The sequence below is a fragment of the Myxocyprinus asiaticus genome, chromosome 18, assembly GCF_019703515.2.
Source record: "Myxocyprinus asiaticus isolate MX2 ecotype Aquarium Trade chromosome 18, UBuf_Myxa_2, whole genome shotgun sequence".
NCBI lineage: Eukaryota > Metazoa > Chordata > Actinopteri > Cypriniformes > Catostomidae > Myxocyprinus > Myxocyprinus asiaticus.
Window position 1 is genome coordinate 15933697 of NC_059361.1, and position 144179 is coordinate 16077875.

The 144179-nt window shown below is 39.2% G+C and overlaps 3 protein-coding genes and 1 pseudogene across 3 annotated transcripts; 2 read left to right on the forward strand and 2 right to left on the reverse strand.

The window, feature by feature from the left end:
* The first annotated feature begins 1243 nt into the window (after positions 1–1243).
* LOC127456356 (neprilysin-like) lies at positions 1244–66990 on the forward strand. Its single transcript, XM_051724803.1, has 23 exons — positions 1244–1645; positions 30997–31167; positions 33453–33488; positions 35617–35778; positions 46829–46909; positions 47906–48001; positions 48115–48233; positions 48584–48649; positions 49373–49507; positions 54622–54723; positions 55362–55498; positions 56031–56124; positions 56217–56345; positions 59099–59197; positions 59548–59625; positions 59739–59842; positions 60271–60329; positions 60445–60564; positions 60667–60800; positions 61243–61308; positions 64859–64954; positions 65046–65122; positions 65233–66990. Exons 1-23 carry the CDS (start codon positions 1585–1587, stop codon positions 65330–65332), a joined length of 2322 nt encoding a protein of 773 aa, XP_051580763.1. The 5' UTR covers positions 1244–1584; the 3' UTR covers positions 65333–66990.
* Positions 66991–74684: 7694 nt separating this feature from the next.
* Positions 74685–79925, reverse strand: LOC127455839 (extracellular calcium-sensing receptor-like; annotated as a pseudogene).
* A 7546-nt stretch (positions 79926–87471) lies between these two features.
* LOC127456348 (extracellular calcium-sensing receptor-like) lies at positions 87472–92459 on the forward strand. The gene is made up of 6 exons (XM_051724794.1): positions 87472–87677; positions 88118–88409; positions 88941–89759; positions 89885–90115; positions 90381–90504; positions 91336–92459. Exons 1-6 carry the CDS (start codon positions 87472–87474, stop codon positions 92232–92234), a joined length of 2571 nt encoding a protein of 856 aa, XP_051580754.1. The 3' UTR covers positions 92235–92459.
* Positions 92460–114176: 21717 nt separating this feature from the next.
* Positions 114177–128258, reverse strand: LOC127455840 (extracellular calcium-sensing receptor-like). Its single transcript, XM_051723990.1, has 8 exons — positions 128251–128258; positions 127173–127273; positions 118538–118793; positions 117988–118273; positions 117086–117904; positions 116652–116873; positions 115291–115414; positions 114177–115093 (listed from the first exon to the last, which is right to left on the reverse strand). The coding sequence occupies exons 1-8, from the start codon at positions 128256–128258 to the stop codon at positions 114177–114179; spliced, it is 2733 nt and encodes a 910-aa protein (XP_051579950.1).
* Positions 128259–144179: the final 15921 nt, after the last annotated feature.

Sequence of the window (144179 nt, forward strand, 5' to 3'; positions counted from 1 at the left end):
AAATGCATGTATCTCCATTACTACAAGTTTTAAAAAGTTGCATGCATCGTAATTATAAGTGACCAATAATATGGCTTTAATGTGTGTTTAAAAAAAAAAAATTATCATTATTATGTCTGTCAATGTCTATGTGCATTCCTTATTGAGCACACTTGGTGTGTGACTCTTATTAGAGAATGCGGTTGCTAATAAGCTCAATTCTCCCCTCTCCCCAGTTTTTCCTCAATCGCTTTGGCTCACTTTCTGAAACAGTCTTAACATTCTCTAAACTGTAAGTGCAATTGTCACAACTGTTTTATGGGACATCACAACTCTACTGCATGTTTGCAAAATGTAGTAACTCACCCAAAACATTTAATTCATGCTTCAAAACCTAGTTATTGTGTCAGTAAATTGGCCAATGCCACCAAAATGCATTTTTTTTTTTTTTTTTTTTTTTTGTCATCATGTGAGCCATACTGTTCAAAATGTTTACTGTAGATGTTTTTTCACCATGGCAGTCAACCCTGGAAATGTTTGTTATATACAAATTTCATTTTTGTTCTACATTTTTGTAAATAAATTAATACAATTTTCAGATTCAAAAAATTCAATCTTGCTTCACTTTGTGACCAAAAAACAAACAAACAAACAAACAAACAAACAAAAAGGTAATTTTCTTTAAGGTGCCCCATTGTACCCTACCATTAGGAGCTATTATATAACCTAATGTATTCAGCTTGATTCAGTGATGTTAAATAATATTTTCTGACTAGAATAAACCAGTTAATTTAGATGTTACCACATGAAGCACATTTTTAGGTTATATGTTTTTCAGTGCAGTCCTATTCAAAATAGTCAAATTACAAACAACATCGTCATGTTTTTCCAAATAGCTTTAACGGTGAAGGTTACGACTTCTGTCCTAATGCTAGAACTAACCATAATTGTCATAACAGCCACATGTGGCCGAACTTTTGAGGTAGTTTACTCGTGTAAGAAGTAAACACGCACAGCGAACATTTGGCCACTAAAATGAGTAATATGCCGTTAACTACGAATTACTGTAACACTTTAGGAAAACTCTGCGCATAATGTTTATCACTGACATACAAGCATTTATTTGCCTTAGCTTTGCTGAGAGGAGCTGCGCGTTGATCCCTATCTGGTGCGAGACCAGCGCACAGTCGCGCGCTCGACTCCGCGCTGGCATCTCTGGCAATCTCAGTCACTCCTAAACACCGCCTTTCGTGGGAGGCAACATTAGACACCGGCTGAACTTAAATACTTCGCCGTTGTCTCACATCGTTCATTTCGCTGAAAAAATCCAAGGTTTTCCCCAGATGTTTTCTTTAGGCGCGCCAAATAATAACTGCATGTGACACGAGGACATCCCGCTGTCGCGCGGTAACAGGTAGCCAAGAGAACTGACATCACCGAATTTCAAATCGATATCATAGGAACCCAGAATACTCTTTAAAAAAAAAAAAAAAAACAAACAAACAAACAAACAAACAAAAAAAAAAAAAAAAAAAAAAAAAACTGATCGTCCGCTGGAGTGACACGCTCACTGGAAAGAGGGCATCTTTCTCACGGATTTGATGGATGTTTGATCGGTTGGTGATGCCCATTTATATCATCGACCGCAAATTTCCAGAGACACCTGGTGAGTCTGTTACGCATACTGCACATGGTATAGAAACATAGCTTTCTGATCAAGGTACTTAATGTAGGCACAGGTTGGGAAATGTCTCCTTGAAGTTGTTTTCTCTGGTTTCAATCAATAACTGACATGAAATGCGCACAATTAGTTGCCATGTCCTACAATTTATGAAAATACGCACTGCTCTGAAAGGAGCTCTGCACTTAATGCGTTAAAGCCTTTTTACCACCTTTAAACAGGAGATGTAGTAAAGTACATAATAGGACACCTTCTGACACCTCCTCAATAAACACATGGTAAGTCATGTGGTGACAAGTGAGTGTTCAGGTCAACAAGACATGCTCAACTAATCTACAATTGCTGATATGCTTTCATAAACAGTTATTTCAAAATATCATAGAATGGAAAACTCAGGCAATGAAGTATCTGGTCTGTTACATCTGAGACCTGTCAAACTGTTTCTATAGCTAAAAAGTGCCCTATACAATCCTGTGCCAAACATACCATACACTATGAGAAGTGTTATCCAGATTACTCTCCGTCACACTCGTGTGTGAGTGTGTTTGTGTGCACATGTTGGATGTGCAGAACATTCTGCACTTTTTATCTGCTTGATTCAACGCAAGAGTGATATGGCAGCGCATCATGTCAGCTTCTTGCAATAGATGGAAAATTATAATCATAGTGACAAAGTTTAATTTCACCTGTTTGGTCATTTGGCAGAAAGTGTAGCTCCCCTATCTTTCTTGAACATATTCTGAAAATGTTGTGACAATAGATTTAACTATGTAATTTCAAGAAACAAGACTTTAAACCCAGAGAACCTGTTTCCAGTCACTTCAGTGTTTTTGAAACATCTTTTGAACTTTAATTAATGCATTTGGCCACTGCCCAGACACACAACATTTTTTAAATAGAGTTTTGAATATTTTGATAGTATTTTGGAATTCATATTTTAATTCGAAAAGTATTGAACAGTAAACAGAAAATTAAGGAGGGTTGCGATGCAATTGTTTTTTTATTTATTTTTTTTACTTTCAGCACAGTTTCACTGCTGAAAAGTTCTAGGTTTGGGTAAGAGATCTAAGGAGTGACATGATCATTTATGTGTTTCATATAGAATTTTCAATTGAAGTGATTCAATTGGAGTGTTCACAAAAGCAATAACTAACTAAACAAACAAATAAATAACCATCCTTAAAGGGATAGCTCGTTCAAAAAATTCTTTCAGCATTTACTCACCCTCATGCCATCCAAGATGTGTATGACTTTCTTTCTTTTGCTGAAAACAATAAAATATTTTTAGAAGAATATCACAGCTCTGTAGATCCATACAATGCAAGTGAATGGTGACCAGAACTTTGAATCTCCAAAAAGCACATAAAGGCATCATAAAAGTAATTCATATGACTTCAGTGGTTTAATCCATGTCATCTGAAGAGATCCAGTTTGTTTTGGGTGTGAACAGACCAAAATGTAGCTCCCGTTTCACAGTACATCTTGCCATTGCTCTAGGCACGATCATGATTTCAAGCTCAATTACATTGTTCATGTACAGTACATTGTATAGACCTACAGAACTGAAATATTCTTCTAAAAATCTTAGTTTGTATTCTGCAGAAGAAAGAAAGTCATACACATCTGGGATGGCATGAGGGTGAGTAAGTGATGAGAGAATTGTCATTTTTGGGTTAACTATTCCTTTAATACATACTGTAACTTGGCACATAGAAAGAAACCTTTATTTTCAGTCTTCACACTGTACCCATCTCAGCCAGGATAGCTTAATGTCTATTAGTGAGGTCTGATTTGTGAATGAATTGGACTTTTGTTTTAAACCATTGGTTTAATTAATCAAACACATTTACAAAATGTGTTGAATTGAACTCTCAAGTCACACTGAATAGAATGGACTGATTACAGAGTTCACAGATCCTGCAGTGAATCATCATCACATTCCTGATCCTGAGCGCCATCACGTTCTGTCATGTTCAGAACACCTGTTAATGATCCGGGCAGAAAAGGAATTAAGCCTATAGTAATCAAAGGTCCATTATAGTTCATTTAGGCTAAACGGAAATCCACCCTACAATTCGCTATTCTGCTATTCGGTGAGAAGGTGTTTGAGAGATGTTGCAGAGCACTGCTAGGTCAAGGTGTCAGGTGTTAAAAGAGGCCTGCACAAACATACTCCAACTGTAGAAGTCTTGTTGCTGTTTGTAACATTTGGGTAGGCTGACTGAAGACAGGACAAGAACGATGATGAAGATGATGTGGAACCCAAGTGCAGTTTATTTACTATCCAAATGTGAAATAAAAACAGAACATAAATCAGAGACTTGACTTTAATCTCACAAACAACAATAAAATATTACACCTACAATACTCGATAAAGAACTAGAGAACACGAGGCTTAAATACACTGACAAGGGAAACACATGACAAAGACAACCAATAATAAACTAAACTAATAACAAGAAAACAAGACTACTAAAACATGGAACCAATGAAAAGATAAGACTGATATCAAGTTAAGACAATAAACCAATAAGAACAAGACATGAACATGAGGGAAACAGGATATCACATGATTAGTCAAGTGAACTAATTTCAAAATAAAGACCCAAAACATGAACATGAATCTAAACATGAAACAAGAACACACAAATATGTTACATATCCCCCCCTCTACAGGCGTCTTCTGACACCCAAAGACAAAAAACAAAAGTTCATGAGGGAGCTAGGTAGGGGGAACTAGGTGGTGCTGCAGGCCACAGGGGATCCGGTGAATGTCTGGTAAACCATTGCAGACCAGGCATAACTACAGAAGGCCATGGCGGAGCAGGCAAAGGGCCTCAGAGACTGGCATGGACCAGGAGACCAGGGCGGAGCCAGTGGCCAGAGAAGTGAGCGGGGTCCAGTGGTTTGGGTGGTGGCTCCAGGAAGGGAGCAGGATCCGGTGGAATCTCAGGAGATGGAGTCGCAGGGGGCGGAGGCTCAGAGGGCGGAGACGAAGGAGAAGGAGGCTCAGGAGATGAAGCTACTGGAAGCAAGTTCTCAGCGGTTATGGCATCTAGGGTCTCAGAGAGCAAGGCACTAGAGGACTCAGAGAGCAAGGCACTAGGGGACTCAGAGAGCAAGGCACTAGGGGACTCAGAGAGCAAGGCACTAGGAGTCAAGGCAGCTGGGAGCTCAAGTAACAAGGTAACATGGATCTCAGGGAGAGTGGTACTAGTGGGTAAGGTACAAAGGGAGTCAGGGAGCATGGCACTGGGAAACATAGCACTGGGGAACCAGGCACTGGGGAGCATGGAAGACTTGAGGGGCGGAGCTGTGGGAGACAGAATCTCGGGGAACTGGACAGGCTCATTTACGACCACCGTGGTCAGGAGTGCTGGTAGTGACTGGAATACGGCCTCCGTGGCCGAGGGCGCTGGCTCTGGGACGGAAGAGGCTTCAGGCGCTGGCTCTGGGACAGATGAGGCTTCAGGCTCTGGCTCTGGGACGGAAGAGGCTTCAGGTGCCGGCTCTGGGACGGACAAGGCTTCAGACAAAAACTGAATTGTAATTTTAATAGTTGGGCAGTCATTTATTTAAAGTTTGACCTGGCTTTTTTGCTATTCAGGGCTCAGACAAGTCTTTGGTTAGGATATTGCACAATCAAAGCTCACCCTATTCAGGGCTCAAAAACCTCCTAAGCATTGTTTATCCTTTTCAAGGGTATTGCACAAAAAAAAAAAAAAAAAAAGCAGGTGTAAGCGCCTGTTCAATCTGTGTGTAAGTGTGTAATTGTGTAAAGGAAATTGTGTAATTACCCTTACACATACTGTAGAGTGTATGTATTGTTAGAATAGTTTTGAAAATGTATTGCACAAGCAAACCTGGAAACAATTTGAAACTGGCAGTGGAGAACAATGCAGAAATGTAATGTCCCAGCTGGCAGAGTTTGATTTTGAAGAGCACTGTAAGACTTAAAACTGAATGTAATTGCAAATGTCTTGTCATGTATTCCTGTGAAGTTTCAGTCAGAGTACCAAAACATAGAAAATACCTTTTGGAAATGTATTTTCTTTTGTGGATATATGGATAAAGCTACAGTATCTATGAAGTATTTGAAGCCTATGTACAATGGGGCTACTTTGGTGAGTGGAACAGCATTGAAAGGTAATCTAATTCAGGAGCCTACTATGATAAAAGCCTTTTAAGATTGGATGTGTAAACAGTGTGGATTAGCTACAGATGTACACTGTCTGTACACCAATGAGCTGTACCAGGGGCGCAACTACACATTTCCGAGCGGGTATGCAAAATTACATTTTGTGCCCCGTGTTTCTGTCAAGCGAGGGGGGTGGGGGTGGGGGGTGATGTTGGAGGGGTTAGCCGATTGCACCTCCTTTAGTGAGCCGCAGGCGCCCCCCTTTACATGGCACCCCTATGCACTGCATACCTTGCATATATGGTTTTTGTGCCTCTGAGCTGTACAAATATAACTGTTTTCTAGCGGTGTTACTTATGCATTACATTTTGATGGAGAAGTCATCTGGAGGGTATGAGACATGTTTGTCTTAACAGAAAAGCTTAGAGGATTCACCATTACTTTGCCAACAGGGAAGCAGACAGCAGCTACTAAAGCCAAGTTTTTGATTCAGCAGTGAAGTGCCAACAAGAAACGAAAACAGAAGCTTACAGTCAGGGTTGGGGAGTAATGGAATACATGTAACAGGAATACGTATTTAAAATAAAAAATATAAGTAACTGTATTCCACTACAGTTACAATTTAAATCATTGGTAATCAGAATACAGTTACATTCAAAAAGTATTTTTATTACTGAAGAGATCACTTTGCATTTTATTGTTATTTGTTTGATATTAGGGCAAAAATCGTATTCTTGATAATAGTTTTTGTATTGTTTTCCTGTAAAAATATCTAAAAATCTTGTTTTAGAAACAACACTGCATAAGATATTTAGGTTTTTTCAGAGAATGTATTTTTAACATGTGTATTTTGTTTTACTGTACTGGCAGAGTTTTTATAGTCAAAACAAGTTAAAAAAATGTACCAGTGCTGAAGAAGTAATCCAAAGTATTTAGAATACGTTACTGACCTTGAATAATCTAACGGAATACGTTACAAATTACATTTTACAGCATGTATTCTGTAATCTGTAGTGGAATATATTTAAAAAGAAACCTTCCCAACCCTGCTTAGAGTATAGGATGTACTGAAAGACCCCATGACATGGCTTGACGAACGCAGTTTTATTTTCTGTGTTGACGTATTTCCTCTTGAAACAGTAAGTTGGGGTGGGACAAATCAAACGGGTCTTCCTTTTTTTTAACCATTATTTTCCACTTGCTATTACTAGTCAGAAGTTGGTGGGCTGCATTTGAAAGCTGAAAAATGCTGCATTTGAAAGGATGTATACAGAGGTAGGAAGGAATCAAAGCATGTCCACATCCAATGTTTGTGTCACATCCTGTTTAGAAAGATGCCTTCATCCCAAAAACCTGTGCATATGATTCTGTAGTATGTTGAAAGAATAACAATGCCGGCTCAAGGAGTGGTTGAAATGTTCAATTTATGACATTTTATTTATTTATTTTTATTTTTATCCCCTTTTCTCCCAATTTGGTATGCCCAATTCCCACTGCTTAGTAGGTCCTTGTGGTGGTGCAGTTACTCACCTCAATCCGGGTGGCGGAGGACAAGTCTCAGTTGCCTCCACTTCTGAGACAGTCATTCCGTGCATCTTAACACCTGGCTTGTTGTGCATGACAATGCGGAGACCCCCAGCATGTGGAGGCTCATGTTACTCTCTGCGATCCACGCACAATTTACCACGCGCCCCATTAAGAGCAAGAACCATTAATCGCGACCACGAGGAGGTTACCCCATGTGACTATACCCTCCCTAGCAACTGGGACAATTTGGTTGCTTAGGAGACCTGGCTGGAGTCACTCAGCACACCCTGGATTCGAACTCGTGACTCCAGGATTGGTAGTCAGCACCAATACTCGCTGAGCTACCCAGGCTCCTAACTTATGACATTTCTTATCATTGTAGGTACTAAATGTTTGCTTATGCATAAGCTCACTTGATCTTGTTTTAAATGATGTTATGGTGTTTGAAACCAGTGTCTTATGAGCTACATTTATACACAAAATGCTGCCAGTAAAGTCAATGACTAACTAGGCAGTGAGGCAGCAAGGCAGCTGTCTTAATTTTCAGATTCAGCCATGGTATTAGGAGCGGGGACGTTCTCATTCTAGAACAGTGGTCTGGTGGGTATCAAAAGCAGAGGCTGGCAAATTGCACCCTGCAAATACTCATAGTTGCCTCTGCATATTAAGCTGAGAAAGGAGAAAATATTTTGTCAAATCATTTTTTTTTTTTTTTACACCACCTATATTAAACATTGTGTCATCATTTACCCACCATCACATTGTTCTAAACCTGTAGTACTTTCATGGAACAGTTATGTAGAATAATTGTCTCAGTCACCATTCACTTACATTGCATCTTTTTGCATACAAAATGAAGGGTGACTGAGGTAAACATACACTGGTGGCCAAAAGTTTGGAATAATGTACAGATTTTGCTCTTATGGAAAGAAATTGGCACTTTTATTCACCAAAGTGGCATTCAACTGATCACAATGTATAGTCAGGACATTAATAACATGAAAAATTACTATTACAATTTGAAAGAAATGTTCAGAACTTCTTAAACTACTTCAGAGTTCTCATCAAAAAATCCTCCACATGCAGCAATGACAGCTTTGCAAATCCTTTGCATTCCAGCTGTCAGTTTGTCCAGATAATCAGGTGACATTTCACCCCATGCTTCTTGTAGCACTTGTCTTGTCGGGTACTTCTCATGCACCTTACAGTCTAGCTGATCCCACAAAAGCTCAATGGGGTTAAGATCCATAACACTCTTTTCCAGTGATCTGTTGTCCAATGTCTGTTTCTTTGCTCACTCTAACCTTTTCTTTTTGTTTTTCTGTTTCAAAAGTGGCTTTTTCTTTGCAATTCTTCCCATAAGGCCTGCAGCCCTGAGTCTTCTCTTTACTGTTGTACATGAAACTGGTGTTGAGCGGGTAAAATTCAATGAAGCTGTCAGCTGAGGACATCATGTCTATTTCTCAAACTAGAGACTCTGATGTACTTATACTCTTGTTTAGTTGTACATCTGGCCTTCCACATGTCTTTCTGTCCTTGTTAGAGCCAGTTGTCTTTGAAGACTGTAGTGTACACCTTTGTATGAAATCTTCAGTTTTTTGGCAATTTCAAGCATTGTATAGCCTTCATTCCTCAAAACAATGATTGACTGATGAGTTTCTAAAGAAAGCTGTTTCTTTTTTGCCATTTCTTTTACCTAATATTGACCTTAAGACATGCTTGAGAGAGTTTACTGAAAACTGTGGCAACTGAAAAACAAACACAAAGACAATGTTAAGCTTCATTTAATTAACCAAATAGCTTTCAACTGTGTTTGATATAATGGCAAGTGATTTTCTAGTACCAAATTTGCAATTTAGCATGATTACTCAAGGATAAGGTGTTGGAGTGATGTCTGCTGGAAATGGGGTCTGTCTAGATTTGATCAAAAATTACTTTTTTTCAAATAGTGATGGTGCTGTTTCTTACATCAGTAATGTCCTGACTAGTGGTCGACTGATATTTTGCAGAGGCCGATAAATCGGCCGATATTCTGACTTTTTAATGATCGGTATCGGCTGATAAATTTTCCCGTTTGGCCGATTTTTTTTTTGAGGGCGCTGAAAATCACCTGCTTGCATGTGAAGCGTCTGAGACATGTAAACGACCAGTCACTGTTCGTTTTGTTGTTACATGCCATCGTGTTACAACAATAATAGACCAGTGTGCAACACAGTGTCATTTAAAGGTCCGCACATCAGAGCCACGGCAGATGCGTTTAAGCTCATAATGTTAAAGTGCTTGCCTGTTTCATGCCTCTCTCTCCTTAACAGTTCCCTGTAACTTTTAACTGTCTTGTCTAATGACAAAAAGGCAAATATCAATAAAACGAATATCATAGACTGTTTGCAAATATGCGCATATCCAATAAACCAACCTTACACAACTTCAGCAGATCCAGCGTCCTGTGGAACACTCATAAATCTTCCTCTGAAGCACGTATTCTAACAGTCTCTCCTCAAAAGTTCCTTGTAACTTTTCATATGATAAAAGGCAAATATCAATAAAACTTCTATTATATACCATCTGCAAATACGCGCATATCTCGTTTAAACAGATGTCATTCACGAACCTCATGAAAATCCAGTGTTTTCTTCCCGTCGAGTGCTCATCTAATATCTTCCTCTGAAGCGCGTATTCTATCAGCCATAATCAAAAATTCAGGATCAGGATCAAAAGTTCCTCTCATTCACAAATCATGAAGTTGGCGATCCAGGCCATTTAAACTGTCAGGAGATGGATCCGCACGAGCGCGAGTGCAACTTCAAGGCTGCGTCCGAAACCAGGAAAATGCCTCCAGAGGCTGTATATGGAGGTACGATGAAAATAAGGTGTTTTTGAAACTGTTTTGAGATCAGTTTCCTTAAGTGTTCAACTCATTCAAAACAGATGTCAGTTAAGCCATTAACTGATTAGGCAGCAAGGTAGCAAGTTAGCTGCCTACGTTTTCGGATGCAGCCCAATAAAAGCGCTATAAGTGCTATAAGTAAATGTCTTATTCACTGTGTACTGTATGTACAATTGGTTTGATTCTGTATATTTTGAGTAAATGCAATTGCTAACATGAACATGCCATTCATGGTTGCTGGACTACTGTGTGTACTGTTATTTCCTAATTCCTAATATATTAACAATTTCTTCATTTTCATCAGTAAATTACTAAAATTACTAAAATTTGATGACTAAACAGAAATCTGAAGAAACTGCTATGTACCATTTAAAATACAATATTATTTTTTGTTTTGTGTGAAATTGAATAAATATAGTGCTAAATTTAGCAATTTTATGTTTGTTGCTATATTAAATTGTGTGATATATCGGCATTGTATCGGTCTATCTGCCACACTGCCCTCTGGATATCGGTATCGGCCATTAAAAGACCCATATCGGTCGACCACTAGTCCTGACTGTACTTTGTGATCAGTTGAATGCACCAGCAAAGTAACAATTTCCTTCCGAAACAGCAAAATCTGTACATTATTCCAAACATTTGGCCGCCAGTGTACTACTGAACATCTCTTTGTCAGGCTTGGAACAACATGAAGGTGAGTAAATGATGACAGATGTTTCTAGGTGAACTATCCCTTAAAAATTATAGTTCTTTACCATTATTTTCTGGACTAAAAACAGGATTAATTTTCTTTAGATTTTTAATGTAAGTTTGGCTTGTGAACACATCAGCATGGCTGAGTTTGAAGAGATTAAGTTGAAAGGTCTTGCTTTTCCTTAGTCCTTAAGGCAGATTGTAGTTCTCCCACTAAGGCAGTTTGGTTCCCTGCTGTTCCACATACGTCAGACGTTATCCGTTCCGGGGGTCCTGGGACTCTCCATGCATGTCAAAATTATGCCTGGTGTGGCGGTTAATGCATTTGCCACTATCTCTTGCACTCTCCCTACCCGTTCACCATAATTTAAATTTACTGAGTAGCTCCCTGCATGTGTGCCATAAATGGATTTGGAATTTCACTCAAAGCAGATTAAGACACTGATTCTGATTTGCTCCAGAACTGCCACAGTCATGAGTAGATACACAAGGAAAATCAGCTGTGCACTGAGCTCTGATCATGCCCACAGTGGGGAGTCAGAGGACATGCATAAGGTGTTACATAGCCACTTAAGGTAATATCACAGACCTTTGTCCATGACTGCAGATGAGCTTAGATGTTGCCCACCAGACAAACTCTCAAAAATAAAAGTGCTGTGAGATTGGATGCTTGTGGGATAGTCCTAGAATGTCTCCATAAAGATATAGAAAAGAAAAGAGAATTATAAACACATAATGGCTCTGTTCCAAAACTTAGTAAGCTGCCTTGCTGTCTCCTGCCTACATTGGCAGCTGTCTTCTATGGCAGCATCCTTACTGAAATGATGCCTCATAAGAGAGTGATTTGGATGCTCTACATTGGCGGTAGCTCCGTACGTCATTCAAATAGCGCTCGTCGCACGCAGTGGACTCTGATTTCAATAGAAGTGACACGAGAGGAACAATGTGATACTCTAATGAGCATAAATACACATATTACACATACATTTTGAGTCAAATAGTCAGTTTTCTATGACATTAACAAATTTTTATTAGTACTGAATGTATTAGAAGTATATTTATTATCCAATTTCTCTCGCTTCGTCTGCCATCTTGGATTTATTTTTCTGTCGAGCTCATCATGGTGCATTCTGGGATCGCCAACCTGGGGAAGAATACATATGATGCTACCTTAAAATCTGTCCAAAACGAGGTTTCTTTTGAGGCAGCATAATTAAGATACCTAAGTTTTGGAACAACCTTCGCATCGGGAGCGCACCTATGATGTCTTAAAATACTGCATCTGGAGGAAGCTCACTAGGATTTGGAACAGACCCAGTGAGTTCCATTGTGAAGGATGTCACATTGCAGGTATTTGCTTTACAGGTGATGTAGAACAGATGTTAAAGAAAACATCAGGTTTGCAAAGAAAGAAAATTAGCTGGTTTTCCATCTTCCACTTAAGTAAGTATCTGACCAAAAATTTGGAAAATGCATTTTCCTCTCAGGCCACTGGAATCAATAATCCAAGCAATCAAATAATTCATTAAATAAGTAAACAAATACATAAAGAAATAATTGCAAATTGAGACTTTTATCTTCACATACAAGAAAGACTGGATTTCTAAATTAAAACATGTAAACTCCTGTTTAGTGGGATGCCCTGGAGCAGCTCTGTGGCCAGTTAAGCCTCTCAATTATCCAGCTCAGAGTACATCACTCTCTGTTTCTTTAATTGTCTGTTAAAGGCACATGTGGCAGACAATAAACTACAGTCCAACACCATATACTACGCGTTTTCAGCCATAGTGATGTTCTGACCACGTTAAGTGTGTAATTTCAGCATCATCATCGTCAACAAACAAAATAGCTAAAATAATGCAAACTGCTTTCCCGAACATTCCTCCCATCCTCTATTGGTCGGTCACACAGACAGTCCCACCACAAACTCACGTCATTGGTTGAGTCAATATTATTGTGTCAGGATGACCAAACTAACGTTTTTCAAACTATTTTAGATTAACCCTAAAATGCATATGTGGGTCAAAAATGACAAAAGTGTCTACTTTTTAAGACATAATTTTACATAAAGTGGTCTTTTAATCTGCCACTCCAGGTTTTCCTCAATGAAGGTGTCTATTATGTGAACACAATTTTTTTTTAAATATAAGAGAATTTGCATCACTACCCCAAGAATGCATAAGTGGGTCCTATATGACCCCATATGTGTTTCCTATGGTATTCAATGCATTTAACACTGGTATTATTTTTGTAATACATTGATTTTTTCGGTTTCCATTTATGCGATGGACCCTTTTCACACACGAAGTCATCATAGTTGGTTAAATGTGAATGGGGAACACAGTAAATGTAATTTTTGCTTACCAGTTTCAAGCCTCATCGCATCTGTGGTAACTGATTTCTTTAAAATGTATTCCAGGGTAATATAATACAAAGTAAAATGTTATAAATTTACACTAAATCTTTTTAAAATTTGAAATATAAAAAAGTTTGCTAATTTACGTTGTTAAAGGTGGAAACGAGTCGTAACAGGTCTGTGAAAAGGGCGCATTAATACAATACCATTAAATACCATGTTCACATTCATGTGTGGTATGCAAGTACAGAAAGATGTCATTCAGCCAATGCTTATATCCAAAGTGCTTGACATTATACAGTGCATCCAGAAATTATTCACAGCGCTTCACTTTTTCCACATTTTGTTATGTTACAGCCTTATTCCAAAATGGATTAAATTCATTATTTTCCTCAATTCTACAAACAATACCCCATAATAACAATGTGAAAGAAGTTTGAAATATTTGCAAATTTATAAAAATAAATAAATAAATAAATAAAAAAAAACACACATGTACATAAGTATTCACAGCCTTTGCTCAATACTTTATTGAAGCACCTTTGGCACCAATTACAGCTTCAAGTCTTTTTGAGTATGATGCTACAAGCTTGGCACACCTATTTTTGGGCAGTTTCTCCCATTCTTCTTTGCAGGACCTCTCAAGCTCCATCAGGTTGGATGGGGAGCGTCAGTGCACAGCCATTTTCAGATCTCTCCAGAGATGTTCAATCGGGTTCAAGTCTGGGCTCTGGCTGGGCCACTCAAGGACATTCACAGAGTTGTCCCGTAGCCACTCCAATGTTATCTTGGCTGTGTGCTTGGGGTCCTTGTCCTGTTGGAAGATGAACCTTCACCCCAGTCTGAGGTCCAGAGCGCTCTGGAGCAGGTTTTCATCAAGGATGTCTCTGTACATTGCTGCATTCATCTTTCCCTCGATCCTGACTAGTCTCCCAGTTCCTGCTGCTGAAAAACATCCCCACAGCATGATGCTGCCACCACCGTGCTTCACTGTAGGGATGATATTGGCCAGGTGATGAGCGGTGCCTGGTTTCCTCCAGGCATGACGCTTGCCATTCAGGCCAAAGAGTTCAATCTTTGTTTCTCATGGTCTGAGAGTCCTTCAGGTGCCTTTTGGCAAACTCCAGGTGGGATGTCATGTGCCTTTTACTTAGGAGTGGCTTCCGTCTGGCCACTCTACCATACAGGCCTGATTGGTGGAGTTCTGCAGAGATGGTTGTTCTTCTGGAAGGTTCTCCTCTCTCCACAGAGAAATGCTGGAGCTCTGTCAGAGTGACCATCAGGTTCTTGGTCACCTCCCTGACTAAGGCCCTTCTCCCACGATCGCTCAGTTTGGCCGGGTGGCCAGCTCTAGGAAGAGTCCTGGTGGTTCCAAACTTCTTCCATTTACGGATGATGGAGGCCACTGTGCTCATTGGAACCTTCAATGCTGCAGACATTTTTCTGTACCCTTCCTCAGATCTGTGCCTCGACACAATCCTTTCTCGGAGGTCTACAGACAATTCCTTGGACTTCATGGCTTGGTTTGTGCTCTGACATGCACTGTTAACTGTGGGACCTTATATAGACAAGTGTGTGCCTTTCCAAATCATGTCCAATCAACTGAATTTACCACAGGTGGACTCCAGTCAAGTTGTAGAAACATCTCAAGGATGATCAGTGGAAACAGGATGCACCTGAGCTCAATTTTGAGTGTCATGGCAAAGGCTGTGAATACTTATGTACATGTGATTTTTTCATTTTTTTATTTTTAATAAATTTGCAAAGATTTCAAACAAACTTCTTTCATGATGTTATTATGGGGTATTGTTTGTAGAATTTTGAGGAAAATAATGAATTTAATCCATTTTGGAATAAGGCTGTAACATAACAAAATGTGGAAAAAGTGAAACGCTGTGAATACTTTCCAGATGCACTGTACCTATTACAGGGACAGTCCTCATGGAGAACCTGAGGTTTGATGCCTAGTTCACTGCAAGCACTTAATGGTTATAGTGTCTGGACCACTTCTTAGTCTGTTTGAACCTGCAACATTTCTATTTTCAGTACTCTTTAGAGAAATATAGAAATATAGTGTAATACGACAATATAGGGTGCATAAGGTTGTCATTTTACGTTTATACATTTTTTATTTTTTGTTTGTAAATATATTTTTTTCCTAGTCATTTTATTTATTTATATGTGTTTGTGTGGATAGAGTTGTTGAGACATTTCATATTTTATCACCAAACATGGAAATTGCCCATATTTCTGTTATACAGGCTTTTTCACACAGTCACACAAAACTCTTACTCCATTTTCAATGTGTCTAAAACCTTTTAGGGTTGAGTTAAAGATATACCAACTATTTAACATTTTAAATTACTAATAAAGTTATCATTAGAGTCATTTTCCTTGAAAAAATACCGAATTTTTTTAAAGAATAAGCATCTAGATTTCTCCTGGGTGTTTTTTGACCCACCCACACATGCAGTTAAGGGAGCTGAAGTTACATATGCATTCTAGGGTTAAGTTGTGCATTTTATGCATAATCACTCATAATCTATGGTTTTTAAACAAAGATACTATGGTCCCAAAAATCGTTTTGTATACACTTGCAAGTGTAATAAATGTAATTGCACTAGAACAAAATATCAAACCAAATCTGCAAACAAATGATGCTTAACAACCAAAAAGTGTCTTAATTTTGAACAGTAAATATATTGTTTTATTATTTAAAACCACATTTTTGTAAAATGTTTTTGTGCTTTAATGTGTGTTTGTGCTATGTTTCTTTAAAGTAAATGCAATGCATTAATGAGAGTCCAAATATTTTGGGTATAAATATTTAAGGTAAGTTTTTGTAAGTTAATACACATACTCAAACTGTTTAACACGCCAAGAATTGGCTCGAATGGCACAGTTTTCAATCTTTTGTTGATGTTGGTCTTTTGTTATTTCATTTTGAAACAGGATGCTGAGGTTGGAAATAATGAAGGCCTGGTCCTTTTTCAATAGCCAATAGTTTTTTAGTGGACATTATATCCATGAACTATGAGTTGCTGCTTGCTATAGTGGGATAGGACATTCTCAATCTAGAGAGCATGTTATTGGACAGAAATTTGGATAAGCCTGTGAGTGCAAAATGTGTCAAAAAGAGAAATGCATATATGTGCTAAAAGTTCATTTTGTCAGGGTATGGGTACCCTAACATATATTTTTCCTCAAAGCTAACAGACATGAGCTGTGTCTCAAATGATGTACTATACACTCTTCACTTACACTATACACTATGCCCTTGGCCATCTAGTACATACATTTATAAAGTGTAGCATTGTATCAAATGGAATATCAACAATTTTTTATTACACAGAAGCAGTCACCCTTAACAGCTGATGGAAGTGATGTTTCAAGCGCACGCAATGTGTTGCAGCTAGCTTTAGCATGTTAGCCAACCTCAATCCAACATAGCAGCATACAGTAGGTATTGGTAAAGCATTCAACTCACATTAGCAAGGTTCTGTCTTCATAGACGTTTGGCTAGTTGCCACATTTCTATTGATTAAAATTTTGTTTGTCAAGCCAGCATCACGGCCAGGTAACTCTGCCCCTTTCCGTAGTTCACCCCGCGACTGCTGAGTCCAACATTCCACACTATGCTTTGTCTGTTGAAGAACTTCATCATCTGAGTACTCTTTTTCTTATTGCATTTTCAGTGTCAACACACTACTCACACTACTTATGCTACAGAATAGAATAGAATGTGACAGAGCCGTATCCTCGTTGGCAAGTGCTCAAGTGACATGGTGCAGTACCATTTCGGGTGTTCGATATAAAAAGAACAGTGCAGAAGTATGTGATTTTAAAACTCTTGGTGTGTATTGTTTCAGAGATTTAAAGAGAAGGAAGATTCAAACTAGTCACGTAGAGCTAACAAGATATGACAGGGTTGTCTGCATATTCAAATGCTTACACATCAAAGAGGAACTGTTTCATCAGCGGGTACATGATGTGCTCTGATCAAGTGTGTGGTTAATAGGGTCTGTCTTCAGCTGAAATTTTTACAAGAAGTTTATCATTCATACTTAAACATAAGTAACTGCAGTACAATTATACAACCAGCCCGTGTCTCAAATAGTTACACCAATCACACTTTTTTTCTCTAAAGTCCACAAGATTAATCAGCCGGATCTAACCCATTGTAGAAGTTGAGATGTGACTGATTTAAGAGCCATTGCCACCAGGAACTACAAATTAGCCACAAGTGACTCATTAGCCAAATTAGCCCTGACATTTTTCCATTCCTTTACCCAACAGAAAACCCAGCCCCCTGTTGCTAAAGGGACTTTACTTTTATTTTCCATAAAGACTACAGAAATTGAAAAGACAAGACTGTGTGTGTAAAGAGGGGTGCGGTGTGAATGTGAGTCTAGGTTTGTGTGTATTTGCATGTGATGCTGAGCTGTATGTGTGTGTGAGAGAGTGTCAAGTCATAGTCTCCTTCAAAAGAAGACTTTAGAACTTTGTACCCAGGTCGGGGTCCTATCATCTCAACCAGAACATAGCAGAGTCAGGTCACTACCTCTGCTTGTACGTCTGTGAGGGTATGTTTGTGAGTGTTTGTGAGTGTTTCTTTAGCTAGTGGGTATCTATAAATCATGATTATGTGTGTGTGTGTGTGCATGTGTGGTGTAGGGGGATCAATGATCAATTGCTTGTTGCGATAAACATAACAGCTCAGAGTGTAGACCCTACATCTTTGAAAGCTGGAAAACAAACAAGTTCTGTGAAGAAAGACAGGAGGGACTGTGACTTCAGTACAAACAAGCTAAAGGTTTTCAATACTTTTTACAGGTGCATGTGTTTATTAAAAGAGACCAGACTTAACAAGGAAGAAGGAGAAGTTAACTTTTGTCCATTCAAGCTGATACTACCATTCTGTTTTTTTTTTTGTTTTTTTGCCACTTTCTTGCCACAAGTTGCCTTTGGCACTATGGCCCCGATTTACTAAGATCTCAAATAACGGGTGCTAATTTGCTTGTGCAATCTATGTTATTGCGTGCGAGCATTGTGGGCATTTTGCGGGTGATTCACTAAGAAAAATCACGCAAATAACACGTCCCCCACATTCTTTAAAAAGGCGATTTTTGTCCCCTGCACTTTTCCAAACTAAACCCATACAGAGTCCAAATGGTGGATATGAATACGGTATTCTTTGTGTTTTGTTACTTTGGGTTGATTGAGCAACCATCCAGCCAATCACAGGTGAGTTTCATGAGCCGAAACAACCCTTACGCAATAGGCCGTCAGTCAGACAGTCTAATCAATGCAGCTCCGTTCATTTCTAAAAAAGTTGCTTTCAACAATGCTTATTTATCCATATTTTTTATCGGAATTGATCTAAATGAATAATCGAGAGATGAGGAACATACAAACGAGAGTTATTTATTGGCATATCATTCTTGATTGGCAGCATTACATGAAATGCACTGCAGAAAAAACAAAAACAAAGGACAATCCTTCTTTAAAGCACACATTGTAAGTGGAGTTTATTAGAGATCGACCGATATGTTTGTTTAATGGCCGATGCCGATATCCAGAGAGCAGGGTGGCCGATTGGCCGATACATGTGATGTTCCCAAAGTTGAATACCTTATTCGTAAAGGCACGGATAATTACTTCAAAACGACTAACGGATTAATCCGAATAATATCAGTGTTTTCAGATTGGATGGGCGTGGTTTGACTCCGTTTGTGGTCTCTGTTAATTGTGCGTGTCTAGAGCTTATCAAGTGTAACATTAAGGTACAACATCATATACACTTTCCACTTCTTGAAATGTCTATGTTAATATATCACATGATTCACACTTGATTCCCATGCATTAATTTATAGCCTAAACCTGAGCACAATGTTAAATTCCTGACCTGAAATGATGATTTCACGTCGGAGCTCGTCTATCCATCTCTTAAAATTAACCACATTTATATTCACATCAGCGATTATCTGGTTAAGACTTTATTCCGAAAAAAGTTAAAATGCTCCATAAAGGTTTAAATGCTCCATAGAGTATTCCTCTGTTAGGAATATTACTCCTTAAGTAAAACAAAGAAACTGAAACATGCTCCATCTTCTTTTCTTCTTCTTTAAAATGTGCCAACTCTGGTAAGGTGCTATATAAATTTATTATTATTATTATTATTATTATTAAACTAAATAATGGTGTCTTATCATAAAAATTCCTGATAGATTTACTGGACTTTCACCTGTTTTACAGGCTATATTAATTTTATACTAATTTTATTTTATTTTCACTTCTTTTAATGTTTGAATTTGTATTTTTTATTCACTGCAAAATGTGTGCTTGACATTTCACATTTTACTTGACACCTCCTGCCTTCAGAATAATGTTGTTATATATGCACAGACAAACGAAAATTCTGTTTCATGCAGATATTAATATCAGAAATACCAGGAGAAACCACAGTTAACAACATATTCCACAGTTAATATAGCCAGCAAATTCAGCTTAATCTGGTAAGAACTTTTTTTAAATAATAGTTGTATAATAATAATAATAATAATAATTATTATTATTATTATTATCATTATTAGGCTATTATTATGAAAAGGCATATACAAGGCATATTCTATTAATAAAACTATAAATGTAAGAGTAACATCTAAAAGTGGACATTTCATTTAGCTTTGACACACTTTCAGTTTAAGCCCCACCCACACCCAGTTCTATCCGAATATAGAGACAGATACAAATAAATTTATCATATGAACAAATACAGATACAAATACAGATAATGGCTTCGCAGCACACCCCTAGCCGATACAATGCCGATATATCACACAATTTGATATAGTAAATAACAAACATAAAATTGCCAAAAAATGAATACATGCTTATTTAGAACTATATTTTCTAAATTTCACACAAAACTTTAACTTTGTAAAAAAAAAAAAAATATATATATATATATATATACACACACATATACATACACATACAGGTGCATCTCAATAAATTAGAATGTCGTGGAAAAGTTCTGGAAAAGTATGTTCATTTACTGTATATGTACTCAATACTTGGTAGAGGCTCCTTTTGCTTTAATTACTGCCTCAATTTGGCGTGGCATGGAGGTGATCAGTTTGTGGCACTGCTGAGGTGGTATGGAAGCCCAGGTTTCTTTGACAGTGGCCTTCAGCTCATCTGCATTTTTTGGTCTCTTGTCTCTCATTTTCCTCTTGACAATACCCCATAGATTCTCTATGGGGTTCAGGTCTGGTGAGTTTGCTGGCCAGTCAAGCACACCAACACCATGGTCATTTAACCAACTTTTGGTGCTTTTGGCAGTGTGGGCAGGTGCCAAATCCTGCTGGAAAATGAAATCAGCATCTTTAAAAAGCTGGTCAGCAGAAGGAAGCATGAAGTGCTCCAAAATTACTTGGTAAACGGGTGCAGTGACTTTGCTTTTCAAAAAACACAATGGACCAACACCAGCAGATGACATTGCACCCCAAATCATCACAGACTGTTGAAACTTAACACTGGACTTCAAGCAACTTGGGCTATGAGCTTCTCCACCCTTCCTCCAGACTCTAGGACCTTGGTTTCCAAATGAAATACAAAACTTGCTCTTATCTGAAAAGAGGACTTTGGACCACTGGGCAACAGTCCAGTTCTTCTTCTCCTTAGCCCAGGTAAGACGCCTCTGACGTTGCTGTGGTTCAGGAGTGGCTTAACAAGAGGAATACGACAACTGTAGCCAAATTCCTTGACACGTCTGTGTGTGGTGGCTCTTGATGCCTTGACCCCAGCCTCAGTCCATTCCTTGTGAAGTTCACCCAAATTCTTGAATTGATTTTGCTTGACAATCCTCATAAGGCTGCGGTTCTCTCGGTTGGTTGTGCATCTTTTTCTTCCACACTTTTTCCTTCCACTCAACTTTCTGTTAACATGCTTGGATACAGCACTCTGTGAACAGCCAGCTTATTTGGCAATGAATGTTTATGGCTTACCCTCCTTGTGAAGGGTGTCAATGATTGTCTTCTGGACAACTGTCAGATCAGCAGTCTTCCCCATGACTGTGTAGCCTAGTGAACCAAACTGAGAGACCATTTTGAAGGCTCAGGAAATCTTTGCAGGTGTTTTGAGTTGATTAGCTGATTGGCATGTCACTATATTCTAATTTTCTGAGATAGTGAATTGGTGGGTTTTTGTTAAATGTGAGCCAAAATCATCACAATTAAAAGAACCAAAGACTTAAACTACTTCAGTCTGTGTGCATTGAATTTATTTAATACACGAGTTTCACAATTTGAGTTGAATTACTGAAATAAATGAACTTTTCCACGACATTCTAATTTATTGAGATGCACCTGTATATATTATTTTAAATAGTAGATAGCAGTTTCTTCTGTTTACTGTTTAGTCATCAAATTTTTTTAATTTTTTTGCCCATGAAGAAATTGTTAATATATTAGGAAGAAAGAAATAACAGCACTCACATTGGTCCAGCAACCATGGATAGCATGCCCACATTAGCAATCACATTTTAAAAAAAAATACAGAATCAAACAAATTGTACATACAGTGCATAGTGAATATGACATTTACTTATAGTGCACATGAAGCACTTTTACCTTAAAGTTTCACTCACATGCGGATCCAGTGCGAGCAGCAATCTCCTGACAGTTTAAACAGCCTGGATCGCCTGCATGGACTGTCACGGACTGACCATCATGATTTGTGAATCAGAGAAATTTTTGATCCTGATACTGAAGTTTTGATACTGGCTGATAGAATACGCGCTTCAGTGGAAGATTTTACTGTAAATGAGCACTCGACGGGAAGAAAACGCTGGATTTACGTGAGGTTCGTGAATTACATCTGTTTAAATGAGATATCTGCATATTTGTAGACAGTATATAATAGAAGTTTTATTGATATTTGCCTTTTATCATAAGAAAAGTTACAGGGAAGTGTTGAGGAGAGTGTGGCAGCGGGGGCGTGGTTGAGCGTCTGTCCGGAGAGAGAGAAAGCGGTAAGGGCGATTACACCTGAGCTAGATTATGTGTAACACCTGTCTCTAATTCCAGTGAGCATGGAGAGAGCAGCATATAAGCAGCCACACCACCATCAGAGAGGGTGAGAGAGTCTGGCACAAAGAAGGCCACGGTGCTCCTGAAGCTGTTTAACCTGTTATGTTTATGAAGCTGATGTGTTTAAGTGACTACGTGTTTATGAAGCTGATGTGTTAAATGCCCATGTGCCTGTGAAGCTGATGAGTTTGTGAAGTTGTAAAGCACTGAAGTGGCCTATTAAATGTCCTACCTGAGCCAGGAAAAACCTGCTTCCCTGTGTTCTCCTTCCCGCCTGTTGTGAAGCTGTTTTACACTGGTGCCGAAACCCGGGATCATTGAGGTACACCCCATGGAGCCCTCCCAGTTTTCCGAGATCCTCCAGTCCCTCACCAGCCTACATCAGAACCACCAACAATCCCTGCTTGAGCTCCGCCAAGACCAGGACCGCCACTTCTTTGAAATCCTGCGAGCTCAAGCAGAGGACCGGCATGCGATCCGGAGCCTTCTTGGCCAGGAGAGAGCCCCGGCTGCGACCACGGACAACAGTAGCCCCCGCCCCCACCCACGCTCCTGAAAATGGGGGCGGAAGATGACGCGGAGGCTTTTCTTGACCTTTTTGAGTGGACGGCTGAGGTCTGGAGCTGGCCGCGTGGCCAGTGGGCGGCCAGGCTCCTTCCACTCTTGTCCGGGGAAGCCCAGCTTGCTGCCCAACAGCTGCAGGTGGCTAACCTCCTAGCCTATGACGATCTGAAGAAGGCCATCCTGCAGTGGGTGGGTCAAGTCCAGAGCAGTACTGACAGCTCTTCTGGATCTTGAAGCTGGGGAAGTCCGTCCACCCGTTTGCCTTTTCCCAATGGCTCTGAGACGCATGCCGGAAATGGCTGCTGGCGGGGAACCGCGACGTGGGAGTCATCGATCAAGTGGTACTGGAGCAGCTTATCCTTCGTCTGCCAAAGGTACCGGCGGAGTGGGTCCAGTGCCACCGCCCGGCGTCGTTGGAGGAAGCTGTCCAACTCACGGAGGACCATATGGCAGCATACCCGAGGGCGGAAGGGCCTCTTCCCCCTCCCACTGTAAAACATAGAATGGAGGCCGTGGTTAGTTCCCGCCTCACCCATCCGCTGATTTTAGGGACTAATTGGCCTGAATTTAGAAATGTATTAAAGGGAATTTGCGTGGATGGGTCCTGCACTAAAGCAATGAGATGTGAAATGTGCGATGCTCTGGCAGGGGAGGCGGAGCCAGGGCCATCTTCATCTGCTCCACGTCAGGCTGCAGCCCCTCCCGTCCTCGGGGGGTTTCCCGAAGTGGATTTCCCTTTGGAGCAGTCACGAGATGAAACCCTCAAGCACTCCTTTGACCAAGTGAGAGTGATCGATGGTCAACAACTCCAGCCGGGTGTCACCCTTTCATATCCTTATCTTGCAATTATAAACGAGCGGTTGTATAGAGTGACGCAGGACACTCAAACAAAGGAAGATACAACCCAGCTCTTAATACCGCGGAGCCGTCAGGAAATGGTGTTCCAGGAGGCTCATAATAATCCCATGGCAGGTCATCTAGGGGTAAGAAAAACACTGAACCGCCTAATAGCCCATTTTTATTGGCCGGGCATTGGCGGCGATATCCGCAGGTGGTGTGCAGCATGCCGCGAATGCCAGCTGGTGAATCCACCGGCCACCCCAAAAGCGCCATTGCGCCCTCTTCCGCTGATCAAGGTCCCCTTTGAGAGAATTGGAATGGACCTCGTCGGGCCATTAGAGTGGTCAGCACACGGACATCGCTTTGAATTGGTCCTGGTGGACTATGCAGCGCGATATCTGGAAGCAGTGCCTCTGTGCAACATCTCAGCATGCAGTGTTGTGGATGCACTCTTCAAAATAATCTCTTGGGTGGGGATTCCAAAAGAAATCCTCACGGATCAGGGCACATCCTTTATGTCACGAACACTACATGAGCTTTACGAATTATTGGGCATTAAATCAATCTGCACCAGTGTTTACCATCCACAAACAGATGGCCTGGTGGAGCGATTTAATAAAACCCTTAAAAATTTGATTCGTACGTTTGTGCACGAGGATGCTAGAAGTTGGGACAAATGACTCGATCCCCTGTTATTCGCAGTACGAGAGGTCCCACAAGCCTCCACGGGATTTTACCCATTCGAGCTGCTCAGTGGCGTGCTTGATGTTAGGCGCAAAGCTTGGGAGGAGGGACCTTCAAACAGTAAGAATGAAATTCAATACGTTCTTGATCTTATAGCAAAACTCCACACTTTGGGGCAACCAACACAGGAGAATTTGCTCCAAGCTCAAGAACGACAGAGCCGACTGTACGACAGGGGAATGCAGCTGCGGGAATTTGCACCGGGAGAAAAGGTACTCGTATTACTTCCCACATCGAGCTCCAAATTACTCACCCGGTGCTGTACATTAGCCACAAGCTCTCACTGAGGGAGACTAAGTACAGCACCGTAGAGAAAGAGTGTCTCGCCATCAAGTGGGCGGTCCTCACTCTCCAGTACTACCTTTTGGGGCGGGCCTTCACCCTCTGCTCGGATCACGCCACACTCAAATGGCTCCACTGCATGAAGGATACCAACGCGCGGATCACCCGTTGGTATCTGGCTCTTCAGCCATTTAAGTTCAAGGTTTTCCATAGACCGGGAGCGCAGATGGCTGTCGCCGACTTCCTTTCCAGAAATGGGGGGGGGGGAGTGGTAGACAGGTCGGATGTCTTCCCGGCCTGAGTCGTGCAGTGGGGATATGTGGCAGCGGGGGCGTGGTCGAGCGTCCGTCCAGAGAGAGAGAAAGCGGTAAGGGAGCTTGCACCTGAGCTAGATTATGTATAACACCTGTTTCTAATTCCAGTGAGCATGGGGAGAGCGGCGTATAAGCAGCCACACCACCAGCAAAGAGGGTGAGAGAGTCTGGCACAAAGAAGTCCACGGTGCTCCTGAAGCTGTTTAACCTGTTATGCTTATGAAGCTGATGTGTTTAAGTGACTACGTGTTTTTGAAGCTGATGTATTAAATGCCTATGTGCCTGTGAAGCTGATGAGTTTGTGAAGTTGAAAAGCACTGAAGTGGCCTATTAAAAGTCCTACCTGAGCCAGGAAAAACCTGCTTCCCTGTGTTCTCCTTCCCGCCTGTTGTGAAGCTGTTTTACAGAGAGACTGTTAGAATACATGCTTCAGAGGAAGATATATGAGTGCTCCACAGTTCGCTCGATCTGCTGAAGTTGTGTGAGGTTGGTTTATTACATCTGTTTAAACAAGATATGTGCATATTTGCAGACAGTATATGATATTAGTTTTATCGATATTTGCCGTTTATCATTAGACAAGACAGTTAAAAGTTACAGGGAACTGAGAAGGAGAGAGAGGGAGAATGAAACAGGCTAGCACTTTAACATAATTAGCTCAAATGCGTCTGCCATGGCTCTGATATGTGGACCGTTTAAATGACACTGTGTTGCACACTGGTTTATTATTGTAGTAACACGATGGCACTTAACAACAAAACGAACTGTGACTGGTTGTTTATGTCTCAGTCGCTTCACATGCAAGCAGGCGATTCTCAGAGCCCTCAAGAAACAAATTGGCAAAACAGGAAAACGTATCGGCCGATGCCGATTATTAAAAAATGCAGAATATCGGCCGATTTATCGGCCTCTACAATATATTGATCAAACACTAGAGTTTATATCTGTGCCTGAGTCTTCATTAAGTTATGCTTTTACATTATGTTTTTGAGGTAATAGTTTGATCGGTTTTTTTGCCAGTTTAAGCAGATTACTTGATCTGTGTTAATATGTAAAGCTATTTTTAATAGCTCTGCTGTTAATATTGCAAAATACAATATTATGTACACATTAAGCATCGCACCACAGATGTATACTTAAATTAAATCTTAATTTAAAACTGCAATTATCTTGACCATGGCAAAGTTAGCTGTGCAAGAGAGAGACACTGAAAGCTGCACGGTGCAGAACTTGCGCTCCTTCAGATCAAGACGAATCCTGTTCGGCATACAGGTGCTTATAGGCCTGTCTACTGGAAAGAACTGACACTTAAAATATTTCACAATAACAACGTTAAAAACAACGTTTAAAACATTAAATTACGTCATAATTTGGGCATAAATTGTTAGTAGACTTATGGTTCAAGTTCAAGTTTATTTATAAAGCACATTTTAAAAACAACAAATGTTGTAACCAAAGTGCTGTACAATAATAAAAAAAAAAAATCAATAAAAAAAACATGAATTCCACAATTAAATAGAATTTTCAAAGTGTTAAAAGAACAATCTAATAAAACATTGTAAAACATACAAATAAAAACCCCTATACTTCTCAAACAACATCACAGGCTATAGAGAAAAAACTGTGTCTTCAATCTAGATTTAAATATGGCCAATGAGGAAGAAGACCTAACAACAAATGGAAGTGCATTCCACAACCTGGGTGCTGCAACTACAAATGCCCGATCACCTTTGGTTTTCAAACGGGAACGAGGAACAGAGAGGAGTAACTGATTTGATGATCGAAGAGACCTAGGTGCAGAATGTGGTTGAAGTAGATCAGCAATGTACTGAGGGGATAGACCATGCAAGGCCTTATAAACATACAGCAGAACCTTAAACTTAACTCTGTAACTAACTGGAAGCCAATGTAGGGAAGGGAGAACAGGGGTGATATGCTCTCTTTCTTAGTACCTGTTTGAAGTCTAGCTGCTGCATTTTGGACTACTTGCAGAGGTGAAAAATAAGACTGAGACAAACCCACATATAAGGCATTGCAGTAATCCAGCCAGGATGTAATAAGAGCATGAATCACTATTTCCAAGTCCTTCTGTGAGAGAAACTGTTTTAATTAGCAATGGACCTGAGATGAAAAAAGCTTCCTTTAACAACGGCATTTATCTGCTTATCAAATAATAAGTCAGAATCGAAGATGACACCCAAGTTCTTAACTCTGTTGTGCAAGGTTAAAAACAGAGTACCTAACTGATTTTCAATGTCAGCGATACACAACGAAGAGCCAGAAGCAATGACCTCAGTTCTATCCTCATTAAGCATGAGGAAGTTTTCAGATATCCATAATTTAACTTCCTCAAGACAAGAGATGAGATTTCTGATGGAACAACAATCGTTAGACCTGACAGGAAGGTAAAATTGTGTGTCATCAGCATAACAATGATAAGCAACACTGTACTTCTGAAAGAAAGAGCCTAGAGGAAGCATATACAGAGAAAAAAGCAGAGGACCCAACATGGAGCCTTGTGGTATGCCACATGTGATCAGTTTTGAGGATGAGAAGTGATTATCAATACTGATAGAAAAAGTTATTTCCTTAAGATATGAGGAAAACCAGTTTAATGCAAATCCCTGGATGCCAACCACCCTCTCAAGACGATTTAAAAGAATGGAGTGATCGATCGTGTCAAATGCTGCACTGAGGTCTAAAAGGATTAAAATGGCCCTGTTGCCAGAATCCAGGGAAACTAAAATATCATTGGTCACCTTTAACAGTGCAGTCTCAGTACTATGCAGTGACCTAAAGCCTGATTTAAATTTGTCAAATATGTTGAAGGTGGTCAGATAAGAATAGAGCTGCGAATAAACCACCTTTTCCAAGATTTTGGATAGAAAATGCAATTTTGAAATAGTTTATAATTCTTAAAAACTGTAGGGTCAAGATTAGTTTTTTTCAGCAGAGGCTGAACCACAGCATGTTTAAAGCTGGCAGGAACCACTCCATTTCTCAGAGAACTGTTGATTATGGCCAGCATAATGGGGGCAACAAAATTAAAAACATCTTTGAGCTACCGTGATGGTATGACATCAGTGGGAGAATTAGCAGGTTTCATTAACAAAATTATATCTGACAGTTGAGCAAATGAGACAGGGTCAAAGTGACTGAAAGAACTGGGAGGCAGCATGGGTTCAGAGTGAATCCTGGGCCCAACAGCTGGGCCCAAGATATGATATGTATTCTAATGTCCCGAATTTTGTCAATAAAAAATTCAGTAAACTTTTCACATGTCTCAGGGGTTGCATCTGGATAGCCCTCAGGGGAAGGGTTTAAGACAGAATCAATTGATTTAAAAATTATCTTAGGCCTGTGGGCATTTTTAGCAATTATTTCAAAGAAGTAATTAGATTTTGCAGTCTTGACGGAGACTTGATACTGCTTTATGGAATCACAAAACATTTCAAATGAAACCTTAAATTTATCCATCTTCCACTTACGCTCTGCTTTCCTACATTCCTTCCTAATAGAGCGAGTATGCTCATTAAGCCAAGGCTGGATGCCTGACCTATTTTTACATCTCAGCGACTTTAAAGGAGCAACCTGGTCTAAAATGGCAGTGCAAGTTTTTATTAAAGACTTCAACCATCTGTGAGGTGTCTGAAGTACAGGTAATAACATCTGTGATATGAGACAGATAAGCAGAAGCGTACACCTCTGTAAACTGCGTAACTGTCGAAGAATGAATAGAACGAGTGAGATGCCGGCGCACAGGGGGTAAAGATACAGAATGTGGCCACACAGACTCAAAAAAAACAAAACTATGGTCAGAGATTCCAGAATCTACTACCTCAAGATTGGTCACATGAAGACCAGAGGTTAATACCAAATCAAGAGTATGACCCTTTGCATGAGTAGGGCCTGAAACTGTGTGAGATTAAGGGAATCCACCATACATAAAAAATCCTTGACTAGAGGTTGTGGTACGTGGCAGCATATGTGAATATTAAAATCTCCCAGAATTAACAGCTTGTCAAAACGAGGTACCAGGGATGATAAGAGTTCTGAGAATTCAAAAATAAAATCCTTATTATATTTAGGAGGTCTATACACTAGAGCACAGAGAACAGGACAATATGTTGATTGATTGATTGAGATTGATTTTCATTAGCTGCACTTCAAAACTTGAAAATCCATTAACCAGCAAAAGTCTGCAGTGATACTGATTCCTGAACACAGTAGCTAGACCACCACCGTGGCCAAAAGACCTTGGAGAGTTATAATAGGTATAGTTAGCAGGATTCAATTCACCCAGAGGGGTGACATCACCATTGTTTAGCCAGATCTCTGTCATGAATAAAAAGTCAAAATCCTTAGAACTAAAAAAGTCATTCAAAATTAAGGATTTGTTAGAGAGAGACCTGGCATTAATTAATGCCGTTTTAACAGGAGAGGAGGCTGTAGTTGAAGGTGCAATTGTGGCTGACACAGTTTTCACAGGAGAGTATTCCAGTAAGCGAATATGATCAAAGTTGATACCACCGCTCGCAACAACCGGTCTATTGGCGAGAGGACGGGTAGTTGACCATAATGACAGAATACAGCTGTTGGAGTCATGGATATCAGTCAGGTATAAGACTTCTCATAAGTGCGACGAGACCCCCGATGAAAATAACGAAGGCGGTGTGCAATTCCCAGAGTAGCGCAGACTTTGTAGGTTTCCGCAGGCAGACGAGAGAATGAGTTTAGACGCAACAGATCTGAAGTAGTGTAAAAATACATCCTATTTGTGCCGATGCATAGCAGAGCAGACGGGTAGTGTGAGTTTTGCCCTATGTAAGGCCAGTCTACTAAAACTGCAATAAAAACAAAAAGGAGAAGCCAGAACCAATCCACCTACCTGGTTAAGACACCGCGAAGCAAGCACCGTAAGCAGTGAGGGCTCGCGAGCCTGTTTGTAGTGAAGTTGTAGCCGGAGAGATGTCAATAAAAGAAGTGGAATAATCCAAGGCCAATGGAAAACATATTTTCCTCCAGGACAAAATATCAGACAGCAAAATCCACAGATCTGAAGGTGGTCCCGTATCGAATCAATGCATCAGCCACATAAACCAGCAGATACTTAGCTGTAGAGCAGTGAGTAGTGCATAAACCAACACCATGGCATTCATAAAACATCCCAGGGCAATCACAGTTCAACGGGATCCAAATTGAATCTAAGCAAAGTAGCAGCAACAGTCGAATAAAACAAAACAAAACATGCACAACAATACACCGGAGAGTAGTGGCAAACAGACATGCCAGCGTTCACTTACTGAGTTATGGTGTTTTCAGTTATGAAATCGAGTTTTAAAATAATCGAATAAAACAGTTTTTGCATGAGCATTAATTTAATTTCACATTTATGTGTGTCAATAAAGGGTGTGCTACATATTATCTGTTCTCAAAGTCTCCTTTTTGTCACAATGACAGCATGCTGCACAGTGCAAATCAGATTAATACCTGCCTTTCATTCATATTAATTTGCTCTCGTAGTTTCCGATTCTGAACTGACTTTCAGGCTTTATGTCTCACTTTGCGGGTGAAATTTGATTAATTTGCATCTAGACTGCTCTTTATTATGTGCATTTGGAGGCCCGTCTCTAAATTGCTTATTAATTACGGGAAAATTGCCAAGATGTGCTATTTTGCGCATCTGAAAGAAGCAATCTTTAAAAGACTGCGTTAGTAGATCAGCGCAAACCTTTTATTATCGTGCAATCAAGTTCGCACATGTATTTATACACGCAAACCTTTAGTAAATTGGGGCCTATGGGTGGTAAAACTGCTTTTGTACAACATATTAAAAAGTGCTATACATTTAAAGTGAACTAAACTGATGTGAATTGAATTCTAAAACTCTTTTCAGGCGAGTTTCTACAAGCTGCCCCAGAGGGACAGCAGACCATGGCCGACAATAACACCCAGAAAAAAAAGCCCCATTGGACCTCACTGGAGATTGGTCTCCTGACAATTGTATCTTTACTCTTTGTCATTATTGTGGCTCTCATCATCCTCTTCATCACACAGAGTGGCAAAGGTGAGTGCATTATATATTGTATACATTGTTTCAGAATTGTATGACTATTTTACTGGCAGTATTGCTTTGAGGCTATTTTCTATTGGCATAAATTAAAAAAATGACATAAGTATTGTTGAGGTTGAAATATCAGTATGATAAGGGAAATCAAATCCCCAGAAATACTCTAAATTATTAAGGTTTTGGCTTTTTTTTTTCTTCTTTAAAATACTAGGTGAAAGAGTACATGGAGCAAATGTTGGATCTTGCTGAAGTCATTTTACACATGCAAATAATGTCAAGATACCACAAATGATCATTCGACTCTAACACATCTGACAGTTGCATAAAAGATATGGCTGAAGGTCCTTGGTTTCTTGGTAGTAGGAGGTGGGCGATATATACAGTATGATAACATTTTATTATAAGTATTTTTCAACCTTTTCATGATATTCAATATCTCTATATTTGTATATGTTTAATTTTAGTTAGAGGAGGCATAATATGAACCATACAGTTGCCAAGTAGTGCTACAGTATATGCAAAATGGCATGTTTTCCACCTACTGTTTTTTCTAAATAAACATAAGAATGATATTTAATCATTTTTATTATGAATATATCATAATATTTTATATATCGACCACAAGGGCTGCACGATTATGACAAAAATCACAATTGTCGATTATTTCTCTTGATATTGTAATCACGATTAATAATGTTGATTATTAAAAGCCTTGTTAATTATAATGGGAGTGTTCTAGTTTTGTCACGTCGATTTTTTGCAGTGTATCTCAACGTTTACATAACAAGTGAGCTGCGCAACATGTAACAAATTTAACTATGATTTTTGCTTTCATTCTTAAAGGAATAGTTCACCATAAATTGAAAATTCTCTCATCATTTCACCCTCATGCCAAAAGTGTATGACTTTCTTTCTTCTGCAGAACACAAACAAAATTTTTTAGAAATATATTTCAGCTCTGTAGGTCCTCACAATGCAAGTTAATGGGTACCAAAAATCTCGAGGCTCCAAAATGCACATAAAGATAGTATAAAAGTAATCCATATGACTCCAGTGGTTAAATCTATATCTTCAGAAGAGATATGATAGGTGTGGGTGAAAAACAGTTCAAAAGAAGAAGAATGTGAAAGTAAAAGTGGAGATTGATAGTAAAAAAGGACTTACATATTGATCTGTTTCCTTTTGGAGCTTCAAAATTTTGGTACCCATTCACTTGCATTGTATGGACCTACAGAGCTGAAATATTCTTCTAAAAATCAGTGTTCAGCAGAAGAATGAAAATCATATACATCTGGGATGGCATGAGGGTGAGTTAATGATGAGAGAAATTTTTTTTGGGTGAACTATCCCTTTAAGCTTCTTTTTGAGTGTCAGGAGATGTTTCTTCAGCACTAAATTTCATGTGCAGATCACTTCACTGAACAGATGTGAAACACAAAGCACCTGCATTAGGATTGGTTGTCTTCACTGATTGGACTATTACTGAACTATTGACTAAATTAAGGGTCTCTGATTTGCCATTGCCTTTTTATTGCTTAAAGGACATGTGTGGGATTGGTTAGAATACTCAACTGCTGCAAAATCTCTTTGTAAATAGAAACCTTTGATGCAACAGGAGTAGACTTAATTGCAATGTTGTAATTGTTAAACGTTATTTTTCATGATTAGAATTGCAGCAGCCATAATCGTAATCTCGATTACTTTTCTGATTAATTGTGTAGCCCACAAGTTCATTTGGTTCTTCCCAGGACATTCCTGAAAAAAGCTGCCACAGGTCGGTGTTTCCCCAAATAATAGCTACCTCACAACATAGCTGATTACCCATGTATGCCCCTATTCCTACTTCATTTGAGGCCTCAGAGCAGCAGATGAAACTTTTAGAGACTCACTGAAGCCTGCCTTTCATGCCCCGATCATCAGCTATTAATGTGCTGGATAAATGTTTAAACAGCAAAGGCAGATAGAATGCAGAATATGGAGATGATCTCCACATGCTCTTCCTCTCAGCCACAGGAGTCTGGATGGGAGGGCAGGGCGGTAGGGACTGAGGCCAGAGAGTGTCAGCTTGGAGGCTACAGTATATGCTGATGCCTCTTAGCACAGTGAGAGCTACTGATAGATTATCCTGTATATGTACAGAGAGAATTTTCTGTGGACAGAGTTCAGATAAGCCACTGATGAAAAATTTCTTTCAAAATACTGTAGATACTTGATTTATTATTAACTGAATTATTAATGGTGTTCGCTTGCTCCTGACCTCTGTATTTCTTTATGCTTTGTAGATGGAGTTTGCATAACAGCTGACTGCACACAGTCAGGTAAAGATATTTTTACAACATACTGCAAAGGATTTATTACTTGCCAAAGGCAAGCTATTTTTATATTCTATTTATTGGAGATGCTTGGCCACATGAATAAGGTACAATTCACCATTACTTAATTTTATGTATAAACACTGGAGGCAAAAATCCTATGTTTTTGGGAAGGCATGTGAGAACATTTAGATATTAGAATAGAAACTAGTATTATTAATAAAATTAAATTATCCTAGCATGAAAAGTAAATACTATTAAACACATCTGTATATCCATGTTAACATAATAATTCTGGTTCTTGTCTTGACCTTCTCAACTGATTTCAACAATTAAAATAATAAAACAAAACAAAATACAACAATGTCATAATTTGTCGGGGCCTGGGTAGTTCAGCGAGTATTGACGCTGACTACCACCCCTGGAGTCGCAAGTTCGAATCCAGGGTGTGCTGAGTGACTCCAGCCAGGTCAACCTAAGCAACGAAATTGGCCTGGTTGCTAGGGAGGGTAGAGTCCCATGGGGTAACCTCCTCGTGGTTGTGATTAGTGGTTCTTGCTCTCAGTGGTGCATGTGGTAAATTGTGCGTGGATTGCGGAGTATAGCATGAGCCTCCACATGCAGAGTCTCCGTGGTGTCATGCACAATGAGCCATGTGATAAGATGCGTGGATTGACTGTCTCAGAAGCGGAGGCAACTGAGACTTGTCCTCTGGCACCCGGATTGAGGTGAGTAACCTCGCCACCACGAGGACCTACTAAGTAGTGGGAATTGGGCATTCCAAATTGGGAGAAAAGGGGATAAAAAACAAACAAAAAACAATGTCATAATTTTGGCATAATCTGTTGAATTGATAATCAATTCATTGTAGTAAAAAATTTGAAACTAATTGTAATTACCAAAAATGTCCCACCTAAAATTGAGTCACCTAAGAAGTGACATCATTTGGACCCTCCCTACAGCAATATTCTCATTACATTTTCTTAATTTTTACACAAATTGCAGTGTTGACTGCACTCAAGCTCAGCCATTAAACCTGGTTACCTTACAAGTTACTGTAAAAAATAAATCAAACAAACATTTTTCTATATTTATTGTCATAATTGTTTTTCTTCCAGAAATTACACATACTATTTGTTTAAAAAAAAAAAAATAAAAAAAAAATCATATCCATGAACTATGATTTGCTGCTTGCTATAGTGGGATAGGACATTCTCAATCTAGAGAGTATATTATTGGACAGAAATTTGGATAAGCCTGTGAGTGCAAAATTAGTCATAAATAGTTATGCATATATGTGCTAAAAGTACATTTTGTCAGGACATGGGTACACTGACATATAATTTTCCTCAAAGCTAACAGACACGAGCTGTTGTCTATGCCCTCAGCCATCTAGCATATAAATGTATAAAGTATAGCATTGTCTCAAATGGAATTAACAGTTTTTTACTACTCTGAAGCATTCTCCCTTTAACAGCTGATGGAAGTGATGTTTCAAGCACACACAATGTGTTGTGGCTAGATTTAGCTTGTTAGCCAACCTCAGTCCAACATAACAGCATACAGTAGGTGTTGATAAAGCATTCAGCTCACATTTGCAAGGTGCTGTCTTCATAGACATTTTGCTAGTCGCCAAACAAAAAAATTCCATTAATTACAATTGTTTTGTCAGGCCAGCATCACGGCCAGGTAACCCTGCACCTTTAATAGTGCATGTCGTGACCAACATTCCACACTCCCCTTTTTCGGTTGAAGAACTTCATCATCCGGGTACTCGTAGTACTCTTTTTCTCATTGCATTTTCAGTGTACACACACTACTCACACTACAAAATAGAATAGAATAGTACAGATATGACAGAGCTGTATCCTCATTGGCAAGTGCTCGAGTAACATATGGTGCAGCATCATTACGGGTGACTTGAGTTCGATATAAAAAGAACAGAGCAGAAGTATGTGATTTGGGATTTGGATGTCTTTAAAATGCTTGGTGTCTACTGTTTCATGGATTTAAATGGAAGGAACACTTAATTTTTAAGTGTTTAGGCCTTTTTGGGGCCATATATTCATGGAAAGTGACATTTTTGTGGATTCATGATATTTGAGCATAACTGAACTGTTCCCTGTCATTATAGCATCCCGCCTTATTGAGAACATGGATCCCACTGTAAATCCGTGCGAAAACTTTTACCAGTACGCCTGTGGTGGCTGGCTTAAAAAGAACATCATACCTGAGACGAGCTCACGTTACAGCACCTTTGACATCCTCAGAGATGAAATGGAGGTGGTACTCAAAGGTAAAACAACACCATCTTACATTATACAAATGTTAACTTTAAAATGTGCTTTATGTGGTAATATCCTAATTAACTGGTTTTAATGATTTCAAGTGTTAGACCAGGTAGAAATACCTATTTAAGGTAACAATAGCAGGTTGCCACTTTTTACAGTGTGCTACCAAGGGTTGTAGGGCTAATTATCACCCATTAAAGGAAATTTCACAATCTAAAGTAGACAAGAACACCTAAATATATTTTTCTGGAGTTTTTTCCTTTAATATTATAGGACAGTGGAGAAATGACAGGAAACGTTAGGGAGAAGGGTGTTTGAAATCGGGTCGCCTGCACATACTGTAAGTGCCACCTAGCAATCTTTCAAGAGTATGTGCACTACCCACCAGGCTAATCTCCGACTAAGATCATCTTTCTGTCACAATATTGTAATGTACACTATGGCTCTGCTCCAAAACATAGTGAGCTGCATTGCTATCTACTGCCTACATAGGCAGTTGCCTTCTAAGGCAGCATCCAAACTAAAATGAACCTCATTAGTGACCAATTTAGAACGATCTACATTGACAGCAACCATCTGTGTTAAATAGTGTTTGCAGTTTTCATTACAAATTGTATCATCATCATTTGATTATTCAAATTAAGTGAAGTTGAAAATGTCTTAGTATTTGGAATGCCTTTTGCTGTGATGAAAACATACTGTCAAGCTGGCAAGGACTGCACAAGTTTATGCAAAAAAATTATTAATGTTATCCCAGAATGATTTGAAAATGTTCCGATAACATTTCTTTGTTCTAAAAATCCAAACACTTTCTGTTTATCACCAGGTTTAAATTAGATTTTGACTTCCAGATTTTCACCCTGGCCTCAGACATTTGGACACCACTGTAGATCAGATGTGAGTTTCGTTAGAACCTTTTAGCCTCTAAAGCAGCAAGTAAGAACAGCTAGAATCCAATTAAGCTAAAGTTTAGCCATGGCTACTGTCAGTTATTTAAAGTGGGACTGAAGTTCATTGCCTTGCCTCTTTGTTCTCTGTGCACAGGGCGCAGTGCGCCTCAACAGGTTTTAATGCTAGCACTGAAACCTCTCAGACAAATACAATTTAATCTGGACATTCTGACAGCACTATAGTGTGTCGTGAGTAGTGTAGAGAGCATTGATGTTTAGCTACGGGGGTGTACAGGAAGTGAATTGACGATGTGCGATGCAAGTCCTCAATTTGAGAAGAACCTTCAGCTCCTGGAAGTACGAGAGCTCTTCTGTCAGACAAGGAATGAAGAGCTTATTAGTCCCAGCATGGGCACTGATGATTTATAGGGACAATTCCAGAGCAGCCCTTGGGGTCAAGAGATACTTTAGAGGAGGAGTGGATGGGGAAACATGTGTGCTAATGATCATGTTCCAGGTAGTGGAGAGAGGAATGCTTGACCTGAGAGAGCATTGGTAAGTGTGGATGGTTTGACTGGAGATGTTAGAAGCTATGAGAGGCTGGGAAAGGAAGGAGGTGTGTGGATGTATGGGGAGCTCTGATCCAGGGATCAAATGCATCAGTGCTGTCACATAACCTGAAAAGCTGTGTTTATCCATGTACACAAGCAATGATGGGGATGTCAAAACATATCTCCTCTTGTCCCTCTCTGTCAGTTTCTCATGCTGTGTCTCAATCCACTCCCTAGTTCAGCAGTAAGTCCTTATTTCAAGGGCTGTTCCATTGTCAATATCATTCCGGTGCACTGAAATATTTCTTCCCTTGAAATTCATAGAATGCACTGTAAAAACCAGTGAGTATCAACAGTTCATTATGTTCATGTACCAGAAATGTTGTCATGTCTTATCATGTTGTCAAGTCTATCAAATTGTCAGAGGATGTGCGTAAGAAGAAATCCTTATTTTATTTTCTTTACAATACATTTTTGTTTGTATGTGCATGATAGGGAAACTACGGAAGCCCTGAAGATGAAAAAAAAAGGTGAAAGGTGAATTTTTTGCTCTTAGTGCCTTCCTGAATTTATTTTCTCTCTGATTTTTTTTCCTCAGGATATATTGCTCCTAAATTTCTGCATTAGGAGCTACTTTTAGCCTTAAGATTTTTTTGTGAATACGGGCCCAACAGTGTTTAGTAAATTGCATAATTATTCGTCATGAGAAGACATGGTCTAATCATTTGAGTGGTGCCTTTGTTCTGAAGTTCAGAAGCATGGATTGCACGGATAGAAAACATTTATTTTCTATGGAGTAAAAATAGGAAGGGATTGGCATGTTTTCCCCCGTAATATTGATAGAGCTCTAGGCCCTCCATCAAAAATGTTCAAGTTTAACAAGCATTTCTTTTGGGAGGGTTTCTAAAATTATGTACAGATGCTCCAGGGCTCGTTAAACAAACGTCTTACTCTGCAATTTTGGCATAACAAACACCATCCATGTGTGGGAACAGATCAGACCAGTTATATTTGTGAATCAACATCCCAAAAAACAGTATCAAATGTTATCACCAATGTTGGGTACTGATTACAAATTGCATGAATAAATTTGTAGTCAGTAATGTAATCTATTGGATTACAATTTTAAATTAATCCAATCTGATTAATTTTAGATGACTTTTGGATTACTTCAGACATAATTCTTGTTTATTTAATGTCACTTGCATTTGAGTAGGATAAGATGATACACTTTTGACACAGTTTTGCTTAAATGCATTAAACAAACTTAATGGATCAAAATATGAGAAATGATGATTTTTGGGGTGCGTTTTACCCGCTGTTTTCCTGTTTCATGCATGTGTGTTAACTGATCAGACCAATCAGCGTTCCAAAAAAGTCTCAAAAGCGCATGTAAATGTTTAAAGTACAAAAGCAACTCATAAAACTAAAACTCACTTTAATGCACTAATGTAATCAGGTTAACATTTATGTGTGAAATACTGCTCCATTTTCAGGGTAATTATAGCCACCTTGCTGATGTCCCCCCCCCCCACCCAAAAACATTTGAAGATTTACTGAACCATGATTTACAATGCTTTTGAAATATTCAAAATAGAATTAGAGGCATCAATAAATTAACAATTTATTGCAGTTGCCTAAATATGTAATCTATAAAAAAACAACTAATCTGATTATTGGTATTTTAAAATGTAATTTATTCTAATTACAAGTACTTGATTTATTTAAATTGGATTACATAATCCAGATTACATCTAATCCGTTACTACCCAGCACTGGTTATCACGAAAGCAAAAGTGCATGCGTTTACATTTAAGGAGTGTAAAAAATTCAAAAAAACGAAAACTAACTTTACCGCACTAATGTAGTCGGTTCGGCAGTAATGTGTGGAATACATAGTGTAACGAGGCAGGCGAGGGTGGAGGATCTAAATGCAGCTTTTAATGTAAACAAAAGATGAACAAGGTAATGCAGAATAAAATGAAACCAAAACACAGGGAACCAGGTACAGAACATGACAATACATGTGAAGACTAACCAGGGGAAACAAGGGCTTAAATACACAAGAGAAAACAAGGAACACCTGGGGAAACAATCAGGGAACGAGGAACACCTGGGGGAACAATCAGGGAGAACTAATCATGAAATAAAACTACAAAGAACTACAAAACTAACACAGGAAACAGGAACATGGAACTAAACAAGAATTTCAACATAAAAGTCTAGACAAAGACAGGGAATACATGAAACATAGTGAATATTAAAAGATGTGTGTTTGTGCATTTTGATGCATTTGGTGGGCAGAATCCTTCCAAAGACATAGCTGCACATATGACACAGAGTGAAAATTAAAATAATAATTAAAATGTGTTCCTCACGAGTTGGTTACATATTTAATGTTGAGAAAACATGCAAGCACACCTCCAAATGCTTCTTTAGATTTGGTGTGCAAGCGTTTGCAGAGGATAAGATATTAAGTTTTGGAAGGCAATTTACATTGCACAGTAATGTTTTTGCCCTCTGCCTCCTTAAAAGTGATGATTTTGTAAATCCAGTGGTCAAATGCTGAGTGAGACTGCTCCATCTTCAGTGTAATTATAGCCACATGGCTAGTGGTACTACTGCTAGTAATATCAGGTCGGGGGATCAATAAATTATAAACAATTTACTGCTGTTGCCTGACTAATGTGCAGTCATGTAATCCATAAAAATACCTGTAATCTGACTTCAAGTATTTAATATGTAATTACATTTAATTACAAGTATTTTATTTTGTAACATGATTACATAATTTAGATTACAGGTAATCCATTACTACCCAGCACTGACAGTTTCCCAATGTTTAGTTGATTAACACCCTTACAAGTGCCCAAATTTGTGTTCACGATATTCTGATTCATGACATAGGGATATAGTGAACGGAATGAGACTCAGCCTCAGCCAGTTTCTCGCCCAACTTCTCTTTGTGCTGCATTGTTAATCAATGAACAAACAGTGAGGTTGGAATAAAAATAATTATCAAGGAGGAACTTTTTGTGGGGATTGTGACTTCCCCTGAGAAATTCCCTCACTAGCATTTCTTTGCTGAGCTTTTGAGGGATAAAAGGGAATGCTGATTGGAATATAAGGGTCTATTTAGAGGCTTGCAAATACATTGAAATAATGCTGCGTTCCATTCAACTCGGCAAGTCATATTTTCCAACTTCCTACTAGAAAAAGTGCCGTGGAAAGCCACTTAAAGTCGTAATTCCAACTTGGAAAGTCATGCGGAAATTTTAAACTCAGATTTCGCCGAGATGCAGGTGCGTGACATCACACAATCATGTCGGCACCCAGGAAGATATACAATGTACGTGATAAACATTCACTTTTATTAAATAATATCAATAAATGAGTCAAAGTTCCTACATTACATGATATTAAAGCATGTTTAACAAACATTAGCAGAGTAGCAGTTGTTCAAAACATGGTAAATTATACTCTCTTTTGATAATTGTACACCTGCAGCACAAATGCTAGCATTGCACATTGTTTCTGAATTGGGTTGCTAGGAGACATCTCTAGTGACAGTCAAACACCTGCTAAGCTAACGGGAGCATTGCAGTTTTGTTTCCTTAAACGTTGTCTTCCGAGCATCTGGCAATGGAATGCATTTATGGTTGGAGATCGGAGATATCAAGTAGGAATATCCCACATCCGATTTTAATAGAATGCAGCATTATTGTACAGGGCCCTGACTCCAGTTTCTCATCTTCACTATCGTTTTAATTGTTGGAATTGAAAGACGGGTTTTAATTTGTAGAGTAAATGGTTTTAATGTTTTGTCCATCATTATACATAGGTAGACAGTGAGTTTTTCAATGGTTGATTCTTAAGTTATTACATTTGATCCCCTGCAATCCTGCATATGTGGTTGTATTCATGATTGACTCGATACACCAGATAAATTACTAGAGTTTTTACTTAATTTTCCAAAAAGCAGCATGAACTATATAATTCTCTTATTGCATAGTTTAAATTTAAATACAGTATTTGGCAGATGCTTTTATCCAAAGCTTACAGTGCATTCAAGTTATTCAGTTTATCTGTATGTGTGTTCTCTGGCAATCGAACCCACAGCCTTGGTGTTGTTAAATTTTCCAGTTGAGCTACAGGAGCATATAGTATGTGATTGGTTGAGTGTGTGTGGGTTTGGGTGGTTTACGAGGAAATTTTTTTATGTTACAAACTGGTAATTACAAGGGTAGTAAGCTATAAATGTGGTTTATCAGGACATTTCTAGTGTCCCCATAATTCAAATCGCTTAAAAAACAAACTAAACTATGTTTTTTTTTGAAAATGTAAAAATGCAGAATGTTTTTTGTGAGGGTTAGGTTTAGTGGTAGGGTTAGGGGATAGAATCTATATTTCGTACAGTATAAAAATCATTATGTCTATGGAGAGTCCTCATATGGATAGCCACACCAACATGTGTGTGTGTGTAATGTATATTTCTGTAGGTGATCAGGGAGTAAAGGTCAAGGTTTATGTTATTGTGTAAGCCCTGGTATAGGTGTTTTAGACTTACTCCTACCTGCAGAAGTTGCTTTTAAGGCCTCTACTAATCATTGAAACGCATACAATGCACTTTTTCCAGTCCAGAGTCTGAGGTTTTATTAATGAAAGCACTGACCCTTTACAACAGTTCAACTTGATGGGGCCATAGAAAAACATGTTCCATTTAAAGGTGCTGTAAGCGATTTTTTTCTTGGAAAGGTATACAAAAATTTTTCCTACTCCCTGAAAGATATTAATGAAATAAGTGTTGTAAGATATTTCACCTGTCTCTGTGACAGCTCTAGACTCTGTAAACAGCAAATAAATAATATGTCCATGAACAATGATGCTTTCGACCAATCAGTCATTTTGCACATTCTTGTAGTGTTGTAATTGCAGCGAATTATTGAGACTTACTGCCATTTGTAAGCCATTTTGTTTATAATAGTTGTCAGTTGAGGGTGCTATTTTGCTGGTGTTGTTTTTAACAACTGTTTTTGCACGATGTTGGTCTCAATAAAGCTCATTTGGTACCTTCGGAGTGCAGGGTATTGGAAATAGGGGACATGGCTAATTCAACAGCTAAGTTTTGTGGAAGTAGAACAGCTAAAATCGCTTACAGCTCCTTTAACTCTCTCTTCAGTCTATATGCCTCTACTGTATTTAACCTCACGTTTATTGACCTTTGCTGTTTGGCACTGAAAAGCAAGCCTAAATATGACCTGCCACATCTCAGCATGTTCATTTTACAGAGGTGTGTTCGTGAAATAAATTGTATTCCATTTTATTATATAACCTATTTTAGCATGCAACTGCAATCTTAGACATGACTACTGTCTTGCATGTACTTAACACCATATGCTTCACATACTTGTGACCACTGAACAGTTTCCCTCTGCATCAAACTCCGGGTTTCCCCTGACACACTCTTCAAAAACAAATAAGAGCTTCACTTATGTGTTAATGTTTACACTTAAAGCATGTTTTCTGGCAGAAACTGTGTGTGTTAAAGCACCTTCTCTTAACAACCTTTTAATCCCTTAAACAGCTGCATTTGTGTTTACATTATGTTTCAGAACGCAGCATTGTTCAAAACCCATTTTCAGTAATCCATTTTTTTAAGTGTGTGTAAACATTGTCAAAGTCTTGACAGAATTAAATACATATGGAATAAAAGATAAAGAAGCCTTAGCACACAATTAATTATGCTTCTAACCACAGATAAAGAGCTGTAGTTCTAACCACACAACTTTGCGATGCTGTTTGCAAATGTTCATTAGAACTACTGTTTAGGGAAACACCAAATTGTTGAACTATGTTGGTAACGATGGAATTTGCTACCATAGTTGGCTAATGATGGTTTTGGGAAATGTACCCCAGTTTATTTACTTGCCAAAGACAATTTTTACTCACATTTCACGCTTGGAAAGGGTTGTGGACAGGCAAAGTGGACCCATCTTGTGACACAAATTCAGTACCTTTCAATCAGTGTGGCCTTTTACCCTGGATGCTATTCAAATGCTTTATCTGGCCAGAAAGTATTTTATGATACTGTCTGAGGAGCATGTGCTCTGCTCAGGTTTGAGGAGTTTTAAAACACTAGTCGTAAACTCTAGCATGTGAGTCAGCAGAACTGCTGGAAACACCTTGAGTTACAGTGTAAGGAAAAACCTTGAGTTACAGTGTAATGAAGAGACGACCTATGGAGAATGCAAGAGGTGATAAAAAAAGAGACACAAAAACGGGAAGAGAAATATTTCTGCTACCAATTAAAAATTGGTTTTGCGTTGACTTAGTTGTTCATTGGAATGTGGCAATGTAATGCTCAGTTTACTTTGATTGTTGTGATTAGTGTCTACCTAATCTCCCTTGCTGAAAAAAGTGCTTAAAACTTAAAGTCTCCCAGCCTGACCAAGCAGGTAATGGTTGGTCTGTTTTGATGGTTTTAGAGGGGATTGTGGCATTTGTCAGCTGGTCAGGTTTGGAGACCAGCTAGAACAGTTGAAACCAGCTAAGACTAGCAAACCACCTTAGGCTGGTTTAAAGTGGTTTTATTGTTTTCATCAGAGAAAAAGAGAGAATGTCAGCATCAGAGAAATCCTGAGAAAAGTGAGAGATATTAATAAGCAGACTAATAGAGAGATAAAGGAAGAGGAAATAGAGAGAAAAATATGAAACAAAAAACATGAAAATAAAACAGTCATTTCCATAGTTCCTTTTTCCTTTTTACACTGGCAGTGCACTTTCCATTTATTCATTCACATAAACAGGAATATTTGGTGAACACAGAAATGGAATAACAATGCCCTACATTATGAATCTTAATGTCTAAATGTTAACATATCTCTCACAGATTTAGAATGCTATGATAGGCTCTCTGTGAGAGGCATAATCAATACAGTATCAAACTGACAGAAAATGGGATATAAATACGGAAAGCTTTTTGAACATGGCCAGCGGGAATACTAATGCATAAACATGCAGGAGATGCTAGAGGGAAGGGCTGTTTCCTGCCGGGACAGAGTGGCCTTTGTCAGGAGATGTGGGTCAGATAGTGCTACAGCTGATCTCAATATCAAAAAGTTACTTTCAATGGGGCTGTATACTGTGGCCATTCCATTAACAGACCTCAAAAAACAGTACTTTGGCTTCGATATAGATAAAGTACATCTGCATCATTTAAGAAATTAACTAGCTAATGACGACTATTTCCCAAACTGTACTATGTCGCACATCTATCGTTCGAACCACATTATTTCAACAATATAGTGCTGTCGTTAATGACGTTATGACATTATAATAGCTCATTTACATGTACTTCAGAAAGCTGTTTAATGAGCGAAAGCTGCTGAAGACAGGAAAGCTGAGTCCACCATGTAAATGAGACAGATGAATGCGCTGCAATAGTGGGGTTTCCCTTTACCTTTATCAGACTTAAGGTTTCCTCCGACGCATTTAAGCACAAATGCAAATGCGCACTTTTCAAAAACCTATAAAAACATTACTTATGCTTTAACATGGACACATAAGCCATGTTCTCCAACAGAAGCTGTGTGTGTTAAAGTGCTTTCTCTTAACAGCCTTTAATCCCTTAAACAGCCGCAATCGAGTCTACATGACTTTTCAGAATGGTACTTTCTAAAAATGAAAGTGAAATGCTGTCTACACAGCAAACTAACAAGGAACTATGCTTCTAACCACAGATGGAGAGCTGTAGTTCCAACCACACAACTTTGTGATGCTGTTTGTGAATGTTCGTTGGAACTATGGTTTCGGGAAACACCAAACCGTTTAACTATTTTGGTAACGCTCATTTGGTAGCAAATTTGCGACCATAATTGGCTAATGATGCTTTGGGAAATGCACCCCTGGTCAAGCTGGTCTTCAGATGGTCTAGCTGGTCTTATTGCCTTGCCAAGCTGGTATTTAGCTGGTTTAGCTGGTCAGCTAACATGTGCCTAAAACCCCTGTAAAAGCAGCTAAACAGCTCAGCCTAACCAGTCTGGCAATCTACCTTAGACTGGATTAAGATTTTTTGAACCACTCTATATTAGGTGTCTTTAACTACTATGTACTTAAGCATTTGATACAATGCACTTATTATGTAGAAACGTGTTGTTGCATTGTACTTACATTTAAAGTACCTGCATTTAATTGCATCTGTAGTTATACTGTTAACCTTACACCTAATCCTAAAGCTAACCCTACCCCAACCCTTACCCTAATCTAAACCCTAACACTATCCCTAAACCTACCCATACCTAAACTTCAGTAGCAGCAAATGTGAATCTTGTGAGAATTTTGCAGAAAAACATATAGTTACACAATATGGTTAACACTATGGTCCAAATAAAGTGCCTGACATGGTTTTCTGCTGTTGTAGCCAGTCCGCCTCAAGGTTTGACTTTTGTGCATTCTGAGATACTATTCTGCTCACTACAATTGTACAGAGTGGTTATCTGAGTTACCGTAGCCTTTCTGTCAGCTCGAACCAGTCTGGCCATTCTCCGTTGACCTCTCATCAACATGCATTTCCATCTGCAAAATTGCCACTCACTGGATGTTCTTTTGTTTTTGGCACCATTCTGAATAAACTCTGGAAACTGTTGTGTGTGAAAATCCCAGGTGATTAGCAGTTACAGAACTACTCAAATCAGCCCGTCTGGCACCAACAATCATGCCACAGTCAAAATCACTGAGATCACATTTTTGTCCCATTCTGATGTTTGATGTGAACATTAACCTGAAGCTCCTGACCCGCATCTGAATGATTTTATGCATAGCATAGCTACCACATGATTAGCTGATTAGATAATCGCATGAATAAGCAGGTGTACAAGTGTTCCTAATAAAGTACTCAGTGACTGTATTTTGATCTTAGTACACAGTAGTTAAAGACACATAATAATTTATTTATTTATTTATTTTCCAAAAGGCAAATCTCTGGTTAGGTCTTATTGGTTAGCTGTCTGTTAATTGCATTTTCATTTAGGTCAATAGCAGGCTGAAAAAAGTATTTATGAGTATTTTTTGAATAAAGTAGGTCTACATATAGAGGTCTACATATAGCTGCGAAAGAAAAGGCATGTAATCTGCACATGTCAGATGGATAAAGAAAAAGGGTGACTGAGATAAACTGACAGAGTTTTGAAGTTGTAGGGGTTCCTGCCACACGGACACCAGGCGGTCTCTAATCCAATCACACACACATGGTCTGTGCCCTTTCACAGGAAACACTCAGACCCAAGAACTAATTAAAACAAAATCTGAACACAAGCAGTGCAAAACACGATATGAGAGATATTAGAGCAACAGCTGGCCAACTGATTGGCCAAAATATTGTCTCTGTATCAGCAAAAGTGATAAGTATACTGCTGTGTGGCTAACTCCAGTGAACGTTTCATTTCCAAACATAAGGTCTTCTTTTGGGGGCAATGTTAAAACACTCTCTGCTAAGGCAATGCAAAATTGTTACAAACACACTGACTCATATTACTCTCAAACATATTTAAATCCATCTCTTTGGTACGGATATTGTCTGACAAACTCAATGATACTTTACATTTATTTCACTTAAGGGGTGCTGGAAAGAGAGAACAGTGGAAGCAGCAGCTCATTGGCCAAGGCCAAGATTCTCTACAGGTCCTGCACCAATGAGAGTGAGTTCAAAAACCATCAGAGGAACAGGATTGGTTGGAGACAAATGGTTATATATTTTGAAAGATAATGTAGAAACTGTCAGCATTGTTTAAAAAAAAAAAAAAAAAAAAGTGTTTAATTCCACATGAAAAATTAGACTAGCCGCATTACTAAAGAGAAAGATCCACTGATCAGAGAATCGTAGCAAACAAATTGCAGCAAAAGAGCTCAGTAGCAACCGGCCACTCCCATGAAGCATCGTGAATGACATAATCGAGTCTCCCTACGACTTGTATACATGATATTAGTATATAACTGAATATTTTGCAGTAAACTTAAAATGTATAGTTTTTATACATGGCTACAAATGACTATAAATTAACAGTTATTGTGGACTGCCATTTTTAATTTGATTACGTCATTCGCAGTGTTTCATGGGATGAGTAGATCATTTACTAAAAAGCCTTTGTCTAGTTTCCAATTTTTATATACATTTTCTGCTAGATTGTAATGTTGTGATTAATTTTGAAGCTGTTTGGTTTGGTTAATGGCTTAGAACTCTTTATTGAAGTTTTTATTTATTTTAAATCCCTATGCAGTGTAAAAAAAATTAAAACATCTTAAAACAAGATCAACTGACTTGAGAAGCAAAATGACAGAAGATATTTTGTATTTTTTCTTGTTTTCAGAGAAATATAACTACATTTAGTAATGTTTATGCTTATAACAAGATGTTTTTTTTAAGCATGAACCGCACTAAATTTAGTTAGATTTCTCTGAAAACATGAATTAATATTTTATGTCATTCTGCTTCTTATGCTTGTAAGAATGTTTAGATATTTTTACTGGAAAATGATACAAAAAATACTTTTTTTGCAGTAAATGGAGAAAATTAATAAGAAAAATACTTCTGAAATCAAGGTCGCTGATTAAATTGGCTCTCACTGTTGTGCTCTGCAGTCATTGCCTGCTAAAATTAGAATCTATCATTTCAATATTCTGCATTTTTCTGACAGGCCTCATTGAACAGAGAGGTGGGACTCCTCTTCTTAAAATGCTGCCAGATGTCTTTGAGTGGCCAATAGCAACAGATGATTGGGACACCACCTACGGTATGTGTTGATCTCTCAATGGATTTTTGTATGCATAACATCAAATACCTCATAAGTATAGACTATATCCCAAAATTTCTCCTCTCCTCTCCTCTCCTCTCCTCTCTCTTCAGGACTTAATTGGAGAGCAGAGGATGCCATAGCCAAACTGAATGAGAAATATGGAAAGCAAGTCCTAGTTAGCTTTTTTATCGGTACAGACGACAGAGACTCCAATGCGCACATCATTCATGTAGGTGTGCACAACAACAGACTACCTCTATTCTTTTTTGCACAAAAAACACACACACTTGCACATTCACTTACAATACACACTTTTGTTTAGAACACTTGTGTGATCTCTAAACAGCCATATCTTCTCTCTCCAAGGGGCCTTTTAAGCCAAAGAATTTAAATAAAAAAATCTCTATGAACAAACAGTGCCCTTGTTTATGGGCCTTAGATGGCACTTTCAAGTGCTCTCTTGGTTTTAATTGCAGTAAATGATACAGTTTTATTGGGACGGCTCATCATGCGGATGCATCAGGTTTCCCTTTTAAGAATGAAAGGCTGATTGTCTCTTGGTTTTATTCTCCGTGCCAGTTTGACCAGCCAAGTCTTGGCCTCTCCTCAAGAGACTACTACGTGTGCACTGGGCCCTATGAGGAGGTAAGAACGGCCTGTTAAACAGGCAAAGGTGGATTTTATCAAACTTATTCTTTAGCTTTTCTCTCCCTATCTCTTTCTTCACCCCAACCTTTCTTATGTAAAGCTTTTTTAATTTCAACTTACTTTATTGGCATGATTGTTTTGCATACACTATAGTCAAATCATCACACATAAAAAAGGGGCAGAAAAGAAAAGATTAAGAGATTTAAAAAATAAAATGTGGCAATAATGTTAATTAATAATAATAATAATAATAATAATAATAATGTACAAAATAAAATAGAATGAAATAGACTTTCATCAAGATAGTAATTTAGATAATGTTGCAATAAATGAACTGTTGAGTATAGAGATGCTTGGTTTCTGATGGTGTGCATATACATTTGTATGATATACATTTATACAAATATACACATTTGGCTGTTAAAGATGCATGTCTGCAGAAAGAGATAGACAGATGGAGACACTTGGACCAAAATCTAGTCTTTTGTTTCTAGTTTGAAGATGATCAGTCAAGATAATGTGACTTTTTGCAGGAAAACAGGGGAAGGGGAGAAAGAAGGTATTAAATCAACCCAATTAGGCTGAATAATTTCTCACAAATCTTCCTAAATTGCTGGAAAGCCAACATCTGGACGCTGTTGTATATGAATTAGAAACATATGCATGCACACGGGTATTGAATTTAGCACTCATGTGTTTTCAATGTGAATTTTTTCTCAGGCCTGTGTGACATACGAGAACTTCATGACTGACTTGGCGAAGCTTATCCGAACTGACCGGCAGCTGGAAGTCAATGACACTAATATCAGACAAGAGGCTTCCCGGGTGATGATGATGGAAAAGGAAATTGCTAATGTAAGCTTGCAAAATCTTCTAATTTTACATTTTACAACCACACTGATAAGATTTATAGGTATCTGAGACTTGAGAGTCTGATATTGTCTAGATATTTTGCATTGGAGCAGGATGGTGTTATAATCAACACCTTTCATCCTGTCAAAATGCTTAACAGTGACTCTAGCTCTTTAAAAGTGTCATGAAGAATAAAATTGTCCCTGATATTTTGACATGTAAGAGGTCATATAAAAGCATACTGTAAGTTTCAGAACTCAAAAAAAGCATTTATTGTTTTCACCCTGCAAAAACTACTCTTTTTTTAAATCGGCCACATAGTGACGTCACAATGTGGTGTCAATTTGAAAATGCAATAATTACATATTGCATATAATTACATATTGCACATATGCATACAGTATATGCATATATGCATATTGCATATTCATTGTTCACACATAAGCGAACAATGGCAATCTAATGTTGTCATGTATTCCCTGTTTTTGTCTAGACTTTTATGTTGAAATTCTTGTTTAGTTCCCCGTTCCTGTTTCCTGTGTTAGATTTGTAGTTTTTATTTCATGATTGGTTCTCCCTGATTATTTCCCCAGGTGTTCCTCATTCCCTGATTGTTTCCCCAGGTGTTCCTTGATTTCCCTTGTGTATTTAAGCCCTTGTTTCCCCTGGTTAGCTTGTCAGTCTTCACATGTATTGTCATGTTCTGTACCTGGTTCCCTGTGTTTTGTTTTAATTTTATTCTGAGTTACCTTGTTCATCATTTGTTTACATTAAAAGCTGCATTTAGATCCTCCATCCTCGCCTGCCTCATTACAGAAAGACTGACCAAAAATTGATCTAGCGGCTGTCAGAATTCTGCTCCTTAAGCAAGGGGTCCGTCCAGTTGAAGATCACGTCTGTGAGTTTTTAGAGCTAGTGAATTTAGTGCACTATCCAGACCGCTTTCTGGTGGTTTTCATCCAGTCCGGTCTGAATAGTGCACTGAAGGAACTAATGCCTCTGGCTGATCCTCACTGGACATTCTATGAATATGTGGAGAAGGAACTTTGCAGTTTCCTTTACACAGTGGTTTAGGGCGGGAACCCCGGGCCAAAACCTGCATCTTCATCCCCCTTGCGCCAAGCCTTCCACGGCCCCCTTGCGCCAAGCCTTCCAAGGCTCCTTGCTTCAAGCCAGCGCCCACACCTGCCACGGCCTACGAGCCAGCACCCATGCCTGAGTCTGCTCCATGCCATGTCACAGCCAAGCCTTCCGTGACTCCTTGCTCCAAGCTTCCCATGGCCCCTGTCTCCAAGTTGAATGATCTGCCACTGATGTCTGTGTGTAGGGCCATGAAGACCCTACCTCACAAATTGTCAGCGCCCACGCCTGCCACGGCCTACGAGCCAGCGCCCACGCTTGCCACGGCCAACGAGCTGGAGCCAGCATTGCCAGTCTCGTCCGTCCCAGAGCCAGCGTTGCCAGCCTCATCCATCTGGAGGAGGAGGAGAAAGGCTTCTGTTCCCAAGTCTCCGCCCATGTTCACGACCACAGAGGTCGTTTCTGAGTCTCTGCCCATGCCCACAACCACAGAGGTCGTTTCCCAGTCATCCAGGACTCTTTGTCTCGAGCCTCCCATGGCTCTGCCTTCCATGGCTTCGCCCCTCGAGCCTTCCACGGCTCTGCCTTCCATGGCTTCACCCCTCGAGCCTCCCACGGCTCTGCCTTCCATGGCTTTGCCCCTCGAGCCTCCCACGGCTCTGCCTTCCATGGCTTTGCCCCTCGAGCCTCCCACGGCTCCGCCCACAGAGTCTCCCACGGCTCCACCCAAAGAGTCTCCCACGGCTCATCCAGAGAATCCTCTTACAGTGGCTCTGCCGCCTGACCGAGTCCCTGTCCTGCGGCCACCTCCCAGGCCTCCTGACCCTGTCTCGGCCCTGTGGCCGCCAACCCAGACTCCTGACCCAGTCCCCACCTTGAGGTCATCTCCTTGGTCTCCTGGCTGTCCACCTGACCTGCTCTGGTCTCCTTGGTCCTCACTCCTACCAGCTCTGCCTCGGTCTTCCAATGCCCCCAGCTCCACCTCAGCCCTCTGAACCTCTGGCTCCAGCTTGGTCCTCTGAGCCTGCAGCATCGCTCTGGCTCTCCATCCCTCCATCTCTGCCTTGGTCTCAAACCTCCCTGACTTTGCCTTGTTCCTCTGCTCCCCTTGTTTCCTGTGTTAGTTTTGTAGTCTTTTCATAGTTTTATTTCATGATTGGTTCTCCCTGATTGTTTTCCCCAGGTGTTCCTCATTTTCCCTTGTGTATTTAAGCCCTTGTTTCCCCTGGTTAAATTGTCAGTCTTCACATGTATTGTCATGTTTTGTACCTGGTTCCCTGTGTTTTGTTTTCATTTTATTCTGAGTTACCTTGTTCATCTTTGTTTACATTAAAAGCTGAATTTAGATCCTCCATCCTCGTTATAAATGTAGAACTGCCTTTCTACACAAAATAAATGTAGATAAAAACTGAAAAAAAGTTTGCTTTGCTTTGTTTCCAGATATTCCAGAGTTATTGCTGTGAATGTAACATTCATTCAACCTGCAGCAGAAAATGTTGAATTCCAAGAAATGTTGAATTCTTTCTGCTGTGTCGACTTGTTGTTGTGCTCCATCCTATGACGTTCATTATCTGGTCTGTTCATGCACACTCTGCATAAACCTGTTAGAACGCCACTTATGTGTTTACATGGCCACATAAAACAAGTTCTCTGGGAGAAACTTGGGTGTTAAACCGCTTTCTCTTAATCCCTTAAATGGCATAGGGAAATCACCATTCTTGTTTACATGACGTTTCAGAATGGCACTTATTGAAAAAAACGTAAGTGTATGTTAACGTGTTCTGTGCCGATTTTGATCAGTTCTCTATTGTTTTTCTTTAGTCTAAGTAGTAATTTTATTGCATAGGCTATCTGCACTAAGTGCACTCTAGTGCACTAGTGATGGGCTATTTGCACTAAGTGCAAATAGCCCATCATGTTGGCAGAGGCTATTTACACTAACTCCACCCACCACTGCTCAGACCAAACTCATGACAGCCACGACAGATTTATTTGGGGTCAGCTTCTGATCAAATGCAGGCAGGAATATTTGAATTTTTCGCGATGGGGCAGAGACATTAAACTGGTTAATGGGTTAGACATTTAGTGGATTAAGAGATTGGATAACTAATTGACTCTCTGCGCGCCATTATTCTGGTGGAAACAGGATTTTATAACAAACTGAATCCCAATATGTAGCTGTAGTAGCTCTGGGTGTAATGACGGTATGAGTATGTGTTGTCATGCTGGAGATCTGGGTTTGAATCCTACCCCTTGACATACTTTTTCCCATGTCTCTACTCTTAATATTTCCTATAATACTACTTATAGTAATAAATAAAAGAGATTCCTCACAGTGATTTGTTCACAGTGAAGGTTGGGGAGTTGAGAGAAGGATTTGATCCGAATAAAATTAACCATGGTTTTACTGTGGTAATATTGTAGTAACCATGTGTTTTGGTGGAAACTATATAGTTCTGATGCACTAACCATGGTGTTACTACAGTAACATGTTGTTAATAGTAGTAACCATGTTTAATGTTGTGGTTACTATGATTTTACTAGAAAAATACCATGGTGATACTATGGTTACTGTAGTAAAACCATGGTTAAGTTTTGTAAGGAAGGGTTAGGGGTAGGGGTTGGTGTAGGGTGTCTGTGGGACCCAAATAAACACAATAAAAATGCTGCAGTGATGCCCCTATACTGTATGTTAGTATTTAAACAGAGGTGTAAGAGTATCTGCCATTATTTGCACTAGAGTGCAAATAGTATCTAACGCTAAACTAGAACATATAGTTATCTATGATTGCCTGGACGGAGTTCTTTTTGTTTCACATGTGTTATGGCTGGGGGCATTTTCTCTGCAAAGATATCAGCTGATCAAAACAATGGGCGTGTATATTGAAGTCTTAAAGGTGAAGTACACCTAAATCGAGCATTTCATTATGACTGTTTTTTGTGCAAAAAAACTTTACTAACATTTTAGGTGAACTAACATGAAATGCATGACATGACCCCTTAAATATGGGACCATTTTTAATAGTCAGACTATTCTTGAATAGTTTGAAAAGTCATTTTACACTTTATCTGCTGGTTGATACTGTCCAAAGTCATCACTAATTTTCTCACTAGCTTAATTTTTTTGCTCTTCATTTACTCATTTGGCATACACTTTTATTCATAGTGACTTACAGTGCATTCAGGGGATATATTTTATTGTATGTGTGTTCCCTGGTAATCAAACCCTTAACCTTGACATATAGTGTCAAGCTGTATCACTTGAGATACAGGAACCGCTAAATCGCTACATTCTTCATACTGTATGTTAGAGTTTCGTCAAAGCTTTTGGTGCAATAACAAATTTTTCATGTAATCATATCTGTAATAGGTACATAGCGAATATGCACACCTATGTTTACAAACAGTTCCTGGACCTGCTAATCAAGTTTTTTTTTATGCTTATTTAGCTAAACCTGGAAAATACTGGGGTGTTATTTGCAGCTTTATATCACAATCAGTGCCCATGTAAAAGGATGTTTGTTTCTTTTTTACCCATATGTTGTGTTCGTGCTTCACACTGAAACAATTTGCTAGAGAGGCTGTATCACCAGCACACTTTGGTAAATATCAGTGTTTTTCCACTGTTCGTGGTGACGTTTGTACCTTTTACGATAGTGAGCTCATTCCTTTCCAGTTTACAGAGTATGTATTACAAGCTAGTTTGTCTTGGAGCTGAATTCAAACCAACACTGCTTCTGACACATTCTAACTGACAGTAATAATCCTGTTACAATCATGCAACAATGCCATATAGATTTGTTTAATAGGGGTGGGTTTGGTTAAAGGTATTGTTCACAGATAGGTTACAGGTCCAAGATTTGATGTTCTAATGAGGCAAAGGCTTAAAACATTTTAAAAACACTGGAGGATGCCTTTGGGCTGTTGTGTGTTTTAATATTATAGGAGGAAGTGAAATGTCAAAGAGCTGTTGTATCTCCGTTTCACATCCTATGAAATGCTCTGTCACCCTTTTTAAAATATATCTTTCGTCACAGGCAACAGACACACCAGAAGACAGAAACAACCCGGTTCTACTTTATAACAAGATGCCTTTGGAGACCCTGAACACCAATTTCACCCTGGATATTAATTCCAGGGTAAGAAAGTGACAACTCCCATCTGAGACTGTGTACAGAGTGTCTCATTCACTCAAAAGTGCATACAAGTTTTCTTACTGTGCGCAGAAAACGTTCCGCCAATTGTACATACACACATAAATTTGTTCTTACCGCTGTTCTAATTTTGATGAATCTGGATTATTTGTGATTATTATCACAGTTAGTATTTAGCATAATACATGCACAAACCATCTCCATTTCCATTGGACACTCTCTGCAAACATATCCTTACACTCTCTAAAGGTTGTTTTTATGCAGAATCCCTGAGCTATATTGCACATCATATCTGCCACTCTGAAATAAGTATTATTATTATGTACTTATTGTAGGGTCACTTAGTTATTGGTTTTCATTTTTATCTTAAATGTAGGAAAAATGTAAGTGCAAACTTATTAATGCATCATTACGTTTGCACACAGGTTTTACGCACAAATACAAACATATGCATGGTTAGTGAATGACTGCCTTAGTTAAACACACCTGTTCTTTACCTAACAGTTTGTCTCTATTATATTTAATCCATATTGAACTATATTATGTATCAAATTCTCACAAACAACATGAATATGACAGATTTTCCTCCCATATTTATTTTGTCCCGCACTGCTATTGTTCAGGTGTTCAACTGGACGCACTTCACTAACAAGATCATGGACACAGTTGGCGTTCCCGTTACAGACAGTGAGGAGGTTATTGTGTATGCCCCTAATTACTTAAAGAGGCTCAGCCCTGTCCTTGCCAAGTACACTAAGAGGTAATTCACACAGACACTTCAGATGTATAATATTTAGCTCTGTTAGGTGATCAAGAGAATCTGCCATTAAAATCATGGCTATAGAACACTACCATACTAGTCATACTATTTTGTCATATGCAATATGCATATCATGCACAGTATACATATTTTCTGTATGCGTGAAAAACCTGGATGGCCTACTATATTTGTCAAAATGTGAAGTATATAGTAGAACACACTGTGTGAGATGCTGTGTTCCACAATGGTCAGATGAACCAAAACAATATTATCCTTAATTTTAAAAATCAGTATTTTTTGTTTGGACTGCCAAAAGTTATGACATTTTTTAAAATGAAAAATAGGCTTGCTGCATACAGCAAACAGTATTTAATGCACAGTATGCAGTAAGCAGCATGCTAGCATTCCAAACAAAACCGTTGACTTACCTTGGAGCCATGGTGCAGTGGTAGAATTTGTGCTTGTGATGCATAAAGTCTGTTTTGAATTTAAACAATGTTGAATTAAGATAGTTCTGTGATTGTGTGTACAGGGACATTCAGAACTACATGGTGTGGCGCTTCATAATGAATCTGGTGGTCGGTCTGAGTAGGCCATACAGGGAGACCAGGAAAGCCTTCAGAAAGGTGATGACAAAGGAAATTTAATTAAAACTACGAACTGACTTTTGCTTTAGCTATGTTTTTCACATTTAGGCTATTGCTCTTACTTATCTCAGGCTATCTATGGGACCAGCTCTGAAGCAGCGGTTTGGAGGCAGTGTGCCATCTACGTAAACAACAACATGGAAAATGCTGTGGGGAGATTGTACGTGGAGGAAGCCTTTGCTGGAGATAGCAAAGGAATGGTGAGATCTAATAAAAATGTCTATAGGTAGCATTTTAAACATTGATTATTAATATCTAATATTACTGGAAATACTCCATATGTTCTGTGTTTTATAGCATGCTTCAGGTTATACTAAAAATGGAATGTATTATTAAAAACTTATTTTACAATGGTTAAATGAATGTATATGAATTTTATTCCATTTTAATTCTACTTCAATTCAAATTGAAATTGCAATTCTACATATGTTTGCTTACTCAATTTAAAGGATCTGAATTGGAACTGAATTGACATTCTTAATTCAAATCTGAATTCTGCACAACCCTACTGCAATGTGGGTCCTATATATTGTTCTGTGGAGATGTGCGTTTTCAGGGTTTCTGGAGTTTGTGTTTGTACAATACTCTATCGGGCATGTGTGGATTGACTTGGGTCGGGTCCATTTCCTCCTATGCATGTACAAACAGCTGAGAACTGCACCAAGACCACCTGTCATGAAACACGCTCTCTGGCACTACATTAATCACTGGACTCTCCTGGCCCCATACCCATGTACATGGCAACACCCTGCACAGTGTTATATTATCATTTTTCCAGTGTTATGTGTGCAACTACAGACAAGTATCTTAATTGTTGAATTCCCTCCATTTCCAACCAGTGCTGTTAATTGAATCAACATGAAAATTCTACTGTTATTTACTCACCCACATGCTGTTCCAAACCTGTTGATATTTTTTTTTTCTGTGGAACACAAAAGGAGAATAGTTGTTGATTATCAGGAAGATTATCAATGAATAAGGACTTAAATTTTGTCTGTTCCTCATACAAAGATGTTATATGAATTCAGATGTTAAATGGACTACTTTTATGGTTCTTTTCTCTTTTGTCCTTTTTTAGAACTTAACAGTCGTAGTCACTATGAACTGTTCTTGTATGTAAAAAAGAGCTTTGTATAGATTTTTCAGATTTCTCCTTTGTTTTTCATGGATAAAATAACAGCATATGTTTTTTGTAAGAGCATGAGAGTAAATAATATCCGGATTTTTTTGTGGGTGAACTATTCCATTAATAATAGATTACAATTGGTCTTTGAGTCTAGGTAATTATTATTATTTTTTTAACAGATATGTACATTCAATAGCCACATGCATGTAATCATTCCATGTACTGCATGTGCTGTGTACATTGGTAAATGTCAGCTTGCTTGATGACATTGGTGTTTTTTGGCACATTTTGGCCAAACCACAGATCATTACTCACAGCATCCATGTTGTGCCAGTGCGTTTGAGGTCACCACGATAACATTACAGATACGCGCATGAAATATCTTCCAATAATTGGCCTATTCCTCATCCACTGCTGTCTATCTGTCCAGCAGTCTATCTAGACGTCATGAGTCATGATAGCAATGTTCTGTGAGCTATCAGTGGTCTCTCTGAATCTGTCTGCTAGTTTAATAAATGAGAGAACAAGATATCTTATAAGTTCCAGTCAAAACAACCCTGTCACGTAGAGTGTGATAATTCCTTAGACGGAGCTGATTTTTCCATACTGTATCTATATGTCAAACACAAATAGGTTACGCTATTTTGGAAATTATGTACAGGTCAAAGACCACAAAAAGTAAAAGACATATTTATATATTAATTCTTAATTTAGAGAAATATTAGGCATCTTTTTATAGCTTAAATTAGACTGTGATACTGAATAATGTCTGTTAATCAGTTGATGTATCATTGTACATCAACTTGTACAAATGCTTTAGATTTGATCAATCAATGTCCCAACTAAACGACACTAACTATTTGTTAGTTAATAGATGAACTTTTTGTTAATCAAATGTAAAACAAAGCATAAACACAACCTAATAAACAGTTAAATCAGTCTTTAACTACTGTGTACTTACATTAAAATAAAACTAATAATGTGATAAAATATACTTATTGTGTACTTACATGTTGTTACATTGTACTTACATTTAATCAACATGTATGTACACAATAACTACATTGTATCAAACTCTTTTTAATGTAAGGGCATAGTACATTGTAAATAATTGCCAGGATTTTACAAGATTTAACAGTAATTTCTTACAATAAAATAAGTTTTCACTATTTTACTGTAAAATCAATGCAGGCTAGGTCATTTTCTGTCACAACACAACACATTTCTGGGAAAAAAAGAAATTTGAATATCACACTGCATTATGGGAAAATGGTGTTTCATTTGAAGTCACCATTATGGTGTTTAGTGTTCCCTTTGGATGGGACCTTATCTTATATTTCTAATAAAATTTCTCCCAGTTGGTGCAATTGTGTTGAAGAACACAATTTATTGTACTGTAATGAATGGAGAAAATAGTACATTTAGTGGTTGACTTTATGTCATCCTCTGAAATATGAGTTGTCAATAAGGCATGCAAGATATCATCACTCAGCATACAAATCTCAACGATGGTGACAATTAACAAACACTGTAGATTTGTGATTCTACAACACAGCACTGCTACATTACAATAATTTATTGGTCTTGTTCACTGTGAAGTCACAGTATACAGTTGTCTTTTAGTTTTAATTGTAGAAATGCTACTGTAAAATATACTGTGAAAGTCATGCAACTAGTAGCCAGGAATTTACTGTAAACTCACACAAAATTGTTTTTTTTTACAGTGTATTTAAAGTGACCTACTGTAATATAAAGTGGGACCAACAAATCCTTTAAAGAGTTTGTATGGAATGTCTCATTTGGTGTCCTTATTTGTGATTGGCTCAGATGGACGAGATGATCGCTAACATCAGAGAGGTGTTTGTAAGTAACCTGGATGAACTAGCTTGGATGGACGCTGAAACTAAGAAAGCTGCAGAGGAGAAGGTGAGGCTTATTTTAAATCCATCCATAAAAGCTGAAAGATGCAGTAAAATCACTGTTGATTGAAAGAAGAGCTAAGACTTGAAATGATTCCATGTGGAACAGGGACATCAAGATATTAAAGGCCTTAGAGCTTTGGGCTGAGACATGGCAAAGAGTAACTTTGAAAGCTCATTTAATCTAAGATTAAAGAGTTATAAAGATTGATTATAATTGACTTACTGCTGAACCATAGAGAGATCTTTGAAGTGTGTAGCTGCAATTTTACATTGTGAGCATAGTGTGTTATATCCCCCCAGACCTATGAAACTTATAAGCTATTTTGACATTTTCTTTACTCCTCCTCATTACAGGCACGAGCAATCCGAGAAAGAATTGGTTTTTCAGAAAACATCATGAATGACACATACCTAGACCAGGAGTACCAAGATGTGAGTGACTACAAGATGTGTATGGGAGGAGTTCATTTGTCCAAAAAGTTTATGCTACTCTAAATAATTTACTGTTAGACAACTTACGTGTTTGTCATTTTTCATATTACTAGTTAAGCTACAATGGAGATGAATACTTTGAGAACATTCTGAAGAACTTGGAATTTGGTCAGAAGAAACGGCTGAAGAAATTAAGAGTAAATGTGAACAAACAAGAGTAAGAAATATATCTTCTCTATTTATTTTTCATGTAGGTTATATTCACTTATAACTTGATTTGCATAGACAAGTTTAGGTTTTAGGCTTTGATTCTGTGTAAATTTAATGATGCAGCAAAGCCGCTTTGTCATTTTCATGACACTCAGCGCATGACCTGTTTTCTGTTGACTGTGCACAAGAATCAATATATATTAAACCTAATGAGGAGTATGAACTTTAGAATTAAATTAATGTAACTAATTTAAACCTGAAATTGAAATCTGTTTAAATCTTACTATTGCTGGTAATATTTTTTTTTTAATTTTTTTTTTTAGCACTGGAAGGCTCTAAAATAGCATTGTCATTTTTTATTTAGTAACTGCTATGAACCCTTACTAAAAAAGATCTTACATTAAATATTAAAGTGATATGCATCTTTAATTCAAGGTGGATCACAGGAGCTGCTGTGGTCAATGCATTCTACTCATCTAGCAGAAACCAAATAGGTACTACTTAATTACACATATTTACACAAAACATAGCAATAATGAGCAATAATGAGCAATAATGAGCCTGAGCATTCAAATAGTAACTATACTTAAATAGTCTGCGCTCTCCCAGTATTTCCTGCAGGTATTCTTCAGCCTCCATTCTTTGGTAAAGGTCAGCCCTGGTCTCTGAACTACGGAGGCATCGGCATGGTCATTGGACATGAGATCACACATGGTTTTGATGACAATGGTATCAGACCAGACTCAGAGACAGCAATTCCTAAATATTCCTCCAGTTATGACTCTTCACCTTCCATGTGCTTGACTTTGTGTCATTTCTATTCTTGTTCAGGACGTAATTTTGACAAAGATGGTGACCTCAAAGATTGGTGGACTCCATCTTCGACTCAGAAGTTCCATGAGCTTTCGAAATGTATTGTGGACCAGTATGGGAGCTTCTCTTGGGACTTGGCGAATGGACAAAATGTATTCAACCAATGTTTTCATTACTTACTTCCATTGTCAATAACTGTCTAATCCAGCCATGACTATTTTTATATTACATTTATTGCATAATACCCAAGAGAATAGTGCACTGCAATATCCCGGTCACATGATGAGTTTTTCAAGTTATAATAGCAAATAGTATCTGGTACAACAAAGCTTGCCACCTTTAACAATGTAGCAAACATTGTTTAACAAAAAATGCTACAGTTATATCTGTCATACTCAGGCTATTTTCCATGATTTGCACATTAGACTCATGAGAGTTTTTGACCAAAATGTGGGCCTTATTGTCCACAAATAGTTTTCCTGGAATTAGAGTAAACAGTGATTTTCTGGAAATGTAGAAGGATATCTAAATCACTGTATTATTTTCCATCCCTCTCATTTCTTCTTCTCTCTCCACTGTCCTTTGTGAGAACAGCTAAATGGGAATAATACCCTTGGGGAGAACATTGCTGACAATGGGGGTATTCGCCAGTCTTATCAAGTAAGAACAGGGCATCTTACCCTTCACCGCGGCTGTCTTGACATCCCTCTGTACTACCAAAAGAATTGGTTTAGTTTAAAGGAATAGTTCACCCAAAAATGAAAACTTGTTTCAAAACCATATACTGTTATTTATTTATTTTTTCTGTTGAACACAAAGGGGGGATTTTGAAGCAGCACTTTTCATTCAGCCCCACACAAAAACATAATAAAAGTAGTCCATATGATTTATGTGCTATATTCCAAGTCATCTGAAACCATACCATAGATTTGTGTGGGAAATGATTCACTTGATTGGTTTCCAACCATTTATTTTAATGTGAATTTTACATTTGCTTAAGAAATGGAAAAGAATGGAAATGGAAAAGCTTGATATGTGCTTAAACTCTCAAAATTGCCTTATAGGGATAGTACAACCGACAATGAATATTCTCCCATCATTTACTCACCCTCATGCCATCCCAGAAGTGTATGACTTTCTTTCTTCTGCTGAACACAAACAAAAATATTTAGAAGAATACCTCAGCTCTGTAGGTCCATACAATGCAAGTGAATGGTGATCAAAATATTGAAGCTCCAAAAAGCACATAAAGGCAGCATAAAAGTAATCCATACAACGCCAGTGGTTAAATCCATATCTTCTGAAGCAATATGATAGAGTTGATGTACTTGAGTTCGGACTCAAGTCCAAGTCATGAGTCAAATTTTAATGGACTTGGACTTGTCATGGACTCTGATGCATTTTTACTCAGACTTGACTCGGACTCGAGCCTTTCGGACTTGGGATTCAGCCTGAAAGCTTGAGTCCAGCCGAGTCCATGGCATTTGTGATGCAATGAAAAACAAACAAACAAACAAAAAAATAACGTAACATAGGGTGACCATACGTCCTCTTTTCCCCAGACATGTCCTCTTTTTCAGACATGAAAAAAGTGTCCTGCCGGGATTTCAAAATTGCCTCTAAATGTCCGGGAATTGGCTTTGTCTTCATATTGATGTGCTGTCTACAGTTATTACTATCATACATTCTGTGTATTTGATACTGCGCATCAGTTTTCACGTATATATGTCCTTACGTATGATTATTCTGGCTGAGAGCAGCAGCGTACACACTTTCAAAGTACTTTTTATAACTCACCCGCGTGCCCGTGCTGTATGTGTGTGCAGGAAAGATATCGCCACACGTGCTCTGCCGCTCTCATCCAGAAACATCAATAATGTAAGTACACTTTAAAAAGTATGTTCCCCAACTCTGTAAATTATTAAATAGAACAAATGTTTTATCAGACTCATGCTTACTATGCAAAGTCATTTCTAACTGAAAATGTTGACTCTATCGAGTCAAAATCAAATTTACTACGTTTCAGGGACATTTAAACTAATATGACGGATGAAATAGACCATGATGGAATTTGTACAACTCAGTCCATCACATATATGTAGCGCAACCTCTGTGTGTTACCTGTAAAGCTGACACTTGCGTTTCAATGGCAAAAAAGTCGGAAAATACAATGAAGTACACAAATGAGGGGAGAAGTTTCTACTCACCTATTATCCATAAAAAATATAATGTGAAAAGAACTAAACTTTAGCACAAGGTGAGTTTGAGCTTGACTTTAGGGAAGTAGGCTATACCTGGACACAGCAGGAGGACTGAAAAGTGTGAAGTGTAGTACTATATTATATATAAAAAAAAAATTATGGTATCTGATCTTTTCTGTTTTTATTTTATGTTGCTGTATTTAATTTTATGGGCATTATTAAATGTTTTAATATTACCATTTATTAAATGTATTAAACACATTAAATGTATTTCATTAATTACATTAAATATATTTCACCTATAATTTTAGATAAAACTAAACTAAATTGAATGAACAAATTGAAAGTGAAGAAGAAATAAAAACTAAATTCAAAATCGAAATAACAATAACTCTGGTTGTAATGACTAATGCAGCTTTCACTTTCTTTGGTGTATGTTTGAGTGGAGGGGAAAAGCAACAAATAACTGAAATGTCAACAGAACGCAATAAGAAGTGTGTTGAAGGGCAGTTTTGTCTTCATACACCTAAAGCATATGCTTTCATTCTGAAACCACTTTGAAATTTGTCCAGCAGGATAATCATTTGTTTTTTGCATTTGTATTGGCAAATTGTTTTTCTTAGTTGTGAAGGTTAAAATAAGCTTAACATATTGATGTCGAGTTTACGGATACAATTTTAATTCAGATTCTTGAACAGATTAATTCGGACTCGGACTCGACTTGGACTCGCCCCGTTATGGACTTGGTCTTGAGTCCGACTCGGGCTCGACTCGGACTCAATTGTTTAAAGACTCGGACTTGACTCGGACTTGACTAAGGTGGACATAACACTATGATATGATAGGTGTGAGTGAGAAAGAGATAAATATTTAGGTCCTTTTTTACTATCGATCTCCACATTCACTTTCACATTCTTCTTTTATTTTTGGCAATTCGCATTCTTCGTGCATATCGCCACCTACTGGGAAGGTAGGAGAATTTATAGTACAAAAGGACTTAAATATTGATCTGTTTCTCCCCCACACCTATCATATCGCATCTGAAGATTTAGATATAACCACTGGAGTCATATGGATGACTTTTATGCTGCCTTTATGTGCTTTTTGGAGCTTAAAATTGGATGACAAGGTGGGCTCCCTCAAGATAATGGAAACAATGTAGTGGATGAAAACACGCAATGAGTCTTTCTTTAAAACCACTTTCTTTAGACACATTTCTAGAAATGCAAAAAATTTGAATGGAAACCCAGCTAGTGACAGCTTTTCTAAGCTGCACTGCACAAACTATCATATTGCATTAGAAGAATACTTTAATGTGTTTTTTTGCCATTTGTGGGCCTTTAGAGATGTGGTCACTATGAGCTATTTTTCAATTTGATTCTTCAAAATTATCCTTTTATGTTCCACAGATAAAATAACAGCATAGGGCCTTAGAACGACATGAAGTCAGGTAAATAATGCCAGAATTTTCATTTAGGGGTAAACTATTCCTCTAATACACTTTTTCCTTCCAAAATGCTCCAAAATGTCAATCATCTTGTATTGTACATCTAATCCGAGCCTGTGCAATCAAAGGAATTATATTTGAAGAGTAAAAAAAGAAAGAAGTGATGATAGACTCTCATATGCTGAACAGAAAAGACAGCTCTGTTTGTTCCACTGTGGATGGATTTCTGTCAGACTGTGATGACAGAGGGAATCGGCTTAATAGTTTAGTCTCGTAGAAAGGGGAGAAAATGGCTCATGGACTGTATAATTTAGTGTGTTTAATGCTAGGCCTCACTGAACCATCAAATAGAGGCCAACAGTATATAAGAAGCAATCATAAATCTGTCACTGATTCACTGGTCACATGTGATTTACATTTTCTTCAGAGAATATTTGGCTGTGAGATGATACTTCATGTCTGATGTTAATTATTATTTAGAAATCGGAGGAAACAAGAAATTATTTCCAGTAACCGCTTCCCATGATTCTTCATTATCGCTGCTGTGCTGTCACTTTTTCAGGCCTACCAGAACTATGTGAAGAAACATGGAAAGGAAGCTCCTCTGCCTGGAACTGACCTCAGTCATGAGCAACTTTTTTTCCTTAACTTTGCACAGGTGAAACTCTTTAATACATAGGATCAACCTTAATTTAGGGAATAGGAATGTCTCCTTGAAGCTTCTTGAACATCCTTATTTTGCTTTCAAGGTTTGGTGTGGAACACATAGACCTGAACATGCTGTCAACTCAATCAAAACTGACGTCCACAGTCCAGGGAAGTTCAGGTATGTCAACCTACATTCACTCACAATGACAAACTTTGGTCTTCATGCCTTCAGACTGTTAACCAGCATGTTTGAACTTGATCTCTACTTTGCAATTTCTCTTTGTGCAGAGTCCTTGGTTCATTACAGAACTTTCCAGAGTTTGCCAAAGCCTTTCAGTGCCAGAAACACAACTACATGGTGCCTGAGAAGATTTGCCGGGTGTGGTGATGACTCTTGGGATAGAAGATGAGGGTTTAATTGAGGACCTGTGGTCCGTAGACCCTCTCACCTCTCTGTTGACTCTTAGACCACTGTGGCAGAAGCTGAGAAATGTTCTCAACAGGGTAAGCTAGGGTCGCTACGCTCAGCTCCACTAGTGCACTTGAGCAATTTATGGAGAGTGGGAACTGTCTCGATTCACTCCTACAAGCAACAGCCAATTTTTTGTATTTTAGTCAGTGCAATCTTTACTCAATCCATGGCTCTTACTGTTTGTATACACTATGACAAATCTAAAATGACAACTATGTAAGTAGAGATACTGTCAACATTTTGTATCACTTTTTGTTAATATCAAGTAAAACTGTGAATTGGCTATATTAGTAGCATTCTATATAGGCCTATACATATTTATCACAATACCTGTATAACTCCACTGCTTGTACCACCACTGTTCAACCAGAACAGATTCTGTATGATGCTACCCAGATATGCCAAGAATTGTATGTATAATACTATGGGAGTTAATTGATATTTCAGTGAACTACCAGGAAATTATTACACTCTGTATTCATTTATCTGAAAACAAGCAAACTATCTAATTTGTATTCATCACAGTGTAAATTAAAAATATGTAGATTAATTTGTAATTTGTGTCAATGGATTTTCCATAGAAAATGTCATAATATCATAAATGATTAACTGAGAATATGACAAACTGTCAAATGACATGTCTTGTGACAGCAGAAGCACAGGAGATATGAAATTCAAATGTATTTGAGTGTACTTGTGCGATGGTCTACATTTTTTTTTTCTCATTGTATATGCTAGCCTTGACATTTGCTTGTATGAATGGGTGTGGATGTGACAAATAATCTGCAGCCTGTCTGCCATGATGGACTAAAAGCCTTAAAATTAGCTATTGATGTTGTCATATGAAGTACAAGGCTACATTAGTCATACTGAGGTCAGTCCATGCACACAATAAATATTTATGCCAAAGATTTTTACACTTACCCTCGCTCTGTGATCTAGAAAATTTGATATGGTAGTTTCCGAACTGCTGGTCCAAACACACCCTTCATAAACTCATAAGCAATGACACATACTTCCAAAACTAATGTTACTCTTTTCTTTTACTACATTAATGAAAATGTATATGATTATATTAGTGATATTGTTAGTGATCAGGTAACTATGTATTTTACATGAGCCGAACAAGATTATTTTCAAGGGCATTGGGATATTGTAGGCTAAAACATGAACTGCAAAAAATCATTTTGTATGTTTGTCATGTTTTCCAGCAAAAATATCTAAACATACATATAACAAGATAAATATACTTGAAAATCAAATTGACATAAGAAATTAAATCTTGCTCTCAGTGAAATCTAAGAAAATGCTGTGAGATTTATGCTTAAAAAATCCCAATTAGATACATTTTGTTAGATTTTTCTGCAAACAAGACTTAATATCTTGCCATTTTGGTCTTCAATATCTTGTTTTACAGGAATAGTTCATCCAAAAATAAAAATATCTCATCATTTACTCACCATCATGCCATGACAGATGTATGTCTTTCTTTCTTCTGAAGAACACAAATTAAGATTTTTATAAGAGTATCTCAGCTCAGAAGGTCCATACAATGCAAGTGAATGGGTGCCAAAATTGTGAAGCTCCAAAAATCACATAAGTCAGCATAAAAGTAATCCATATGACTCCAGTGGTAAAATCCATATCTTCAGAAGTGATATGATAGATGTGGGTGAGAAACAGATCAATATTTAAGTAAATATTTGCCAGAAATTCTTCTTCCTGCCCAGTAGGGCATATGAAGAATTTTAAAGTGAAAGTTAAAGTGGATATTGACTGAGCAGTGAGGATAATTTATAGTAACAATTGACTTAAATATTGATCTGTTTCTCACCCACACCTATCATATCACTTCTGAAAACATTGATTTAACGACCGGATTCATATGGATTACTTTTATACTGACGTATGTGATCTTTGGAGCTTCAAAATTTTGGCACCCATTCACTTTCATTGTATGAACCAAACGAGATATTCTTCTTCTAAATCATAATTTGTGTTCAGCTGATGAAAGAAAGTCATACACATCCAGGATGGCATAAGGGTGAGTAAATGATGAGAGAATTTAAATTTTTGGGTGAACTATTCCTTTAAGGATGATAAGATTAAAATACAGATTTTGCAGGGTGAAACATTATTTTAAGGAATTTCGTTGGAAAGCTCCTCTGTGAGTCAACATAAGCATCAAAATGCTACTGTTTTTTATTTTCTGTTTTGTTCTTTTCAATCCATTTGTTTCCTGAAAGTTGTATTAATACTTCAAAGTTTGTGAACACCGCTTATCTGATAAAAAAAAAAAAAAAAATCAATACTGTTCACCAAAATCCATCTCAACCACTCCACGGACAGATATACCTCAGATGCCTGTATTAAGATACTTTGTAATAAGCATCATTGAAAGAGAAATATGTTTTAATAAATTGTTAATGTAAAATCTCTCTTTGTTATGCATTTTGTTCTCTCAAGGTCTTTGTCTCTTAGATGAAAAGCATATAACAGGGAATACAAACAGGCCACAAAAAACAGCCTCTCTGTCATTTTCTTTGGCAGGCAAACAAGCTCTGGAAGACTGCCGTGAAACATATCTGTGGCCCAGTGAAAAGAAGCATTGTTATTTTTCCCTATGTAATGCTTTTACAGTGCATTAGGTCAGAGTCAGAGTGGGTATACACACTCTCACATGGGGCCTTGCAAAGATCAGTGTACAGCCCTTTACCGTATGCATGGTTACAAATTTTTGCATGGTCAAACACATTTTCCAGCAGGACAACTTCAAACCACATACTGCCCGGATTTCAAGTACATGGCTGTGTAAGCAGAGAGTGTGGGTGCTAGATTGGTCTGCCTGCAGTCCTGACCTGTCTCCAATAGAGAATGTGTGGCGCATTATGAAGCTCACCATATGGCATCGAAGACCAATTGTGCAGCTAAAGATCTACATAATGGATGATTGCGGGACAATTCCACTTTCTAAACTTAACAAACTTGTGTCTTCAGTGCCCAAATGCTTAATAAGTGTTATTAGAAGAAATTGTGATGTTTCACAGTGGTAAACACTCGACTGTCCCAACTTTTTTGGAGCGTGTTGCAATCATCTGATTTGAAATTACTGTACATTTTCAAAAAACAATTACATTAACAAGGAAAAACATAATGTAATGTGTAGTAATAGTGCTTTCAATATAGCAAATGGTGAATATAATTTACATATCACTCTTTTTTGTGTTTATTAGCATTTTTCATACTATCCCAACTTTTTCGGAATTGGGGTTGTACCATCATGAACCACTTACTTGAGGATTAACATGACCACCGAAATTTCAAAACATGTCTAAAACAATATTTGTTATTTGATCATTTAGGAGCAAATAAATGCACTCTCTCTTTGCTTGCTGCTCTTTTTGGCCAGTACTTTATTTTTGCATGTGAATGAGGCTGAACAGACCTAATTCACTGTCTCAACCACAGAAAATCTTTCAGCGACTCTAGCACCCAATTTCTCTTTTTCAGAAAACTATTTAATGATTCTAACAACCATTTCAACTGTAATACTGTTGAGGTGCTTACACTTTTATGAGCTTCTTGGCTCTGAAATATGGTCTTAAGGCCAAGAAAATTCAAAATTAGAACACCCTCCCGCATGCAGACATTACAGTTTTGTCTTGCTCAGTCACCCCAAGTCATTAATACGCTCAAGCTAAATTAGACATTTAACACTATGCCATGCAATTACCATTCATAGTCAAATAATGACAAAGTAAGAACCAAAATGATGCATTATTGACAGCTGCATTGTCCAATCAACAGCTATGTTACTGAAGGATGTGTGGTCAAAATAATCTGCAGTCGACAAGTCTATCCCATTTAGCATATTTCTGCACTGTTCTAATCTATGCTACTTTGTAGTACAAGTAGAACGAATAGTTTGAGTTCACATCGAAAATTGAGACAATGCTGGACTCAATGGAGCTTATCTAACATGCCAAAGCTAATGACCCCACATCACATATGTTTGAAAAATCATTGGCCACAACTGAAAACAGCAAATACATTTGTGTATTTGTTCTAGATAGCTGAGCACACAATGTATAGTGTAACAACATAGTGTATAGTACATAATCTCAGACACAATAACAGAGCAAGGTGAGCTTTCAGAATTACCTTTGGCTTTTTCCAATCCTCATCGTGCCCATCCACACTTACAGAACTATTGATTTTCTAGACGTGTTCTCTCAGAAACAGACCTATATTCTCAGTCATGCACATTGATAGAGCAAATTTACACCTGATTGGACACAACTAACTCCATGTGACTGACGTTAGCTGTCACAAATCAAAAGAATCAGAAAACCATCAAAAATAAAATAAAATAAAGTCATGACACGGAGGCAGATAACACCTGAACTCATAGAGAAAGAAAAGTCTAGTAAAGGGGTGCAGGATAACTGTTTCAAATGTGTATGATATAAACCAAACTGGCATGAGCATACAAGTAAGAAATACCACCACACTAGCAAGAGTGCTGTTGTACTCAATATCAGCATAGCTGTGCAAGTAATTACAGCTGTGCTGATATTAAGTATACCAACACAAAATTTGACATAACAGTTCTATAAACAAGACGTTTATTTTGAGTAACTTGCATTATATAGACACAACATGGCCAGTTTTTTTGTTTCTTTTTCCTCCCCCAACAAAAATATCTCCAAAAACAAGCCAAAGCAGGATCATTGCATGTCACTGAAATGCCTCAAATACATTGTGAATCACATAGTGAAATGTAATGATGTTATTAGAAATATCAGCACTACTGGAATGTTGTTTGTCCAATCAAATTAGACAGGAACTAAAGGTTAATATATTCAATATATTTGACAACCCATTTTAGATTTTTAATGCTTCATTGCTTAGATCTCATAATATGCCAAATAATGCATGAAGATTAAATGGAAATTAGCAATTCACACAGCATGTAAATCATGCTGCTATGAAGGACTATTATTTAAAGTCACATGATAATCATACCTGATTGTAATTGAACATTGCTTTATACTGTAGCAGAATGAGGTTGAAGTAAAGGACCAAAAAGTGGTGGTGGTGGAGGTGTGAAAATTCTCTCATGATTTACTCACCCTTCTGCCATCCAAGTGTGTGTGACTTTCTTTCTTCTGCAGAACACAAATTAAGATTTTTGAAGAATTTCTCAGCTCTGCTGGTCCTCACAATGTAAGTGAAGGGGTACCTAAATTTGAAGCTCCAAAAGGACATAAAGACAGCATAAAATCTATCCATAACTCTAGTAGTTATCTCCATATCTTCAGAAGCGATATGATAGGCGTAGGTGAGAAATAGATACATATACATAGTTCCCTTTTCCTATAAATCTTCACTTTCACTTTCAAATTCTTCTTCTTTTGTTTTTGGTGATCCACGTTCTTTGTGCATATCGCCACCTACTGGGCAAAGAGGAGAATTTACAGTAAAAAAAGACCTCTGTTTCATACCCACACCTATCATATCGCTTCTGAATATATAGATTTGGCTGGAGTCTTAGGGATTACTTTTATGCTGCCCTTATGTGCTTCTTGGAGCTTCACAATTTGGTCATGTTTTTGTGTTTCAGAGAGAAAAGAGGTGCTGATGTAAGACGTTCACTAAAATCACAGACCTTACCACAACACCACTGTGACCTTTCCCACCGAGAAAGTGTGAAAGGTCTCACTTTATTTTTATTTTTTATTTTTTTAAAGCATAATCTACAATCACTTTTTTCAAGGACATCACAGGCATTACAGCTTCATTTTCTGTTACAGCATAATTTTCTGTAAAGCTGCTTTGAAACGATGTGTGTTGTGAAAAGCACTATACAAATAAAAATGAATTGACTTGACTTGGTAACGGCCAGTCACAAATAAGCATGCCTTTCAAACGTACCTTTCTGCATTTCTCAGAAGAGGAGGAGGAGGGGTCCAGAAAACCCCCATCTAATGAACGTCACAGTGTCTTTTGCACCCAAAACTAACCTCTACACTTCTATGTGTTGTTGTTTGTTTCCTTGATGTGACCCCATTACTGGAATGATCCCTGAGTGATCAGTGTGGCATGGGGACAGTACAGTGTTGTGGCGTGTGTCAATGGCTTATCTGGAATCTGCACAGCAGTCACTGCTTTACAGCTCATGGAGTTTCATGAATCTCCCAAGCAATAATTTTCACTGCATACAAGCACACACACACACGCACGCATGCACACACGCACGCACGCACACACACACACACAAACTTGTTTTTATATCATTATGGGGACTCTCCATAGACTTCCATGCATTTTATGGATTTTATACAGATCTAACGATAATTTCTATCCCCTAACCCTAACCCTAACCCTACCACTAAACCTTTTTGCATTTGTACATAAAAAAAAAAAAAAAAAAAAAACATAGCTTAGTATGTTTAATAAGCCATTTCCCTCGTGGGGACCACAGGCTGGGCCCCACAAGGTAGGTGATCTCAGGTTTTACTATCCTTGTGGGGACATTTGGACCCCACAATGTAGTATAAACATGTACACACAGACACACACACACACACACACACACACACACTCCCCCCCCCCCCCCCCCAAAAAAAAAAAAAATTACCCCCACAGAACTACTTTTCAAACCTTCTCAGAAAACAGTTGAAGGACAAGTATCAAACATGAAGGTACCTTTCACATTTGGCCCATACATTTAAGAGAGACCATAAAAAAATCTAGACAAATGATTAAATTCCTATTTCTTAAAAGAATGCTGTGTATTGTTACTGTATCAGCTCCGACACCTCTTATATCTATATTTATATTATTATATATGTTGTTCATTTTTCAGTGATTCTTCATATTTAAAAACATTTCGTGGGCAACTATTTAAAAAAAAAAAAAAAAAAAAAAAAAATGGTCATGGTTTACAGAGATAAACATTCTGGTCTGTAAAGGGGAGCCAGTCATTTAGCAACATACAAACCACAAAAATGAGCCACAAAAACTCAGTGACTTGGAAAAGAGGACAAATACCTCTCCTTCATGGATTGTCAGTTATGGCAACAACAATACAACATAGAATAGTCACTGCTTTATCTGAGAACCCTGTTTTTATTCTCTCTGTGCTGCAAGTTCCCCAAAATATAGTTTGTTGGGCACTATCTGAAAACACAAAATTATGACAATGGGTGATACAACGACATCATGTGGCGTTACAAGGGATTGCAGATACATGATAAAATTCTATACATTTGAACTTAGCCAGATTGCTTGTCAAGTTTTATAATCTTACATCATATGTGAAATTCTGCTAACCCCTAATTTTAATAGCCTCAATGACTTCTTTAATGACTTGAGTCTCGTATACTGCACACAATATGATGAGAAAGCAAATTATGCTTCAGGGCCAACACATCGCAACAGATGTGTTAAACATGTCAAACCATAAACCATAAAAACGAGCTCAGATTCACATTAATTTGATCAGCCTGCAGGTGTGAAATATGTTATGGCTGGTAGGTCTGTTGAATTGTTTATGTAAGCCTGATGTTGTGTTGTATTGTTTTGTTTTGTTCTGTTTTGTTCTCTAGGTTGCATGGCACAACCAAGTAATTACAGTACTAATTAAACAGCTTGGCAGGTCCATGGGAGAATATTCTTGTCACAAATTGGTGATTACATAGGATATGAACAAATGTGTGGGTCTGTTTTCCTCACATGTCAGAACATGCTTTCTGTTTTCAGGGTTTCACAAAGTAATTCTTACCAAGGGGTCAAGGTTTAGATGGTTAGCATGATTAAAATAACCTCTGCTGGTAGATGCTGTAATTACACCATTCTGAAGACATCTTATAAAGGCCAACTTTCTTTATGGACGGCCATTCAAAGGAGCAAAAAATGCTTTGAAAGCAGCTGAGCAGTTGTCATTAAGATGAATGGGAATGCTAGTGGATAAATTTCTCCATTGATTATAGATGGAGAAATTATTTGATTTACTCTTACCAAACTCTTCTATAACTCACACTTGCTGAATCCTACTTTCAGACATACCAAATTGTTTTTTTTTTTGTTTTGTTTCAAGATTCTTGAAACAGCACTAATTTACAACAGAATGTTGTAATGAGGTCCTCCATGCTGTCTCTAAAATAGTGGAATAAATAGAACATAAAACTATTTAATACACATAAGCATGTATTAATATTAATAAGGTGCCTTTATGTAATAACAGTTGGAACCAGTCCTTCTTAACTTTGCTTGAGAACTCATGTTCACAGAACAAAATGTTCAAATAGGCCCACCAGCCCCACGTGTCACTATGGCAACAGCATCCCTATCAGCACCTGATGTTTAGTATGTGTCTATGTACTTCATCACCCCCGAAGCACTCTCATGATCACTTCAGCTCAACAACATTCAATAAGACAAACAGACAGATAGAAAAAGAAAAAAAGGAAGGAGACAAAGTGTTGTTCTTTCAGGGTAAATGCATGCTATTTTTCTATAAATCTTTCTTGCCATTTATTGTTACAAAACAACCACATTTATCTCATTGTATTATTAAAGAGGCACCTTGATCTTTAACAGTTGAAGGGCATTATGCAACCACTCCAGCTTTCTAAATAGTAATGGGTGGTGAAGAAATTAAGAGGCAGAATATAAAGACTGCATTATACAGAATGAATCATCTTGAAACAGTAAAGCACTTAGTGTTCACAGTCCAGAGAGAATAACGTTCCTTTAAAGACATTTAATTTAATTTTCATTACAGAAACATATTCACAAATGAAGATTTTTAGAAGACTATCTCAGCTCTGTTGGTCCATTCAATGCAAGTGAATGGTGGCCAGAACTTTGAAGCTCTAAAAAGGACATAAAAGCAGCATAAAAGTAATCCATAAGACTCCAGTGGTTTAATCCATGTCTGTTGTAGAGATATGATAGGTGTGGGTGAGAAACAGATCAATATTTAAGTCCTTTTTTACTATAAATTCTCCTCCCTACCCAGTAAGTGGCAATATGCATGAAGAATGTGAACTGCCAAAAACAAAAGAAGAAGAATGTGAAAGTGGAGATTTATAGTAAAAAATGACTTAAATATTGATCTATTTCTCACCCGCACCAATCATATATCTTCTGAAGTTATGGATTTAACCACTGGAGTCTTATGAATGACACTTTTATGCTGCATGTATGTCCTTTTTGGAGCTTCAAAGTTCTGGCTACCATTCACTTGCATTGTAAGGACCTAAAGAGGTGAGATATCCTTCTAAAAATATTTGTTTGTGTTTGACAAAAGAAAGTAATACACATCTGGGATGGCATGAGGGTGAGTAAATGATGAGATAATTTTCCTTTTTGGGTGAACTATCCCTTTAACCTTATACAGTGAAAAGGTGTTACATCTCCACCCTTCTATCTCCCATCAGAGACATGGAATCCAGGTTCCACAATTGGACAACTCGGGGTGACTTATATTTGTTCAGTTTGACATTGTCTCTAATATCTGTGGGACTCTCTGGGCCAGAGGGACTCCTGATAACCCTGATATTTCTCTGAAGTGTGTTTGAATGGGGACTCTGTAGAGACACTGCACTGTGCAGGTGGTTAGTCTATAACAGCCAGAAGTTTATGTCCTGTGTTTGGGTTGTGGGTTTGGGTGATGCTATAAAGAGGGTGAATAGTTTTATGAGCCCATGAACTGCAATGGACCTTAGTGTTTTCTTCTCAGCACACATTGTAGGAATTAGTTAGGGTCGGCGATTAAACCTGCAAATATATATATTTTTATTTCATGTTATTTACTGTGACACCGTATATTGAAATAAACTGTATACAAACAATGAATCTATCACATTTAGAGGTCACCTTGGACCACTTCACTTTGCTTGTCTTTTGAATCAAACTAATACATTTAATAATGAACAATAATTATGTGTGTGTTTCTACATATCAATAATGGATATTACCTTAAAAATAAAAGTCTTAATTTTTTTATTATTATTCTATCTGGCTTTTTTGTATTTTTGTCAGGTCTAAGCAGAATGATGCAACACTTTGGAGTGAAAATACTGTACACAGCAGTATGCCGTAACTGGAGGCTAGAATGGCGAAAATCTCCATAGCCACCGTGTACTTCCCTGGTGAGCTGATGTATGCTGGAACAAATGCAATCCACACAGCACAGAAGATCAGCATGCTGAAAGTAATGAATTTAGCCTCATTGAAATTGTCTGGGAGCATCAGAGCAAGGAAAGCCAACAAGAAGCAGACCACTGCTAGCAGGCCAATGTAGCCCAGCACCAGTACAAACCCCACTACTGATCCGACAGTGCACTGCAAGATCACCCGGGCACCAAGCACACCTCCTGAACTTTCTGTGGGCAGAGGAGTCATCAAGAGCCACAGCAAACATATGACAACTTGATTCAGTGTGGAAAAGTAGATGCCTGCCCTCTGCTGGATAGGTCCAAAGTATTTCATCAGGTTAGATCCAGGCAGAGTGGCACAAAAAGCCACCATTACCACCACAGTCTTACTGAGGACACAGGCGATGCAGATCACAAAGCCAACATGCAGTTCCACGGCGCAGGCCGGCCAATGAAAACTAGTGTACGCAGGAAGCAGAGTGTGAGTGATACCAACAGCAGGAAGCTCAGCTCTGAGTTGTTAGCTCGCACGAGGAGTGCGTCACGATGACGGAAAAAAGCAGCCAGAACAGTTGTGGTCAGTGTCGCCCCAGTGACAGATAAGACTGTAAGCACAATTCCCATGGTATCTTGCAAGGACAGAAACTCCACAACCTTAGGAATGCACCTTGTCCTCTCAATGTTTGACCAGAACCGCTCTGGACATTTCATACACTCTGAAGAGTTTAAGGAATATAATGGCACAAATAGAGATATGACACATTTTACATTTTAAACATTTTTTATTTATTTATCTAGATCAGTGAGCACCTTCCAGAGGCAACTTGCTTTTGTAGGGCTTTACTGGTTGTTTAGATCAGTGTTACTATCAGAAATAATTAATAATTATTTCTGTAGTTATTAATCAATATTTAAATTAATTAATTGAATCTAACTCATAAAAACCTCATATGGGGCTCCAGTAAATGTAGTGTGCTACGTTTAGGAGCAAGTTTGGTTATTAACAATAATTAATAATTATCAAAGATAATTATTAATTATTAAAATCAATAGAACATTGAGAATCAATGTTAACTTTTTTTTAATCCTTTAAAATCAACACTTATCAAAGATAATCGTTAATTGTTAACATCGATGAAACATTAAAATTAACACTAGCTTATTGATCATTCAAATTCAATCAAAGATAATTATCAATTATCAAATCAATAGAATATTAATAAGGATTAACATTGACGGGGCACCACCCTGGAATCAGGGACTATTAACCAAATATTATAACAGTCTCAATATTAGATTGTTTTCTTAGGAAAATCGACATCCGAAGAATATCGATTTTCGGGAAAAAAAACAATGAATGAAGGTTTGAATCCGAGCACTGACATCCCATCAGCACGACACAGAAGTATGCAAAACAAACCAAAACACTTCTCTTTGTAATATAAACAAAGTTTATTTATGCAGTAATATCAATTAATAATTAATACAATGCAGTCAATAAACTTCCGACTTACAACTACAAACTAAACAGTGATATGATTAGATATGGAAATAAAAATAATTGTATAACACAAGGTGTGTGTGTGACAGTGTGTGTGTGTGTGTGTGTGTCAGTGTGGTTAGTGAGAGAGAGAGATGATTAAGTGACAGCCCGAAAGCTGATTTCGCGATAGCTGGAGATGAAGCAGCCGTGTTCATCACTCAGAGACGCGGTTTTACGAGCGGGGCTCGTAAAAGTCCTGTGTTATTTGACTCTTTAATGGATGAACTCAGTTGCTGTCTCACCCGCGATGGCGAAAATGCACAACAGTCCAATTTGATTGGACCACAATACAGCAAAACAAATTCGTGATAATTAATACCCTGAGTATTAATAATGAGCGGACATGGCGGTCCGTAAACTGTACAAGCAAAAACCTTGAAACACAAGAATAGCACACTATAATATTCTATCTCTGCCCAGACGTAACCTCTTACTTGAATCGCATGAGGACACGGGTAGAATGTGTTTTCCTCCGTCCTTTAATTCTGACCCGGTTTCTTGAGGCTCGTGTGATGATGAGAGGCCGTTTCCACCCGCTGTCGGCGGGCGGTACGGCTGTTGATTCTCGGCGGGCTGGCGGAGAACTCAGAAATGTCGACTTGATTGAAGATGGAAGAGAAATCTTCACTTCTGTAGGCCAACGGATGAAGATGCGAATTGCTCGGCGGTCTCCTTCGGATCTGTTAGAGTGTTCGGTTGAACACAGAGTAATCTCAACTTGTCCAGCGAGATGGAGATCGTATGGCTACAGTTTCAAGTCGGACATTACTTCCTTATGCCACGAGGCTGCACCGGAGAGCAGCAAAAAGCTACGTCCGTATTCGGTTAACTAAGTTGCTGGAAGCAACTCTGGAAGCATTTCAGAATTATTTGAAGTCCTGATGATGTCATGTTTGAGGGACGTTCTGTGGTGTGCCTCATCCAATAGGAGTTGAGAGCTCGATCCTTTAGAGGGCAAGGCTTCATGGATCTGTAGTCTGTTTTGGACTCCCTTTGTTTGATTTTGGCACGATTTTTGTCAGTAAAATTTACAACTTAGAAGGAGGGGGCTTGAGGAATGTTTTTATGGCTGTTAAGCCTGCCTTTGTCTTCTATCTGAATACATGAGGCCCAACACTTTCTTTGCTTATAAACTTGCATAGTGTAAGTGCTGTCAATTATAATGAATAATATAATTAATATTAATTATAAAGTTAAATGATATCCAGTATAATGTGAGTTAAAAGGAACACATTTCAGGTTTGGTGTCGATGAAGGGGAACTTGAGACTAAACTAATAGGGCTTTGGACAAAAACATTGATCTAGACAGCCTTGCTTGGTGATTTGCATCATGTAAAAGGTAAAAAAGGTTGAAAATGATCATGCAGTCATGTCTTGTTTACTATCTAAATTTATCAAGATTATTTAATACCTGTCACATTACTTATTTCCCGTGTTGCACAAGGGAGGCAGTCGAAACAGCAGACTGGTTTTCCTTTCTGTACAGCCTTTCTAGTGCCTGCAGGACAGCTCGCACTGCACACAGACACCGGCTGCAGAATTATAGAGGAAGAAAACTCCATCATCATCACAGCAACCCTCTAACAACACAATATTTGTCAGCACAACAAACACAGAGATAAGCAGAAAGAATGAAACTGCTTTTTCACACACATGCTTGATGTGGTGAGCCATTTCTCTTTTTCTATAAAAGACCTATACCGAGAGGTTACACCCTACACCCACATGTTTACAGTACATCCACATTTCACTGGATGTGTACTGAAATGATTGAATATAAAAGTAGGGCCAATGCACATGATAAAAAACACACAAACTTACTCTTGTCTTCTGTACTCTGAATGAAAATGTAAGTTCAATGCAAGTAACACTAACACTTTTCTGCTAAAAATTACCAATTTATGATAACAAAATAAATAAATAAATAAATAAAATGTTTGACACCATCATCGTGTTTTGTGCACCACGTTTTGAGGTCTGTGTGCTATGTAACTTGTTTGTAGTGACAGTAATGCCAGGTGATGTAGTCTCATAGACTACATAGCATGCATTGAGCTTCTCTGTGGGAGGTTTCTGTATGTCATGTATGACATTATTTAACATACATTTGTAAGGAAAATTAGAAATGTGGCATATTCTAATAATATGTTCATCTAAGTTGTATTAAGTTTATATCAGTACCATATATATCTTATTTATAAATGTTACTGTATTTACTAACATTTAAGTTAAATTTACTTAGTCACTTTAATCAATATTATGTCATGAAGTTACATTGATTTTACTTCATTTTATACCATTAACATTTACTTGAAAAACTTGCAAAACAAGAATTAAGTAAATCTTACTAGTAATTGATTTCTGTGTAGGTGGAAAGAGAGCAACGGTGTTTCTATACAGATATTTTACATACAAATATTTTACATATTTTATGAAATGTTACAAGAAAAAAAAAAAAAAAAAAAATCTGATTTAGCCTCTTAATCTCTGTTAGTATTTACACCTGTAGCCAGATATTTGCTGACAAAATAAATAAATAAGACTGGACTCTTCAGTCCAGACCGTTACCCAAACCACTCGCTCAAGGTTTATGTTCAACTCCTGACCTGGTCCTTTGGCTGCATCAAACTGTCCCACCTGGACAAAATTCACTGCTCTGCTTTTATCTACATGCCAGTTCATAATGTCATAAGAGGCAGATGGCTCTCTGTTATCCTCAAAATAGATCAGTTCTCCCACTGGTGTTGTGAAATTTACTGCATTAAAGTACAAGGATGATAAAATATATGCAGTAATCATATTTATGACTTACAACAAAAGTTGGTTTAATGTAAATACACACACACACAAAGGAACAAGAAAACAGAATTTTAAATTAATGTTTTAAAATTCCCTTGTTTTAAGATTCCCCTCTCTTCTGACTGGGCTTTATTTTGGTCACATCAGGGCATTTACAAATGGCCCTCTGCTGGGCTGACAGGCCATCATGTTCTGAATAGCACTGGCAATAGCATATACAGTGCTGTGAAAAAGTATTGGCCCCCTTCCTGATTTCTTCAATGTTTGTGTTTTTTTTTTTCCATACTAAATTATTTTAGATCTTCAAACGAGACAACATAAAACAAAGGCAACCTGAGTAAACACTAAACAGTACAGTTTTCATATATATTACTGAAGCAAAAAAGTTATCCAACCTATATATGAAAAACTAACTGCCCCCTTAAACTAGTGATGGGAAGATTGGATCATTTTAATGACTTGAATCTTTGAGTCTCGTTCAGCAAAATTAACGAACCTTTACTCAAATAATTTCATTCATTTCATTCATTTAAGCAGAATTAAATTAAAATGTTACATTTTCAATAGCCAAATCCCCCCCAACATGTGCAAACTTTGATTATAGTCCCAATAAGGAAAAATTTATAATGCAACCAAGGACAAATTATGAGAAACAGAAATGATTAGTTCACCTCTGGAATCTTCTTGTCTGAGTTGATCGTTCTTTTGTCATGTGACAGCCGTATGTTCATAGCATATACGCGTGACAAAAGAACGAACGACTCGGACCAGAAGACATGAGAGGTGAACTAATCATTTCTGTTTCCTGTGTTGTGTTCCCAACACAAAATGAACGAATCACTCTCTGAGACTACTCGTTCTTCTGAGTCACATAAAAGATTTGTTCAAAATGAACGAATCGTTCATGAACGACCCATCACTACCTTAAACTTAGTAGCTGGTTTAGCATCAACTACAACCAAACGCTTCCGATAACTGGAGATCAGTCTTTCACAGCGCTGTGGTGGAATTTTGGCCCACTCTTCTTTGCAGAACTGATTTAGTTCAGCCACATTGGAGGGTTTTCGAGCATGAACTGCCTGTTTAAGGTCCTGCCACAGCATCTCAATTGGGTTCAAGTCAGGACTTTGACTAGGTCACTCCAAAACTTTAATTTTGCTTCTTTTGAGCCATTCAGAGGTGGATTTACTCCTATGCTTTGGATCATTGTCTTGCTGCATACTCCAGATGCACTTGAGCTTCAACTCACGGACTGATGACTGGACGTTCTCCTTTAGGATTTTCAGGTAGAGAGCAGAATTCATGTTTTCCTAAATTATTGCAAGTCGCCCTGGCCCTAAAGTAGCATAGCATCCTCACACCATCACACTACCACCAACATGCTTGACCATAGGTATGATGTTCTTTTTGTGGAATTCTGTGTTTGATTTATGCAAGATGTAACAGGACCCCTGTCTTCCAAACAGTTCCACTTTCAACTCATCAGTCCACAGAACATTCTCCCAAAAGCTTTGAGGATCATCAAGGTGTGTTTTGGTGAAAATTCAGATGAGCCTTAATGTTCTTCTGGGTTAGCAGTGGTTTTTGGCTCGCCACTCTTCCATGTATGGCATTTTTGGCTAGTGTCTTTCTGATAGTGAAGTCATGAACAAGTGACCTTTATTGATGTGAGAGAGGCCTGCAATTCCTTGGAGGCTTTTTTGTAACTTCCTGGATGAGTCGTCGCTGTGCTCTTGGAGGAATTTTGGAAGGTCGGCCACTTCTGGGAAGGTTCACCACGGTGCTAAGTTTTCTCGATTTGGAGATAATGACTCTCACTGTGGTTCTTTGGAGTTATAGAATCTTTGAAATAGCTTTGTAACCCTTCCCAGACTGTTGTATTTCAATCACCTTTCCCCTTCATCATTTCTTACGACCTTGGCATAGTGTGCTACTGGGTGAGACCATTTAGCCAACTTCATGCTTCTGAAAAAGTTCTATTTAGGTGTTGATTTGATTGAACAGGGCTGGCAGTAATCAGACCTGGGTGTGTCTATTCCAGCTGAACCCCATTATGAATGCAGTTTCATAGATTTGGGGATTTAGTAACTAAGGGGCAAATAATTTTTCACACAGGCCCAGTTGGTACTGGATAACTTTTTTGCGTCAATAAATAACATTAACATTTAAAAAACTGTATTTTGTGTTTACTCAGATTGCTTTTGTTTTATGTTAGATTTTGTTAAAAAAATTTTTAAACAACTTAGTATGAAATATACACAAAAACTCAAAATACTTTTTCACAGCACTGTACAGTCTTATACATATTGTAAGTGACTCTCAGCTGTGAGACATCTGTGTAGATGTGCCCGTGTTTCTCCACATCCTCTGAGCCTGTCACAAACTCAAGGACTCCTCCTGCTCACCACCAGAGGTCCCCCTCGCCCGAGTTCTGAGGGCACCTCGAACTACACTTCCCAGCTTGCCTACTTGGACTGATTACACTTACACCTTTTCCTTATTTCATAGACTATTTAAGGGCTGTTCTAACAGTAGTCATTGCAAAGTCTTGTTTTGCTCCTGTTAACATTTCTGAGTGTTTACCTCTGTTTATACTGCCTGCGGTTGACTTCTGCCTGTTACCCACCATTTGAGTCTGCTGCCTGCCTTGTTTACACTTTGTTTACCTGGGCTCTTGCTGTGATTGTTTGTTGCCTGCCCTGACCATTGCCTGTTTATTACTACATCTCTCATCTGCCTATGCTGTTCCATTACTGGTGATTTGCCTGTCTGTTTGAGTTGCACATTTACTATTAAACCGCATATGGATCTTAACCTCTGTTCTCCGGAGTCTGTTACAGAGCCTGTGCTCTTTGTTTTTTTTAAATGAAGGCTGCCAGTCCTGTGCCAGCACCCAAAAATGTGTTCCCATACATATGCAAGAATAGCATCAAGACCCTGAATAACAGCCCTGCGCAATGCAAAGCCAATGGTAACAGCCATGAGAGGAATGCTAGCTGGGTCGGTGTACTGAATGGAAGTGCTCCAAGCCTCTGGCTATCCACTGCCTGTTGGTCACATTCTACACCACAACTTCTTTGAATATGACTTCTAAGTCTGGGCCTATAGCAAAGGTTACCACCACACAAGCTGTGGAAGTCTGAATTCTCTGCAAAATCCACCTGATTCTGCTCTGTGAATGTGACTTAATGACTTCAAGGTAGTTCACACAGACCCCTGTATCCTCCAACTCTTTCAAGAGCAGCTGCACACTGCTTTTGCCATATTCATCATCTCCTGCAACCACACACACCTAGGTCCAGTACAGCAGGTGCAACAGGCAGGCCATGGCCTTGGCCTGGAAGACATCACTGGGAACAGTGTGCAAGAATGTATGAAATCTGTGACTGTCATTGAGACAAGCACAAGAGGCAAAGTAACTCACTTGGAAAGACAAACCCCAGAGAAAACTTAACCCTCTTCATGCTCCTAATTCAGAAGACCAAAAGCATAAGAGCAAATGTGATCGACTTCTATGGTAATCATCATATTTGAGATCGTGTATTGCCAAGTACTACTCTTGTTATATTAATGCTGGGATAGTCCTACTTGATATCTCCAATCTCTGACCATAAATGCACTCAGTTGCCAGATGCTCAGATGACATTTAAGGAAACAAAACTTTAACGCTCCCGTTAGCTTAGCAAGTGTTTGACTGCCACTTAGAGATCTCCAAGCAGCCCATTTCATAAACAATTCTGCAATGCTAGCATTTGTGCTACAGGTGTACGATCATCAAAAGATAGTATAATTTACCATGTTTTGAACTCCTAACTACGCTAACGTTTGTTAAACGAGCTTTAATATCATGCCATATAGGAACTTTGACTCATTTATCGATATTATTTAATAAAAGTGAATGTTTATCACTTATTTTGTACATCTTCCTGGGTGCTGACATGTTTGTGTGACGTTACGCACCTGCATCTCTGTGAAATCAGAGTTTAAAACTTTCCAAGTTGGAATTCTGACTTCAAGTGGGATTCTGTTGCACTTTTCCTAATAATAGGAAGTTGGAAAATCTGACTTTCCAAGTTGAATGGAACACATAAGACCCTGTGTTCAAAATTGTGTACTGTCTGTACTGCATTTGAAAGACAATTTTTTTTTTTTTTTTTTTTTTTTTAGGTGCACAGGTAAGTACGATTACATACTTCATCCGAGAACGTGGGCATTGTACCTTGACCCGAATATGATTTAATAACAACAACAACAGCAAATCTACTCTTTCGATAAACAAGCACAATTTAAGAACAAGGAGCAAATTTCTTGGTGTATATATAGCACTTACAGTTGAAATGAGCAGTCTGAGTCAGGGTTCTCTGTTTATTAAAATCCTGCATTTTGAATGTGACATCTCCTCAGCTTCCGTTGCATTATGGGATAGTACAGCATTCAGTGGATGCACACTTCAGAACATGGATGGTAATCGTATGCCATCCAGGTATTTCTTGCCTACTGTTTTATGAATACTAAGGATTCTGGCATACCTTTGCATTGGCATACTATATAGTATGCCAGAAACAGTAGGGATGTATGCATACTCGGATGCAGCTCCTGTTTAAACTTAATGTTCAGTTATACTCCATGAGAACTTCCCTCCTGCAGAGTTTTGTTGCAGCTCTCTTCTTACACGCCTGCCGATCATTTTCAGTTAACTCAAGTCTTTGATTAGCTGGTCCAGGTGAGTTTGATTAAGACTGAAGCTAAACTCTGCTTGAAGGTAGATCACTAAGTGCAGGACGGCAATAGAGCTGTTCAGCCATGGTAAACATTACTTGAAGATGCGTGGACATTTTGTTAACAACATAAATTACACACAGTCATACCTCAAATGTGAATTTTGAAGCCAGTGAGTGTGTTGCTTCAATGTGGCTTCAAAATTCATGTTTGAGGTATGACTGTGAATAATTAGTTGTAAAATGAAATGTCCACCATGTATCAAATCTTTATCACAGACCATATTTTAGTAATAAATCTAAAACTGCCATAATAAAAACCCCCCCAAAAATCCTGAGGGAACCTATGGCTTGAAAATGCTAATTATCTTCTGGGTTGTTGGTCTATAATCTATCAGTTCTATTTAAGTGAGAATCTCCACTGTGAGAATGTGTATAATTTGGTAATGAATCCTGTCATTCTGTTTGTAGAGGTTTTATGTGTGGAATAAAAAATGAAAATAAAAAGCTTAAAACTGACTTATTTTTTTATTTATTTTTTGAGTAGTTAATTATGTACCAACCAGTGACAAGGCCAGTTTCTGTCTGCAGTTGGCTGTTGCTATTTGTTTATGATAGTGGTCCGGTTATTTTATTGCAGGTCAACTGTATTCAGGCAAGGAGGGTTTCAAAAGTCCAAGGATTTCTAATAATACATTTGTTTATACTATATGCAACTGAAGGGTGTAAATCAATAACCTATCTCTCTGTGCATGTCCACATCCCATCCAGTGTTTTCTGTAGTGCACAAACAGTGTCCTTGAAGAGCAGAATTTTTATACATTTGATCAGAGAACCATTTATTATTGATCTCCGCAGAATGGCTCATTTACTCTGCAGAAAAGAGCAACTGAGTATTATGAAATGGAAAATGGTAATTTGTCATTCTGGATACTTCAACCCAGCCGTATTTCCATTTTATTTATGTATTTATTTATTTACAAGAATTCTTTCATATTATTTTCACAATGCTTAGTTTAGTGCCTGAATTAATATGCTTATCAATGCAACATCAATAACATGGATAATAATGACAACAGTTTAGACTCAGTCACATTGTTTCTTGTTTTTCTGGTACTGTATGTGGTTTTAGTCCCACTGCGTGGTTACTTGTTATTGACCGTAATTTACTATACCTTAATTGTACAGACAGCCCCCCCCCCCCGAGAACCCTAAAGTGTCTCGCTCAAGTGCACAATGTTTTCTGAAATAAATGTGCTAAATACAGACTTCTGTCCAAATAATAAACTTCTAAAAAAAAAAAAAAAAGTTTTGAAAGAAATGAAAATGGAAATATCCAATACCATTTATTAATTATGATGTATTGATGTAAGTATTGATATAAGCTGATTAAAATCCCATCGAATATGTGATATGTCAATAAATATTCAATATTTGAGACATGACTTTTTTTTTTTTTTTTTTTAACCTATTCTGATGTATGCCAGAAGAGGGCAGAGTTGATTGTACATGGTTGGGACCTGTCCTAGCTTGTTAACTCAAGTGATCTGTTCAGCTTTACCTCAACATCTTTTTAGTTGCAGCACTGACTTTACTAGTTAGAGGTTTGTATTTCCTGTCAATTTATGACTATGGTGAAAAATCTGATCTGCTCATTTGTTAATATTAGCATCGAAGACTATTTGTGTTCATGAGAGAACAATGCTGAACAGAGAATCTGACTGCAGATCACTCTCTGAGCTCCAGAAAACAGAATAATTACTCCCGTTTTCTGTGCCCCAATTAATCTACTTTGCCCTAAAAGTGTGTACTCTTTTTGCGATGGAAAGGTGTATACTTTTGAGTGTGTAGCAAAAAAGTGTGCAAGTAATGGGACATAATATTATGTCTTAAAACTGCGTCTTGAAGCCAAAGTCACCTTGGACGCATAGTTATGTGAATCCTGTCCCCATACAACCATATGACCTGTCTAATCATTGTTACTCTATTCATGACATACAGGTTTATAACTTCATTTTTACTATCATTAATTATTCCATTACATTAATTTTGTTTCCACAGCGTTCAGCCATTTAACTTAAAGTTGTAAAAACATTGAAGAACTGATGAAGCACCATCAGTCTCCTTGCCTACAGTAGTTTTTCACTTTTGACAGTTGTAGTTCTAAAGTGAATGGCCAAACTCCTCTTCCGTCAAGCAAGGGATTGTGGGCAATATTAGTCAAAAATCTACCGGAAATAATAGACCATCCGGGCAATTTTAGAACACTCATTTCAACATACTTTGAGACACTAATTCTAACCTCGGATACTATTTAGGATGAATAGGGTGCTAATTGGGACACAGGAATAGTGATTGGTTAATTTGCTATAATGACCTCAATTTTCCCTGTAGAGAGAACAGCACCCTCATTGGTACATATACACAAAAATGGCTCTGAGAGCACACAATCACCTTTCATAACACAAAATAATTGTATTTTAATGCTAACTTTTTATCTGTATAATATATGTTGCTGTTATCTTTTTAACTGGTGGTGAATAAATATACATTTTCATGATGAGAATAGGTTAAAGTATAGGTCTTTCTCTGCTCTAATGCTCTCATCTGCATAATGCCTTAAACAGCACTTTCTTAAGAATTCTCAAAGTAGTTGTTTTGGGCTCTAGGAAAATCACTCTCAACAAGGGCTTTCTGCAGTTATCTCCCCACTCACCTGTTGCACGTTCTTTTGCCCCAGGCAACTTAAAGTCTACAAAAGGAGGGGATCCTACAACTCTTCTTTGCATGGATGGGTTATCTCACTCTGTAAGGTGATGGGTTTAATTATGTGGTTGTGGGTGGTAGGATTCATTGCTGAGACAGTCAGAGTGTGGGGTGCAGGTCTGTCCTGTGGTCTGCGGCGCATATCTGTCTCAGAGAGTCTGTACAAAGAGGGAGATGTGATAATTGGTGGTCTATTTCCTGTACACACTGAAGCACCAGAGCCTGAACATGCTTACAATCAAATGCAGCGTGGAGCTCGCTGCCAAGGGTGTGTATATTTTGAGCATTTAAAATGTACAAAAAGACAGTTGTGGAGCAAATGTTTAGGCATCTGAAATGTCATGTGTTTGTACAGGCCATTGCTTTGAAATTGAGTATTTAAACATACTGAGCAGTTGTTATGGAGCTATGTCTACTCAACCTTTAAAGCATAATGTAACCTAATGTAGTCAGGTTAAATCTGTAATAAATTGAATTTTGAATAAAAGTAACTGAATAAAATCAGTTAAATTAAATATAATCACATGGAGCATATTTTTTAGATTATCTGACAAAGCATTTTTACAGTGTATTCTTTGACATAATAGGCTTATCAGTTTGAGATAAAGTCCCTCTTTATACAGCAGGTTATTACTAAAGTGCATCAATTATCCAATTCCTTCTAAAATTATTGCAGCAGTTCTCTCTATATTTTACTTTCTCATTCAGAGTTGACCTTCGTTCATACCGCTGGCTCAAAGCTATGATCTTCACAGTGGAGGAGATTAATCGGGACCCTGTCCTGCTTCCAAATGTTACTCTGGGGTATCTTGTAGCTGACACCTGCCTTGCAGAGGGCACGACCCTGAGTGCTGCTTTAGCTCTGGTAGCAGGGCAGGAGGAGACAGTGTCGGGAGCAGAGTGCAACGGGGCCCCAATGGTGCCTGTCATTATTGGAGACGCCCGTTCCTCGGCCTCAATAGTGGTGGCTGACACACTTGGAGTGTTTGATATTCCCATGGTATAATGAATTAACCCCTGAATTTTCCCCTTAAATGTGTTTTTAGGAAGCCACAGGTTATAAAAATTATGATTATATGCATATTTTATTTTGGGAATTTTAGAAAAGTATTGCAACATTGCAACGGTGGGCTTTCAAGGTTTTCAAAAGCTTTCAACATTTTACCACAAATATTATTTAAAACATAATTTGTGGTAGTTCCTGTATGGTGTTCTGTTAATAACATTAAAATTTCTTGACTGCTAAAGCCCACTGTTGCATTTCTGCAACATTCAGAGAAGTTTAAAGTCTCATTTTACACAGTTTTATATTTTATGAAATGTTGTCTTTTCTATCACTAAATATGTTAATTGTGATGTTTATCAAACAAGTGTTGAAATTTTGCAAGAGTGCAAAAATAGTGTTCTGTATTTAACAACTGAAATTGGTCCTTTTGCATTTTTATGTATTTATTTTCCGAGCAAAACTTAAGATTTACAATTTCAGTAAAATGCTTCCCTTTACATTTTCCCCCATCTCTTGTCTTCCCAGGTGAGTTACTTTGCCTCTTGTGCTTGTCTCAGTGACAGTCGCAGATTTCACACATTCATGCGCACTGTTCCCAGTGATGCCTTCCAGGCCAAGGCCATGGCCCGCCTGTTGCGCCTGCTGTACTGGACATGGGTGGGTGTAGTTGCAGGAGATGATGAATATGGCAAAAGCGGCGTGCAGCTTCTCTTGAAAGAGCTGGAGGGTACAGGGGTCTGTGTGGACTACCTGGAATTCATCCCTAAGTCACATTCACAAAGCAGAATCAGATGGATTGTGGAGAGGATTCAGACTTCCACAGCTCATGTGGTGGTAACCTTTGCCATTGCCCCAGATATGGAAGTCCTATTCAAGGAAGTTATTGTGCAGAATGTGACCAACAGGCAGTGGATAGCCACAGAGGCTTGGAGCACTTCCATTCAGTCCTTCGACTCAAAGAGCATTCCTCTCCTAGCTGGTACCATTGGCTTTGCATTGCGCAGGGCTGATATTCAGGGTCTTGGCGCTTTTCTTGCCCAGCTGAGCCCTGTGAGGCAGCCAAATGAGCCATTCGTTAAAGATGTATGGGAAGAAATTTTTGGTTGCATGCTGGAGCAGGACTGGCAGCCTTCCTTTAAAAAACCAAAGTGCACAGGCTCCGAGGATGTGGAGAAACACGGGCGCATCTACACAGATGTCTCACAGCTGAGAGTCACTTACAATGTGTATAAGGCTGTATATGCTATTGCCAATGCTATTCAGAACATGATGGACTGTCAGCCGGGTAGAGGGCCATTTGAAAATGGAAAATGTCCTGATGTGACCAAAATAAAGCCCAGACAGGTACAGCAGGGAGAAGGAAATATGCATTTTTTTTTTTCTAACACATACTGTAATCAAAGGTTTATTTTTTTATTTTTTGTATAATTACGGCATATGTACTTTTGTCTTTATTTTTTCTTGAGCAGCTTTGGCACTACTTAAATGCAGTAAATTTCACAACACCAGTGGGAGAACTGATCTATTTTGAAGATAATGGAGAGCCATCTGCCTCTTATGACATTATGAACTGGCATGTAGATAAAAGCGGAGCAGTGAATTTTGTCCAGGTGGGACAGTTTGATGCAGCCAAAGGACCAGGCCAGGAGTTGAACATAAACCTTGAGCAAGTGGTTTGGGGAGGGGGCTGGACTAACCTGGTAAGAGTCACACTGCACAAAAAATAAATTATCTAGACACACTGTTCCTCTGTTATTATTGTGTTATTCTTATTCTGATCTCTGAGGAACCTAAAGGGCTCTCTTTCCATGTAGAAATAAAGGGGGAAACGAATCAACAGGCAATACATAAAAGAAGTTACTTGCTTTGGTCTCACTCTTGTATTCTATATTCTGAATTAAAATATTAATCTGTAAGTTTGTGTGTACATATGTTTGTTACCATGTGCATCTTCCTCTAAATCAGGTGCCGGTGTCTGTGTGCAGTGCGAGCTGTCCTGCAGGCACTAGAAAGGCTGTACAGAAAGGAAAACCAGTCTGCTGTTTCGACTGCCTCTCTTGTGCAACAGGGGAAATAAGTAATGTGACAGGTATTAAAACACATTGTAAAAGCACTTTTTTATATAATTAAGAAATATATATATATATATATATATATATATATATACACACACACACACACACTATCGGTCAAAAGTTTTGAAACACTTACTCATTCTTTATTATAATTTTGTTTTTCACATTTTAGAATAATAGTAAAGTCATCAAAACTATGGAATAAAATAAATGGAACTATGGGAATTATGTTGTAACTAAACAAAATCCAAAATAAATCAAAACTGTGTTATATTTTAGCATCTTCAAAGTAGTCACTCTTTGCCTAGAATTTTCAGACATGTACTCTTGACATTTTCTCAACCAACTTCTTGAGGTATCACCCTGGGATGCTTTTTAAACAGTATTGAAGGAGTTCCCTTCTATATGTTGGGCACTTATTGGCTGCTTTTCTTTATTATTTGGTCCAAGTCATCAATTTCAAAAACTTTTTTTTTAAATTACATTTTAGATTTATAATGAAATAAATTAATATGGTGGCACAATTATATTTTTGTCTACAAAACTAATTTCAAACATTTAAGCATACACCTTCAGTCAAGTGTTTCAAAACTTTTGACCGGTTGTGTGTGTGTGTGTGTGTGTGTGTGTGTGTGTGTGTGTATATATATATATTTCTTTTTTTTTTTTTTCAAGGTTTAACACACTTGTCACCAAAAAAAAATAAAATAATAATAATTATTATTATTTAAAACCCACCCTATCCATGTGCCATATCTTCACCTATGCCATAACATTACAGACTCTTTAGAGTGTATAAAATGTAAAATGTGTCATATCTCCATTTGTGCCATTATATTCCTTAGACTCTTCAGAGTGTATGAAATGTCCAGAGCGGTTCTGGTCAAACATTGAGAGGACAAGGTGCATTCCTAAGGTTGTGGAGTTTCTGTCCTTGCAAGATACCATGGGAATTGTGCTTACAGTCTTATCTGTCACTGGGGCAACACTGACCACAACTGTTCTGGCTGCTTTTTTCCGTCACCGTGACACACCCCTCGTGCGAGCCAACAACTCAGAGCTGAGCTTCCTGCTGTTGGTATCACTCACACTCTGCTTCCTGTGTGCACTAGTTTTCATTGGCCGGCCTGCACCGTGGAACTGCATGCTACGTCACACCCTGTTTGGAGTGAGCTTTGTGATCTGCATCGCCTGTGTCCTCAGTAAGACTGTGGTGGTACTGGTGGCTTTTCGGGCCACTCTGCCTGGATCAAACCTGATGCAATACTTTGGACCTATCCAGCAGAGGGCAGGAATCTTATTTTGCACACTGGTTCAAGTTGTCATATGTTTGCTGTGGCTCTTGATGGCTCCTCCTCTGCCCACAGAAAGTTCAGGAGGTGAGCTTGGTGCCCGGGTGATCTTGCAGTGCACTGTCGGATCAGTAGTGGGGTTTGTACTGGTGCTGGGCTACATTGGCCTGCTAGCAGTGGTCTGCTTCTTGTTGGCTTTCCTTGCTCGGAAGCTCCCAGACAATTTCAATGAGGCTAAATTCATTACTTTCAGCATGCTGATCTTCTGTGCTGTGTGGATTGCATTTGTTCCCGCATACGTCAGCTCACCAGGGAAGTACACGGTAGCTGTGGAGATTTTCGCCATTCTAGCCTCCAGTTACGGCATGCTGCTGTGTATTTTCACTCCAAAGTGTTACATAATTTTGCTTAGACCTGAAAAAAATACAAAAAAGAACATGATGGCCAGATAGGGGTAAAAAAAATAAAAAGTACGACCTTTGTGAGAAGATTGTTGTTTCATGAGGGCATTTTCTATCGTTATGTAGAAACACCAAGTTCTGGTGAATTAATCAGTTTAAGTTCATATAAATGTATTAGTTTATTACAAATACTAAGACAATACCATAGACAGTCGTGCTATGTTCCCTCTAAATGTGATGGATGTTTTGTGTCTGTAATGTTTATTTTGATGTACTGTGTGTAACAGTAAAAAATAAAATATTTTTTTTTACTTGAAATAAAATAAAAATAATAATAATAAAAAAAATCCTGATTTCCAAGTTTTATCCCTGACCCTGCCTAACCATCACAATGTGTGCTGAAGAGGAAACACCAAGGCCCATTGCCAATGTTTCATGGGCTCATCAAATATCCCACTTTGCTGTCCCACAAACCCACAATCCAAAACAAATCCTTCTGTTTAGCTGTCCCTGGCTGACATGGATTCCACAATGAAGTGTCTCCACAGTGTCTCTCCTCTCTTCAGATATATCCAGGGTTGGGAAGGTTACTTTTGAAATGTATTCCACTACAGATTACAGAATACATGCTGTAAAATGTAATTTGTAACATATTCTGTTAGATTACTCAAGGTCAGTAACGTATTCTAAATACTTTGGATTACTTCTTCAACACTGGTAGATTTGTTTTTTTTTTTTCACTTGTTTTGACTATAAAAACTCTGCCAGTACAGTAAGACAAAATACACATGCTAAAAATACATCCTCTGAAAAACCTAAATATCTTATACAGTATTGTTTCTAAAATTAGATGAATCTAATTGATCTTGTTTTAAGGATTTTTAGATATTTTTACAGGAAAACAATACAAAAATGATCAAGAATATGATTTTTGCCCTAATATCAAAAGTCTTACTAGAAAAAAATTAATTATGATCCAATGTGAATTTTCTTGATTAAAAAAAAATATGATCGTGCCTGGTAACGTACATGTAAAATGGCTAGAAATAGCATTTTAGCTTAGCGTAAAGCTGACAATTTACACAAAGTTTATTTCTATTTCTTCTGCTCCAGACTTACTTCAAACTTACTTCTCTGTCTACTTGTATGAATGTGACATCATAAGAAAGTGTTTCACCGCTGTTCAAATGCACTTTGGATCGCATCATTTATATGTATAAATGTTTTCCATCTGAAAGGACTAAATATTAAATGAAACAAATAACAATAAAATGCAAAGTAATCTCTTCAGTTATCAAAATACTTTTTGAATGTAACTGTATTCTAATTACCAATGATTTAAATTGTAACTGTAGTGGAATACAGTTACTTATATTTTGTATTTTAAATACGTAATCCCGTTACATGTATTTCGTTACACCCCAACCCTGCATATATCTCGGTTATCAGGAGTCACTCTGGCCAAGAAAGTCTCACAGTTATTAACAACTGTGTCAAGCTGAACAAAGCCCCTGCAAGTCATCCTGAATTATCCCATTGTGGCGACTGGGTTCCATATGTCTGATACCAGATAGTGAAGGTGGGAGAGAGAGACATCCATACCACATCTTCACTGTAGACTGGGTCTGTACAAGGTTGAGAAGATTAAAAAAAACAGAAAATATCTAGAAATAAATGGAGAAAGGTCTTCTCTGAGTAAAGCACACAGGGAATTATTAGTGAGTTATTATGAAATCAACAGGAATTATTCATAACAGTGAACGAAATGTTGTTTTAAATACAGTGCATCCGGAAAGTATTCACAGTGCTTCACTTTTTTCCACATTTTGTTATGTTACAGCCTTATTCTAAAATGGATTAAATTCATTATTTTCCTCAATTCTACAAACAATACCCCATAATGACAACGTGAAAGAAGTTTGTTTGAAATCTTTGCAAATTTATAAAAAAAAAAAAAAAAAAAAAAATCACATGTACATAAGTATTCACAGCCTTTGCTCAATACTTTGTTGAAGCACCTTTGGCACCAATTACAGCCTCAAGTCTTTTTGAGTATGATGCTACAAGCTTGGCACACCTATTTTTGGGCAGTTTCTCCCATTCTTCTTTGCAGGACCTCTCAAGCTCCATCAGGTTGGATGTGGAGCGTCAATGCACAGCCATTTTCAGATCTCTCCAGAGATGTTCAATCGGGTTCAAGTCTGGGCTCTGGCTGGGCCACTCAAGGACATTCACAGAGTTGTCCCGGAGCCACTCCTTTGTTATCTTGACTGTGTGCTTGGGGTCGTTGTCCTGTTGGAAGATGAACCTTCACCCCAGTCTGAGGTCCAGAGCGCTCTGGAGCAGGTTTTCATCAAGGATGTCTCTGTACATTGCTGCATTCATCTTTCCCTCGATCCTGACTAGTCTCCCAGTTCCTGCCGCTGAAAAACATCCCAACAGCATGATGCTGCCACCACCATGCTTCACTGTAGGGATGGTATTGGCCAGGTGATGAGCAGTGCCTGGTTTCCTCCAGACATGACGCTTGCCATTCAGGCCAAAGAGTTCAATCTTTGTTTCTCATGGTCTGAGAGTCCTTCAGGTGCCTTTTGAACTCCAGGTTGGCTGTCATGTGCCTTTTACTGAGGAGTGGCTTCCGTTTGGCCACTCTACCATACAGGCCTGATTGGTGGAGTGCTGCAGAGATGGTTGTTCTACTGGAAGGTTCTCCTCTCTCCACAGAGAAATGCTGGAGCTCTGTCAGAGTGACCATCGGGTTCTTGGTCACCTCCCTGACTAAGGTCCTTCTCCCCCGATCGCTCAGTTTGGCCAGGCAGCCAGCTCTAGGAAGAGTCCTGGTGGTTCTAAACTTCTTCCATTTACAGATGATGGAGGCCACTGTGCTCATTGGGACCTTCAAAGCTGCAGAAATTTTTCTGTACCCTTCCCCAGATCTGTGCCTCGATACAATCCTGTCTCAGAGGTCTACAGACAATTCCTTGGACTTCATGGCTTGGTTTGTGCTCTGACATGCACTGTTAACTGTGGGACCTTATATAAACAGGTGTGTGCCTTTCCAAATCATGTCCAATCAACTGAATTTACCACAGGTGGACTCCAATCAAGTTGTAGAAACATCTCAAGGATGATCAGTGGAAACAGGATGCACCTGAGTTCAAGTTTGAGTGTCATGGCAAAGGCTGTGAATACTTATGTACATGTGATTTTTTTCGTTTTTTATTTTTTAATAAATTTGCAAAGATTTCAAACAAACTTCTTTCACGTTGTCATTATGGGGTATTGTTTGTAAATTTTGAGGAAAATAATTAATTTAATCCATTTTGGAATAAGGCTGTAACATAACAAAATGTGGAAAAAGTGAAGCGCTGTGAATACTTTCCGGATGCACTTTTTTTGTGAGACAATAATAGTTACAAGCAATTTGCCTTGGATCATTTACAGGTAGAACAATCATCTTAAAAGGAATAGTTCATCCAAAAATGAGAAATTCTCTCATTATTTACTCACCTTATGTCATAGCAGTCCCATCTTAATTTCACCACACACAAAGATGGAATTTTTGAAAGGAGAAATAGAATCGCATTTTGTCCAAAATATTTGAACTTTCACAATCATGTTGGCTTACAACACACACGAGGACCAAAGATGCAACAAGGTGCCATTTTTTTTTTATATGAATGTGATTACAAATCAGATTTGAACTTCGGCACAAGGAAAGATTATTAGTGAATAATTACTTAAATTGAATAATTTGAATATAGCACAAGTTGTATGGACTACTTATATGGTGCTTTTATGGTGACTAATAGCTTTTTGTATGTAAATGTGCTGTGTTAAGATTCTTTATACTTTTTCATTTTGCAGTCCACAAAAGAAAAAAAAAAAACAGAGAGAGAAAAAAACAACATGTTGATGGAATTTTAATTTTTGGTACTTGTTTTTGGATTCATTTCCATTGCAGACTCTAGTGAGAGTTCATATACAGTGGACAGCAGAGCTGTTGTTATAATTATATAGGAGGCAATACGCTGCCCACATACAGGTGCATCTCAATAAATTAGAATGTCGTGGAAAAGTTCATTTATTTCAGTAATTCAACTCAAATTGTGAAACTCGTGTATTAAATAAATTAAATTCACACAGACTGAAGTAGTTTAAGTCTTTGGTTCTTTTAATTGTGATGATTTTGGCTCACATTTAACAAAAACCCACCAATTCACTATCTCAAAAAATTAGAATATGGTGACATGCCAATCAGCTAATCAACTCAAAACACCTGCAAAGGTTTCCTGAGCCTTCAAAATGGTCTCTCAGTTTGGTTCACTAGGCTACACAATCATGGGGAAGACTGCTGATCTGACAGTTGTCCAGAAGACAATCATTGACACCCTTCACAAGGAGGGTAAGCCACAAACATTCATTGCCAAAGAAGCTGGCTGTTCACAGAGTGCTGTATCCAAGCATGTTAACAGAAAGTTGAGTGGAAGGAAAAAGTGTGGAAGAAAAAGATGCACAACCAACCGAGAGAACCGCAGCCTTATGAGGATTGTCAAGCAAAATCGATTCAAGAATTTGGGTGAACTTCACAAGGAATGGACTGAGCTGGGGTCAAGGCATCAAGAGCCACCACACACAGACGTGTCAAGGAATTTGGCTACAGTTGTCGTACTCCTCTTGTTAAGCCACTCCTGAACCACAGACAATGTCAGAGGCGTCTTACCTGGGCTAAGGAGAAGAAGAACTGGACTGTTGCCCAGTGGTCCAAAGTCCTCTTTTCAGATGAGAGCAAGTTTTGTATTTCATTTGGAAACCAAGGTCCTAGAGTCTGGAGGAAGGGTGGAGAAGCTCATAGCCCAAGTTGCTTGAAGTCCAGTGTTAAGATTCCACAGTCTGTGATGATTTGGGGTGCAATGTCATCTGCTGGTGTTGGTCCATTGTGGTTTTTGAAAACCAAAGTCACTGCACCCGTTTACCAAGACATTTTGGAGCACTTCATGCTTCCTTCTGCTGACCAGCTTTTTAAAGATGCTGATTTCATTTTCCAGCAGGATTTGGCACCTGCTCACACTGCAAAAGCACCAAAAGTTGGTTAAATGACCATGGTGTTGGTGTGCTTGACTGGCCAGCAAACTCACCAGACCTGAACCCCATAGAGAATCTATGGGGTATTGTCAAGAGGAAAATGAGAAACAAGAGACCAAAAAATGCAGATGAGCTGAAGGCCACTGTCAAAGAAACCTGGGCTTCCATACCACCTCAGCAGTGCCACAAACTGATCACCTCCATGCCACGCCGAATTGAGGCAGTAATTAAAGCAAAAGGAGCCCCTACCAAGTATTGAGTACATATACAGTAAATGAACATACTTTCCAGAAGGCCAACAATTCACTAAAAATGTTTTTTTTATTGGTCTTATGATGTATTCTAATTTTTTGAGATAGCGAATTGGTGGGTTTTTGTTAAATGTGAGCCAAAATCATCACAATTAAAAGAACCAAAGACTTAAACTACTTCAGTCTGTGTGCATTGAATTTATTTAATACACGAGTTTCACAATTTGAGTTGAATTACTGAAATAAATGAACTTTTCCACTACATTCTAATTTATTGAGATGCACCTGTATGGCCAGAATGTACAGCTGTTGTAGAGACTGCAACCACAAACCTGTAAACAATATATTAACAATCCAGTAATGTCCTATATGTCAGTAATTTTCCTTTTCACAAGAGAGAGAGAAAAATAAATAAATAAAAACGAGCAAGATGAAGATGTGCAAAATGATGCAAAGTGGATGCAAGGATTAGTATGCTTGAGGTAAAAATGTGTTAATACCACTCATTAGTGGAGCCAAAGCTCCAGAGCCCTGAGGCAATTTACAGTCATTTTCCAGCACATTAGATGTGTGAGGAAATGGATGCTGTGCTCTACCTCCTGTAGTTGACTGAGGCCATGCAGGCATGGGGCACATCACTGTGACGTTGATCATGCCGAGGAAAAATAAGCATAGAGAAACCTGAACTATGAATGTACAGGTGCTTTAGTGGACAGAAAATATTTGAAACAAGACAAGACAAATATTTTATGACATGAAAACCTGCTGTGTTTATTAAACTGAGATTGTTAATCTCCTTGTAAATGTATGTAATGTAATGGTTAATCTTATGTCTTGCATACACATTTTCTTGCACTTTATTATAAAACAGTACAAATATGCTGTTATGTAAAGCATACTACTATGATGAGAAGTGAAATTTGTACAGTCTGTCTGGTGGCATTTTTTTTTTCTCTCTGACTATGTACCATGTCAAGGAAATATGTTGGGTGCTGCAGTTTGTGGTAGTTTGTGTTTTTTTTTAGCTGGATATACTATAAGAACAGAGAGTTCTGGCAGCAGAATTATAGCAGGTGATTTAATTACTTCACATATAGAGAGGAAAAAAATAAAAAAATTTAAACTGCAAGAAATTAAACCTTTTCACCTCCATCTTAAATGGATACATTTTAATAAAAAACCCTGAGGGCAAATGTAAAATATTCTACATATGCAATCTTGCATCTGTTCTCCACATCAGGTTTTCTCATTTATCTGAAATGGAGGAAAAGGAAGTATTTACACAATTCATCTTCCCCAAGCAATGCACATTTGCTGAACACATGCTCAATGTTTTGGATAAACACTAAGAGTTCCATGTGCCAACTTTTACTGGACATACAGACATTTATTACTACAAATAGACTTTCTGGCAGAAATATCAGCACTCTTCTCAAACAGTCTAACTAGAGAGATCTGTTGTGCTTCACCACATGATACTGTTTATTATAAATGCTTCTATTTCAGTATTTATTTAAGAGGCACATATAGTGTCTCTGGTTCAACTGTCACTTCATCTTTATGCGCTACTGTGGTGGTTTACTGGAACACTAGTGCACTCTAATGGCCAAACAATATACTTTATCATCAGATTTATGTAGTTCATCCACCTCATAGAGAATCAACACATAATTTTTTTCCTTCTATCAAATACCTCCATAAACATAAAACACACATCAGTAAATGATAATGTTTTAAAGACTCAAATTTTAAAGCAAAGACATGACTGAGAGTGGTAAATCATTTTTGGGACATGAGATACTTTTTAGAATTCCTCTCAGGCATGAAAATAATGATGTAACATTTAGGAGCAAAAATGCACAGAAGTACCAGCAAGCCATGTTGTTACCAGGCAACATGGCTTTAAAGGCCATAAGCACCAATAAGGTCTTACTGAGGAGACAGGAGAGGCAGAGGGCAAAGTTCAAGCAAAAAGCAGTCCGTCTGAGAGAGCAGGCCCAGTGTGGTGGTTGGCCTGGGAAGGTTAGAGCACACATGAAGCAGGGAGTGAGAGACAGCAGCAACAGAAAGCTCAGTTCTGAGTTATTTGCATGGACCAGGGGCGTATCTCTATGATGGAAGAAGATTGCAGCCACTGTCATTGCAACAACAGCTCCCAGAATGGCTGTAGCTGCCAGGGCCATGACAAAAGCTTCTGAGTAGGATAGAAACTCAATATGTTTGGGGACACAATGGTTGCGATCCTTTAGGGCAGAGAACACATTCAGCCTGATCTAAACACAAAGACAGAAATTGACCATGTTGAAAGGCATCTCTGGGTATTACTTAACCACCCTTAAAATTCTAAAATCAGTGTGCCCACACTTTGTGACCAATGATTTTCATAACTTTTCCATGATCTTTCCATTAATTTATGATTGCTGGATAAGGACTTTAAAAATTGTTTTTTTAAATTGACTATGACTTTTATATAGACAGACTTGTTTTGATACATATGGCATGCAAGCAAGTTTTACTCTACACATGCTCTACACAAGCAATATAACAATTTCAAATATTTTAGAGCAGAGCATAAGTAGGATATTTATATTTACTAAACAAATTCACAGGACTTTTCCACGAATTCTAAGATTTATTCATTTCCAGGACATTTCTAGGCCTGAAAAATACTATTTAAAAATTCCCTGATATTTCCAGGCTTTCCATGACAGTGGGAAAGCTTTAACATCCATTCAATGGAAGCAAAACTTGAGCCTCAGTGGTCAGATGATGTTGTATTTAATGATGTAAAATGTGAATTGATTTAAACAGACATTACTAATAGTCACTGTATTGCTGATGCTGCCCTCTGCACAAAGCGCACAGCCATAGCAACACACAGGCTGACCCTCTCGTGTAACCTTCCTGTATCACTGAGGGCAGCTAGCAGAACACACAGACACTGGTACCTGTAAAAGAAAGACAGCACGTGACAATGACAATCTCAGTGTCTTTCGCAACTATCAGGGGTGGATCTAGAATTTTGTTTATGGGGTGGCAAGGGGGTGGCATGCAGACTATGAGGGGTTGCAATACCAAAGCAAGTGCCCATGAGTAGTTCTTATGGATTAAGGTACCAAGCTTCATTGCAACATGTACTAGTTCATTAACTGAGTCACTATCAAATTACAAATGTCCATGAATTTGTGATACAACTGCATTTCCACAGGAACCACATAGTAACCATTTTGCTACTGATTTGCCAAGATTAAAAAAAATATATATAATTTTGTTTGCATAATAAAAATTAAGTAGCAAAATGTATATCTCCAGAGCACCAAGACTTTTTTTTAAACACATCAACAAATTCTAAATGTTCCTTAACTTGACATTTAGAACTGGCAATCTGGACTAAACTTCACTACCTTTGTTAAGTGTACCCATGGATGGAAAATGCATGCATATCCCATGTTATTCTGCTAATAAAGTCCCGAAGGCCTATCACCTTTGTAACAGCTGGAATAATCCATTTGAAAGTGAAGATTAACACAAATTTAGGTCTAAATAAAAATAAACTGTACAGAAAATTGTACTGTGGGGGGCATTGCTGCAAAACTCATGAATATTAATCATGTTATGCATAGTAAAAAATTATTTTAAATTACCTGTTTTGATCAACAGTCATTCTTAATGTCTGATTCAAGCACCCAAATAAATATTTCACATAATATGGTAATTTCATTTCTACATCTGCCACTATCAGTCTTGGGATTTTGTTATTAAGTAGATGAACACATAGATCAGCACTTTGATTAAAAACATGACTGATTGATCTAGTGATAACTTTTTGCCTTTAGTTTTTAGAGGTTTTTAATTCTAATTCGCCCAAATATAACTTTATTTTAATAAAACAAGATTGCATCTGTACATCAGTGGATGGGTGTTTAAAAATAAAATGCAATAAAATATGCGAGGGGGAGATGAGAGTAGCGGAAACACAAACACATTTATTGACAGTTCTGTGATGAGCAACGGACCAGATGCCATTCCAAAAACTTTGGTTATGGCAGGGTCTCTACTTGTCAGGGGAAATAAAAGTTGGCCTATTTTGATTGGATCCTGGTGGACCAACACAAACAAATGCCAAGCAGCCATCAGATAAACTCTTCGTACAACTACCAGATACCTTTTATGTGGCAGAAAGGAATGCCCCAGAGTAGACTACCCATTGGTCCAACGTGCGGTTTGTTCCCGCCAAAACCCATTGGCACATCTTGACTCTCATCCTTAGGTTTAAGCTAAGTTGGCAATAACAATTCCTCAGGACTTCCAGATGCAGCACATTAATTAACTGCCTATGTGGCAGCAGTGGCTGAAACAAAGAAGGACAATTTAATCAATGCATATGCTTGAAATCCTTGAAATGGACACAAACTGCAACACATACACTCCATGTTCACTTACAGAGCTGTTTAAATTAATTGCAGTTGATTGTTATCACAATAATTCATAGGAATTGTCCTATTAACATATACATGAATGTATGGGAGATAGCTCAACCATTTCAGATCATGTTTGGATTCTATAAGTTCAGAATAATGCCTAGACCACTTTGAAAGAGGTTTGGCAAATGAGTTCCAAACCAGGGTGGGCCATACTGTGGCTACTTCTGATAACAACAGCCAAACATGTCGCTGGAATAGAAAGGTGCCAGATTTCAATTCTTGCCTTAACAGAAAGGGATAAAAGTATCTCCCAAATGGACACACCTGTGTTCTGAGTTTCTGACCTGACGAGGAAAGAGACAACAGCACGACTAAAGTTAAGCTCTTGTGTGTAAAACCTTACTGGTACAACTTCTCCAGCTGCACTATAGTTTGCAGAGGACCCCAGCATCTACAGGCTTTGCCTAATCCTCACAGTTCCTTCAGAATTGCAGCCCAGTCTGCAAAGAAACCTGTGACAACTTCATCATCTGACCAGCTGCACGCCCAAGACTCCAAGGACCCTCTTGGTGCAACAGGAATTCAGCATTCTCCAGCACTTTGTGGCCACGATTTTTGGAGTGCAATCCTGTACTCTTCCCACTGCATGCAGTTTACACAGCCAGTGGAAGACGTCTCTGCTGCCAGACTGATCACCCGACTGTGTGGAATGTAAATATAACCTATCCAAACCTCTTTCTTGAGACATTGGCATTAGTTAAAACTGCAGCTAATAATTGTCTAACATGCTTAGATAATATGTATCTGAGGTCAGTTCATGACAAGTAGTAGTCAGATTATGTGTTTAAGGATAAATAAGTATTTATCCACTATCATCCCCCAAGAATGCTGGCTACTATATAATTCAATTTTATTGCTATATTCAATTCAACAGCATTGCGTTTATCCATTCTGTGTTTATTCCATTTATTTTTCTATGTATTGATGCAGTATTTTCTTATCTAGTTATTGGTTATTATTCATTAGCACTGAATATTCATTCATTAGTAGCATTCAGTAGTTGTAGTATTTACTCTTGCTTATCTTGTGTTAATAAAATTAATTTTATTATAATTGTGTCTTTCTTGTGTTGATGACCAGAGAATCTACTAATTACCAAAAATATCACAAATCCTTCAAATAAGTCAGATGGCAAACTCCCTCTAATTCACATATTTTTCCTAATTCATTGAACCATCCTTTTGGATCGTTCATCTATTGTTATGGTGAAATTCCCTAACTGGTGCCCCAAAATCATAGAGGAGCCATCTGAGATTAACACACACATATTTGGGTGACTGTGTGATTATCACTACAGTTCTATATATTAAAAGACAGCAATCTCTGAATTTCAGCTGGAAAAAAATAAATAAATATGCGCCTGAGTGCCATTGAACAAGATGAAACAGGTCACAATCCAGCCATGAAACACTTTTATATAGAGAGGAAACACCCCATCAACAATCAGCTCACCTGGTTGCCACACACCTGAGAGTGATTAAGAGAGAGGGAGAGAAAGAGAAAGAGAAAGAGAAAAATACAACACACACACACACACTAAATACACACAAACAACACGGCCGAGAAGGCCATCACAATGGGGGACATGAAAAAGAGCACGAGCTGCGGCAAAACTGCAGCGCTAAACGACACTGATAACAGCTGCAACGAACACTTATCATAACATTCAAAATAACACATTCGCCAGTCAAAACACACACAGATGAAATAGAAACTCCTAATCAAGAACTGGAGATGTCTCATCTGGATTATACACCTACCTGATGACAGCTATTTCAAAAAGTGGTGAGGACATGTCTCACCCATCTCAACCCATAACTGACAGCGATGTATCTAATAACCATTCAGTGAGTACTTGGAAACAAATTCTCCTCTTTTTTTTTTCCATGTATTTGTCAGTGTGGCCATTGTTATTGAGGAAATAAGCTCATCAACACTCGAGAGCCCAAACACTGTACATGCGCTGCAATAGTAGGTAGGCGATTGGTCGATGTTGTGATTGGCTTCTGCTGTAAACAATCACAGGATTGGTTGCTGCTGTAATCAATCATGCTATGGGTCTGTAGTCATTTGAGCGTTCGGTGAGAGTTTAGGCAGTGTGACATGAAAAAGCCCCTATACAATGTCAAAATCAACGATAACATACTTAAATTTATATTAAAATTATAAATGTATATTTTATATATTTGGATACTTATGCTGGGGTGGCAGATGGGGTAGCAATGCTTTTTCTTAGGGTAGCATTTGCCATCCCATGCCACCCCGGTTGATCCGCCCCTGGCAACTATAGAAGCAAGACACATAGTCGCAAAAAAAAAAACGGATAAATAGTAACCAAATTTGAGGGTATTCATAATTTCACCTCATTAGTTTCCCCATGCCAGATGATTTTGTCCTGGTTCAGCACTAACTGCTGTGCTGCTGGAAGAGAGTCGTCAAAGCGACCGACTGTAACATACTGTACCGGACCCTCATCTGTCCCTCTCAGTTCCCTATGTCATATGATCCAATAGGGTTTCCATTCTTATCAAAGTGGATCAAATCTTCAAACATGTTTGTGTAGTTCACTTTCCTTAGGACCTCAACAACCTAAAGAAGATGAATGCATAGAATATATGTTACCCTTGGCAAAATAATAATAAATTAATTAATTAAATTAAATTAATGGACCTGAAATATTGATTTGAGTTGAAATTATTTGATTTTGTGAGTACTAAGACATGGAACAAATACAGTGTAGGAAATGGGTTGTCAGTTTAGCGTTCATTACACATAACGTGACTAGGGATTTTGCAATTATACGGTTATACTATTAATTGCGATTAAAAATATCACGGTTAATTTAACCGTAATAATTTTGAATCCACGGTTAAAAACCGTGAAATGCATTATTTACACGTGGCAAAAATATTAAATATAATTTATAAATAAATAATATAAAATAGTTTTTCATAAGATTTTGTAAGCTTAAATGTGAAATGTGAAAATTCTTGTGCCTGTGTGGGTACTGGAGTTGTTGCTATGTTTATGGATGGTGGCTGTGTGATACTTTAATGGCCAGGTGTCGCAGACTGAACATGAACTTACAATCCACGTGAAACTGAAGCTTAAACACACTAATTCCAAAATATAACAGAGAAATTCGATATACCAGACTCATATCCATCACAAAAGCAACTTAATTTGGCTGTTTGGCAGCATTTAAATGACTGACTCTAGACGACGAATGTAAAACAAGCAGAGAGATGTCATACTGTAGAAAGATACACATCCTACAAATTGGACAGGATGCTCCACTAGTCATTCAACAACAAGCTAGTAAGTTTAATATTTTTAGCTGTGGTGATTTTAAAGTGATGAATTAAAGATGCCACTGTTTGTAAGTGTGCTGACAGTGTGCGGTGCATTGTGTGTAGTCACTGTCAGTAAGTAAACTTGAAAAGTTGCGTTAACAGTTTTTTTCCAATATCAATCATACTGTCTCTCCGCCATACTGAAATTTAATAAAAAGTGATATATCTTTTCAAAGGATTCTCAGATTGAAAAGAAAATTGGAATGCATAATCTACATCATGTCCTGAGGATATTTGAGACAGTGTTATCTATAGTTCAAAAGATAATCACACATAGTGGTCAAAATGCCACTTACTGGGGCAGTGGTGGCTCAGCAGTTAAGGCTCTGGGTTACTAACCAAAAGGTTGGGGGTTCAAGCCCCAGCACTGCCAAGATGCCACTCTGACCCCAGCTTAGCTGGGATATGTGGAAAAAAAAAAGAATTTCACTGCATATGTGCAAATGTATAACATGTGATAAATAAATACAATTATTATAAATAAATGCTATATAAATAAATTATAAATGCTTATTCAATAAAAAAAAAATAAAAAAAAAGGTTTTATGTATCATTGCATCCTTAGTCTACAGAAAGTCTTCAGAAAATGGCAGAGAGAAATTTCCAATAAATAAAACAAAATCTTTTTCATCACCTGTATAGACTTTTCATCACCTGTAAAACTTGTGGCAAAGTGGTGCAGCAGCCAGTATGCCATGCCTGTGTGCTGTGGAGATCGAAAGGTTGCCAGATTGAGACAATCTTGGGAAAACTTGAAAAAGTTTTGATATTTGCAAAATATACATCATGTCCTGAGGATATTTGAGACAGTGTTATCTATAGTTCAAAAGATAATCACACATAGTGGTCAAAATGCCACTTACTGGGGCAGTGGTGGCTCAGCAGTTAAGGCTCTGGGTTACTAACCAAAAGGTTGGGGGTTCAAGCCCCAGCACTGCCAAGATGCCACTCTGACCCCAGCTTAGCTGGGATATGTGGAAAAAAAAAAGAATTTCACTGCATATGTGCAAATGTATAACATGTGATAAATAAATACAATTATTATAAATAAATGCTATATAAATAAATTATAAATGCTTATTCAATAAAAAAAATAAAAAAAAAGGTTTTATGTATCATTGCATCCTTAGTCTACAGAAAGTCTTCAGAAAATGGCAGAGAGAAATTTCCAATAAATAAAACAAAATCTTTTTCATCACCTGTATAGACTTTTCATCACCTGTAAAACTTGTGGCAAAGTGGTGCAGCAGCCAGTATGCCATGCCTGTGTGCTGTGGAGATCGAAAGGTTGCCAGATTGAGACAATCTTGGGAAAACTTGAAAAAGTTTTGATATTTGCAAAATATATCTTGACTAGTCTGTTCTTTATTTGCAAAATATATCTTGACTGATCTGTTCTTTCTTTCTGCTGTGTTTGATATAAGCCATATCGGCTATCCACCATTTTGAATACTTTTTTTATTCAAAACCTGCTGACTCTCAGCTTGGTATGTCTCTTCATCACCTGAAAAGCTTGTGGCAATGTGGTGCAGCGGTCAGTGCATCATGCTTGTGTGCAGTGCAGTGGCAGAAAGAGTGCTGAGTTTTTTTTACTTAAGTAAAAGTACTGCTACTGAAGAAATAATTCACTTGAGTACAAGTAGAAGTACTAAGAAATATTATGACTCAAGTGAGAGTAAATAAGTAGTTTGCTGAAAAACTCAAGTAATTACGTTACAAGTTACTTTATGAAAATGATATTATATATATATATATATATATATATATATATATATATATATATATATATATATATATATATTAGTATATATGCTTCCATTTTTAGAACACAAAGACATTTTTGTTCTTGAAAGAAACTTATGCTTCCTTTCACCAAGGATGCTTGGTATCATACCGTCAAAATCATTAATTGCCAGTATTATTATGGTTTGAAATAATTGTTTTAAGTGATATTTAATTTCATTTTTTCTTTACCTGTGATGGCAAACATATACTGTGTCACTTATTCCATGCACAAGCATTCTAAAGTGCTAATCTGGTACTCTAGAACATTTTCTTCTTATTAGAACAATTGAAAATGGTTGCGCCACCATGCGGAAATCACAATACAGTGTTTTTTTCCCCCCATTTGCTGAGGTATTGAGTTCTTACAAGTTGCTTTACACTTGCCAGTCAAATTTTGGTTTTAAAAATAGGCAAAAAGAAACACATTTCTCCTGGAATTCTATTTTCTCTTAAAGTCTATTGTTTTAGAGAGATAAAGGCTATTCCATGCATTGCTGTTATGAAAAAAGAATCTCTAACCAGGATAGAGAGGGACAGCCCAGATGCACAACAAAAAGACAAGTAAATCACAGTCTCACAGGCCCTAAACTAGCAGGTTCTGCATTGCTGCAAGATAATTCTTGGACAAATGGAAAATTTTAAGAATAAAACATTTATGTAAATAGAAATAGCCATTTGTAACATTCTAAATGTCTCTAAATCGTCTCTAAACTACACAATGTGCATTGCGACTGAAACACATTCCTATTTCAGGTTTATTCTCATTCACGTATGTCCAAGTATTTTGGCTATTAAGTTAACATACTGTACAAAACTAATATAATGCAGTATCATAGAGGAGGAAATGTATCCTCTATGTGTCAGAGAGTGAGAGTGAGAGTGAGACAAAGAGACCCAAGAGCAGAGGAACAGTTCAAAGGATTTATTGACAATAAATGATAACTTTAACTGTACTGCCGAAAACTGGAGATCCCAGCACTGACTGCAGTTTAGGGAAGGAGTTTTGGGGATAAGTGTGCACCGTAGCCGCACAATGGGCAGATCCATGAAGAGTTTGTTCGTAGACGAGTGTGTGCGTTGTGGAAGTCAGGAGCAGATTTGTAGGAATCTTCTGTAGAAGTGTAGTGATGGTGCAGAGAACAATGCCCAGCAGATTGGAAGGCAATCACTTTCCAGACATGCGGGCAGAGATGAGGAATCCTCCATAGAAGACTTGTGAGCACAGAGAACAAGCGTACAACAAGCTGGAAGGTAACTACATTCCCGAGACGTGGGCAGTGACGGGCAACCAAACAGATACACAAGACAGAAACAACTAGGCAGAGAAAGTGAGGTAAGTTACGTCACATCAAACAACAATCTAGCAAGGATACTGATAACACGAAGGGTTTAAGTAGTGAGTGAATTAGAGGAGAACCAGGTGTTGCTAGCACACTAATTAGTGGCATGATCAGTGTTCCCCTGGGAACAATCAATGTTCCCATGGAAACACTGATCATGCATGCCGGCTTCACCTGCGAGACATGAGGGTGAGGAAATAACAAAACACACAGAATAAACCGACAAACTCACCGGAGCCGTGACAGTACCCCCCAGCTTATGTGAGGGGAGTCGGAGCAGAATGTCCTTAGAGGCCAAACAAACCTTCTGCCTGCACATGTAAGCTGGGGGCTTAGACCGGTGCCGGTCCGCCAACTTCTTAACACGAGCACCAGTCCATATAATGGCTTCTCTGGTGGGTTTCCAGGTGCGTTGGCACCTCTGCATAAACACGTGTACGGATGGGACCTGAACATCGGGCTCTTGAGCGGGGAACAGAGGGGGCTGGTAACTGAGGCTACACTGGAAGGGCGATAACCCCGTAGACGACGACTGCAAGGAGTTGTGGGTGTTCTCGACCCAGACTAAATGATCGCTCCGAGAAGACAGGTGACGGGAGGCCATAGAGTGCAGGGTATTTTCCAGTTCCTGATTGGCCCACTCCGCTTGCCCATTTGTCTGGGGGTGGAACCCAGAGGACAAACTCACCATAGCCCCAGCTGTCGACAGAATTCTGCCCAGAAACGTGACACAAATTGGGTCCTCTGTTAGAAACCACATTGACCAGGAGGCCATGAATGTGGAAGACATGGTTTATGACTGCTATTGCTGTCTCCCTCACTGTGGGTAATTTGGGGAGGGGAATGAAATGAGCCACCTTCGAGAACTGGTCCACTACAGTCAAAACAACTGTGTTGCCAAGGGGTGGGGGGCAGTTACACAATCCATGGCTATGTGTGACCAGGGTCTCGAAGGGACAGACAGTGGTTGGAGGAGCCCAGCCAGGGGGTTACAGGGGGTCTTATTAGTTGCATAGATGCGGAAAGTGGCAATGAACCGGCGTGGTGTTTTGTAGCGTGGTACGGACTTTAGCCTCCACCTCCCAGGATACCATGCCCACCACTCAGGTGGAGGGTAGGATGGTATCCGGTGGAATGGTAGAGGTCTCGACTTCGAAACATCAAGTCGGGCTTGACATTCTTAGAGCCCAGGCGATACGAAAGGATAAAATTAAAGTGAGTGAAAAATAATGTCCAGTGAGCCTGTCTAGAGTTGAGGCGTTTGGCGCTACAGATGTACTCTAGGATCTTATGATCAGTCCAGACCACGAAAGGTACCCCCGAACCCTCTAACCAATGATGCCACTCGCCCAAGGCCAAACGGACAGCTAGCAATTCTCGGGAACCGACAATGGAATTCCGTTCTGCTGGTTTTAAGCAGTGCGAAAAAAGGCACACGGATGCATCTTTCCTTCTGAGGAAGAGTGCTGCGACAGGACCCCTACAACACCAAGCTCAGACGCATCCACCTCCACCACAAACTGACTTGCAGGGTTGGGAGTTACAAGAATGGGTGCAGTAGAAAACCGCTCCTTTAATTTAGAAAATATGGCCTCAGCCCACGGGGACCAACAAAAGTCAGTGTGGGTGGAGGTGAGATCCGTCAGAGGCGCAGAGAGCTAGCTGTAATTTCTAATAAATCTCAGATAAAAGTTAGTGAACCCCAGAATCCTCTGCAATGCCTTGCGAGAATCTGGGGTTGGACAATCGGAGATGGCTCGGACCTTAGCAAGGTCCATACGCACTCCCTTGGACAAAATGTTGAACCCCAGGTATGGAACCGAATGTGCATGAAGCGCACTTCTCCGCCTTGACAAACAGCTGATTCCCTAGTAGTCGCTGAAGCACCTGCCTGACGTACTGAACATGGTCCTGGATATTCTGGTAGACGATCAGAATATCATCAATATAGACAAACATAAAATGATCAACCATGTCTCTAAGCACGTCATTTACGAGTCCCTGGAAGATGGTGGGGGTGTTGACCAATCCGAAAGGCATAACCAAATATTCAAAGTGCCCCCATGGGTGTTAAAAGCCATCTTCCACTCATCCCCATTCCTAATTTGGTTTAGGTGATAAGCATTGCGTAGGTCCAACTTGGTAAAGACGGATGCTCCCTGCAAGAGTTTGAAAGCTGAGGACATCAATGTCAAGGATTGCGATTCTTCACCATGATGTCATTCAGCCCCCAATCATCTATACAGGGTCTAAGTGAGCCATCCTTCTTCTCCACGAAGAAGAACCCCGCCCCTGCCGGTGATAAGGAAGGGCGGAAGAGACCGGCTGCCAGATCACATACGCCACCTTCATAGTCTCTGACGGGAAAGCAGAGGACTGTAACGTGAAGAACAGGGAACATTGTGAAAGGAATGCGCTACAGGATCCCGCCGAGAGAGGGCAAAGAGAAGAGTAGATTCCTCCACTGGGTCCATACTTGGCTAGACTGTCTGTCAGAGAGCGAGACAAAGAGACCCAAGAGCAGAGGAACAGTTCAAATAATTTATTAACAATAAATGATAACTTTAACTGTGCTGGCAAAGACTGGAGATCCAAGCACTGGCTGCAGTTGAGGGAAGGAGTTTTGGGGATGAGTGCGCGCCATAGCCGCACAATGGGCAGATCCATAAAGAGTGTGTTCGTAGATGAGTGTGTGCACTGTGGAAGTCAGGTGCAGAGAGCAACGGCCATGAGATTGGAAGGCAATCACTTTCCCGACATGTGGGCAGAGACGAGGAATACTCCGTTGAAGATTTGTGAGCACAGAGAACAAGCGTACAGCAAGCTGGAAGGTAACTACACTCCTGACATGCGGGCAGAGACGGGCAACCAAACAGATACATGAGAAAGGACCAACTAGGCAGAGAGAGTGAGGTAAGTTACTTCACATCAAACAACAATCTAGCAAGGATACTGAGAACACGGAGGGTTTAGGTAGGGAGTGAATTAGAGGAGAACCAGGTGTTGCTAGCATGCTAATTAGTGGCATGATCAGCGTTCACCAGGGAACAATCAATGTTCCCATAGAAACACTGATCATGCATGCCGGCTTTGCCTGCGAGACATGAGGGAAAGAAAATAAAAAATAAAAAACACACAGAATAAACCGACACACTCACCGGAGCCATAACACTATGATATCGTAGCAATTATCCAGATATGGAATGAGATTATTAAGCAAACTATTATCAACTCCTACATGCCAACTGAATAAAATAAGCCAAAAATAAACATTTCACACAGTGTTTAGTGAGAGATATGAATGACTCAAACACTAAAAGTGTTTGTTCTGTATATGTAATATTGTATTACAGTTGTAATAATAAAATCTTAATTAACATTAAGGTTATTTAACATATTGAGATACTATTATTAAGTAAATTGTAGCATTTGGTTACATTATGTTTTGTGATTTCTCATACCTTCTTTATATAATCCCTTGTGCACTTTTGGCCTCTAGCAGGTGAGGCTTTTCAGACAGATAAACAGCAGCACAAGACAGGGAAGTACAGTACAGTACTGTGAGCAAGAGTGTTTCCCGCTAGGACAGTTTATTTTGAACAAGAGGGGTGAACGGTTGCAGAATTTAACGTGGGAGTACAATACCGAACTGATGCGGATTGATAGAAGCGGAGAGCGATGGTGCGAGGAACCGGCAGTGAAAAAAAAAAAGTTCAGTTGAAAGTCATAAGAAGATCGCAATGTATGTAATTGTATATCAGTTATTATTAATAAAACACTGGAACTCGTTGCGTGGGCATTTTTTGCCCCTATATTTTGAAATTCTGGGATATTTTTGTTAATTTTGGTGGCATTTTTGCTCCGAATCCCTGTTAATTTCCGACACTATTGGCATTGTATCTTTCTAAGGTGTATATAAAAAGTTTGTTTTAGACATATAGTAGCAAGTAAACAAGATATCCCCACATACTGTATATGTCAATCTACAATGTGTTAATGTTTGACATTAAAACATTGCCTACCTTAAAAACAAGTGAAGTATGATCAGTGGTTAAACGTGTTCAGATGGTTCCCTCGAATCTGAATGAACGGCTCCTTTCCAGAATAAAATGAAATATGCATAAAATCACCATATTACAGTTCTTGTACAATGACAGGGCAGAAAGTCTTGGAGAAGCTAGAGAAGAGAGGACACTGGTGGCAGTTTATGCAAGCTGCTGTGCTCATGATGCTGTGCCCTGCGGGCTTCTATCATGCTGCCCACAGCAAGATTTAGTTTATAAACAGATTTAGCGCTTATAACTTTCTTTTTCCCAAAATTTCTGAAATATTATGTAATATCATTATAATATATTATAATATTTTTTTTTTGTACTTTGCAATTGTGGTGAAAAATAATTGTAGCGAAGTTGAATACTTAATTTTTAATCAACTGAAATAAAAGTACTATTATTTATTTATACTTAGAGTTGAAAAATTTACTCAAGTACTGTAACAAAAGTAGTTGTAATTCGTTACTTTCCACCTCTGGTACTCAAAAGGTTGCCAGTTTGAAATCAGCTTGAGGCAACTTGAAAGAATTTGAGTAATTGCAAAATATATCAGGACCAGTCTGTCCTTTTTTTCTGCTTTGTTTGATATCAGTCATACTGGCTCTCCAGCATTTTAAATATATATATATATTTATTTATTTATTTATTTTTATTTTATTTTATTATTTTTATTTTTTTTTTAAACTCAAAACCTGCTGACTCAACTTGGTATGTCTCTTCATCAACTGAGAAAACTTTAGGCAATGTGGTGCAGTGACCAGTGTGCCATGCCTGTGTGCTCAGGAGATTGAAATTTTACTGGTTCAAGACCAGCTTGGGATATCTTGAAAAATGTTGGGTATTTGCTAAATGTCATGACCAGTCTTTTCTTTCTTTCTGCTGTGTTGGATATTAGCCATATCAGCTCTCCACTATTTTGAATATGTTTTTATTCAAAACCTGCTGTCTCAGCCTGGTATGTCTCTTTAGCACCTGTGAAACTTTTCTGTTTCTGCCACCTTTTTGGTGACTTGTTAAGAAGTGTGGGGTTGCTTTGTATGTTATATTCATGCAATGTGTTGTGCTTGCTATGGTGTAATGCCTGTGATTTCAATACTTGGCCCCGTAATTGCTGCTTGCAGCTATATTTATATGTTGTAGCTGTTTTTTTTTTCTTGTTTTTTTATTTGCCTAAGGCAAAAGTTGTTTTTTTTTAACACTCAGGGGACATACAACTTTCCATTTTCCACTACTGAATACTGTTTGAGTACTGACAGAACAAAGAAAGGATAGAGCCTCACAGGTAGATGGTAAATACAGGAGTTGATTTTGGCTATGTTAATAATGCTTAATACTATCTATCTCAGTCATGCTTTAGTTGGATGGTTTATCAAAAATACTGGGGAAAATAAAATTTTGACACATCAAAAAATGCAGATAAAATAAGCTTTAATCGGGGTCATTACCTTTTAGTGGATAAAGTGCAAAATAAATGTTTTGGGAAATGATAACTGTTTATTTTTATGAAGTACATACTAAAGCATGAAAATCAATCTAAAAACAGTTTATTGGGTGCAGGGGAGAACAAGATATAACAAATGTCATTGCAGTATAAACAGTGAAATGTTTATTATTCATTTTCAGAAAAGTTTGACTTAAATATTTCAATATTTCCTTTCTGAACTGGATTTGGACATCAAATATCTCTTTGTATTTTTCTCAGGTCTAAGCAAAATTATGTAACACTTTGGAGTGAAGATACAGAGCAGCAGGCCATAACTGGAGGCTAGAATGGCAAAAATCTCCACAGCCACCGTGTACTTACCTGGTGAGCTAACATATGCTGGAACAAATGCAATCCACACAGCACAGAAGATCAACATACTGAAAGTAATGAATTTAGCCTCATTGAAATTGTCTGGAAGCTTCCGAGCAAAGAAGGCCAGCAGGAAGCAAACAGCTGCAAGCAACCCGATGTAGCCCAACACCAGGGAGAAGGCTATCGGAGAACCCACATCACACAAAAGGATAATCTGGGCAGTTTCACGGGTCATGAGCTTGATTGGGATGGGAGGTGCCACGCACAGCCATGTGCAGCAAATCACCACTTGCACAGCTGTGCACAAGAAGATAATGCCACGCTGCTGCAGTGGGCCAAACCATTTCATAACATTACTGCCAGGGAGGTTGGCTCTGAAGGCCATGAGTACCACCATAGTCTTACCCAGGATGCAGGATAGGCAGAGAGAGAACGCAATACCAAAGGCAGTGTGACGAAGCCCGCAAGACCAGGATGTGGGCTGCCCAATAAATGCTAGTGCACACATAAAACAAAGCCACAGTGAGCTGAGAATGAGGAAACTGAGCTCAGAGTTGTTGGCTCGGACAAGGGGTGTGTGGCGTTTGCAGGCAAATATCAGAGCAACTGTGAGAGTGAAACAGGACCCCAGCAGTGCCACAGCCAATAAAGTGATGCCCATGGTGTCGCTGTAGGAGAGGAACTCGATCGGCTTTGGGATGCAGGTGTCTCGTCTATTATTGGACCAGAACTCAGGCAGGCATTTTACACACTCTAAGGCATCTGATTCATAAAAGAACAATATATTATTTTAAAAATACCACAATCATTAGAAGTATTTGTGTACATGTAATTGTGTAATATGTTAGAGTTAAAAAAGCAAAAAGCAATAATAAATAAATTATAAAAAATTCCTCCAAAACTATAGTTCTGTTATACACACACAAACATTAGCAGAGTTGAGCTGATTTGGGACACACCTGTCTGATTGCTAACCTCCCCAGCTGCACAGAGAATGCAGTCAAAGCAGCAGAGAGGAAAGTTTGGCCTGGTAGCCCTTCTAGTGCCTGGAGGACAGCTGGTGCTGCAGACAGACACAGGTACCTGCAATTCAGAGAGCAGACCAAGTACAGAGATATATATCATAAAAGAATGCCTAAATATGCTGCAAATACAAGAGAAAAGTCTGAGACCACTAGAAATTTCTAATTCAATAATTTTTTCCCCCATATATATATATTATATCAGGACAAATTTGAAAAGTTATTTCAGGATTTCTTAGAATTCGGTATGTCCCCCTTTTGCTGTAATGACAGCATGCACTAAAGCTGGCATGATTTGAGAATGTTCCAAAGAGCATCTTGTGTTCTTCAGTAAAAGAAAGGAAATTTGGCCTTCTGTACAAAGTTAACATGGTCAATGTCACAAATTTGCCTATTGTTAAATGTAAATTCTGTTAACATTTCTTATTCATTTGACATCATTGTTTTTTTTACATTTTTCAAAATTCTATGACTTTGTTTATTCCCAGATTTAAAGGAATATTCTGGGTTCAATACAAGTTAAGCTCAATCGACAGCATTTGAGGCATAATGCTGATTACTAAAAAAAAATAATTTGACTTGACCATCCTTTTCTTTAAAAAAAAAGAAAGAAAAAAAAAGCAAACATCAAAGTTACAGTGAGGCACTTACAATGAAAGTGAATAGGGCCAATTTTTTGAAGGTTTTAAGGCAGAAATGTGAAGCTTATAATTTTATAAAAGCACTTACATTCTTCTGTTAAAACTTGTGTATTATTTGAGCTGCAAAGTTGTTTAAATCATCATTTGTACAATCATTTAAAGGTTTTAGGGTTTGTTAACATAACACTGTCATGGCAACAAAGTTATAAAATTGGCCATAACATTACACAGAAAAGTGATTTTATCACATTAAAATCATGTTAACACACATATTGTTTATGTCTTGTTGCTATACTTTAGAAACAATCTGTATTTTAATGTTTACTGATTGGCCAAATTCACTTCCATTGTAAGTGCTTCACTGTTTATCTTTTTATTTTTATTTTTTTTTAAGAAATGGAGTGGCAAGTCTAAATACATTTTTGTGGTAATCAATAAATTATACCACAAATGCCATCAATTAAGCTTAACTTGTATTGAATTCAGAATATTCATTAAAAAGTTTCAGATCTGTAATGTAGTCTCACACTTTTGGACTTCACAGTATATATAAATGTAGGGAAAGAAAAAGAAAAAGGAAACCAGACTGAAGAATAAAAGTTCACACAGATAATTAATAATATAAAATTTAAACCATAATTCACTGTGGAGAATTACTTGTCTCTGGTTGCCATTCCAGATTATTTTTTTCTCATCAATCACTAGTTTAAGCTGCATCGTTTCATCAAACCTCCCCACAGTGGCATACTGCATCTCTCCATTGCCATTGAGCTGCCAGTTGATGAGATCATACATTGCCACAGGATCTCCATTATTGTCAAACTTAGTCTCCTCACCAAACTCATTAGTGAAGTGGACATGCTTTAAATAATGCAGGAGCTGCATGTGTGCGTGAGTGAATGAGTGAGAAACAGAGAAATCGAATAAGAGAAGGAGAGAGAGAGAGAGAGGTAATATAAAACAATAACAGTAACATCTGCTCCAACTTCATTATCTTAACAACACTAATCTTAATGAGATATAAAGCTTAAGAAACAGCATATATAAAGGTGAATTAAAAGAATAAATTGTGATTTATTTATTTTTTTTACCTGCCATGGCTGTATGCTGCTGGAGTTGGGGCACGATCCCCCAGCAAAATGTCCTTTGCCTGGTTCACAGTGCAGCATTGAATCCAGAGCATGAGCAATAACATACACTGCCTTATAAACATTATAGGATATTCTGAGCTGAGAGACATCTGAGTAGATGTTACTCGTGCTGGCCAGTAATTCTGAGCCATTACAGTTGGGTCTAAGAGAGGAGCTGTCACTGCTTTTACCTAGAGAGCACTTAAACATCTCCTCCCAGAACTGCAGAACGAATGGGTCCTGAGGGTATTTGGAGGGATGCAACTGTAGCAGAAAAGGCTGCAGACCAGGAATATCAGCTCTGCGGATGGCGTAGCCCATGGAGCCCTGCAAGATGGAGTGGAATTCAGGGGTGGAGAGGATGGCTGCTGTGATCCAAGCTTCGCTGGCCAGCCATTGGATTCCAGTGAGGTTTTGACGAAGGGCCTCCCAGACGAGAGCCCTTGCATCTTGCTCTAGAGCAAAGACCAGCACCACACGGGCCCCTGAATCACGAATTCTCTCTAAAATCCTGGACATCTCTGCTTGTTCATGGTTTTTTGGGATAATTTCATAAAAAGCAATACATGCACCTAGTTTGGTCACCTCATCATTAAAGATTTGGGCACCACCACGACCATAAGCATCATCCCCCGCAACAGTTCCAACCCAACTCCACCCAAAGTGTTGCACCAGCTGAGCAAGAGCATCCACTTGGAAAAAGTCACTGGGCATTGTTCTTAGAAATGCAGGGAACTCTAATTTATTGCTAAGACATGCACAGCTGGAGGAATAGCTTACCTAGAGGATGGGAGAGGGAATAATACACATGATTAAAGAACATGAATATACCTTTGCAGTTGCATTAAAAATGCACAACTCACCTGTGGAACACGAAAAACACCTAGAAAGCGTGCAACCACTATGGATAATGTGGATCCTCCGTCACCAATGAGAACAGACACTCTGCCTCGGCATTCTGGATTCTGTGTGCCCTCTTCATTCTCGCTCATCAGGGCCAAGGCTGTGTGGAGGGCATGGAAATGTGTACTGCACGAGTCATAAATCTTATAACCCAGAGTTAAGTTGGTCAGGAGCCGTTTATCTCTGTTGATCTCCTCTATGGCAAAAATCATTGTCTGCATCCATCTAAAGCTTCGAAAATTAAACCTTTTGGGAACAAAGATCATCAAATAATCACCAAAATTATTATTATTATTTTACCTTTGTTAACATTTCTTAATGGCTTAACTATAAATAAAAATTATTAACAATAAACTTTATAAATAAGAGACAGAATAGATGTCTGAAATTTCAAATGTAATCTCCAAAGAAATAAAAAAGAAAAAACAAAACTCCATGAAAAACTATTATATGTCAAACATAGATTCAGCACTGTAAAGTTTTATGATAGGAATCCATTGATTGACTGACCCCGAGCACTGCGTAGAATGTGGCTTTGCAGTAAAAGATTGCGGAACATTTAGCACATTGTCATGTAGAGGGAAGAGGCCACCAATTGTGATGTCTCCCTCACTGGCCAGCACAGGCAGTTCTGAGGTGCTGCGGATAAGTCGGCAGGTCTGAGGCTGAAGATGCTGGGAAGAAATCGAAGTGCTGAGGAACAACACCATTAAACACACAAACACACTCTGAAATGCCATCCTTTCTTTGTTGACAAACTTCACTGCTTGAAACAGATTATACACCACTCTGAAGCTTCATTGCACACCACAGTTGCATTTTCTACATGACATACGAATACATAAAGACACACTCTAGCTCACTCCTAACTTAGTGCACACAAGATTCACCCAAGCACACTTTTATACTGTTCCTTAAAAGCAGCCTCGCATATACTATCCATACACTTCCCTTGAGGAAATCACTCAGTGGAAATAAATCACTTCACTTACAGGAAATGCACACACCACAAAAATAAAACATTAATGCACCATTCTTTCCGCAAACAATCCTAATGTAGTGAAAGTAAAAAATAAAAAATAAAATGTTAACAATTTTGTAAACCATAAATTATTATTTATTTTTTTTGTCAGTATGCCTCAGACGTCCACCCTCATCAAAATGGTCACTTAGTCACAACAGATATAGTATAAAAGAAATGTTTGTTAAAAAAAAATAAATAAATACAGGACTATGTTACTAGTAAGCAATTTAATGAATCTCACAAAAAAGACTAAATGAATATGCTAAATAATAAATGTGGCAAGATAAAGGCAAAAAAATTACAAAATCTCATGACATGAGGAATAAAATTTTCCTTGATCTTTTGACATATAATAATAGGTCATTGTACTATAAAAACATACTGTAAGTTTTAGAATGGAAAACTTTCTCAAACAGCATTTATTTAAAGGTGCACACATTAATTTTTTACACATTTCTATGGACCCGCCGGTGGGTCCAAAGGGGTCCTATATTGCAAAAAATGTTTGCGCTTAAAACGCTAATGTCTCCGTATACATAAGTCAGGCATCATTTGAAAGCTTAGAATCTGAACTTTTCAAAGATAACGATCACCTACAGGCAATTTAGAATTTCCAATTAACTTAACCTTCATGTTTTTGCACTGTGGGGGAAACCAGAGTACCCAGAGGAAACCCACATGGACAACATACAAACTCCACACAGAAAGGCAAGCCAGGACTCAAACCAGGGACCTTTTTGCTGTGAGGCAACACTGCTACCCACTGAGCCACCATGCCGCTAAGCACATAAATGGACATATCAAAGTCACATATCAAATGAAAGCCCTCACTCCCAGGAATGTGGCTGTACAGTTAAATTTGTTGCCCTAATATGACAGTTCGAAAGATTTCCAAAAGAATCACAAAGTGAAACATTATTTCAAAAATTAAGTCATCAAATACAAATGTCTCTTTTATTCTCAGATAAATGCTGCTGTAAGCCCCAAATAGCTTAAAACTTTATTTCTGCTTTTACATTAGGATGTTCTCTAAAACATTTGAAATTGTTTACTTGTCTGTGAGCTTGCTTGGCTGAATAATTTAATGTTAAATCTTAGATGTCCAGAACAAAATATGCTATTCAGAAGGAAAAGCATGCAAAACAAATCATCACAAAATATGTTTTCGACTATTGATGATAAAATGTTTTATTTCAACGCAAAGGTGAGAATCTCCACTTTCTAATGAAATCTAGATTGAGCTTCTGGTCCACTAATTTTCATTGAATAAGATATTCAATGAAACAACAACGGTGGTGCTTGAACTGAAAATTAGACTGAATGTCTATGGACAAGCAAATCTGTGAGGCCTAAAATGCGTTAGAGCGCCACCTACATTTCAGATCTGTATATTGTGTTGGAATGGGATATATAAAAAAAAATTCTAGTGCTTTCTGCCACCTAGCGGAATAAAATGAGACTTTTCAAAGTGAGGTAGAATGAACAGAACCAGAATTACATGTTTACAAAAAATTGTCTGTTGTCATAAGATTATAAACATATACAATATTATTTATGGATCATTGGAGTCTTTTTTTATTTTTTTTTATTTGGGCGGTTCTCTGAAAAATTAGACCAATTTTTTTTTTGCAATTAGTCCACAGTACAGGTGCATCTCAATAAATTAGAATGTTGTGGAAAAGTTCATTTATTTCAGTAATTCAACTCAAATTGTGAAACTCGTGTATTAAATAAATTCAATGCACACAGACTGAAGTAGTTTAAGTCTTTGGTTCTTTTAATTGTGATGATTTTGGCTCACATTTAACAAAAACCCACCAATTCACTATCTCAAAAAATTTGAATATGGTGACATGCCAATCAGCTAATCAACTCAAAACACCTGCAAAGGTTTCCTGAGCCTTCAAAATGGTCTCTCAGTTTGGTTCACTAGGCTACACAATCATGGGGAAGACTGCTGATCTGACAGTTGTCCAGAAGACAATCATTGACACCCTTCACAAGGAGGGTAAGCCACAAACATTCATTGCCAAAGAAGCTGGCTGTTCACAGAGTGCTGTATCCAAGCATGTTAACAGAAAGTTGAGTGGAAGGAAAAAGTGTTGAAGAAAAAGATGCACAACCAACCGAGAGAACCGCAGCCTTATGATTGTCAAGCAAAATCGATTCAAGAATTTGGGTGAACTTCACAAGGAATGGACTGAGGCTGGGGTCAAGGCATCAAGAGCCACCACACACAGACATGTCAAGGAATTTGGCTACAGTTGTCGTATTCCTCTTGTTAAGCCACTCCTGAACCACAGACAACGTCAGAGGCGTCTTACCTGGGCTAAGGAGAAGAAGAACTGGACTGTTGCCCAGTGGTCCAAAGTCCTCTTTTCAGATGAGAGCAAGTTTTGTATTTCATTTGGAAACCAAGGTCCTAGAGTCTGGAGGAAGGGTGGAGAAGCTCGTAGCCCAAGTTGCTTGAAGTCCATTGTTAAGTTTCCACAGTCTGTGATGATTTGGGGTGCAATGTCATCTGCTGGTGTTGGTCCATTGTGTTTTTTGAAAAGCAAAGTCACTGCACCCGTTTACCAAGAAATTTTGGAGCACTTCATGCTTCCTTCTGCTGACCAGCTTTTTAAAGATGCTGATTTCATTTTCCAGCAGGATTTGGCACCTGCCCACACTACCAAAAGCACCAAAAGTTGGTTAAATGACCGTGGTGTTGGTGTGCTTGACTGGCCAGCAAACTCACCAGACCTGAACCCCATAGAGAATCTATGGGGTATTGTCAAGAGGAAAATGAGAAACAAGAGACCAAAAAATGCAGATGAGCTGAAGGCCACTGTCAAAGAAACCTGGGCTTCCATACCACCACAGCAGTGCCACAAACTGATCACCTCCATGCCACGCCGAATTGAGGCAGTAATTAAAGCAAAAGGAGCCCCTACCAAGTATTGAGTACATATACAGTCAATGAACATACTTTCCAGAAGGCCAACAATTCACTAAAAATGTTTTTTTTATTGGTCTTATGATGTATTCTAATTTTTTGAGATAGTGAATTGGTGGGTTTTTGTTAAATGTGAGCCAAAATCATCACAATTAAAAGAACCAAAGACTTAAACTACTTCAGTCTGTGTGCATTGAATTTATTTAATACACGAGTTTCACAATTTGAGTTGAATTACTGAAATAAATGAACTTTTCCACGACATTCTAATTTATTGAGATGCACCTGTATGTGTGAATGGTGAGCTTTTAAATTTGAGTGTGAAAAATTGTGGGAGGCAGCCCAAAAAAGGATGGACGCCTGGTGCTGAGTTACCCCAATTAGCTGGGAGAGGGATAAAGAGGAGCCAGAAACACCAGTGAGGGAGAGAGTTGCACACAGCTTGCAAACATGTGCATTCTGCATTGGGCCGGTAAGGTCAACAGTCTGAGCATCACACGGAGCTGTGTGTGTGTCTACCAGCACGTGTGTGCTAGATAGCACTTTGTATGTTGTGTCTGAGTAAACTGTTTGTAATTAAAAGTCTTCCATGAACTGTCCACCCGGCTCCCACTTCCTCCTCGGTAGGGGAGGCAGAGATCTGCCACAGACATGAATTGTAATTTTGCAATATATGTAGGAAATCATGACCATTCACATTAAAATGAATACTCCAATCATATCAGTAACCTTATAAAAGCTGTTTTATTCTACATGGAGAGGGACCGCACATGGGGGCTGCCACATTACAATCACATGACCAGCCGAATGCTACTCGCTTAATCTCAGTAACCGTCCTGTTATTTGACACTTTCATTCATTGATTAAAGTAATCATGGCTGACTGTGAATACTACATTTCTACAATGACATCTGAAACTGAAAACTATTAATTTTAAAGGATGCTGCATCCAAGCCGATAGGTTTCAGTGTAAGTCCAAGATGACACAAAAGTTACTGAGTGCACCTTTAAACCAAGCTGTACAAACAGATTATTTGGAATTTGTGGAACTTGTGACATCACAAGGACCAAATACATCTGCATATGACTGTCTCTTCAGCAAGACATCAATGCCTATTTTTCCTCATTGCACCCTTGTGCTCAGTCAGTCACATGATGAGGAGGAGAGAGATGGGCTTGTCATGGGAGATTCATCTACACCAATGTGGACTTACACAGGACACCTTCATGTGCCTATCTGGATTTAAATGTTTTTCTACATAAACATGAACTAGACGAATGGCTTTGTTATCATGCCTCTCATGCCGCTTTTAAAAGACACAATGTCGAGTTATTGCTCTAAAAAATAGACCCCTTTCTGTTTCATCTTGCTGTTTGCTGTCTTGCTGTTTTGAAGGCATCCTGGACCGTTTTTGCACTCATCTGTGCTATTTTTAATTGTTGGTCTTTTGTAAACATGAACTAGGCGATGTGCACTGCGTTTTAAGAGCGGTACAAGCACAACATTTAAAAAAGTGTCTTATTCTGTTGCTGCCACTGACTGGGAGAAACACATGATGTTCTGTGAGTAAACAAACCGGGAAAATGTGAGATGTCACTCTGGTGAAGACCGATGTCTCTGCTTTGGCCTGTTGAAGCAACCAACATCAAAGTGGATCAATTGCGTATTCACACGATTTCAGCTTGGATTGCTTGTGAAACAGTCACAATATTATTCAAGCTTTGCAAAGAAACTGTTGTTGAAAGATGGGACAGTTTGGACTGTTTGGACAAATTGGACTATTGGACAGCAAAACCATAAGAAACCAATTCCATTCACAAATGTTTGAAATGTCATCACTGTTTGATAGTTATGCTGTGTTTGAAATGTGTTGGGTGTATGTTATGTGTTAACCCTGAAATGTAGTTTTAAAGTTGTATTATTGTGTGGAGTTTCTTCATTTTCTTTGGATTGAATTTCAAATATGGCTGTACTGGAAAGGGCTGCACAATGTTAGCCAATCACAACAGTGGGCGTTTACAGTACATTGAAGTAATAAAGGGCCAGACAGCTTAAAACTGAGCATTTCAGACAGGGCCAGAGTCTTATATTACATTATGACTAAATGATGACTGTTTTGGTGCATAAAAAAAAAAAAAAAAAAAAAAACTTTACTAACATCATAAGAGGACCTCAGGGAACATAATAAAGTTATTTAAAAAAGATGTCACAGTGCCTTTAAAGCCTACCCTCACAGTAGAGTATTTAGACTTGTGGCTTAAAGGCTCATTACAGGTTCTTTAGCAACATATAGGGGTATTTTATTACAGTAAGTGCTGCAGGCTATATTCTCACATACACACAGAGAACAGAGGTTTGCTGAAGTGTAGCTCCAGGATATAGTTTTCATTGTCTTCATACTAATATCCCCAGGAGACTGCTGCTGTTCTCTAAGAGCACCCATGATGAGCTCTCCCAGGATCTCAGATAACAAATTGATATGAAGGAGATTTTTGTACACTGTTACTGAGAGTAAAGATTTTAAAAGCAAAATAACGTGTGTATGTTGAGGGATCGGAGGTTGGGGGTTCACAGGGAGCTTATTTATTGTCAGTGGTTCAGAAATTTTTTGGGGGTTGCACTGGGTGTGCACTGGGTGACAATATTCCCAATTTAATGGACACTTCTTTTTTTTTCTGGGTGAATTATAAAATTCATTTGGTGGGTTTCAGTGGAATTTGTACTGATAAGGAGAAATCAATGGTAAGTAAGCACTTATTTTTCTGGATTCACTCACTGCAGCATCAACAGAGAGGGCTTGAAAATTATCAATTTCATGAAGGCATGTTGTACTGCACACAGAAATGCACTGATTATAGCATGGGAAGGTCTCAGTATAGCATTTTGAGCTTAGACTAATTTTGTTTCACTTATCTTTCCCCTTACAACACGAGATCAGGTAACAGAAACTGTTTTATTCCATTGAGTTTGAACATAGGTTTGGATTGAACTTAGTATCATTAAAGTTTTGAGTTCAAACGAAGTGAGTATTTGCCCTGTCATGTGCAAAGAACATAAAATAGATTGCGGTCATGACATCAGTTTGTAGGCAATTTTGGAACCTTAAAGCTACACAATGTAACTTTTGGCCCTCTAGCGTTTAAAAAATAAAACTGCATGCATCTTGCGGAAGAACATTGTTTTGGTTGTGCTTCGGCTCTGCTCCTCTGCGTGGAAGAATGTGGTTCGAGGCACTGGTGTATACATGGATACAGGACATCTTAGAGCGAATTAACAAATAAATAATGAAAGAAAGGAAAAGACGGACATCAGACATGTGTGTGATTCACAACTATACATAAACCATATCAATAAAATATCTTACTTGTTGAGTAAGAAAAAAGCAATCTCTGGGTCACTTTTAAATCCTTTCAGATCTCAGAGTTGTCGCTACCTCTGAAAAGCCAAGCCGATGTTGATTCAGGTTTTATTACGGACTCTGTCGCTTTCCCTTTTTGCTTGTAGACTCTGCTCTGTTCGGGGTTTCTTTGTTTTTACAACCAGTGATTCCCCAGAGGTTTGCAATTTTGAATGATCCATGGTAAATTTTTCTCGATCGTTGTGACAACAAACTTTTTGGTTCACGCTACTCCCACACCATACATGCGCTATAGTAGCCGGAGCTTATTTTCTCTGTGTACGGATATGACGTCAACACGCGCGGGCGAATGACGCATGTATGCAATTTCCCGCGAAATCCATCCTGATGCTCTAAAATATGAATCATTATTATAGGTTTATCTAGGGTGACCATATTGTGGTTGTCCAAAAAGAGGACACTGTTGTATTTAATGTAACATGTATATATTTAAAAATGTATAATATTTTTATACATTTGAAATGTGTAAATCTTTAAAAAAAAAAAAAAATTATGAATGTAGACACTTGTTTCACCCCTCAAATGGCCTGATATGCGTTTTGTTTTTGTATTTTCAGAATCTTTTAGCATTGAAGTACCAGCTTTACAGTTCAAGTACAGAGGTTGCACTACAAATATCAGAGGAAGGGGTTGTAAAATTTCAATCATGGTCTATTTTATCCATCCTATTAATTTACGTTTTTCTGATAAGTAGTATATTTCAAAGTCAAATTTTTGTCAAAATTTATGATTCTGGTTGAGAGCGAGGAGCACAACTGGTGACATTTTGCCTACACACATACAGTGTGTGGCTGCGCGCGTAGAAAGCAAGCGGGCGGGCAAGAGAGAGAGAGAGATTTTTTTTTTTTTTTTTAAAGACTGCACACTTAGTGTGCTTCTCAAATGGAAGGCTGCAGCCTAGTAAGGCTGTGTCCTTCCTAGACCAGTCCTTCTGAGTTTGAAGGCTAGACTCCTCCTCAGCACTCAACGCTAGAATGAGACGGTCTAGTATGTGTACATGGTGAACCATAAGCTTAGAGCCATGTGATATTTTACTTTGTTTAGAAAACCCATATACTTCAGAAAATGAGAAATATGTCCTTAATCCCTTAATTATTTTAGCAAAATCTTTTATTCACAAAGCTAGAGTCACTCAAAAAAAAGCCTTTATATAATACATTTTGCAACACTGATCTTAGAATTCATATTTAAACCCTTTCAAATATGAAAAAAACAAAACAAAAACAAAAACAAAAAAACAGAACGCTAAACTTTTAAAGCTTTTCAAATTCATGTAATTGCCCTTTTATTAATTTTATTAATTTTTTTGTGCTTTGCATCTTCTAATTTGTTGTATTGTACAAACTATGTGCATTTTCTTCCCTACATACTGAATATACAAATGTGAATAAAAACTTGAAGAGAGAAAGAAAAAAGTAAGCAGTGTCATAAAGGTTTCCGCCTCCACAGTCATGCAACTCGTTATCCACCCTTTTTAAAATAATATGTAACATGTGCAAAGGCCTGTGGGTCATTTTGTTGTTGTTCTTGCTTCCTCTAATGGCGGATCCTCAGTTTCTCTTTTTCTTTATCCTTCAGAGAGGATGTCCTGTAAATGATACGACTCAGTGGTGCCCTCTAACATCTGATAGCGTATAACAAAGCAATAGTACTGCACGTGTGTTGAACGCGTACATTCACGCTCATCTGCATGAGGTATACTTTCAAAGCTGTGCGCGCACAACTGTGCGTGAGACGGAACAGAACGCACAAAGTGAAGTATACCTGGGCCTTTGGTCTGCTGCTCTCTGTCAGAATAATCACGTAAGGACACATGAACACGAAAACTGGTGCAGAGTATCAAATACACAGAATGTATAAGAGTCCTAACTGCACATTAATATGAAAAAAGCCAAATCCTAGACATTTATAGCCAATTTTGAAATCCCGGACGCTTTTTTCAGGTCCAAAAAAAGAGGACATGTCCGGGAAAAAGAGGACGTATGGTCACCCTAGTTTATCAAAGTGTATTTGGGTAAAGTAAAGACATGGTTTGAAAGATGAATTTTTGTTGCACTCTCTCATTAATAACATTTTGTTATTATTTAACAAAAAAAGATGCACATTGTAGCTTTAATTTGCCATGGGTTCCCTCTGGGAATTTCCAGTGGGTTGTGAATAGCGGATTTTCAGAGTGACTATTCAGCTAGGTGTAAAAAGCACCTGCTACACAGCACGGCTATTTGCACTCCTATAGTCTGGTGGAAACATAAATTTATGACAAACTGTACCATTACTGTCGCTGCAGTGGTGTGGGGTGTACCGGCAGTGTGAATGTTTATGACCCAGGTTCGAATCTGCCTTTTGTCCCACTGTTTCCCATCCTGTTTCCTGTCTCTACTATTAATATTTCCTTTACTACTTTATAATAATAATTTTTTTTTTTTAAATAATATAAAAGGTTGATTTCCTCGCAGTGATTTGGTCACGGTGAAGGTCGGGAACTTGAGAGAAAGGATTGATCTGGGTAAGAGATGGGGTCTCTCAATCGCACGCGTTTCCTTCCTCGTGCATGTTTTTTGGCGGAAAACAGTTTTGATAGAAAATGAACCATGGTGTCATTAGAGTAATATGGTGTTAATATAGTAACCATGTTTATTTTTGTGGTTACTATGATTTTACTACAAAATACCATGGTGATACTATGCAGTGAGTGGCAGTAGCTTCACTAAAAATAGCTATTTGACACGCACCCGCCACGCACCCGCACACCACGCACGAACACCCAACCTGTTATTTGACAGCAGCACTTCTTTAATTCCATACCCGACCCGTTTAACATAAAGACCGTGATCTAAACCACACCCACATTAAAATAAATCTACTACATCAGATATACAAAAGTTGTTTATTTGCTGATGTCACACAAGCAATGAAACTAACATTAGGTTCTCTGAGTTGGAGCATTTAACAAAAATAGACACGTAGCCTAACATTGTGGTTACAATTAACAGAAAAAGATGAGAAAGATGAACATTAATTGACATTTAAAAAAAGCCTTAATTGGCTATTTGACCTTCAGTCACCTGTCGGACACGGTGTGTGCAGGACTCTGAATACATTTCCCAGGAGGTGGTAGCTTTGCTACTTTTGAAATCAAGTAGCTTTTCAATAGGGAAGCTACATTTTTTATTAGGTTGACAAAGCTACCACAGTACCTCATACATCACACCTGTGTTTCCTATCGCCAGTTTTGAATCTGAACTAAAGATGAGCGATTTGATTTATATTAAGTTCAACACGTGCGCAGCTTGTGAACGACTGCAGGTAAATACATTTTCCTGCCAAAAGAGTATCAAAACACTTAGAAGCCTACACGAAATCACAAAAAAGTACCATGGCATTACAGAGTCAGAGCATTATAGAGCATTACAGGATGAAATACGTGGGGGGCATTTGGAATTTCTGAGGGGGCCATGATTTGAGAGTTTTGATAAAGGCCCAGATGTACTTCACATGAACGGGTATTACGTCATTTAGAACAAAAATCTGGCCAAAACGACAGTGCTTTTGGTTCGTTTTGGTGGTTCGGAACAGCTCGCCTGGGCAAACTTTTAGGAAAACTAACCGGCTGCTAAACACCTTGCTGCCATTTGTCCACATTATTTGTAGGTGTGACCTGAAGCTCCACCTACTACTTTGTTTACATTTTTCAGTCAGTATTCAACGTGAACACACCAGACCATGTGCAAGACCATGTAATGCGATTTTTTGTTTTTTGTTTAATTGGTCTACAAAAGGAATCAAATCTACTCAAATACTCTCAAGTGCCCATTCACTTATGTGCCATCTGCAGTGAAAGCCATTCACTCATCTGCCCAAATTAAGGTATGTCTCTATCACCATTCTTTTGTCTGTATTTTGCCCATTATTACTCTTTTATAGATCAATCAGTGGGCGTTTTCAGACCAGGATGGGCGTTTCTAAACTATCCAATGAAACTAGGGAATCTCAATGGTTTGAAAGAGCTCAAGTTCATACATTCAATGCTTTTTTCTAGTTTTTAGGGGAAAACATTATAAGAAACTGCATGTCAGTGTATGGAGACTACTGACCTGTTTCATGTGATGTCACTGTATGACCGTGCTGCCATGTTTGTGACAAAAATTCAATTTACCTTCAGTGTGCTCTGCTGTGGGATGTGGCAAAAGTTGGCTACGTTTTTGTTTCTATTTATAAATCATGAAAAGGTGATACTGCTGTTTAATTACCAGAGCCAAAATTTTATTTTTGTTCCATAAAGTTTTATCTTTTAAGTGACACGGCTTCATTTTGACAAAGCTAAGCAGCGGTGAGGGTGGAGAGCATGGTCTTTGATCATTTATTTAGACATGTCAGTTACCTGTACACGTCTACTATATTTATAACATAATCGAGTAGGAAACAGTTAAACTGGAAATGCACATAGGAAAATGTTATTCATAAAACCCAGTATGTCATACTTGTAACACATTTCAATAAATAAAAAATAATTGTTGATTATTGCCCTTGATGTTGTAATCACAATTATTAATGTCGATTAAAAGATTAAATTACAGTGACTTCACAAAGTAGGCAACAGCATGGTTCTTCAGAATAGCATTAAATATTGTAATGTTTGTTAATGATAGGCTTAATAAAAGTTATATTATATATATTAAAATTTATTTGTAGGGATATCTATGGTACAGTTTCTTCGATTCATTATGCCTTTGTGAGGTTGATAAATACACATTCTCACATGTTTAACAAATCAAATCAAATCAAATCAAATCACTTTATTGTCACACAGCCATATACACAAGTGCAATGGTGTGTGAAATTCTTGGGTGCAGTTTCGATCAACATAGCAGTCATGACAGTGATGAGACAGTACCAATTACAATAACATCAAATGATAGTCAGTTGTTAAGAGAGAATATAATATAATAATAATATAATTTATGACAGTCCGGTGTGAGATATAAGAGTAAGGGTAATAAAGTGCAGTACTGATGTATTTGATCGTGGGAGATCAAGAGTTCAGAAGTCTGATTGCCTGGGGGAAGAAGCTATCATGGAGTCGGCTGGTACGGGTCCTGATGCTGCGATACCGCCTACCTGATGGTAGCAGTGACACACCTCTAAAGCCTGAGAAAGGTGGCATAAAATCAAAAACTATCATCAGACATGCAATATGTGTCTTTACCGCTTAAATTACTGGTCCACGTACAGTAAATAATATGACATATTCAATATTTAAACTTATTTACAGGCAATTTAAATTGGCCAAGTTACTTACTGAGTTCAGTAAGCGCTGTGATGGTGAGACTGCCCATAGATCTTCAATGGTGATTTTGTTCATGTAAGATTATAGTTAGATCATATTTGGCCTCAGAGGTTGCTCTTTGGAAATTAAAAACAGCCATCTGCGATCAGAGTTTGTGTGATTCGTGAAACTTTTAAATCTACCAATAGCAGCTGGGGGGGGCAAATGGGTCTTATTAGAGCAGATACAGTGCATCCAGAAAGTATTCACAGCGCTTCACTTTTTCCACATTTTGTTATGTTACACCCTTATTCCAAAATGGATTAAATTCATTATTTTCCTCAAAATTCTACAAACAATACCCCATAATGACAATGTGAAAGAAGTTTGTTTGAAATCTTTGCAAATTAAAAAAAAAAAAAAATCACATGTACATAAGTATTCACAGCCTTTGCTCAGTACTTTGTTGAAGCACCTTTGGCACCAATTACAGCCTCAAGTTTTTTTTGAGTATGATGCAACAAACTTGGCACACCTATTTTTGGGCAGTTTCTCCCATTCTTCTTTGCAGGACCTCTCAAGCTCCATCAGGTTGGATGGGGAGCGTCGGTGCACAGCCATTTTCAGATCTCTCCAGAGATGTTCAATCGGGTTCAAGTCTGGGCTCTGGCTGGGCCACTCAAGGACATTCACAGAGTTGTCCCATAGCCACTCCTTTGTTATCTTGGCTGTGTGCTTAGGGTCATTGTCCTGTTGGAAGTTGAACCTTCGCCCCAATCTGAGGTCCAGAGCGCTTTGGAGCAGGTTTTCATCAAGGATGTCTCTGTACATTGCTGCATTCATCTTTCCCTCGATCCTGACTAGTCTCCCAGTTCCTGCCGCTGAAAAACATCCCCACAGCATGATGCTGCCACCACCATGCTTCACTGTAGGGATGGTATTGGCCAGGTGATGAGCAGTGCCTGGTTTCTTCCAGACATGACGCTTGCCATTCAGGCCAAAGAGTTCAATCTTTGTTTCATAAGACCAGAGAATTTTGTTTCTCATGGTCTGAGAGTCCTTCAGGTGCCTTTTGGCAAACTCCAGGTGGGCTGTCATGTGCCTTTTACTGAGGAGTGGCTTCTGCCTGGCCACTCTACCATACAGGCCTGATTGGTGGGGTGCTGCAGAGATGATTGTTCTTCTGGAAGATTCTCCTCTCTCCACAGAGAAATGCTGGAGCTCTGTCAGAGTGACCATCGGGTTCTTGGTCACCTCCCTGACTAAGGCCCTCCTCCCCCGATCGCTTAGTTTGGCTGGGCGGCCAGCTCTAGGAAGAGTCCTGGTGGTTCCAAACTTCTTCCATTTAAGGATGATGGAGGCCACTGTGCTCATTGGGACCTTCAATGCTGCAGACATTTTTCTGTACCCTTCCTCATATCTGTGCCTCGATACAATCCTGTCTCTGAGGTCTACAGACAATTCCTTGGACTTCATGGCTTAGTTTGTGCTCTGACATACACTGTTACCTGTGGGACCTTATATAGACAGGTGTGTGCCTTTCCAAATCATGTCCAATCAACTGAATTTACCACTGGTGGACTCCAATCAAGTTGTAGAAACATCTCAAGGATGATCAGTGGAAACAGGATGCACCTGAGCTCAATTTTGAGTGTCATGGCAAAGGCTGTGAATACTTATGTACGTGATTTTTTTTTTTCTGATCAGCATAATAAATCAATTATTTACACTGTGTCTATGTCTTGATTGTATATTATTATTATATATTGTGTTGTGTAATTATGTGTATATTATATATGTAAATTGTGTTGTGTAATCTGATGTTATTGTAAATTGGTATATGTCTCATCACTGTCATGACTGCTATGTTGCTTGGAACTGCACCCAAGACTTTCACCCACTGTTGCACCTGTGTATATATGGTTGTGTGACAATAAAGTGGTTTGATTTTTGATTTTGATTAGAACAGGGTGTTTTAGTTAATTGTGTTGCTCATTTGCAGTGTACTCCAGTGTATACCATCTACGTTGCAAGCAAGCGGCACGACATGTGTTGGAAAGGCCGGTTACGCTCGCACTTATCACTCATATTCAGTCAGCATCAGTCGTGTTAAGACAGACAGAGATGCTCTGCAAGTGGGAGACTTTCTGAATGCGTGTGCTAAAGTGTGCATCTATGAATGAATGTAAGTAACTTGTTCAGTTAGTAAATGATAACTGTCAGTCACAGAGTTTGTTTCAAGTGTGAATATGATGTTTAATATGTCATAAAGCTCAAAACATCTGTTAATGTTCACAGGGGCAGATTATGACTAGCAAGGACCAGTCTTCTCCATATCACAGGCCCCTGTTGTGTTTTCTCTGGCATGACCTGAGAAGAAGCGAACCCCCAGACGTCTATGAACGGTGAGTCCTCCCATTCAGGACTACATGCAGTCCCTGCTGTGCATCCATTGCCCTTCAAAGATGCATCACATCGTACAGCATACCAGAGGAGGATGTAAGATTATCCATTGACAGATGCTTTTATGAAGACAACTGTCTACAGAGCTTACCATCGGAATGGCAGTTTCTGGACAAACTGCGCAAACTCCTAGAGGATTTGACATCCATCAATGAGGTTGTCAGTCACGAAGCCAGATCCACCAAGCTAGAGTTGTGGCTCTCACACGATAAAGCAGACCCACGAAAATCCACTCTGGGCCCAAGCTGGCATTGTGTGTTGGGCAACATAGGAATCAAGCACACACCTGTTACTTATGCTACCCTGACGATACGGAACATATATTGTGTGATTGCAAGTCAGTACGATCCCCTCATTGTCATCCTTCCTTTCACCACCCAGGCAAAGGTGATTGTTCAACAGCTCTGGGCGAAGGAGAGGAGTTGGGACTCACAACTTCCTGAAGATCTTCTGCGATTATGGAACGTTTGGGAATCTGAGCTCCAGTATTTACCTCTGGTAGTCCTTCCTAGGTGCTACACCCCCACCAATATGGATAATTCAGATATTCTAAGGAAGATCCATATCGTCAGTGATGCTTCGGAGAAAGCATATGGGGCCGTAGCTTACCTATGTTCAGAGTATCACAAGGGTAAGGTTCACCTTGCCTTTATTCTGGTCAGATCCCAAGTGGCTCCACAGAAACAGACTCCATACCTCGACTCGAGCTCTGCACTGCTCTTACAGGAGCCCAGCTAGCAAAGCTTCTTGAAAATGAGCTTACCCTGAAAATATGGGAGGCCAGCTTCTGGACAGACTCAACTACCATCCTCCAATGGTTGCACTCCGAATCCTGCCGTTACAAGGTCTTCGTAGACACCCATGTGGCAGAGATTCAAGAGCTAACAGACCTGAAAGCATGGTGCTATATAGACTCTGCAAGGAACCCTGCTGATGATCTCACTTGTGGCAAGATTTTGAGGGACCTTACTGGACACAATCGATGGACTCATGGGCCAGGGTTCCTCCTGCAACCTCAGATTGATTGCCATCTCACCCATCCTTGCACAGCCTAGAGTCTGAGGATACCACAGAGCTAAAGCAGGGTACATTCTGTGGTATGACTTCCTCAGCACCATCTACTGCAGACGGAGGTAAGTGTAGCAGTTGGAAGGACTTAGTAGAATCAGTCACACAGGAGATGCATGGGGCGGCAGATCAGAGTGGTTCCCCTCCAGCAGGTACTTACCAAGAGGCAGAGCTCATTGTGTTGAAGAAGGCCCAAATAAACAGCTTTCCCGAGGACTATCAGCTGTTAAAGTCCGGCAAACCAGTTCGGTCCAACAGTCGACTTAATTTGTCTCTCTCCAGAGTTCGACCAAGGCAGTAATCTTATCCGAGCTGGAGGACAATTAAAACTAGTGGAAACCCTAGACACAGGGACAGTACCCCCTATTGTCTTGGACTCCAGCCATCCTAACACTCAGACACTCGACTCTGCCATCCGGGACAAGAGCGAGTGTTTGCTGAACTTCGCCGAAGTGTGTGGATCCTAAGAGGCAGAGAATCTGTGAGGAAGCACCAGCACACATGTCTTGAGTGTTGTAAATGGAGGTAAAAGCCAGGGTCCCAGAAAACGGGCGATCTCCCTCCACCACGGCTTCGGTTTTCAAGCCAGCATTCCATTCAGCTGGAATGAATTGTTTCGGACCATTCTTGATCAAGGTGGGACGTCAGACAGAGAAGAGATGGGGACTCTTATTTAAGTGCCTCAGCACTCTGTGCACATTGAGGATCTGATGTCTATGGACAGTGATGCTTTTCTGATAGCACTGCTATGGTTTATTGGTCGCTGTGGACAACCTGCAGAGTTATACTCGGACCAAGGCACAAACTTCTGAGGGGGTGAGACAGAACTTAAAGACACCTACAGTAAGCTCAGTCATGACCTACAGCAGCTGCTTGCTAAGAAACAGATTAACTTTCACTTCAATCCTCCAGCCGCTCCACACTTTGATGGTGTGTGGGAGATCTGGTCGGTGAAGACTACACTTTATACCACCCTGGGTTTAGAAGCGGTAACTGAAGAGGTACTTAAAACTGTCCTGATAGAAATCGAGGCCATCTTGAATTCGAAGCCTCTTGGACATGTTTTAGCTGACATTGCTGATGTCATCCCCAAATGCCTTCTGATGGGTGGCCAGATGGCTCCTTGCCCCAAGTCGTTTATCCAGAATCCAAGCTCCTGACAAAATGGAGATGGAGGCATTCCCAAGTTATTGGCAGACCGATTCTGGACAGCTTTTATAAAACATTACTTACACGGAATGCAGACCAGAGGAAAGTGGCAGAGTCCATTACCAGACATCGAACCTGGTACACTGGTCATGCTGGTTGACCTTCATTTGCCTCGCTCATTTTGGCAGATTGGGAGGGGAGTGAAAGTTTTCCCTGGGATTGATGGTCATATGCAAACAGCAGTGGTATGGATAAAGGACAGAGTATTCACCAGACCCATTGCTCATTTAATTGTGCTGCCAGGGATCCTTGATGAAGAACAAAATAACCAGGCCAGTGACAAACTGTAGGCCCTATGGCGTAGGCCTTTCCATAGAGCAAATTTGGACCCAAATTTGGGGGTGGCTGTGTTGGAAAGGCCGATTACGCATGCACCTGTCACTCATATTCAGTTAGCATCAGCAGTGTTAAGACAGACGAAGACGCTCTGCAAGCGGGAGACTTTCTGATTGCATGTGCTAAATTGTGCATCTATGAATGAATGTGAGTAACTTGTTCAGTTAGTAAATGATAACTGTCAGTCACAGAGTTTGTTTCAAGCGTGAATTTGATGTTTAATATGTCATAAAGCTCAAAACATCTGTTAATGTTCATGATGGGTAACGCGCGCTAAGCGCATTTGCCTCATAATTGTATTTTTTTAATTACTCATATTTTCTTGTTTAATACTATATTTTATAACTCAGAATTGGTTCTTTTTATATTTGAACATGTTATCATCATGTTGGTAATGTGAATCTCTACTCATTGAAAGTTTATGCAAACGATGTGTATGATTCCGTTCATATTATGCAAATTACTGAATAGTCAGATGCTCAATTCTTTAACAAGTCTTTGCCATATTTAACCGCTAAATGGCAATATTATATAAGATTTTATTATGACAGACAGGTTTATTCTGTATTGGCATTTAACCTAATCATTACCTGGGATTATGTAGACATATTTGATTTATGTGAATAATGTTATTGAATAGTGAGAGACATGTGAGTTACTTAATCTCTTTATTTATTTATTTCTGTTTTTATTGCAGAACCACACGCACATACACACACGTACTGTGTATACATTTAAATACATGCTCATGCAATTGTTCTTGTGGGCATGGATCTAACCTGTTAAGCCTACTCTACTGCTGTGGTGTTTGCTGTTGGGTTAAATGGCTCAATAAACCCTTTTGAACTGAATCTGATCGAGGATTGTATTCTGACCGACACCCCTAGTGGAAGGCTAGATAATTGAGAGTCACCTACTACAGTCCTAATACAGTCATACTAATCAAAAACATGCAATGAATCCAAAATAATTCTAAAGTACATTTCGCTTTTGAGTGTCAGGTGATGTTTCTTCAGTATTCAGGAGGTGAAACATAAAGCAAGGATCTGGCAATCAGACTGTTTAAAATTTGCACATTAGGATCAGTTGTCATTACTGATAGGACAGAGGATTCATTTAAGCGTCTCTGATTGGCCATTACCATTTTATTGCTCAACAGTTGTCTGTGATTGGTTAGAATACTGAACTGTGGCAAAAACATGTTGTAATTAGAAACCATTGACGCAACATGAGCAGACTTAAATTAAAGGCTGTAATCGTCGGTTTTCATGATTACATAATAGTAGCAGCCGTAATCGCAATTAGTTTTTCCATTAATTGTGCATCCCAAGTGCTGATGTTAACCTGTTGATGCTCATTGACCCCACCCATGGGTTTGACTTTACTTTGCTTACAAGAAATGAGTTCACATTTACTATATATTGTGCTGTTCAAAATTGTTCATTATGTTGACAAATTATACATCTTTATAATATGTCAAAATTATTAACTCTTTTTTGACTAGACTATATAGTATATGTGAACTAATTTAAGCAAATTGACATCAGTTCTGGGAGGGGGAGGGGAGCATGCACATCAACAGGTTAAGATATAATCTCATATCACGAACCTGGGCTACGTTTCCAAAAAGCATCGTTAGCCTAAATAGATCGTAGAAGCCACTGGTGCCAATGGTCTCCACGATCAACTTAAGCTTGCAATGCTTTTGGGAAACGCAGCCCTAAACAGTCTTTTCACAACCACCTTTTTTTCTTTTTTTTTTTTTCATGGTTAACCTCCAACCATTTCTTATTTATACTGAGCATAGTACTTAATGAATGTGGATATACACTCACCGGCTACTTTATTAGGTACACCTGTACATTTACTTATTCATGCGATTATCTAATCTGCCAATAGTGTGGCAGCAGTGTAATGTATAAAATCATGCCTATATGGGTCAGGAGCTTCAGTTAATGTTCACATCAACCATCAGAATGGGGAAAAAATTTGATCTCAGTGATGTAGACCATGGCATGATTGTTTGTGCCAGACAGGCTAGTTTGAGTATTTCTGTATCTGCTGATCTCCTGGGATTTCCACGCACAACAGTCTCTAGAGTGTATAGAGAATGGTGCAGGAAAAAAACCAAAACAACCAGCGAGCGGCAGTTCTGTGGATAAAAACGCCTTGTTGATGCGAAAGGTCAAACGGAGAATGGCCAGACTGGTTTGAGCTGACAGAAAGGCTACGGTAACTCTGATAACCCCTCTGTACAATTGTAGTGAGCAGAATAGCATCTCAGAACGCACAACATGTCGAAAATGTCGGTACTATAGTCCAAATCCCACAGGAGTAAACTTTGTCATAACAAAGATTAGGTTTTTAGAGAAATTAGGTTTCTGCTGTGGAATGTGTCTCCAAGGGGTCCTCAATGTAAATTACTTTCAGGGCATTACCTCCTGTGTCACTGAATCAATTAATTCCCAAATTCCTTTTGCTTACCTTTTGGTTTGATGTAGGCTGGTGTGGCCTGGGTATTTAAGGCAATTTAACATATAGATCGGGGGGATTCTGTAGCTAGATCAAACCCCATGATGTTTGTGTGTGATAAACCCACATCATCATGTTTTTATTATAATAGTCAGGTATGCATCTCTTACTCTTAAGATTCATCTTTGATCATCGGATGTTTTGTATTAATGATTTCTGAATTGATTAAATTATGTAATTGGCATGATACATATTTACCTGACTAATAAATTATTATTTTGATTATTCTGGATTTTCTTAAACTCATTATTTTCAGTAAATGAAGTGCATATGATGTTACCGCAAGCACACAGACCAGGATATGATTATTACTGTGGGCCATGAATGCGAGCTAATCCTCAGGTACCGTCAGTCACTGACTTATCACTCTCTTAAGCAAGTTGTATATACGTGACTAAATGAACTATCATTTGATTGTGTGCCAGCCTAATTTAATGATATTACTAAACCCTGCAACCACTGACTTATTTTGAAACTGCCCCCTTGTGTCCATGAGATTTACGTAAACGTAAAGCGTAGACTCTGAATGACAATTGACCAGAATAATCAAAAACACCAAATTATGATGATATCTAGAAATATGATTAAAAAAAATTGTTTATAACTTTCGAGGTCTATTAAACTGGAGTCAGGTTAAATTATTAATGGAGTTAGATTCGGTCTTAAATCAAATTGTTTAATACGTAAAACCAATGTCACATCAGAAAGATGAACGTGCAGATACCTTCGCCATTCTGTTGGAATGCTGCCATCGGACCAGCGGAATGGCCTTTTACAGTCCAGATGCTCCCGATGGCCAGTCCTTCCCTGCTCATTGCCAGTATATCAAACCATTTGAATGTTTTATCATAAACCCCTACAGAGTCCAGACATTAGAAATTTTTCAGTCTAGACAAGTTTTTTTCCAAGTTTAGAAGGGAAATGAACTTGCAAAAATGGACAAGTTTTTGGGAGAACACACACAAAAACTCAATGGACAATTCTGAAAAAATAATAGCAACAGAATGTAAAAGGGTTGGCACTCCTAAGAACATGTATTCCCTATCTGTCACTCACTCAACATTGGTGTTGATGTATTGACACTAGGGGTCACTCTTGGGAGCCCGAGACACCTCTGGTCTTTGATAAAAGGCCAATGAAATTTGGCGAGTGGTATTTGCATGCCACTCCCCCGGACATACGGGTATAAAAGGAGCTGGTATGCAACCACTCTTTCAGATTTTCTCTTCGGAGCCGAACGGTCATGCTCATTGAGCTGAATACTACTGTTCATTCACCTCTGCTGGATCTGACGGCGCATTTCAGCGGCTTCTCCCCCCTCTGCACTGGTGCACTGCAGAGGCGCTTCGGCAGAAAAACTAGAGAGTATATTTTCTGAAAGAGCATTTTTCCCCTCTAAAAGAGTATATATTTCTCTAAAAGAGCGCACACACGGAACGTCTTTTTAAAGACGCGTCTTTTTAAAGATGCTTTTCCGATTGTGTGTTATTCCTGGTTGTGCTCGTTATCTCTCGCCTTCTAACGGTCAAGATCACTTTCTTTCGTGTCTGGGCACTGCTCACGCAGAGACAGCGTTCGTGGATGGTCATGTTCTCATTGCGAGAATATGTCCATGGCAACGTTGCGGTCGCGGCTCACCTTCGTAAGAAAGCGAGCCACCCCAGAGGCTCCCGCCTCGGTCCTTTTACCCATGGGAATGAGGCCAGCGCGGCTAGCACTGGGGGCGATTCGCCGGGTATCCCCCCGCAGACCTCCCATTCCCCAGCACGCTCGTCTGCCCCGATCGGGCTTCCAGGTGAGTCCGCCGGCTTGTCTCACGGCGAGTTCGACCTCTTATTCGGAGCCCGCGAAAGTGATGAGCTCTCGAGTGCAGCATCGGAGAGCGGACTCATCCAATCGGAAGCCTCAGCTGGGATCCTCCCTTCGGGGTCGATTGCCCAGTCACAGGCTGACGTGGAGATGACGACATGCTTTCCCGGGCAGCCGCTCAAAGCCACGCCCCGCCTCCGTTCCTTTCTTCCCGGAAGTGCATGAAGAGCTGGCAAGGTCGCAGGAGGCACTTTTTACTGCCCGGTCCCAATCTTTTCAGCTTCCCTGCCCTCACTACCCTCGATGGTGGGGCGGCCAAGGGCTATTCGGCAATCCCCCGGTGGATAAAGGCGCTCGCGGTGCACCTATGCCCGCAGAGCACTGCCACCTGGCGCGGGTGCCCAAAGCCCCCGTCCAAGGCCTGTAGGTTTACGTCGTCTCTGACGGCCAAGGCCTACAGTGCCGCTGGACAAGCCGCCTCCGTCCTGCACGCCATGGCTCTCCTGCAAGTCCCCCAAGGCGCTAAAGGAACTGCACGAGGGTAGTTCCGCCCCAGGATTGATGCAGGAACTGCGCTCGGCGACCGACCTCGCTCTCCGAGCGACGGAGGTCACGGCGCGGTCTCTCGGGTGGACGATGGCCACACTAGTGGTCCAGGAGCACCACCTTTGGCTCAACCTGGTCGAGATGGGTGAGGCCGACAAGACACAATTCCTTGCTGCCCCCATTTCCCAGGCGGACCTATATGGTGACACCGTCGAAGACTTTGCCCAGCAGTTCTCGATGGTAGAGCAGTAGATGGATGCTAGCCGGCAAATCCTGCCCCAGGGCGGCTCAAGATCCCGCACCCCGTCTACTCATCGCCAAGGGCGTCCCCCTGCGGTGACTGCACCGGCTCCCCCACAGCCCACCCCTTCGGCCCGGCCCTGACATGGAGCCCACAGCAGGAAGCAGACGCCATCTGTCTCGCGGCCGCCCAGAACCCGTGAAAGGCTTCAAAGCGCCCTTGAGACGGGCGACCCAGGGACAACGAAACCTGCTGCTCTGGAGCTGGTAAGCAGATCTTCATCTTTTTGTTACCTTTTGCATTTAATTGCGCTGCATGCCCAAGTGGCTGCAGTACTCAAGAGCTCAGCAAGAGCGGTTTTCTTGTTCCCTGGGTCACGTATCCGGTGTGTACGGCCATCATCATGACCACCGTCCACCACTCCATTTGGCAGGTTTGGCGCTCCAGCGGTGGTCTCCCACCCCTGAGCGTCCAGCTGTGGCACAAATCCACCCCCGATGTGACAGTCTCCACGGGTCACGAGGACAGGCCTCTTTCTCCCCCGTCCCAGGCTGTTCCGGGGGTGATCACAAGGAGCCAAGTAAGTGCTTCAATGTCCTTAGACTCAGCACGGCCACGACATGGTGTGGCACCTCGAGCTCCGCCCCGCTGCGAGGCCCCACCTGCCGGTACATCCGATGACGTTGTCCCTTTGGTCCCCCTTGCGCGGAACTTGGACGCATGGCTTCTGCTTTCCAATCCATCATGAGGGCTGGTCCGGACCATCCAACTCGGCTGCGCGATTCACTTCACCGGGCATCTGCCCAGGTTCAGCGGTGTCCACTTCACCTTGGTGAAAGATGAAAACGCTGCTACCTTGCGCAGAGATCGCTACCCTCCTACGGAAGGGCGCGATAGAACCTGTCTCTCCAGCCGAGATGAAGAAGGGGTTTTTTCAGCCCCTACTTCATCGTACCGAAAAAAGGCGGTGGGTTGAGGCCAATCTTGGACATGTGAGTTCTGAACTAGGCTTTACACAGACTCCCGTTCAAGATGCTGATGCGAAAACGCATTCTGGCGAGCGTCCGGCATCAAGATTGGTTCGCGGCGGTAGACCTGAAGGATGCGTACTTCCACGCCTCAATCCTTCCTCGACACAGACCCTTCCTGCGGTCCACTTTCGAGGGTCAGGCGTATCAGTACAAGTCCTCCCTTTCGGCCTGTCCCTGTCTCCTCGCGTCTTTACGAAGGTTGCCGAGGCTGCCCTTGCCCCGTTAAGGGAGGTGGGCATTCACGTTCTCAATGACTGGCTCGATGACTGGCTAATCCTAGCTCACTCTCAAGATGTGTTGTGCGCACATAGGGACCTGGTGCTCTCACACCTCAGCCGACTAGGGCTTCGGGTCAACTGGGAAAAGAGCAAGCTCCTCCCGGTTCAGGGCATCTCTTTTCTCAGTTTGGAATTGGACTCAGTCTCCTTGACGGCATGCCTTACGAACAAGCGCACCCAGTCGGTGCTGGCCTGTTTGCAGGCATTCAAACAGGGAACAGCGGTTCCACTGAAACTTCTTCAGAGGCTCCTGGGGCATATGGCATCCTCGGTGGTGGCCACCCCGCTCGGGTTGATGCATATGAGGCCACTTCAGCACTGGATCCAGACTCGAGTCCCGAGACGGCCATGGTGCCACGGGACACACCGCGTGGCCATCACGTTGGTCTGTCACCGTCTTTTCAGCCCTTGGACTGACCTCTCATTCCTACGGGCAGGTGTTCCTCTAGAACTGGTCCCCAGGTGCATCGTGGTCACGACAGACGCCTCCAAAACAGGCTGGGGCGCCGTTTGCAATGGGCACGCAGCCGCCAGCCTCTGGACAGGTCTGCAACTGCATTGAGACATCAACTGCCTCGAGTTGTTGGCAATTCTGCTCGCCCTGCGGAGGTTTCGGCCATTGATCCAGGGCAAGCACGTGTTAGTTCAGACAGACAACACGACAATGGTAGCATATGTCAACCGCCAAGGTGGTTTGCGCTCTCGTTGTATGTCACAACTCGCCCGCTGTCTCCTCCTCTGGAGTCAGCAGCACCTCAAGTCACTGCAAGCCACTCCCGGGCAACCTCAACACTACAGCGGACGCGCCGTCACAACAGGTTACCCTCAGGGGAGAGTGGAGACTCCACCTTCAGGTGGTCCAGCTGATTTGGAGTTGATTTGACAGGCACAGGTGCACCTGTTCGCCTCCCAAGAATTCTCCCCACTGCCTGCTCTGGTACACCCTGACTGAGGCCTCCCTCGGCATAGACGCGCTGGCACACAGCTGGCCCCCTGGCATTCACAAATGTGCATTTCCCCAGTGATCCTGCTTGCGCAGACCCTGTGCAAGGTCAGGGAGGATGAGGAGCAGGTCGAGGAGCAGGTCATCCTGGTAGCACCCTCAAGCTCCTCGCGACAGCTCCCCCCTGGCAAATTCCCCTGAGGAAGGACCTTCTTTCTCAGGGAAGGGGCACCATCCGGCACCCGCACACAGACCTCTGGAATCTCCATGTCTGGCCCCTGGACAGGACGTGGAAGACCTAAGCTGTCTCCCACCTGCGATGGTAGACACGATCAGCGCCTGTATGCCTGTAAATGGCGTCTGTTCGCTAAGTGGTGATCTTCCTGTCGGAAAGACCCCCAGAGATGCGCAGTCAGAACAGTGCTTTCCTTCCTGCAAGAGAGGTTGGAAGGGAGGCTGTCCCCTTCCACCTTGAAGGTGTACGTTGCTGCCATAGCAGCACACCACGACGCAGTCGACGGTAAGTCCTTAGGGAAGCACGACCTGATCATCAGGTTCCTAAGAGGCACCTCGTTCCCTCATCGGACCTCTGTAGTTCTTCAGGGTCTACAGAGAGCCCCCTTTGAGCCTTTGCAGTCAGCCGAGCTTAAGGCACTCTCCTTGAAGACTACCCTCCTGACTGCGCTCACTTCCATCAAGAGGGTAGGTGACCTGCAAGCGTTCTCTGTCAGCGAAACGTGCCTGGAGTTCGGTCCAGGTTACTCTCACATGATCCTGAGACCCTGACTGGGCTGTGTGCCCAAGGTTCCCACCACCCCTTTAGGGACTAGGTGGTGAACCTGCAAGTGCTGCCCCAGGAGGAGGCAGACCCAGCCCTGTCGTCGCTGTGTCCGGTGCACGCTTTACGCATCTATTTGGATCGCATGCAGAGCTTTAGAATCTCTGAGCAGCTCTTTGTCTGCTTTTGGTGCACAGCGGAAAGGAAGCCCTGTCTCCAAGCAGAGGATCACCCACTGGCTCGTTGACGCCATAACTATGGCGTATCTCGC

Bases quoted from the DNA above. Each gene is read 5' to 3' on its own strand.
- LOC127456356 (XM_051724803.1), top strand. From the start codon at position 1,585: ATGTTTGATCGGTTGGTGATGCCCATTTATATCATCGACCGCAAATTT. The intron at 59,843-60,270 runs GTAAGAAATATA...CTTTAATTCAAG, and splicing joins GTAAATGTGAACAAACAAGA to GTGGATCACAGGAGCTGCTG. The intron at 60,801-61,242 runs GTATTCAACCAA...TTGTGAGAACAG, and splicing joins ACTTGGCGAATGGACAAAAT to CTAAATGGGAATAATACCCT.
- LOC127456348 (XM_051724794.1), top strand. From the start codon at position 87,472: ATGTGGTTGTGGGTGGTAGGATTCATTGCTGAGACAGTCAGAGTGTGG. The intron at 87,678-88,117 runs GTGTGTATATTT...TTTCTCATTCAG, and splicing joins CGTGGAGCTCGCTGCCAAGG to AGTTGACCTTCGTTCATACC. The intron at 89,760-89,884 runs GTACAGCAGGGA...TTTCTTGAGCAG, and splicing joins CCAAAATAAAGCCCAGACAG to CTTTGGCACTACTTAAATGC.
- LOC127455840 (XM_051723990.1), bottom strand. The intron at 118,794-127,172 runs GTATACTTCACT...ATCTGTTTCAAG, and splicing joins GCAGCAGACCAAAGGCCCAG to CAGTGAAGTTTGTCAACAAA. The intron at 116,874-117,085 runs GTAAAAAAAATA...GCACACATGCAG, and splicing joins GCAGCATACAGCCATGGCAG to CTCCTGCATTATTTAAAGCA.